The 102,985-nt window shown below is 36.4% G+C and overlaps 7 protein-coding genes across 9 annotated transcripts; 5 read left to right on the top strand and 2 right to left on the bottom strand.

Moving 5' to 3' along the window:
• Window positions 1-3,353: 3,353 nt before the first annotated feature.
• LOC144569779 (basic blue protein-like) lies at window positions 3,354-4,798 on the bottom strand. The gene is made up of 2 exons (XM_078320251.1): window positions 4,630-4,798; window positions 3,354-3,833 (listed from the first exon to the last, which is right to left on the bottom strand). Exons 1-2 carry the CDS (start codon window positions 4,796-4,798, stop codon window positions 3,436-3,438), a joined length of 567 nt encoding a protein of 188 aa, XP_078176377.1. The 3' UTR covers window positions 3,354-3,435.
• Window positions 4,799-6,427: 1,629 nt separating this feature from the next.
• LOC144569777 (uncharacterized) lies at window positions 6,428-10,296 on the top strand. Its single transcript, XM_078320250.1, has 6 exons — window positions 6,428-6,644; window positions 6,991-8,216; window positions 8,318-8,437; window positions 8,564-8,626; window positions 9,339-10,148; window positions 10,273-10,296. Exons 1-6 carry the CDS (start codon window positions 6,428-6,430, stop codon window positions 10,294-10,296), a joined length of 2,460 nt encoding a protein of 819 aa, XP_078176376.1.
• LOC144569807 (uncharacterized) lies at window positions 10,282-11,701 on the top strand. Of its 2 annotated transcripts, XM_078320283.1 has the most exons (6): window positions 10,282-10,352; window positions 10,431-10,559; window positions 10,669-10,722; window positions 10,824-10,901; window positions 11,107-11,179; window positions 11,287-11,701. In XM_078320283.1, the coding sequence occupies exons 1-6, from the start codon at window positions 10,329-10,331 to the stop codon at window positions 11,595-11,597; spliced, it is 669 nt and encodes a 222-aa protein (XP_078176409.1). In that variant the 5' UTR covers window positions 10,282-10,328; the 3' UTR covers window positions 11,598-11,701. The 2 variants fall into 2 exon arrangements, with proteins under 2 accessions (XP_078176409.1, XP_078176408.1); XM_078320282.1 differs by having other exon boundaries at window positions 10,282-10,559.
• A 23,653-nt stretch (window positions 11,702-35,354) lies between these two features.
• LOC144569748 (uncharacterized) lies at window positions 35,355-40,471 on the top strand. The gene is made up of 9 exons (XM_078320221.1): window positions 35,355-35,514; window positions 35,861-37,086; window positions 37,188-37,307; window positions 37,434-37,496; window positions 38,209-39,432; window positions 39,542-39,616; window positions 39,701-39,778; window positions 39,853-39,907; window positions 40,161-40,471. The coding sequence occupies exons 1-9, from the start codon at window positions 35,382-35,384 to the stop codon at window positions 40,469-40,471; spliced, it is 3,285 nt and encodes a 1,094-aa protein (XP_078176347.1). The 5' UTR covers window positions 35,355-35,381.
• Window positions 40,472-48,142: 7,671 nt separating this feature from the next.
• On the top strand, window positions 48,143-48,982 carry LOC144569775 (uncharacterized). The gene has a single exon (XM_078320248.1). The coding sequence runs from the start codon at window positions 48,143-48,145 to the stop codon at window positions 48,980-48,982; it is 840 nt and encodes a 279-aa protein (XP_078176374.1).
• Window positions 48,983-52,707: 3,725 nt separating this feature from the next.
• On the top strand, window positions 52,708-56,502 carry ATXR2 (histone-lysine N-methyltransferase ATXR2). Its single transcript, XM_078319718.1, has 15 exons — window positions 52,708-52,837; window positions 52,945-53,020; window positions 53,141-53,226; window positions 53,320-53,603; window positions 53,945-54,051; window positions 54,150-54,181; window positions 54,396-54,544; window positions 54,620-54,707; window positions 54,829-54,877; window positions 55,127-55,181; window positions 55,281-55,350; window positions 55,640-55,709; window positions 55,800-55,876; window positions 55,961-56,017; window positions 56,095-56,502. The coding sequence occupies exons 1-15, from the start codon at window positions 52,772-52,774 to the stop codon at window positions 56,209-56,211; spliced, it is 1,383 nt and encodes a 460-aa protein (XP_078175844.1). The 5' UTR covers window positions 52,708-52,771; the 3' UTR covers window positions 56,212-56,502.
• Window positions 56,503-80,502: 24,000 nt separating this feature from the next.
• PEX22 (peroxin 22) lies at window positions 80,503-84,296 on the bottom strand. Of its 2 annotated transcripts, XM_078319716.1 has the most exons (9): window positions 83,993-84,296; window positions 83,298-83,534; window positions 83,162-83,209; window positions 82,995-83,051; window positions 82,459-82,560; window positions 82,312-82,377; window positions 82,105-82,206; window positions 81,899-82,016; window positions 80,503-80,837 (listed from the first exon to the last, which is right to left on the bottom strand). In XM_078319716.1, exons 1-8 carry the CDS (start codon window positions 84,122-84,124, stop codon window positions 81,903-81,905), a joined length of 858 nt encoding a protein of 285 aa, XP_078175842.1. In that variant the 5' UTR covers window positions 84,125-84,296; the 3' UTR covers window positions 80,503-80,837; window positions 81,899-81,902. The 2 variants fall into 2 exon arrangements, with proteins under 2 accessions (XP_078175842.1, XP_078175843.1); XM_078319717.1 differs by lacking the exon at window positions 81,899-82,016 and having other exon boundaries at window positions 80,757-80,837; window positions 82,058-82,206.
• Between the last annotated feature and the right edge of the window lie 18,689 nt (window positions 84,297-102,985).

The following is a 102,985-nucleotide window of genomic DNA, read 5'->3' as shown; positions in this document are numbered from 1 at the left end:
ATCGGACAGCCCAATCAGTGACAACCACAGTCCCGTCAATCACAGTACCCGATTACTGGTCGGGAAAATATGAAACATCCGGTTAACAGTTTCAATGACATATCCGGTTTTCGGCCTGCGGATGTCGATTTTTTTGGCAGCTCAAAAAAAATGACAGATAATCCATTGGCTAAAGGTGTATTTTATGAGTCGAAAACGGCTCTAAAGATAGCAATCAATGAGTTTCATCTTGAAAATAATTGTGAGTGCAGGGTTATTAGGAGCGAACCTAAACGTTACGAGGTGGGGTGCAGAGATGCTTTTTGTAAATTTAAGGTGTCCGCAAAGCAGAACGGTCTTTCAGAATCGGCTCCCCCGTAATAGGCAAACCCCAGAGACAACTCACATTCTCTAGAGAAACTGTAATATATTTGACTTGTCAGTAACGAATAAAAAAAAATTATTTAAATTAGTTAATACCTGTCATCTCTCCGAATGGAAGATGAAAAGTGTGCGTCTCTGGACGCCACCGCTCGACAAGTCCATGAATGAGGGCCGCATTGAGGGCGATATCGGGCAATGTCGCGAGCTGATATAAGTCCATTCGAATTAAAAACGGTGCGTACCTCTCATTATACTCGCATTTGTGCCGATAATGTCTCACGGATAAAATTTCTGTACTCTACAATAAGAAAAAAATTAATTACAATATTTATTTGATTACTTACAGAGTTATGAAAAAAAAAAGTAAATGTTTACCTCCTTAGACGCCTCAGATATCCTGTGATTACCGTGAACTATCCACAACAAGGGGCTAAATCTATGCTTAAGTACTGGGTCTGCCATACTACAAAATTCGAACAATATTGTAAATCACCTTAAATTTTTTCAAATTATTCTACACTATTTTGGTATTTTTCTAAATTATTGTACATCATTTTGGCATTTTCTAAATTAATCAGACAATATTCTAAACCATTAAAATGAACTCATTAATTACATTTTAAATTAAAATAAAAAAAATACAAATGTAAAAACCTGAATCGCAGATCCGATCGATCAGACAATCAGAGCTCCGAAAGGGACCCGAAAGGAAAAGAGATTCCTAAAAAAAATTTAAATTAATCGAACAATTTTCTACATTACTAAGATAATTTTCTACACCATTTGGTATTTTTTAAATTATTGTAAACTATTTTGATATTTTTTAAATTATTTTACACCATTTCGGTAATTTCTAAACAATTCTAGACTATTTCGGTATTTGCTAAATTATTCTACACCATTTGGTTTTTCTAAATTATTCTACACCATTTAGAAATTTTCTAAATTATTCTACACTATTTTGGTATTTTTCTAAATTATTATACATCATTTTGGTATTTTCTAAATTAATCAGAAAATATTCTAAACCATTAAAATGAACTCATTAATTGCATTTTAAATTAAAATAAAAAATATTCAAATGTAAAAACCTGAATCGCAGATCCGATCGATCAGACAATCAGAGCTCCGAAAGGGACCCGAAAGGAAAATAGATTCCTAAAAAAAATTTAAATTAATCGAACAATTTTCTATATTACTAAGGTAATTTTCTACACCATTTGGTATTTTCTAAATTATTCTAGACTATGTTGGTATTTTTTAAATTATTCTACACCATTTCGGTAATTTCTAAATAATTCTAGACTATTTCGGTATTTTCTAAATTATTCTATACTATTTTGGTATTTTCTAAGTTATTCTACACTATTTGGATATTTTTCTAAGTTATTCTACACTTTTTCGGTATTTTTCTAAATTATTCTACACTATTTCGGTAATTTCTAAATTATTCTACACCATTTCGGTAATTTCTAAACAATTCTAGACTATTTCGGTATTTTCTAAATTATTCTAAACCATTTTGGTATTTTCTAAATTATTCTATACCATTCGGTATTTCCTAAATTATTTGGACATTATTTTAAACCATTCAAAATTAAATAAATTAAATAAATTAAATAAATTAAATAAATTAAATAAATTAAATAAATTAAATAAATTAAATAAATTAAATTAATTAAATAAATTAAATAAATTAAATAAATTAAATAAAAAAAATTACCTTAAAAAACGGAGAGCTGATGGGTTGTGATGGGGATGGGGAAGACCAGCGGGACCATTGCATTTGTAGTGAGGCCATGTTTCCGTAAAAAATTTTCCCGGAAACAGGTATTTTCCGTAAAAATTTTTCACGGAAACAGGCTTCTTCCATAAAAATTTTGCCCGGAAATAGCATGGTTCCGGAAATTTTTTTTCCGGAAATAACCTCTGTTTCCAGAAAATTTTTTTCCGGAAAGGGTATATTTCAAATTAGACTGCTGATGCGGTTAGTTTTTGAAATTTAAAATTAAATTTGGATATTAATAAAAAATTCGGGTTAAAATGCCTCTATTTTTTGTGCCCTCTATCATACCTATATTTTTAAAAACTTTAATAATTCAAAATTTAAAACTTAAAAGTCAAAATAAAATAGTTGGATATGATCTACATCATTTTATTTATGCACGTATAAAAAATTATGACATTTCAATTTTATTTTGATTGTCATCAAGAGCTTAATTGTAAAAAACGCACTAATGTGAATGATTTCTAGACGTTAATTTTTGAAGTTATTGATTCACGCAAAAATAAAATTGAAATGTGATAATAATAAGTATGGCTAATATAATATCAGTGTCATTTCAGTCTATATAACATCAACTCCAAAATCTATCAAATCGAGTTCAAATGGTGAATCCAAACCGTTCAAATCAATTTATTTTATGAGTGATGCGTTTACATGCAAACTTTTTATATTTTCAAGTTATTTTAGTATCAAATCAAGCGGCAAAAAAATTGAAAAATGAATGTATTAAAATTAACTTAAAAACTCAAACATTTGACCGCTTGACTTGATATCAAATAAACTCAAAAACTTATAAATTTTACATGTAAACGCACAATTAATGAAGTAGATGGATTTGAACGGTTTGGATTCACCATTTAAACTCGATTTAATAAATTTTGGAGTTAGTGTTATATAGACTGAAATGACATTGATGTTATATTAGCCATACTCGATAATAATCTATGACATAGAGAAAATAACATAGATTACATCTAATAATTTTATTTTGACTTTTAAGTTTTAAATTTTGAGTTATTAAAGTTTTAAAAAATGGAAGTATGGTGGAGGCACAAAAAATGAAGGCATTTGAACTCTCATCATATATAATACAGAACAAAAAATATCATTGACAAATAATCACCAACAATAGCTGCAAAGCAGGTACAATCTTGAAAAGAAAAGAAAATATGATACGAAAACAAATTCTAACATCATCTCACAATCAATTATTAACAGTACCGCATATAAATATAACTTGGTCAAAACTGAATAAATATGCGAGCTCACGGATTCAATTAGGTTAATCACAGCACAGCAAACATTAGCCCGATCAATGCCATCACAGAATACACAAAAACACCAGCTCCATTTTGTGCAACTGCTGCTTTACCAACTGGAGGAAAGGCAGGTGCAGGAACTGGTGCACTTTCTGGGGATTGTTTAGGGGCCAAAGGAGAAAGTTTAGGGGGCGAGCTTGGTGCAGGAACCGGTGTTTTGGTTTTAGGTAGAACGTCAATCTGGACCTTCATGCCACTGGAGCAGTGTGTCGGTACAGCGCAAATGAAGTACCTGGTACCAACTGCTATCAGTTCAATTACGGTGGTACCGCTTTTGTCAATAGTGAGCGTTTCGGAGGAGGAACATGTAGTGTATGCGTCTTTGTTTACCTCCGCCACATCGTGAAAAGAAGTGTACCTAAAAGCTGCAATGATTCAATTAACAAAACTTTGTAATAAGTTCATAGAAGTATCTAATGTATCCGGTATCATTCATCAATGAAACTTTTGGAGGTAGAGACGTAGCGAGGATTTTTATAAAACATAGACAAGTAATTTAGTGATATAACTAGCGGGTTGCAGACTATATATGATAGGCAAAATTTTTGTTCAAAACGATCCGATTATACATAGACATATATCTAGTTTTCAAAATTTAGAGGATTCAATGTGGCTCCGTTATTACATATATAAAGGCTTGACCTTCATTTTTCTCTGAGTTTTTTTTTTTACATGGAGGCTATATGATTAAACAGTTTTCTTATTTATAATTCAAACTACACTTTTTATGATTATGTGATCGATTAATTGAAACACAGCTAATTAGCTATAGTTAAACTTAGCAACCTATTAGTCATTCTTATTTGCAAATTGCTTTTGCGCATGCGGTATACCTGATAATTTGACCACCACATTCAATTAATTTGACCGTCAAGCTGTTTCTTACAACATTAGATACAATTTTTTACAACATCACATGCAATAACAAAATTGAGTACAACACCAATTAAATTCAGCAAAAAAAGAGATGGTAATATCAGTTTCAATCCAATTACTTTTCACCGGATCTATCTTTATAAACCCACTTTGCAGCTATTGGCGTTTCGCCTGATGTCACTATAATTATTTGAGTTATGCATGATATGTTGTCAGATTAATGACACATACTTTCAAGCACACATGCACAGAAATCACAAAAGATCGTATGAATAGTATACTTACTCAAGAAGTCACCAGGGTAGAATTTTATTGCCTTAACCCATTCCTCATAGTTGGTAGTAAGATCCCATGAACCAGTTGGTGCTCCAACTGTGTAGTTTGCGCACATTGCCATGTCAGCAAGTGCCGCAATTGCCATAAGGGCGATGAAAGATTTTAGAAGTGGTGCCATTTTGAACAAAGTGGAAGGGGGGCAGCTAGCAGAGGTGATGTGCAATGATTCAATGAAACCCCAACTCACCGTGTTAATTAAGTTTGTGCCAGTTGATGTACATATATACTAGCTGAAAATAGCAGATGGAAAAAAAAATATGTGCCATTATGAATTGAAGCGATTATAATTAAGAATTGAATTTTGAATTGTTGTGTGGACAAGAAGAGTAGTCTCTTTTCCTTTTCCTTTTAATTTTTTTTTTTCTGGGTTTAAAGACATGGAGAGCTGTCAGGAAGGTTGTAAGCAGGTTTTCATATGTTCAAACTAAAATACGTGCAACAATGTATTGAGTTTTCTCATTTTTCTCGCTCCCAATATTTTGATGATAATATATTAGAGAGCCAGCTGCTTAGTTATTCTGGACCTGTATTAATTATTCTCTAATCCAAGCCAGTGCCTTTTCTACCATGTATGTTTTTCTTGTTCCACAAATTATTACAAAATTTCTAGCTCATACTTTTTAAAAGATTATATATGATTTTCTCTACAAGACCAAAAATTTAACGACCCAACCAAGAGCAAGTTAATTAAGAGGAAAACATAAGAATAACCATACTTTTTTTTCCTCAAAAAAAAGAGAGTAACCATATATACTTTGAGTTGGAGATGCCAAAAAGTTGATGTTATTTTGGTCAAATACCGGCGCGTAAACAATGATGCTAACACGGGGGAATAAGAAAATATAAAAAGTAAAGGATTTCCTGATATATCCCTGTATTGACTGGATTTGTTTAAAATAAAACAAATTAATTTTCTTTTCTCTTGAAATACGTCAACCGGGCGGCAAGTATAATTGGCAGAGTATTAAATATGATTTGGCGGATTTACTCAAGTACATGGATCAATATTGATCCCATTATTCTTTTTATATTAATGTTCTATGATATTTTTTTCTTTCTCTTTTAATGCAAATTCTAAGAAGGAATCAGAATTGAACCCCAAATGTTTTCTGAAAATTATTCCTATAACACTCGTTCTTTAATTAAAAAATAGTATAAAATTTACATATTTGCATCATTGATCCCGTTTAAAAAAGTTTCTCTCTACCCCTAACCTTTGACAAATAGGGTTAACAACCAAATATGGTCTAGCAAATAGGGTTAATATTTTGTTAATATAGAATTACGGATATTTATTCAGATAGTGGGCCTAAGGAGAACTAAAAAGGCCCAATAAGTATTCCCAGCCCGGTTCTACAAATAAATTATGATTATCTAAAGATTGGATTGATAAACCGTAGAATAAGAATCGAAAGACAGGGAATGGGGTGCTACTGTTCCTCCCTACTATACGATGGGCGGGGCTGCACATAAACAACAAAAATGAGACCGAGGGCATGCACGAAAATTTTGGTGTTGCGGGCCCAAAATCTCCTGGTGGGTTTAGGGCCCAAAATTTTGGTCATTTCTCAATCCGCGTATGTACCGCTAATTGTTAATTACAATTGAGTTTGTATGGATTGGATTTCAGGGCGTCGCGCGCGGCGCGTCATTCTAATCTAATCCGATCGTATCCTAATCTCGTGAACGACCCCTCGATTGATCGAGAGAGAGGAGGCGGAGAGACTTTGATAAAGGAGAGCAAGCGATGGGGGTCGACCCGCCATCACCAGTGTCTGAAGATTCGCCCCTGTTAAATGATGGAGAGACTTTGATCAAAGGAAAGCAAGCGTTGGAGGTCGACCCGCCATCACCAATGCCTGAAGATTCGTCCCTTTTAGATGATGTCAACTACAGCCGACCAGAAACATCTGCCTGGATAGCAAAGGAGGCCGTCGCCTACTGGGAGTCCCTTACCCATTCAAGTATGGATTTGTTTTTTCAAGTATATATGAATTTCTTTTCTTCGTTTCTCAAGTAGCTCCGGAGATACGGATGTACGAACTTAAAAAGCTAATTAATATGGTATTCGGTACAGCTTTTGCATGGCCTTGTTAAGTCAGGAATCTACATTTGTTCTTATTTATACCATTTTTACTGCTTCTAAAGCTAATTAATGTGTTATGATCAGCCTTTAATTAAATCGGACAGGTTGTAGTACTGTGACCAAAAGCACAACAAGTATTTACCATGATAATTATTGCAATTTACCTTTGTGTAATATATTTTATATAATGAGCATTACAAAACTTTTTGGATATTCTGATGCAGATAAGCAGGAGTTTCTGGCTGCGCGTGCCATTGATATTGTTTCTTTCTCACGTATCTATATCCAGGAGCCATGGCTGGCAGATTTCCTATCAGATGCAATAGCATTCTATGAGATCCACAGTACGTGGGAGGCCTATGTCTGTCCCAACATAGATTGCTCGCGTTTATTCAAGGATGATGAATCGCTCATCATTCACCTCAAATGCGATCACTTCTCAGATCTTCATCGTGTTGCATGGCCACCCCGAGGGCATAATCTGGCCGAGGAGCGGCGGTGTGCTGATGCCCTCCGTAAGATGGTCTGGAAACCGATTGTCGTTAAGGACGCACTGGATCTGCTCTCAAAAATGTTTCTAGACCCTGAACACGTCACTATGGCTGATGTGTGTGCTGGTTCTGACCATCTTAACTCCTTGGATTGGAAGTTTTCTGAGGATCTCGAGAGGAAGAGAGGTTTACGTCAATTGGAAAAGGGGTTCCGGGTCTTGCTAGGTAAACAAGAGCAGTCTTCTTTTTCATTGATCTCTGATGGATTCTTCACGACAATGACTGCCTTGGCTACAGAGCACATTTTTCTTGATCATTTGCCCAGATTCAATTTGTCCTTTCTTCAACGCATTCTGGCGCATTCTCCCCTATCCTTTTGTATGTTGGAGGCAAAACACCTCTCCCGATTTGTTCAACTTGTGAAGGAGATGAGCCAGCTCGTCAAGCAACCTACATTGAACATTGCAAATCACGAATTCAATTCTGCTGAAAGTGATTTTAGCTGGATCAAGAGTGACATTCTGGATGCGTTCTCTGTTTCTCTTGGTGAAAGCCTTTCATTTTCTTTCCAGCCGGGTTCTCTCAGCAATGGTGGCAAGGAGTCAATATTCTCATTCTTGTGCAGTGCGCCGCCCATTCCCTCAATTAAAAGAATCCCTAATAAAGCCCCTGTGATCTTTTCTCGTGTGCAGGAAATCCTAGAGCACTTGAAAAAGGGTTGTACAGTCACAAGACTTACTCATCAGATAAGATCGTTTGGGCTTGATCGTGACTGTCTCCATCCATGGTGCAGTAAGTGCCAGATGAAGTATGAACTCTGGGGGCCACTTAACATTCCACGGGGTTCTCTGTTGTCATTAAACGGGGTGAATTTTGATCTTAATTCTACCAGCCACCTTACATGTGGGCCCTGTTCCTTTATTAAAGATTCTGACCGACTTATTGAATCTCACTTCAAGGTTTGTGATCCTAAGATTCCACACTGTCTTTTCTTTTGCCATATAGTTATAGATTTCTTTGTTTCCTGTTGTTGATCCACTAAACTACTTTGTGTTTCTAGAGTGAGCTGTGCCATCTTGAACTTGTCAATGAATTGCAGTGCTTGGAATCTCAGCTCCGCAGTCTATGTGCTGTCGACTGTCGCAAAATGATTTCACTAGTTATGGGATGTTTCTTACGGGTATGCAAATTAATTTTGAGATTGTTGACATGCTTTCTTTTCCATGCATGTATTGTTTCTTTCTGTATCGGCTCTTGTAAACTTGAAGTGACTAAGACTTATTATGTTGAGCCTACTCAATTGCAGATGAGATTGTATTATAGCTTGAGATGGCGCTCACTTAATATGGAAAAAGAAAATCCTTTTGAGGTATGTGGAGAAAATGTACATGACTTGCTCATTTGTTATGAACTTGATGGATACTTCACTTTTTTATTTTATGTCAAGTCTTATTTAGCCCCACAATTATCTAATCAAGTGTTGCTAGGTCTTAGCTGCTTGTTAAGTTTTGCTGTGTGCTTATGCAATCCTTGTACAATTATATAGCCTGGCACCCATGTATACAAGCTGCCAGTATCTGTCATTACTGGACCTGAGATTCAATGTATCAAAATATATTATGAAAAACCTCTCTGGTAGGTTTTAGGAATGCAAATAAGTGGGGCTCAAGTGCACCAATCCCAACTTTGCTTTGGGCTGTTTATTATTTGAATCAATTTGAAGTTGGGCTGAAATTATTTTAAGCTCTTGAACTTTGGCTTCCTTGATATCGGGTCAAGCTCAAGGCCTGTACAAGAAATGATTTTTGAGTAGTTTTATGTTGGCTGCACATTGATTCAGCAAATAAAATGCAAAATATATTGTTTGTTTTCTTGGTGAGATCTATGCATTTGACAAATAGTATACCCATCTTGTTGAAAAATCATTGATGATCATGCATTTAAATCTACAATTGCATAGTAGATAAATAGCAGATACAGTCGAGTTCAGTCAGATAAATGCAACTCTTTTATGTGGAAGTATTAGGCTAGAAATATTGTTGGGTGGTGCCTTACATCAGCTATTATGTTCTTTAATGCAGCAAGGCCCGATGATATCACATCAAGAAGAGAATGCTGAACAGAAGATCAGTAGTGACGAGAGCTATTCTGACTACGGTTCTGACTATGACACCGATGAATCCTATTTTAACATGGAATGCGATCGTTATGAGAGTGAATCCGAAGAAAATTCTGATTGTGAAGATGGTTCCAAATCTGATACCAAGAGCGAACCTGAGACGGAACTCAAACTTGATGACAAACCTTGGAGGCAGGACCCGACCTTCTGTAGGTTGGATACAACCTTGAGTGAGAGAGCAACAGGGAAGGCCGCAGACACTGGGCCTTTCTTTTGGATGTCTGTCTCTAACGTTCTGCGGCAATGTGTAAAGGATCGGAACATTGATGGACGTAAGAGCGTGCTGGAAGGGATAAGGCGGTTTAGGCTTAATAAGACATGGAAGTACTGGCTCTGCTACAGCTGTGACGAGACTTTCATAGATCGAGAGTCCCATATGGTGCATTTGGAGGACAAGCACCAGCTTTGCCTTGCTCATGATGATTATTGGTTGATACCCGAACAAGACAGTCGAGATGAGGTAGAAAATTTAAGACAAGATGAGGTAAAGAGTGAGCTAGGCTTGGAGGACTCCATCACTCTTGATCATACATATCGTTATATTCTCGTGGATTCGACAAATTTCTATGAAATACCATCAACCAATGAAAAGGAGAAACTTCGTCAGGCAAAGCGTAAAGAATGCATGGAAATCATTGGTGCTGTTCATTCTGAACTCATTGACTTGAGCAACCTTTTCCATACCAAATGCAAGGACTTGACGTATTTGGAGGTTGTGAATGCCCTCGTTCCCATGTTGTTTAATGGAGATCAGCCCCTCTCACTTCTTATGGACTGGAGTACTGGCATCACCCACGAATTGCACTTCCGATTTCTCTCTCAACTTTTTTGTGAAGCTGATCAAGGCTGTGGTCCTTTAAGCAACTCCTCTGTGCAAGATGCTTTTCAAAACATGAGGGACGATCTCATTTCCAAGGTTTGCTATTATTGTTCCCTGCTCTTGCCTCTCTTCTTTACCTCATCTCTTTCTTATGATTTAAGTTTCTCCTTTCAGATTGATAGGCAAGATGAGAAAATTTTGGAAGCACTTGTTCGAATAGATGACTTAAAGCGCAACCTTTCCAACCTCTGTGTCTATGACTACAGGACAGAGATTGTGCCTTCTGTCAGATCATTCTTACATGTATGCAATCTCAATCCGTTAATGTCCTAATGTCCCTGCCTTGGCCATCTTTATGTGTTTTGATATGTAATAATTGTTTTGAATGCACCATTTGTTTAATTTGCTGCAGACAAAATCTGGGTTTCATGACTGCATTAGGTCCCTTGGATGTAACAAAATAAAGGTACGCATGACTGCGGCTTATGTTAGTATATTTTTTAACTTTCCATGTTCTCTAATATTTCTTCATTGTTAAATGAACTTTCAAAAAATAATTTATTTTAGGAGTTGCTATCTACTCTCGACCAAGACTACCTGGACAATCCATGCTACTTTAGTATGCGGGTACTATCACCTGGTCATGTAAGTGATGTACTTTGATAGAATTTGTTATCTATTGTCTATTTTTTTCTTTTTAACTTGTTTCCTGCTGTTCCAGTTCACTAAGTGCATGCTGGCATCCAAATTTGAAGGACCAGAATAGATGGTTCCAATGTAAAGATTGGTTTCATTTAGACTCAAAAGGGTGACCTAATTTTGTTTCTTAATCAATGATTATTATAAACAGGTGGTTATCAATACTAGTAGGAAGAAGCCGTGTTGGGGACTTGCTTTTATAGGAATCTGTCTGGACTTTGATGGTGCGAGTTCTATTAATTTTTCTTTCTTTTTTACCCCTTTTCATATCCATGCTGAAGGTTTTCTTCTCGTGTAAGCTTCTAGCTTGAAAGTTCTTTTTCTCTTTCAGGTGAGTGGGCAGCCCAGACTCGGATGAGGCTAAGATCCAACCACAGCGAAGGACAAGAGAGATGTCCAGGACAGAAGCTGGTGCCCCAATCTACAGGACCCAAGCTGAAAGTTTCCGGCATTTTCAACTATGGTGGGTTGTTTTCTTGGCCTCCAGGCATGTGTAGGGGATATGGAAGGGTGATAAATTGCAATTGCGAGCCTCGTCCGTCCATGGATTCATTGGGGGTCGATGTGGATAATCGCCTGTATGAAGCTGTTGGTGACAAGTTCTATTCCCTTAATGATGAGTACTTTAAACAAAATCTTTAGTGATGGGTCGTTGTAATGAGTGCTAATTGACATAGTTGTTCGATGTGAGCATTTGAATTCACTTTGCTAGTGATATTTAAAAATCTGAATCTAAGCTGTTGTATCAAGCATGTAATCAGTGAATTGGGTTGTTTTTTTTGTTGCGTTTGTGTTTGATGAAAGGAGCGTAGTTCTATCTTCATATTATTTTTTTTTTGACAAGTGGGATCAATGCCACCGATTTCCATTGATATAACGAAAACCTTTTATATTATTTTTAAGACCGGTGCCAACCATTATGGTATCAAATACAAAACAAAAGAAATGACAGCCTAACAAATATGTCATCAAAACAATACCCAGCATAACATCAAAAATAATAGAATAACAGACATCATTCAACAAAAAAAAAGTAACGTAATAACAGACACCATTCAACAAAGACAACAATAACAGCTAAACCTATTACAACTCAAAAAAGACCCAGCATTAAAAATATTCACAAAATCATCATACTACGTCAGTTTCTTCATCCTCCACCTGCAACATCAGGGGTCCGGATCCCCTAAATTAACCCAATTTTTTAGTTTAGACGTGTCCGGTGCCTATTCGGAGATAGCGTAGGGCCCAATATTATTTGAAGGGTCCGAATAACTCAATTTTTGAGTTTAGACGTGTCCAGTGCCTATTCGGAGATAGTGTAGGGCCCAATTTTGTTTGAAGGGTCCGGATCCTTTAATTAAGAGTCGTATTAGAGCATCTCGGACGGACTAGATGAACACTCAAAAATTGGGTTACTTTATGGGATCCGAATTCCAGCATCATCCTCCATAATATTTCCTATCCAGGCATAGGGGTTATAGCATCAGCATGAGTAGCCTTCATGTGGGTAGCAACTAGTGTATTTATACTCGGGCGGGTACGGGTACCCCGGGTATACCCGGGACGGGTACGGGTACGTCTCGGGTACGGGTATACTCGGGTACAAGGGTATACGGGTACGGGTATGGCGGGTATAATTTTCAAAAACCATACCCTACTCGTCCTATACCCTTACCCGTGTACCCTTGATGGGTAAGGCGGGTACGAGTATTTTTTTTTTTTTGGTTTTTTTTTTGCTGTTTTTTGGTTTTTTTGGGGTACGGGTTGGTTTTTTTTTTTGGGATGGCACCGGTTTGGGGGGGAAAAAATCAGATTTTTTGAATTTTGAAATGGGATGAACAGTGGTCGGGTACACGGGTACGGGTACTCGGGTACGGGTAAACTCGGGTAGGGTATGGTCGAGTATTGGTCCAAAATAACTGGTCCAGTCCGGTTTTTGCCCGTACCCGCGTACCCGAGTACCCGACCCATACCCGGGCTCGGGCACGGGTACCCCGGGCGGCGGGTACGGGCGGGTATGGTCGGGTATACCCGACCCGGGTTTTATTCAAACTCTAGTAGCAACTAGCAAGTAAATCCCCTGATCTATGTTGTATAAATACGAATATGGCGATACGTTAATTTTTAAAAATTATGAATATGATACGTCTATTAAATATATTATTTTTATTATATTAATAATTCAACACTTGTATTATATAAATTAAATATAAAATATACTGTAGTTATAACAATAAATATCATTAAATATACATGAAATACAAATTTGTTACTCACTTTTAACATCAGATAGGAGTTGTTATAGTGGTAATATGTTAGTTTGCTACCCAAATTGTCTCTAACTTGAATCCTACAGATCGCTAAAAAAATAAAAATGATTTTTTAGCATTTTTGGGTCTATGGCCGGTGCACATTTTGTATGGCCATTTTTATTAATATCCAAAAAAAGAAAATTTTAAAAATGTCTCTGCCATATGTTTTTTTTTTCAGAATTGTCCCAACCGCCAGGTTTACGGGCGGTCCAATAAACTCACCTGACCGCCCCATGTAGACGCGGGCTAGTCCACTAGCGGACCACCCCATAAAGAGGCGGTCCTCTATTTTTCTTTTTTTAGAGATATTAATATTTTGTGAAGAAATTTTTTTTTTGTTTATAGTGTACGCCAAAAAAAAAACGGTTCAGATTTTAAAATTGAATCTCAAGTATCTAAGATCTGAATTCCACACTCAATAGCGGCGCAATAGCGGCACAAAGCACCATAGACTGACCTCTGGTATGGTATCAGGTCCAAACTCAGCAGCCAAACACTAAGCAAAGACCACTGGTATAGTGCAATGCACTAAAAACATCAAATTTGATCTCTTCTGGTAAATCAGCAAGTCTGGACTGATATAGGGACCAACTTATAAAAATGATTATACCAAATGTAGAGCATTCAAAAATACGCGGAATTGACACAAATTTCAATTTATTTGGTTTTTATTACAATTAGTTATGAATTTTCAAAGTTTAGCTTTCAAAAAAATTTTAAAAGTGGTTGATACGGAACAAGTCCCGGAGGACGAGACCGTAATGTATCGATGGCTCGACTCGTCCCGGCCCCGGAAGTCCGGTTCGAGTCTCGCTGCGGTGGCTTAGGGTAATTGTTGAGGTACTCGTACTCTAACCTATTGGTACCTTCTATTGTTAAAAGTTTCAGCCCCTAATACCTCAGGATTTGGGACTTATATAGATTATTCTCTGACAATCATTCCGTGTTGTCAGGATTGTCAGAGTCGGCATGAGGGCGGGTTGACCTCGCATGATTGTCCTACGCGACGTCCCTACGGGTGTCACGGTGTCGTCATGCCGACAAGGCTTTTCGGATGGGCTCTATTTCAGGTCCATCTCGTTCGTCCGAGGTTACCTTGAGCAGGCCTTGGGCCTTTGCCATGCCAGATTGGTTGAAGTAGGGATGGAGTCTTATTCTTAGTCCCGGTCTGGTCCTTTACAGGGTTCGAGATCGGGTAATTCATGACCCACATCTATCATTCTTAGGCCTTGTTTACATGGGCCTATCAACAACTTAAAAAGTAAAATTAATAAAAGCAAACATAATAATTAAACCACATGCGGCCCCATGCCTTCGTTTACCCTTGATTATTTCCATGTGTAATTAAACCACATAGTAACTTAAAACATGCTATTTTTCTTAATCCCTTATAAAACTACCATATATCCTCCTAAATTTTGATGGATGTAGATTTTAACAGTAAATTTTTGGTTCAAAACAACAAAGAGGAAAGAGAAAAAAATTATTTGGATCATTATATAAATAACTCTAAACAAAGAAACAAAGAAATAATGAATTACATAACGAAATCATAGAAATAATGAACCATTAGTTTAAATGAAATTTGATTTATATTTTATTGGTTTAAAAAGAAAAATAAAACAGAAAAAAGGGTCCGGACCAAACCCCTACTCGCTCGAATCAACTCGTGAACCCGAACCGAACAATCTCCAGACCCGGACCGTGCAACCCGCGGACCCGTGCTATTCTGGGAGTTAACCGGACTGGGTAAGGGTTTTTGAAAATAAATCTGTACTACCCTACCCGACCTACCAGCCTACCCGAGAAACTTGTGTCCGTGCCAACCCTCACCCGCCCGGATTTGACTTGTACCCGTTTGGTCCGGCCTGTTTTCAATACACTAATATGAGCTGAAGGGAATTCGTATCCTCTGCATTAATTCATAAAGAAATCTTGAGTTAATTCATCCGGACCATTCGATCAACATTAAGATTCGTGCGAATGAAATCCGCACTAATATCAAAGACCTCTATGTTTTAGGCCGGGCCGGATGGGACTCGAGCTGAAGGGGCTATTAAAAAAGATTAAAACAAAGCAGAAGCGCTTTAATCATAATTTTTATTAGCGCTCAATCCAAAAAACCCTTTTATGTCTTAAAATCTTTCTTCCCCGTCACTTATTTCTCCCTCAATCCAAAAAACCCTTATTTCTTAAAATCTCTCTTTTGGATTCGCGACACCGCAATGTAGGCGATAGCTCTTCTACTTCTGTCTGAAAAGGCGATGGATTCGCGACACCGCAATGTAGGCGATAGCTCTTCTGGTCATGGCGGTGGCGCGTGTCATGGCGGTGACGCGTTGCTTGAGAACACTGTAAGTTACTTTTTTTACTATCATAAATAATGATTAAAAACCGGGTTTGGGTTTGGGTTTGGATGAGTGATTCAAAGCTTAGAACTAATCTTGAAGGTTTATGCAGTGAACCTGCTCTCTCAATCAATTAGAAAATGCACAAAAGTTGTAATCTCAATTGAATTGAAAATCGATTTTACTCATAACAGTGAACTGAGTCACAAGAGATACAAAGAAAAATGCCAAATTCTATAAAGTTTTTTTCATATCTCTATCAACAGAAGTAAAGGCCTTATATAGGCGATGCTATAACAAAAAGATTAAGCTAAAAAACTGTCTTTATTAAGCTCTAATCACTGTACGACCTCCATCTCAGCAAAGCGAATCTTCAGGAAACGGTTATGGCAGACAAACCTTAAACGGCTTGACACTGTGATCCAAATCGACCTCTCCAGTTATGCTCGTATCGTCCCCTCCATTTCTGTTGTCTTGGGCCCCTTTGTCATCCTCACTGTGCATTAAAGCTTTCATGCTGTTCTCCAAGTTGATGGGCCCATCATCAGAGGGTGGTTCAATTAATACGGGCTGCCCTTTGCAGCTGACCATTTCTCCTTCTTCCTCTTTTCTCTTTTCGAATTCCAGCAATTCAACGGTTATCCCCAAATCAACTGGGCCACGCAGCAATCCTTCCCCCTTAGCAAAATTCGTGTCCTCACGAATAAATTCGGGAAATTCTTTAGCAATGCGATCATAATCCTCCCATGTCGCATCCTCTTCCGGTTGATTGTACCATTTCACCAGTACTTGCGGCGTCGCCGCATTCCGCCTTTTGACCATTCTTCTTGCTAAAATCAATTCAGGGCTAGGTTGGAGAACAATCCCTGGTCCAAGCACTGGCAACATCGGGAGAATCGGCTGATTGCTACCCACTTTTTTCTTGAGCTGAGAAACATGGAAAACAGGATGGATTGTCGAGCTCGATGGAAGGTTCAATTTATATGCCACCATGCCTATCTTTTGAATAACTTCAAATGGGCCATAGTACTTCGAGCTGAGTTTTTGATTTCGCAACCCGGCCACTGTAACTTGCCTATAAGGCTGTAATTTGAGGTATACCCAATCACCTACTTCCAACTTTCGTTCACTTCTATGCTTATTCTCATACTGCTTCATCCTTGATTGCGCCTTACTCAAATTAGATTTCAACTGAGCAAGTGTTGTTTGTCTGTCCCTCAGAATGGTGTTAACAGACTCTACTTGGCTTTTAGGTTGACTTCCCATAGACAGTTGGGGTGGTGCATAGCCGTATAGCGCCTCGAAAGGTGTCATCTTGATGGCACTGTGAAAATTCGAATTATACCAGAATTCGGCTAAACTCAGGTATTGTGTCCATTTGTTTTGCTTATCAAACACCATGCTTCTCAAATAACTCTCCAAACATTGATTAACCTTTTCGGTTTGACCATTTGTCTGTGGGTGGTATGAGGTGCTCATCTTGAGTTGAATGCCCAGCTGTTTCATCAATTCTCTCCAAAATTTACTTGTGAATATCGGATCCCTATCCGAAATGATGTTGACAGGCAAACCATGCAACTTGTAAACGTTATCCATGAATGCTTGAGCCACATCAACGGCTGTAAATGGATGAGCTAGAGGAATGAAATGGGCAAACTTAGTTAATCGGTCCACCACCACAAAAATCACCTCCTTCCCTTTAGACTTAGGTAACCCTGTTATAAAATCAATACCCACACTCTCCCATGCTTCGTCAGGAATTGGCAAGGGTTGCAACAGTCCTGGAGGTGCCACATACTCGGACTTATTGATTTGACAATTGTCACAGTGTTTAACAAACTGATACACATCCCCTTTCATCTTTGGCCAGTAAAACATCCTTTTAACCCTCTGATATGTTGCATTGATGCCCGAGTGACCACCTAAACTCGAGTCATGTAACTCTTTTAATATGGCCTGTCTCAATTCTCCCTTTGCCCCTACACAAATTCTGCCCTTGAATCTCAAGACACCCTGATACTCAGTTAAATGGTGGCTACCTTCCAACCCTTCTTCTTGCAACCTCAATTTTAATGCAGCTATCCACTCATCATCTTCATAACTTTCCACTACATCTTGCACCCAATGTGGCACCAATTCACTCAACATGAGTAAATTTGCTTCTAATTTCCCTTCTCTTTCTTCATGTCCCTCCCTTCTGGACAATGCATCTGCCACTCGATTTTCAGCCCCTTTTTTGTATTCTATGGTATAATTCAAACCCAGCAGCTTACTGAGACCTTTATGCTGCATAGGTGTGTTCACCTTTTGTTCTAGTAAATACTTGAGGCTAATTTGGTCAGTTCTAATCACAAATTCAGTTCCTAATAGATAGTGTCTCCACTTGGTCACTGCTGTAAACAAGGCCATCAACTCCTTTTCATAAGTAGATAGAGATTGGTTTCTTACCCCTAACTTCTTACTCAAGTAAGCAATAGGTCTTTTATCTTGCATTAAAACAGCCCCAATGCCGTTTTGACATGCATCAGTTTCAAGGATGAAAGGTTTGTGAAAATCTGGTAGCTTGAGAACCGGAGCACTCACCATGGCATGTTTAAGTGCTTCAAAAGCTTGCTGGGCTGTTGGATTCCACCTAAACCCATTCTTCTTGAGCAATTCAGTGAGAGGATGAGAGATGATACTGTACCCCTGAACAAACCTTCGGTAATAGCCTGTCAAGCCCAAAAAGCCCCTGAGTGCCTTGATATTCTTTGGAACCGGCCAATTCACCATTGCTTCAATCTTTGATGGGTCAGTTGACACCCCTTCCTTTGAGATTGTGTGGCCCAAGTAGTCAATTTGACTAACACCAAATGCACACTTAGACTTCTTCACAAACAGCTGGTTCTGTTGCAGAATCTCTAGGGCTTGCTTGAGGTGCTCTATGTGGGATTCAATACTCCTGCTATACACAAGAATATCATCAAAAAAAACCAGAATGAACTTTCTTAGAAAGGGCTTGAAAATGAGGTTCATGAGGGCCTGAAAAGTGGCAGGAGCATTAGTTAGCCCAAAGGGCATAACCTTGAATTCATACAAACCCTCATGTGTGGTAAAGGCTGTTTTGTGCACATCTTCCTCTCTCATTCTTATCTGATGGTAACCACTTCTCAGGTCCAATTTGGAAAAATATTGTGCCCCATCAAGCTCATCCAACAAATCATCAATCAAGGGAATTGGGAACTTATTCTTGATAGTATTATCATTCAATTTGCGGTAGTCAATGCACATACGCCAAGTTCCATCTTTCTTCTTAACTAACAGCACTGGTGAGGAGTATGAACTAGTACTGTTTTGTATTAGGTTGTTTTTGAGGAGTTCTTGAATGATTTTCTCTACCTCCAGTTTCTGAAAGTAAGAGAACCTATAGGGTCTTAGGTTAGTGGGAGTAGAATCGGTTTTGAGGTTAATTTGATGGTCTATGTCCCTTTTAGGTGGTAGAGTTTTAGGTTCTTCAAAGAGAGATTGAAACTGGTTCAAAACGGGTAAGAGAATTGGATTGGTTTCTGGTTTAGTGGTGTTAGAATCTTCTCCCATTTTGAACAATTGGGCATAAATGACATGATTACCCTTCTTCACCTCCTTCTCAGGATTCACATTTCCTTCACAGATTCTCACCTCGGCTACTTCTCCCTTTTGCACCAGTTTGATTCTTTTGCCCTCCTTCTTCATGGCCATCATGCCTTCTCCATAATTCACTGCCATTGTACCCCATTGAGACAGCCAATCAATTCCCAACAGAATATCATACCCCGGCACGGCTAGAACTCTCAAGTCATGCTCAAAAGGGTGTTCATTCAAATAAAAACTGACTTTTGGGCACATGGCTGTGGAGCTCATTTTACTTCCATCTGCAATCTTCACATGTAATGGGCTAGTGGCAACAACAGGAATCTCTAGATTAGGCAGCAAGGCAGGATTTATAAAAGAGTGGGTACTCCCTGAGTCAATGAAAGCACAAATAGGAAGTGAACCCACAGAGCCTTTGTAGGTGATAGTTTTGTTGTTGGAATTTTTGGGACCATTCAAAGAAATTACCACACTCTCTTCTAGCACAACTTCAGGTTCCTCCTTGGTGAGCTCCTCATAATTCAGAATTTCATCTATCTCATTCTCATCTTCTTCCACCCCTACTGCATCCATGGTGTGGAGCCCTTTGTTACACCTATGACCTTGAAACCACTTCTCATTACAACGAAAACACAACCCCAAGTTTCTTTTCTGATCAATGGTTAGGTTTTGTTGGGTATTTGGTTGAGGTCTTGGTGGAGGTCTAGGTTGGTTATTGGTTTGAGGTGCCCATTTCATGATTGTTGGATCAGGAGGTTTAACGGTTCTGACTGCAGGGGTAGTTTGGGGTCTAAGAAATAATGGTCTTTTGTCTGACGGCCCAACTGCCATCTCAATTTCCTGAGCAACACTAAATGCTTCATTCAAGTTCTGTGGTTTGAAAAGATTGATAGTGGTTTGTAACTCATCTTTGAGGCCACTGATGAAACTCCAAGTATAGAAGTAGTCATTCTTGATATTAGTTTCAGCCATCAACCGAGACTTTGCTCTTTGAAATTCAGTGATGTAATCCTCCACTGAATGAGATTGGGTCACCTTTCTGAACAGTACCACAGCATTACAATTCTTCTTATCTTTAAACCGTTCAAACACGGCTTCAACTAGTATTGGCCAAGGTGGATTTGGATTTTCCACCCTGAAACAGCTATACCATTCCTTAGCCTTCCCATAGAAATTCATGGAGGCTAACCGGGTTTTATACATCTCAGCGGTCTGGTAACATTCAAAATAGAATTCACTACTCTCTAACCAGTCAACCGGGTTATCACCATCAAAACACGGAAAATCAAATCGAGGAAGAGAGGTTTTCTGGTTCTGAAGGTGATGATCCTGATACCTGATACTCATATCTGGTGGTTCTTCAATGACAGGTGGTGCTGGTGGATATCTTCTTGGTTGATTTGTAGGAGGCAGTAGCCTGTTGGAGTTACTCCCAGTAAGGTCATTGGTACGCCTGCCATCAATGTACTGCTTGAACATTTCAGTAAGCTGATCGATCTTGCCCTCCACCTTATCAATACGATCATCTCGTGCTTGTAGCGAAGCTTGGAGGGAGGATTCGGTTTCCCGCACCATCCTGACAAGCTTATCATTAACCGCTGTCAGATCTAGAACCACCTCCTCATCGGAGTCGTCTTGACTTCTCAAACGCGGAGGCATCGTGCTGCTCGACTTCGCCTTGCGCCTAGATTTCCCCAGCTGGTGACAACTTGGCTCTGATACCAATTGCAGTGAACCTGCTCTCTCAATCAATTAGAAAATGCACAAAAGTTGTAATCTCAATTGAATTGAAAATCGATTTTACTCATAACAGTGAACTGAGTCACAAGAGATACAAAGAAAAATGCCAAATTCTATAAAGTTTTTTTCATATCTCTATCAACAGAAGTAAAGGCCTTATATAGGCGATGCTATAACAAAAAGATTAAGCTAAAAAACTGTCTTTATTAAGCTCTAATCACTGTACGACCTCCATCTCAGCAAAGCGAATCTTCAGGAAACGGTTATGGCAGACAAACCTTAAACGGCTTGACACTGTGATCCAAATCGACCTCTCCAGTTATGCTCGTATCGTCCCCTCCATTTCTGTTGTCTTGGGCCCCTTTGTCATCCTCACTGTGCATTAAAGCTTTCATGCTGTTCTCCAAGTTGATGGGCCCATCATCAGAGGGTGGTTCAATTAATACGGGCTGCCCTTTGCAGCTGACCATTTCTCCTTCTTCCTCTTTTCTCTTTTCGAATTCCAGCAATTCAACGGTTATCCCCAAATCAACTGGGCCACGCAGCAGTTTAGGATTGATATCGCAAGGACAAACAAGTTGTATTCCTGGCCCAACCCGTTAAGCACAGCCATCACCATGGGTTAAGCTGTAATCGCTGTACTGTTGTTTAAATCGCTGTACTGTTGTTTAAATCGCTGTAAGTTCTTTTTGTGTGCAGGATTGTAAGTATTATTGTTTAAACTGCGATGAAATATTCAATTGCCCCATGGACAAGTCTCCACCATGCTCAGAGAAAATTCACCAGATTATTACTTGGAAGGACTACCAGTTGAAACTGGAGTTCGATAAGAGAAATAAAACACACGAGCCGTTAATGTTCTTCGGTCAAGAACTGCAAGTGGGTGACTGTGCAATAAATTGTGACGCGTCCTTCCGTAAATGGCAGAAGCTCATTAGCTGTGGCATAGTGGTTCGAAATTACGATTTGACCTTTCTATACGCCGAAACAGAAATAATTCCAAGTAAAGCAGTACGACCCATTGATTTTGTGCAATATACAAGTACCACTGCAGAAATCAGAGCGCTTTATCGAGCATTGGAGGTTGCCAATGGTTACAATACTGCAATATCAGGCTGGAAGCGCTATATAATCTATTCTGATAGTCTAAATGCTGTCAATGCCTTTAACTATGGAGAATTGATTTACTGGGAAGACAAACAAAGAAGAGAAATCTCATTAGAATCGATTAATAATTGTCGCGCATTAGCTGGTTTGGACAAGTGGACGACCGGACGACCCAAAGGAGCCCGTAATGAAATAATAATTCCAGATAACAGTATGGTACTCGTAAAGTACATTGAACGAGAACTAAATTCTGTGGCAGACTTCTTCTCTAAAAGACAACTTAAATGGGTTCTAAAACAAAACGAGTTAATTTTTGAGGACCTACCAGATGAAGTTAAAAGAATTTTGTTCGACGAAAAGATAGTACAAATCGGGCGACTACGCTACGTTGATCTAAGAGTGAGTACGCTTTTAAATTTTCTGTTGAAAATTCATTTTTTTTTTTTTAAAACTAATGTGTTTTGTATTTTTCAGGGGAAGGATTCTCTAGACGAGCACATAGTGACAACAGAAAAGGGAAAAGAAGATGAAAAAAGGATCAGCCAAGAGGATAATAGACAGTCTGCTGATCCATTTGAAGGAATGCACCGTCTTCCCCCCAAATTCTCCGATACCTTACCAAATGTAACTTTATAAGAAAAGAAAAAAAAAAAGAGAACCTTATTATATAATTAATATAATTGTTAGTAATTTTTTATTGTTATTTAGGATTTTGATTGTCAAGGGACAAGCGATAAGACTGAAAGACAGAAGCAGAAACAAAAAGAAAAGGCCAAGATTGCGAGAAACAAGACGGTCAGTTTTATTGTATCCTTGGAAAACATTTTTTTTATAACAATATGTGAGGTTTTCATTGTATTCACGTAGAAATATAGCCCAAAGCTTTGCATTTTTTTTTATAAAAAGGTTTTAAATTATTTTTTACTCACGAACAAGTCCAGTATAAATGTACTTTTCAATTGTCCTTATTATTGAATTAATATTTTTTTTTAATTTAAATAGTTGATAAAGGAAAAACTGTTCTATACCCCCTCGGCAAGGAGGAGGAAATAATTGAATCATGTTCAGGATCCCAAAAGGTAAGTTATATTTTGTTTTTTATTTATCTAAGTTTTTTAATCAGTAGTTTTTATTTATAAACTGTGTTTATTAGTGATTTTTCTTTTGTTCCATAATCCCTACTCTCTATCTAAAGTTCTCATTATCCCCACTTCTGCCGTTGCCACTTTAATAATAGTGCAGTGTAAAACATTAGTAAATCAACAATTCCAAGTCCCCCCAATTTTTTTAGAGTACAAACAATGCTCCAATTAGCTAGGTTGATTTTCTTAGTTTGTTGTGACACCCTCTGCCAAAGAAAATGCCTCCTGATTCTATCTATCTCCTTGATTGTCCATACTGGTGATCTTATGCATTGCATGTAGTACACCGGCAGTGCTGATAACACGGCATTTATCATCACCATCCTTGTGCATTCTTGTTGATTCTCAGGGTTCCAGTTTTAATTTGAGTATAACTAATTGAAACCATACACTTAGCCTTCTGAAACCATACATACTCCGCATCAAAAAAACATTTAGCAATTGTCATTAACCTAATGAGTTTTGTTGGTTGTGTACGTAACATGGAACTATTTGTTTAAATAACTATGAAGATTCCAAAATTGTTTTCCAAAAACTGTTTGCTCAACTACTAAATAATAATTTAGGTTAGAAATGCTATTTCAAAATTCAACTTAAAATGCATGAATGAATTTGTGAGTTAAAAGTGACATTTGTTACATGAACTTTTCCAATGCTTCCTTGGTTACATGCAACTGTGAGTTAAAAGTTAAAATGTGGAGGGGTAATTTTTTCAGGTACAAGGGGCAGAAGCAATGTTCAGATTTTGGTATGAAGCCGCCATAACTAATGACGCAAACTTATTTTTGGTACCGGTACATATATTTGGTACCGGTACAAATTCATGTTCTTTTGGTGATTTTTAGAAGTTGATGTCAGCTTGTTAAACTTGATGTATGCAAAAATTTAGTTTGTAGGTGTTATGGTACCATTTAATTGTACCAAAATTTAGCAGCAAATTCTGTCATCGTGTGATCAATTCAGGTACCAATTGTTCCTAAAATTTTCCAATGCTAAAATGTAGCATTGTACATGTAAATAGACATGCAACTTACAGATCATGTACCAAAAATATTTTTCCAATGCTTTCTTGGTTACATGTCTATTAGGCATCCCTTCCATGTTTATATTATATTGTTATGCATAGTGTTTTAAAATTGAACATGATAATTTGACTATTCAATTTGACTGTTCAAAGGGGGAAGTAGTCATGTCCTGTGAAATTAATAAAATTGAATATGATAATTTACACCAATACACCAAAATTAGATAAACGATCAAGATAGAACCCATAGTATAAACTATAAAGTCATGTTGTGCTATGCACTGAACCAAATGGAAAATTAAGATCCCGGACTTGGATATTGCTTCTGGATCTTACAACTCAAGAATGATGATAATGTATGACGAAACAAACCGAGTTAAGACACAACAAAGCCAAGAAGTGACCAGCCCACTGAAACCGTGTCAATTGGCTTCTGTTGATCAGGATATGCCATGAATAGAACATTTGTTGGCGAATCAGACTCCAAACCATGTTGAATACACCCTGATGACGAAAGTCATAAAGAAAAACAAGTAGAATCACGCATAGATGATCGGAAACCAGAGCAAAACCTTACCGAGACCTTAAAAGAACCGGATTTTCAGGTAGAGACACCACCTCCAGCCATCGCCGGAGGTAGAGGCCAGGTGTAAAGAAACCTCCCTATGGAAACGATCACGTGCATGTATTCCCTTAGTCTCACCGTGGCCGGAGCAACGCCGGAGAGGAAGGCCGAGCCAAAAGGGCTACATTGCAACCCAGGGCAGTTCATGAATGCCTTGTCAGTTTGACTTTCATAAGTATTTTGTTGGAAAAAAGAAGAATACTAACCAACAATTCCGTAGCATTTTAGGACGAATTCAAACCCGCAGTCCGTTTATGACTGTCATGAATTCGCTTCAACAACTCGTAGCACTTGGCCTCAGAATAGACTGTTTTATCTTCATATATGCTCAGCTCATGAGCTTAAAGTCTATCTACTTTTAATACGCGATATAAGGTTCGAACTTTGTTACATTCCATGAAATATAAATTCGGCACAGAGAAGGTAGAATAAAAGGTGGGCATGAGATATTTAAAATCAATTGACAAAAATATTTCAATTCCAACAGTTGTGGAATGATGATTTGAAACTCATTGTTTGTTGTTCTAAATGCTCATGAATTCTATTTTTCTTTAATCTTGATATTTGAGCTACTCTTGTTAGAGCAAGAAAAGTCTGATCATCACCATCTCCCTACAGCCAATGAGGGGTAAATTTGGAAACATTTGATTTATGATTTGCAATTAAGATCATGTTACAACCAGAAAATTAAGATCATGTATTATGATCATGTATTATGTATTTTCATCAGCATCTAATGAAATTGTCATGAACATTGAACATATACAATCTAATGGTTCAATTTTTAAGTGGGCATACATTTTACATGCTTTACTATCTATGCTTCATCTTGAAGGAGCAAAGCTGTAGTTGTTGATGTGATGTCCCTATATGACAAAATGTGAATGACAATTTATTGTTAGTGAAAATGGGATAACAATTTATTATGTCAAAAGTGAAAAAGCTTGGCCAATAGTGCAATGATCTCATATTCTATTTGCTGATAAATAGACTAAAGTACTAAATGTAATGAAAAGGAAAGAGAAATTACATACATACAAGTACCTGAGATTCTTCGTGGCATCCAAGGGAAGGAGTGTGCGTCGGTGGCTTTGGTGGCTGCACAAAATATACAATTAGAACTATAAATACTCAGAATAACTCTATTACCAGAAAAGGAATATTTTCCATAGCATAAACGTTTTCTTTGGATCATCTCCATACCTTTAGGTAGTATATCTTTGTGATTTCCTCTTTTGATGCAGTGGGAACGTCAAAAATTTGAGAATTAAGTTGGGAGGTGAGCTTCTGTGCAACAGCCGACTTATAGTAGAAAACATCCAAGCTCCATTCGAGCACATAGTTTTGATGTGAACTCTAATACTATTCAATGGGCCAAAAGAAATATTGTCATTATGAAGATACTTATATACATAGGCTGATAGTGAAATGAACATGTACAGCAGATTTGTGAAACTAAATTAAGTGTTTATATCAGATTTGATAATGTATGTTTGTAAAAATCGGAAGAAAAAAAAGGAAAAATACAGATGAATACCTTAGTATCTGTAGAAAGACCAAAACACTAAAAGAGATGTATAAAACAGTAGAGCAGAATTCTGAAGGCGAATTTTGGTGTAGGTTTCTGCCACTGAGAACAATCAAATAGAATATGATGCAGTGCATAGGAAGATATTAATTTAAGTAATGGAAATAACATACTTTGGTATAATATACGCATATTAGTATATCAGTTGATATTTGTTCGAAAAAGCGTAAACATATAGAGCTGTGATATATAAATTTGAAATGTAAATCCAATGTTAAAAATGGGGTATTATCCTGATGTGAGGCACCTTTGGCAGCTTGGAGGAAATAAAGGAGGAGATCATAACAAACCTTTGGCAGCTTGGAGGAAATAAAGGAGGAGATCATAACAAAGTATTGCATTTGATGTGTCTTTGTGTTAGCTTTCTGTGAGCTTCCAATTCATCCTCAGCAGGTGGAGTGGCAAGTAAAATTTAATCTTTTTGTCTCACAAACAAATTGAAAGAAAATAATTAAAATGGGTGGAAATAAAATTTTCAATGGTAAATAAATAGATAGAAAAAGAGGGAAATTATAATCCTAACTCCTACAATTTGGTAGTATAGTGTCCAATTTTGTTACCCCACTGTTGGTTATGATTATGTAGATAATTTCATTAAGAATGGATTTTTTTTGGGAGGTGAAAAGTTTCACATAATCTAAACTAAGAGAGAATAGGAGAAATGTATTTCATTGATATGATTTGATTACATATGCATCATCTATTTATAAGAAAGCTATCACATAGAGTTGTTACAATCCAACTAATCCTAATCTGTTGTAACAACTTCCTAACAATATTATTAGCACTAACTAACTTTCTAACTACCTCTATTATCTAACTGCCTCTATTACGCCCCCTCAAGCGAAACATGGTGCGGTAGCAACGTTGAGCTTGCTCCGAAAGAAGAAGGTCGATGCCAATATCTCAATGCCATTGTTCTTGCGATGTGAATCGTCAAGTTTGGGTCTCCTTGAAGGTAGAAGGTAGAGAGGAGGAGCTCTTGTGGCTCAAGAATGCTTCCATGTACTTGAGAGGCTCGTTTGAGTCCTCTAGCTCATGGTTTGTTGTCAAATACATGGTTTCAAGAGGCTCTTGGCTCTCTTGTCTCAATTGGAGAAGCATTTTGGAGATAGAAGAAGAGAAGAGAAGAAGGAGCCTGGCATTGGTTTGGCTTGATTAGACATGAATCAGTAAGTCAGAGCAGCATGTTCTATTGGAACTGTAGTTGGAGGGGATCATAAATAAAAGAGGCGCAGAAAAGTTATTTGAAGAGGCAAGTCTGAAATGAAATTGGATTTGGGCCTTGAAAGAAAATTAAAGAAAATAGATTTTGAAGTGGGCTTTCAACCTCAGCCCAAAAAAAAAAGGAGAAATCATTTCCGGTTGACTGAATTGGATTTGGTTTAGTTGCACAGCGCCACAAAATAGATCCATTAACGCTTCTTCATCGCTAAAACCTTGCATGACTTCGCCACTGAAACGGAGAATCCGGTGGCGGAATTCTGGAGGCGTGATGAAGGGTGAGCAGTACTGTAGGTCGGACTGAGCTTCGGATAAGCATCCACCCCCTTCCATCGTTCTGGCAGCACCACCAGACAGTGATAGCATGGCATCATTGTCGATTTTCCCCTGCGCTGAACCCATGCTCGCCTTGTCTGTGGCTGAGTTGCGATGGATCGTTGTAACACAGCGGAGATCAGAGGGCTGATGGATCTGACGAGGAGACGGCGGCGATGTGGTGAGGTAAGGAGAGGTCGGAGGCAGTGTTGTGTCGGCTCACAAAGCTCCATCTCAGGCGACGAGGTGCGTACCTCTACTGATCTGGGCTGGCTCAATGTCAAAGTCAGCAGTGTACGAAACTGATTCGAAGCAGAGAGAGTGCGCGGTTTGGGCGTCAATCCTCTTCGGCTCGATCTGGATCAGTGCTTGACGTCAGATTTGACTGGTCTTCTCTGACAAGAACTTTCGTTCTCTGCCGTAGCTTCTGGCGATTGCTGGAGAGATCGGACTGGAGCAAGAATGTCTCCGGTGGGAGACAGCGGTGAGGACTGAGCTCGGCGCGGCAGACTAGTGCAAGTACAGCCTGATCGGCAGTGACACAGCGAGGCTTGGCACAGTGAGAGATGGTGTGTGAACAGTACGCGCAGGGAGGGAGATGGCTGGTTCTCCGTTCTTGTTTATTGTAGGAGGAATAGAGAGATAAAAGAGAATAAGGAAGAGATCTGTAGGAATAGTCTACTAAGTTGTTTTAATTTGGGTATAAAGAAGAATAGAAGGGAATAGAAAGGGTTTAGACTAGAATAGAGAGGAATAGAGGATTATTTCTGGAAAAGAAAAGTTTAAACTGGAATAGGGGATTGGATTTGAAGCATAAATTCTGGAATAGGCGCGAGCCTAATTCCAGCTTTACCAAAGCTCTGATACCATCTAAACTAAGAGAGAATAGGAGAAATGTATTTCATTGATATGATTTGATTACATATGCATCATCTATTTATAAGAAAGCTATCACATAGAGTTGTTACAATCCAACTAATCCTAATCTGTTGTAACAACTTCCTAACAATATTATTAGCACTAACTAACTTTCTAACTACCTCTATTATCTAACTGCCTCTATTACATAATGTAGCTCTCTCTCTCAGCTATGCATAAATAATATAATTCAAGTATTAATTTTACCATAAATGTGAGGGAGATACAAAGAGAAGATAGAGATTTATTTATTTCCATGTCATCAATTAGCACATCTTTATCCTCTCTGGTGAAATCTTTACATTGAATTACAAAGGTGCTACTCACAAAAAAAGATGGTTTGGCAATATTGTATACAAAATGAGAAAAAGATCAGTATTTTTTTTTTCAACCACAAGTCTGATGCACTATCAGAACAATTTGTACCACCTGTCATTATAATTTACACACACAGTCACACACCAACCAATATCCGCAGTTGAAATTTCAAAGGGTATTTTCATCATATGAAAATGCATACCTATTTGCAAAGTCTCATAGAGCTGGGTAGAAAAGAGTGGAGTCTTGGAAATGAAAGCCCATTTTCCACGATAGAAAGCCAACCCATCAAGTCATTCTTTAGCTTATTCTTCACTTAGTTCTGGTGTACACGAATTCCTTATAATTATATAGTCGTCCTTACTACTCATAATAGATAGAACTATATCATGTTTCCTACTAGAAACATCTGATAAATTTCTGATGGATTTTGGGTATTTCCTTTTTTTAAATAATGAGAGTGACATGTGTCAATTAACTTGGTAGAAGATCCGATATTTGCTCGTAGATGCCAATACAGACTGTTCCAGCTATCATTATATACCGTTATTCAATGTCAATTATGTTGTTTTTTGTTAATTTCTACTATACCAAAAAGGCTTTCTCAGTACCTCGTTATATTATTTTTATTATAATCTCTTGGTCGTTTTTATGAACCCAGTGTAATAAATTTATATTGTTCTACTTCTGATTTTAAGTAATCAACATAAAATTGGTACTTGCCTCTCCAGCCACAGTGACTTCTGATTGCTGTAACCTGATGTTCTCTTCCAAGTTCCAAATCTTCAAGCTTCTTACTGTAGAATTCTTTTGTCTATGTAACTGCTTGATTTCTTATACCACAGATCTTTTATGTACGGGAGGGAAAGGACTATAGGGTTCCAGTCCAAAAATATTTTAAAAAAGGGAAAATGAGAGAAAATAGGAAAAATATATGTTCTTTGTTGAAGCTTGGTAAGAATGTTCAATGATTTGGACTGTTAAGCATTGTTTGGTTACTATATAAAAATAGGAAGGATTAAATTCCTTGCTATAAGGTAGTGTGACTTACCCTTCAAAATTTTTTACTAATATCCAAGGAAAATGCCTCAGCTGGTACCGTTACTTAGTACTGATGCAATGGCCAACGAAAATGACTACATGAAGGATATTTACCTTACAAAGATGAGAAACTGCCTGGCCAACCTTTACTGGTATAACACTTTTGTCCCTTGTTGTGCAATACCTGTAACATCATATATCATTATGACCTATAAAAGACAATCAACTACACATGAAATAATGGATTTCGGAAGTTAATCTTTTAAAAAAGGAACTATGAAAAATAGTCATGCTCTCCCTATAAACTGTCCCTTAACTAAATAGCATGGTAAAATAGCTCCAAAGCCCCAAAATTTTTGAAACTTTTCGAGCATTTAGAACATGGTTGGACATGCATCTCCCGATGAGGAATACAAATTTAGTTTGTGGGTTGGTAGGAAATAATTTTAGTTTGGATGTCGACTTAACCTAAATTGCAACAACAGTGAATTGGAAGCTCAAAATGGAAAACTTAAATTTTCCAAATGAATCCTACAAATTCTACTGTCCTTCTATACTATGCCTTGATGAAGTTACTACGTGACAGGGGATGCAGCTGTGAGTGTACACTTCTGTATTTGTGTGGGATTCATTTGTAATTGCCCTACTAATGCTTTGAGGTGAAGTTAACGTTGGAAGTTGTTTTTCATTTTGCCTTGTAGGGTTGAGAGAGAGTTTCAGCCATGGAGAGAGAGAGAGTTGAACTGCACAACGCAGGAAATATAGGCATATATTGGCACTGCTGCAATGGGAAATGAAATTGACAACTACATGAAAGATATTTACCTTACGAAGATGAGGAACTGCCTGACCAACCTTTCCTGTTATATCACTGTGGCCATTTGTTAGGCAGTGACCAACAACATCCTATATCATTATGATTTGTATAAGACAATTGAATGGAAGGTAAAAATTTAAGAACAAACAACTAAGTAATGGGCTAAAGCAACAGTATGGGAACACCATTTGTGGTCGCCATCCAATTAGTGTTTATGTCCATTTGTGGTTGTCATCCATATAGTTACCTATCGTACTTATGTTAACTCCATAACAATTATCTACAAAAAAGAGAAGAGAAAGGCGAGAAAACCTGTCCAGGGCAGCGAAACTTGGTGGGCCACTTTTTTATCCTCCCAAGCAAACACTTGTTAGAAAAAATTCCAGCAGCCTGTAACCATCAATTGTTATTTCCAGTTTCGACTAGTACTACTGTAGATGAAACAATATAGTCCCATAAGAAATTACAAATAGAAAGTTAAAATGAATCTTCAAAATAAGAACCGAGAAAAATTAGAAGGGAAAATAATAATAATAATAATCTCAGGTTCAATTTCTTTTGTACATTAATTGGAACTATATATTTTGGCATGCTTTGGAATTGTCAAAATCACTTGATGGTAGCATCAAAAAATAATTAGGGCAATCAAATATTTGTTTTCTAATTTCTTATTGCTAGGAAAACAAATCTTTGCTTCCAATAAAGTTTTTTAAAGTGAACAGAAAGGAATTTGAAATACAAGAAAGAAATATATGAGAAAATTAACAAAACAAAATTAGACATTTAATTACACAGGTCACAGATATACACACAAATATTCATTATTCTAGTTGGGAAAAATGCAGCAACAAAGACAGATCAAAGAATGAATCTTACTGAACAACAGTGCCAGTCCATTCAATGCCAGCATGAATAGAACACAATTATCAGTCAAAACTACCAAAAGAAAATATAAATGTAGGGTGATTCAATAAATCTTTTGAAAGAAGAAGCAACAAAACTAAAGCTTCTCAATTGAAACAACAACATATTATGCTGATACCCTCAGAAAGTTAAATCACTATTACTCGTAGACAAGTACCAAAGTCTTTCTTCTGCAAATGAATCTAATTCGTATTCCATCCCACCAACTTCTCTATTTTAAAATTAAAAAAAAACACATAATGAGGCAATCAGTCCCTTGATTTTTTGTACCTTTCGCAAGGTTCAAATTTTCTCCCTGTCGTCACTTTCCTCCCTCCACCTCTGTATTATGTCTCCTCTTACGAGCCGTTCAAGGTCAGAAATCTCTGTTATCTGTCAAATTGATCTTTATTTTGTGCTTCACCTACACGAATCAAGTAACTTACCGTCAAAGTCTGGATATCTCCTATGAATTGCAAATCTAGATATTTCCTTTCCAGATTAATTGGCACGGAAAAAAAAAAGTTGGAGGTATTGCAGAGTTAGTAATTTAGTAATTGCCTATATTGAGGCTATTTCTCTCATTTGCAATATTCAAATGTGCTGTGCATTGATGTGAATTAAGTTGTACAATCGACAATCAAAATCTAGCTACAACAATTGGAACTTCTTTTATTATGATGAAAATATTTCTTAATATCTATTTGTCTTTTACAATATTGTTGGCATTTTCTTTATGCTTTTTTCCCATGAACAATAAAAAAATCGGACAAAATTTAAAAAAAAAAATTCATCTTCCACACACTTATTCATGCACACGTGCACACAAAAGTAGCATAGGAGGAAATGAAGGGCAATTTTTTTTTAAAAAAAAAAACCAGAAAAAGCTCAATTTGCAACAAATTATATATTCATCTTCCATAGTTCAAATAAATGATGAGATTAGGAGGTGACAAAATGAAGGCAACTGCAATAGAAAGAAAGGGGATAAAGAAGCAAGAGGATTAATTCCTCCTTTCCACCTTGGGACCCTAAAAGTGGAGGTGAAATTATCTCTGTCTGACTAGAATTCTGCACATTTCAATTTTGTCATCAAAAGAAGGACTGATCATTCCATCGTACCAGTACTAAAATATTTGAATGTGAACCTATTTATTTCTTTTGATATTTAAGTGGGGTGATTATTTGGCTGATCAAGTAAAAACTAGAATAACAAAATGACTATTTTTCGCATTCTCTAGGTATGGAGGTTACTGTGGGGAGAAAATCACTTGCTTTGGGAAAAAAAATTAGGAAATTATGTCCACATGTACCTAATACAAGGAAACGTTGCTGAAATTTGTGAAGCATGGAGCTGGAAGGGGTGAAAATTGAAATCATTACTAAGAATGTCTCCAATTACCGAAACCATTGGGGCCTGTGTAGCGGTATAGTGGATAAGAATGTCTCCAATTTCCGTGAGATTTAAATGTTACATTTATTTCATATAAGATTAATTTATTTTTGTAGAGTAAATTTAGTTTATGCTAGATTTATTGAATGTTAATTGTTAAGTAATTAGAATTGTTATATTTATTTTATGTTAGATTTGTTAAATTTGTTAAGTAATTAGATTTGTTAGATTTATTGAATATGTTAGATTTGTTAGATGTGAAGTAATTTGATTTTTTTTGAATATGTTAAATTTTATTTTTGAAATTTGGATTTATTTTTAATAGGTTAGAAAAAGATGTTAGATTTATTTTTCTGAATATGTGAAGTAATTAGATTTGTTTTGAATATGTTAGATTTTATTTTTCAAATTCGGATTTATTTTTAATAGGTTAGATAATTAGAAATCTTTGAATGTTAGAAATATTTTTGACTATAGTTAGATTATTAGATTAAAATTTGTTGAATGTTAAAATTTATATATGTTACATTAGATTTTATTTTCAAAATGTTATATTTATTTTGAATAGGTTAGATTTATTTTTATTTTAAATGTTAGATTTATTTTTAAATATGTTAGATTTATTTTTAAATATATTATATTTATTTTTGAAAATGTTAGATTTATTTTGAATAAGTTAGATTTATTTTTGAAAATGTTAGATTTATTTTTAATAGGTTAAAAAAAGATGCTAGGTTTATTTTTGTGAATATGTGAAGTAATTTGATTTGTTTTGAATATGTTAGATTTTATTTTTGAAATTTGGATTTATTTTTAATGGGTTAAATAAATAGGTTAGATTCATTTTTGTGAATATGTGAAGTAATTTGATTTGTTTTGAATATGTTGGATTTTATTTTTCAAATTCAGATTTATTTTTATTTTAAATGTTAGATTTATTTTTAAATAGATTAGATTAATTTTTGAAAATGTTAGATTTATTTTTAAATAGAAAAAATAAACAAAAAATAGATTAGATTTATTCTTAAAAAACAGAAAAAAAAACAAAAAAAAAATGTTGTTTCGGCATCTGTTCCTGGCCGGAACAGGCTGTTTCAGCCTTTGCATAAAATACAGCTTCTCTGCAAAGGCCAAAACAGCCTGTTCCGGTCAGGAATATAGGCCGAAACATCATATTTTTATCAGTTTTTTTTTCTGTTTTTAATTTCTGTTTTTTTTTTAATTCGGATTTATTTTTAATAGGTTAAAAAAATATGTTAGATTTTTTTTTTGAATATGTTTACTAATTAGATTTATTTTTGAATAGGTTAGATTTTATATTTTAAATTCGGATTTATTTTTAATTGGTTAAATAAATAGATTAGTTTTATTTTTGTGAATATGTGAAGTAATTAGATTTATTCGTGCGAAAATTTGAATATTTATTCCGCCAAGTATAAATTTTCGCACGAAGATGTGACTTGATAATTTTATTTATTTAGGAATTATAAAGATGTGACTTGATAATTTTATGTATATATATATATATACACTATTTAATATTGGACTATTCAGATTTAAAAAATCGAATTATAAACACGTAATAATATTCGTACGACACTGTAAAAAAAAGAAGAGAAAAAAACAGAAGAAAAAAGAAAAAAAAAAAGAAAAAAAGAAGAAAAAACAAAAATAGAAAACAAAAAAAAAAAAGATCGGACCAGACCGCCCGGCCCTCCTATCCGGGGTATCCGTATTCGTGAATCCGAGACGGGTACGAATATGAAACGGGTGGAGTAGAATTTTGAAACAAAACTCGCCTATCCGTCCCCGAGAACCGTTGTACCTGTACCCATTCTACCCGTTTCCCGCCCCGGGTTTACCCGTGCATGCCCGAGGTACCCGTTAGCAAAGTCTTGATAAAGGAGAGCAAGCGACGGAGGTCGACCCGCTATCACCAGTGTCTGAAGATTCGCCCCTTTTAGATGATGGAGAGACTTTGATCAAAGGAAAGCAAGCGATGGAGGTCGACCCGCCATTACCAGTGCCTGAAGATTCGTCCCTTTTAGATGATGACAACTACAGCCGACCAGAAACATCTGCCTGGATAGCAAAGAATGCCGTCGCCTACTGGGAGTCCCTTACCCATTCAAGTATGGATTTGTTTTTTCAAGTATATATGAATTTCTTTTCTTCGTTTCTCAAGTAGCTCCGGAGATACGGATGTACGAACTTAAAAAGCTAATTAATATGGTATTCGGTACAGCTTTTGCATGGCCTTGTTAAGTCAGGATTCTACATTTGTTCTTATTTATACCATTTTGACTGCTTCTAAAGCTAATTAATGTGTTATGATCAGCCTTTAATTAAATCGAACAGGTTGTAGTACTCTGACCAAAAGCACAACAAGTATTTACCATGATAATTATTGCAATTTACCTTTGTGTAATATATTTTATATAATGAGCATTACAAAACTTTTTGGATATTCTGATGCAGATAAGCAGGAGTTTCTGGCTGCGCGTGCCATTGATATTGTTTCTTTCTCACGTATCTATATCCAGGAGCCATGGCTGGCAGATTTCCTATCAGATGCAATAGCATTCTATGAGATCCACAGTACGTGGGAGGCCTATGTCTGTCCCAACATAGATTGCTCGCGTTTATTCAAGGATGATGAATCGCTCATCATTCACCTCAAATGCGATCACTTCTCAGATCTTCATCGTGTTGCATGGCCACCCCGAGGGCATAATCTGGCCGAGGAGAGGCGGTGTGCTGATGCCCTCCGGAAGATGGTCTGGAAACCGATTGTCGTTAAGGACGCACTGGATCTGCTCTCAAAAATGTTTCTAGACCCTGAACACGTCACTATGGCTGATGTGTGTGCTGGTTCTGACCATCTTAACTCCTTGGATTGGAAGTTTTCTGAGGATCTCGAGAGGAAGAGAGGTTTACGTCAATTGGAAAAGGGGTTCCGGGTCTTGCTAGGTAAACAAGAGCAGTCTTCTTTTTCATTGATCTCTGATGGATTCTTCACGACAATGACTGCCTTGGCTACAGAGCACATTTTTCTTGATCATTTGCCCAGATTCAATTTGTCCTTTCTTCAACGCATTCTGGCGCATTCTCCCCTATCCTTTTGTATGTTGGAGGCAAAACACCTCTCCCGATTTGTTCAACTTGTGAAGGAGATGAGCCAGCTCGTCAAGCAACCTACATTGAACATTGCAAATCACGAATTCAATTCTGCTGAAAGTGATTTTAGCTGGATCAAGAGTGACATTCTGGATGCGTTCTCTGTTTCTCTTGGTGAAAGCCTTTCATTTTCTTTCCAGCCGGGTTCTCTCAGCAATGGTGGCAAGGAATCAATATTCTCATTCTTGTGCAGTGCGCCGCCCATTCCCTCAATTAAAAGAATCCCTAATAAAGTCCCTGTGATCTTTTCTCGTGTGCAGGAAATCCTAGAGTACTTGAAAAAGGGTTGTACAGTCACAAGAATTACTCATCAGATAAGATCGTTTGGGCTTGATCGTGACTGTCTCCATCCATGGTGCAGTAAGTGCCAGATGAAGTATGAACTCTGGGGGCCACTTAACATTCCACGGGGTTCTCTGTTGTCATTAAACGGGGTGAATTGTGATCTTAATTCTACCAGCCACCTTACATGTGGGCCCTGTTCCTTTATTAAAGATTCTGACCGACTTCTTGAATCTCACTTCAAGGTTTGTGATCCTAAGATTCCACACTGTCTTTTCTTTTGCCATATAGTTATAGATTTCTTTGTTTCCTGTTGTTGATCCACTAAACTACTTTGTGTTTCTAGAGTGAGCTGTGCCATCTTGAACTTGTCAATGAATTGCAGTGCTTGGAATCTCAGCTCTGCAGTCTATGTGCTGTCGACTGTCGCAAAATGATTTTACTAGTTATGGGATGTTTCTTACGGGTATGCAAATTAATTTCGAGATTGTTGATATGCTTTCTTTTCCATGCATGTATTGTTTCTTTCTGTATCGGCTCTTGTAAACTTGAAGTGACTAAGACTTATTATGTTGAGCCTACTCAATTGCAGCTGAGATTGTATTATAGCTTGAGATGGCGCTCACTTAATATGGAAAAAGAAAATCCTTTTGAGGTATGTGGAGAAAATGTACATGACTTGCTCATTTGTTATGAACTTGATGGATACTTCACTTTTTTATTTTATGTCAAGTCTTATTTAGCCCCACAATTATCTAATCAAGTGTTGCTAGGTCTTAGCTGCTTGTTAAGTTTTGCTGTGTGCTTATGCAATCCTTGTACAATTATATAGCCTGGCACCCATGTATACACGCTGCCAGTATCTGTCATTACTGGACCTGAGATTCAATGTATCAAAATATATTATGAAAAACCTCTCTGGTAGGTTTTAGGAATGCAAATAAGTGGGGCTCAAGTGCACCAATCCCAACTTTGCTTTGGGCTGTTTATTATTTGAATCAATTTGAAGTTGGGCTGAAAATATTTTAAGCTCTTGAACTTTGGCTTCCTTGATATCGGGTCAAGCTCAAGGCCTGTACAAGAAATGATTTTTGAGTAGTTTTATGTTGGCTGCACATTGATTCAGCAAATAAAATGCAAAATATATTGTTTGTTTTCTTGGTGAGATCTATGCATTTGACAAATAGTAAACCCATCTTGTTGAAAAATCATTGATGATCATGCATTTAAATCTACAATTGCATAGTAGATAAATAGCAGATACAGTCGAGTTCAGTCAGATAAATGCAACTCTTTTATGTGGAAGTATTAGGCTAGAAATATTGTTGGGTGGTGCCTTACATCAGCTATTATGTTCTTTAATGCAGCAAGGCCCGATGATATCACATCAAGAAGAGAATGCTGAACAGAAGATCAGTAGTGACGAGAGGTATTCTGACTACGGTTCTGACTATGACACCGATGAATCCTATTTTAACATGGAATGCGATCGTTATGAGAGTGAATCCGAAGAAAATTCTGATTGTGAAGATGGTTCCAAATCTGATACCAAGAGCGAACCTGAGACGGAACTCAAACTTGATGACAAACCTTGGAGGCAGGACCCGACCTTCTGTAGGTTGGATACAACCTTGAGTGAGAGAGCAACAGGGAAGGCCGCAGACACTGGGCCTTTCTTTTGGATGTCTGTCTCTAACGTTCTGCGGCAATGTGTAAAGGATCGGAACATTGATGGACGTAAGAGCGTGCTGGAAGGGATAAGGCGGTTTAGGCTTAATAAGACATGGAAGTACTGGCTCTGCTACAGCTGTGACGAGACTTTCATAGATCGAGAGTCCCATATGGTGCATTTGGAGGACAAGCACCAGCTTTGCCTTGCTCATGATGATTATTGGTTGATACCCGAACAAGACAGTCGAGATGAGGTAGAAAATTTAAGACAAGATGAGGTAAAGAGTGAGGTAGGCTTGGAGGACTCCATCACTCTTGATCATACATATTGTTATATTCTCGTGGATTCGACAAATTTCTATGAAATACCATCAACCAATGAAAAGGAGAAACTTCGTCAGGCAAAGCGTAAAGAATGCATGGAAATCATTGGTGCTGTTCATTCTGAACTCATTGACTTGAGCAACCTTTTCCATACCAAATGCAAGGACTTGACGTATTTGGAGGTTGTGAATGCCCTCGTTCCCATGTTGTTTAATGGAGATCAGCCCCTCTCACTTCTTATGGACTGGAGTACTGGCATCACCCACGAATTGCACTTCCGATTTCTCTCTCAACTTTTTTGTCAAGCTTATGATCAAGGCTGTGGTCCTTTAAGCAACTCCTCTGTGCAAGATGCTTTTCAAAACATGAGGGACGATCTCATTTCCAAGGTTTGCTATTATTGTTCCCTGCTCTTGCCTCTCTTCTTTACCTCATCTCTTTCTTATGATTTAAGTTTCTCCTTTCAGATTGATAGGCAAGATGAGAAAATTTTGGAAGCACTTGTTCGAATAGATGACTTAAAGCGCAACCTTTCCAACCTCTGTGTCTATGACTACAGGACAGAGATTGTGCCTTCTGTCAGATCATTCTTACATGTATGCAATCTCAATCCGTTAATGTCTTAATGTCCCTGCCTTGGCCATCTTTATGTGTTTTGATATGTAATAATTTTTTTGAATGCACCATTTGTTTAATTTGCTGCAGACAAAATCTGGGTTTCATGACTGCATTAGGTCCCTTGGATGTAACAAAATAAAGGTACGCATGACTGCGGCTTATGTTAGTATATTTTTTAACTTTCCATGTTCTCTAATATTAATTTCTTCATTGTTAAATGAACTGTCAAAAAATAATTTATTTTAGGAGCTGCTATCTACTCTCGACCAAGACGACCTGGACAATCCATGCTCCTTTAGAGTGCGGGTACTATCACCTGGTCATGTAAGTGATGTACTTCGATAGAAGTTGTTATCTATTGTCTATTTTTTCTTTTTAACATTTTTCTGCTGTTCCAGTTCACTAAGTGCATGCTGGCATCCAAATTAAAGGACCAGAATAGATGGTTCCAATGTAAAGATTGGTTTCATTTAGACTCAAAAGGGTGGCCTAATTTTGTTTCTTAATCAATGATTATTATAAACAGGTGGTTATCAATACTAGTAGGAAGAAGCCGTGTTGGGGACTTGCTTTTATAGGAATCTGTTTGGAATTTGATGGTGCGAGTTCTATTAATTTTTCTTTCTTTTTTACCCCTTTTCATATCCATGCTGAAGGTTTTCTTCTCGTGTAAGCTTCTAGCTTGAAAGTTCTTTTTCTCTTTCAGGTGAGTGGACAGCCCAGACTAAGATGAGGCTAAGATTCAACCACAACAAAGGACAAGAGAGATGTCCAGGACAGAAGCTGGTGCCCCAATCTACAGGACCCAAGCTGAAAGTTTCCGGCATTTTCAACTATGGTGAGTTGTTTTCTTGGCCTCCAGGCATGTGTAGGGGATATGGAAGGGTGATAAATGGCAATTGCGAGCCTCGTCCGTCCATGGATTCATTGGGGGTCAATGTGGATAGTCGCCTGTATGAAGCTGTTAGTGACATGTTCTATTCCCTTAATGATGAGTACTTTAAACAAAATCTTTAATGATGGGTCGTTGTAATGAGTGCTAATTGACATAGTTGTTCGATGTGAGCATTTGAATTCACTTTGCTAGTGATATTGAAAAATCTGAATCTAAGTTGTTGAATCAAGCAGGTGATCAGTTAATTGGGTTTTTTTTTTTTTGTTGCGTTTGTGTTGGATGAAAGGAGCGTAGTCCCATCGATTTCCATTGATATAACGAAAACCTTTTATATTATTTTTAAGACCGGTGCCACCATTATGGTATCAAATACAAAACAAAAGAAATGACAACCTAACAAATATGGCATCAAAACAATACCAGCATAACATCAAAAAGTAATAGAATTACAGACATCATTCAACAAAAAAAAAGTAAAAGAATAACAGACAACAATAACGGTAAAATAGTATGACAGCTAAAACCTATTACAGCTCAAAAAAGACCCAGCATTAAAAATATTCACAAAATTGTCATACTACGTCAGTTTTCTTCATCCTCCACCTGCAACATCATGGGTCCGGATCCCCTAAATTAACTCAATTTTTGAGTTTAGACGTGTCCGGTGCGGCGGTGCCTATTCGGAAATAGCGTAGGGCCCAGTATTATTTGAAGGGTCCGAATAAGTAACTCAATTTTGAGTTTAGATGTGTCCAGTGCCTATTCAGAGATAGCGTAGGGCCCAATATTATTTGAAGGGTCCGGATCCTTTAAGAGTCGTATTAGAACATCTCGGACGGACTAGATGAATACTCAAAAATTGGGTTACTTTATGGGATCCGAATTCCAGCATCATTCCATAATGCTTCCTATCCAGGCATAGGAGTTATAGCATGAGTAGCCTTCATGTAGGTGGCAAGTAAACCCCCTGATCTATATTGTATGAATACGAATATAACGATACGTTAATTTTCAAAAATTATAGATGTGATACGTCTATTAAATATATTATTTTTATTATATTAATAATTCAACACTTGTATTATATAAATTAAATATAAAATATACTGTAGTTATAACAATAAATATCATTAAATATACATGAAATACAAATTTGTTACTCACTTTTAACATCAGATAGGAGTTGTTATAGTGGTAAGATGTTAGTTTGCTACACAAATTGCTACACAAAAATGATTTTTTAGCCTTTTTGGGTCTATGGCCGGTGCACATTTTGTATGGCCATTTTTATTAATATCCAAAAAAAGAAAATTTTAAAAATGCCTCTGCCATCTATTTTTTTTTTCAAAATTGCCCTGACAGTCAGGTTCACGGGTGGTCCAATAAACTCACCAGACCGCCCCATGCAGAGACAAGTCAGTCCACTAGAGGACCACCCCCTATAGAGACGGTCCTCTATTTTTTTTTTTTAGAGATATTAATATTTTGATTTAAATAATTTTGTGAAGAAAAAGTTTTCTTGTTTATAGTGTATGCCAAAAAAAAATGGTTCAGATTTTAAAATTGAATTTTAAGTATCTAGGATCTGAATTCCACACTCAATAGCGGCACAAAGCACCCTAGACTGACCTCTGGTATGGTACCAAGTCCAAACTCAGCAGCCAAGCACTAAGCAAAGGCCACTAGTATAGTGCAATGCACTAAAAACATCAAATTTGATCTCTTCTGTTAAATCAGCAAGTCTGAACTGATATAGGGACCAAATTGTAAAAATGATTACACTAGCATGTAGAGCATTCAAAAATATGCGGAATTGAGACAAATTTCAATTTATTTGGATTTTTTTTACAATTAGTTATGAATTTTCAAAGTTTAGCTTTCGAAAAAACTTTAAACATCCATAACTTTGGCTAGGAAAGTCGGATTTGCGCGTATGACCACTTTTCGGAAAGGGGAAGACAAGACGGATCCGAATATCATCAGAATTTCAAAAAAACATCGTTTAGTGCCTCAAAAATGCAGTTTAAGTTTTCGTTCGACGGTAGATACAACGATCGGTATTTTGTTTAGTCAAAAACCTAAGAGATTATTCAAGAAATATTTATATAATTATTTTTAAATGCATTTACTATTTATTGTGTTCATTTGCTTATCACCGAGCAAATGGTATATGTCGACAATAATCAAATAATCCAATTATTCTCTCTCTCGCTCTCCAATTATTCTTAAAAAAAGAAGAAGTTGACATCATTAATGCAATCTAACTATATTTCCTTGTTTATATTTGAATAAAATAAATTATTAAGAATCAATGCCAAGTTCTTAATTAGTGTTATCTTTAGACTTGTGATATCCAACTGACAAATCAAATCAAAGTTATAAAAAGTTACGACATCTCACTCATAAATATATTAAATGTCTTATTTTTTGGCATATAATAAAAAATTTTCTTCACAAAATATTAAGATCTCTAAAAAAAAAAAAGAGGACCGCCTGACCCCTAGGCGGTCTGGTCCCTAGCGGACTGCCCCTGGCCCGAGTGGTCTGCTAGAGAATCTGGGCCACTCGTAAGCCTGGCAGTCGGGGCAGTTTTGGTAAAAAAAAAAAAGATGGCAGGGGCATTTTTATAATTTTCTTTTTTTGAGAGGTATTAATAAAAATGGCCGCATTTTGTATATGTTCGATTCGTAACTTAATGTTTTTGAGGGGCATACTAATTGATTTATTTCTTACTCTCACTCTTCATGCATGTGGACCTCTAACCTATTTATATTAGAAATATATCTGTTAATTAGTTCTCTAGAATATTGTACATGCTACAAGATAAAATATTGAAATATCATAAATTTCTAGCTCAATCATCCTGGCCGACACTTGAAGTAGTTTCTAGATCAATCTTGATTTAATTATTTAATTGGGCTTGGGCCTATACTAATTTCTAGTATCTTCTTTCAAAGTCGGTGATGTATATTTCAACACTCTCCTTCAACACCGACTTGGTGTGTTCTTGATCTTTGGTACTCCATGTTTATCTGGGTTGTCATGTTTTTTGATTCATGTTTTATTTTTTTGAGTTTGAAGTTGCTCATACATCTGCAGTCGATCTTCCAGAATAGTCTTCTTTGCAAGTGAAGGTTCTAGAATCTTCTTCTCACGTTGCTTTGGCACAAATCGTCGAATTGTCTTCTCTCGACGAATCATCAGACAAGCTGTATCTTCTTGTACAAACTCTCGTTCTGCAGTCTTCTTCGCAACAGTGACACTCCTCTGTGTTGTCTCGTCATCATCACCCTCTTTGGTGATGGCCTCCAACTTAGTGCTCTCTTGTGGCTTCTCCTCATCAGCCACCGCACAACTCACAACTCTGATCTCCTTCTTTGCCCGTTCTTCAACTAGTTATTCTTTTAAAGAACCATGACTCAAAGTCGATATCCTCATCCTCAGGCTCATCAGCCTCTTCGATATCCTCTACGTCAGTTACCGATTGCATCTCAACAGCCGCCACTGCGTCCCACTCTTCTTCACTTGGGACCTCGTCTTGTGTACCTTCGTGGTCACCACAAAGCTTCTTTTATTCTTCTTGAACTGACACTCTCTTGCATAGTGCCCTCGTCGTCCGCAATTGTAGCACTCCACTCTTATACTCCGGTACTCACCACCTTTGGCTCCTTTGCCCTCTTGGCCTCTAGGAGCTTCCCCTGAATATGAACACCTCTTGCATTGTTCATGACAACCATTCTCCATCTCAGGTTGTCGTCGATACCGGTCCCTGCTCGACTCTCTACGTCGACCACTATATAGGGCCTTCTCCTCTTCGTGCTTCACCATCAAACCTGCTAGCTACTTCGCGAAACCTTCCTCACTGGCCAACAAATTCTCTAGTTCCAACAGGGTTGGTGCGTCGCCCATCCTTGAATTGCTGTGATGAAGACGTTGTAGTCCGGCCTCATGCCATTCAGGATTATTCACCGTATTATATCATCGTCAATTTTTGCATTGGCGTGTAGCTACTCAATCTCCCTACACAAATTCTTTACTTTAAGAAAATACTCACTTACAGTCTTGTCACCTTGGCAGATATTCATCAGCTCTCCTCGAGCAGTTGTAGCCGGCTTGTGTTCTTCCTTGAAAACGACGCTGCAAAAACATCTCATGCCTCTTTTGCTGTCTCCACATTTTCAATGTGAGATAGTAGGCTCTTGTCTACCGTAGCCTTCAACACGAATAATGCTCGGCCCGCCTTCACCTTTCACTTCTTATAAACTCGATCGAATTCAGTGGCGGTTCGATCTCATCACCACCAATAATCTCCCACAGATCTTGACCCTACAGATATGACTTAATACACATACGCCAGTCTCTATAATTATAATTATTCAACTTCTCAATCAAATCACTCATGCCACTCAAGTCTGACATTTCGACACAATGACAGACTAAGGGAGTTACAAAAACCTCCTAATCAACAAGACCTTCGACACAACAATAGACTCACGGGTTATCCAAACCTTCTAGCCAACAGGACCTAACCCGCTCTGGAGGATCAAACATGTCAATTTTGCATTAATCAAGAAATAGTAGATCACTTTTTCCTCACATGTCTCTTGGCATAACAAGTCTGATTTTAGTTAAGCAAAAGTCAACAATATATGCAAATATGGTGATGTCTCGCTATCTTATCTATATTCCGACAAAACTTTGTACCAAAACCTGTGTCTAAAACTGTCAAATCGTGTTTCTTTCATTGAATATCTATAGAATGTGGTACTGCTGCGCATTTGTTCTTACTTTGCATAAAACAGGCAAAAATCAGGAAAAAATGTGGAATTTGAAGGACTTCACATGGGCCGCGTCACACCTGATGCGGCCGTATCACACCCTGACTTGACCATTGACGCGACCTTTATACGATGCTGAAATTTCAGTACCTGAACTTAAAACAATAATAACTTTTGACTCGTAACCCTATTTTGAGCGTATGACCACTTTTCGGAAAGCTTGCAAGAAAATCTACAATCTGAGCAAAATTACAGGCACACAGGGCGCGTCACATTCCATGCAGGCCGCGTCAAGCATTTCTGGAAACATAACTGTAATTTGGAAATAAGGCTAATTGAAGGAAGGTCGGCCAGAAAAGCATATAAGTGGGATTTCTTGCACCAGAGACATCATTCTGGAGCTAAGGAACATTTTCTAGGGTTTGGAAAAGACGGCTTAGCTTGGAGAAGAAGAAGAGAGGAGGAAAACGCGAGTTTTGCGACAGTTCTTCTTCATTCTTTGAGATTTGCCATGAACTCTCTTATCTTTACTTGTTTTATTTGCTTTTCAATTATGTTTGAGTAGATTTTTTAGTTTCTAGGGTTATGATGTAGTCGAATACTCTATTTTATATGCAAGTCGTTTGAATCTGTGTTGATATTTGTGTTTATTTGTTTGAGTAGTATTTTAATTGCTTAGTTAAAATTGTTTGGATTATTCTTGGTTTACTGTTAGATAATCTATAACATCTTTCTTGTACTTTGGCCTTGATGTTTCTCTCAACCAGACTAAGTATATGAGGTAGGTTTTTGAGCCGAGAGGCGAGACCAAATAGTAGCCGAGAGGTGAACTTTCTATTCATTGAGAGATGGTGGATACCATTAGTAAACCGGACAAATAACTTAAATTGAATACCAATAAACGAGAGTTGAGCTTTAGGAACATTAGGTATGGTCAGTAGAACCTTACACAAAGAAACAACACAGAAACAGACAGTTGTTGTATCAACTCGAGGGCCACACGGGCTGCGTATGAGAGTACGCGGGGCGCATCAGGTACCGAGAGGCAGAGTTGAAGATGAAATCAGAAACCTTGAAAATGCCTTTTTATAATTGATAAAAACCAATTTTTACTTTATGTCATTTTCATTATTGATATTGAATTTAGGAAATTAAACAAACCAACTCAATATTTTTCAACTTCTAGTACTTAATTAATTTAAGTAAAGTCCAGTTTAGATTTGAACCGTCCCTGTGATCGATACCCGACAATATACTACGCGATAGGAGTGTACACTTGCAATCTAAACCGAAAGTGTATTTAAGGCAAAAGGTACAACTTGCTGTACTAAAACTGTGTGCCTACGCTTTTGTGTGAACAAGTTTTTGGCGCCATTGCCGGGGACGGCATCATTTATTTTCTGAATTTTTGCTTACTTTATTTAATCTAGATTTTAACTTGTATCTTTTCCTTATTATTTTTTCTCTCTCAGGAAAGCAGGCATACGTACCATCTCCCATAGGTGACTACCAGTTGAGGAGCAAAGGACTGCCTTCTGACACCACTGTTTCTGCACAACCACCTCTCAACGTGCCCCGCGTGGAAGAGACAGGGTCCGTGAACTCTGAACACCCAAGGCTAGCTAGGATGAACGACCTGGACAAAGAAGCCCGGGAAAGAGAAGCCAAGGAAAGAGAGGACAGAGAAAAACACGCTAGAGACAGAGAAAAACACGCTAGAGAGCGGATCTGACTGACAAAGATGACATGGCCGACTTCATACCAAGGACTCTTCGTGAGTTCAATGTGCCTCGAGCTAGAGATGTGAGAGGTGCAATTAGGCTGCCAAGGATAGTAGGATAGCAACCGAACTTCAATCCGGGAGTTGTCAACATTGTGCAGTAGAACACCTTCCATGGCATGGATCATGAGGATCCACATGCCCATCTCCAAACTTTTCTCGAGTGCTATACCACCATTAAGACCAATGGGGCAATAGCTGATTACACTAAACTTGCTTTATTTCCTTTTACTCTTAGGGATAAGGCCAAGAAATAGTTATATTCACTACCTAGGGATTCTATCACAAACTAGGGGGATTTGTCCAAAATGTTTCTGACCAGATTTTTTCCTCATAAAAGAACTGTCAAGGTAGGAACCCAACTGACCAGTTTTAGGCAAAGGTTTGATGAACCCCTAAACGAAGCTTGGAAAAGGTTTAGGGACTTACAGTACTCTTGTCCACACCATGGTATTCCTGATTGGTTGTTGATTCAAACTTTTTATGATGGTCTAACATAAAACACTTGCACTTCTGTTGATGCAGTTGCAGGTGGAGCCTTGATGGAAAGAGAACCTCATGAGGCTATGAACCTGATCGACAGCATGGCGCAGAACCAACAGTGGTCCAGCCGTGACAACACCGAGCTGGAGGTGGCGGCCGCTTTGTGGTCGATCAGATCACTGCTCTAACCGCCAAGCTGGATGCTATGCAGAAGGAAGTTGAAAAGTTTAGTGTGAAGGCAGTCAACCAGCAGCCACAAACCTGTGTCGTGCGTGGAGATGAGAGGCATGCTTATGAGCAATGTCCAATGATACAAGTTGATAAAGAGATGGAACAAGTCAACTATCTCAACAATGAATCATCCCATTTCCCAAGACCCCGATTCAACAATCCCTCCTTCAACAACTCCTCCAACAACCCTTCTGGCAGCAGCAACAACAACAAGAACTTCTACCAGAATGCTTCCTTCCCTAATCAGAACAACCGAGCACCTCAATCCGGTCCTTCCGAGCAAATGCAGATGATATTTCGCTATGAGTAATTTCATGTATGAGCAAGGAAAGATGAACCATATGATATTTGAACAAATGCAAACGATGAATGCTTAACTGGTTGCTCAGAATAAGTTGATGATACAACAAATGGTTCACCAAGCCGCACCAGGCCAAGACAACTTAGAAGGTTGCCAGGCCAACCGGAGGTCAACCCGAGAGGAGAGGTAAAATCAATCACATTGCGAAGTGGGACCCAGTATGAAGGACCAGCCATGCCAACAAAACAAGCCGCAAAGCACGCGAACCGCATCACTCTCACGCGGGCCATGTCACCACCTGAAGAAGGAAACCCTGGCCACATCGAATCGACTCGACCAGCAGTCAATATTGAAAACGCAGGTCACACAGAAAGAATCTGAAAGTCAGAAGAAGAAAGGAGCTGAGAAACCACCTCCATACTGGCCGCCTGTACCCTTTCCTCAGAGGCTAATTGAGTGCAAACCCGACAGTCAATTTGCTAAGTTCTTTCAAATGCTTAAGCAACTGCACATAATCATTCCATTCACCGATGCCTTGACCCAAATACTAACATATGTCAAGTTCCTCAAGGACATCCTCTCGAACAAGCGCAGGTTGGGGGGACATGAAAAGGTGAAACTCGTGGAGCAGTGCAGTGCAATCTTGAGTAGCGTGCTCCCGCCGAAATTGGAGGACCCAGGTAAATTCTCAATTCCTTGCACCATAGAGAATGCCACGATCAAGAAAACCCTATGTGACTTAGGGGCGAGCGTGAGTCTCATGCCACGCACCATTTTCGAGCGCATGGGAGTAGGCGAGCTCAGACCTACAGGCATGACTCTGCAACTTGCTGATTCTTCCATCAGACTACCACTTGGCATAGTGGAGGATGTGCCGGTTTTGATTGGCAAGTTTTATGTACATGTTGACTTCGTTGTCATGGATATGGAGGAGGACAAGGAAATCCCTATCATTCTAGGACAGCCATTCTTGAAGATAGCTCGAACACTCATTGACGTGGAGAATGAGACTCTGACTCTACAGATTGGAGATGATAAAGTGGAGTTTAATCTCAACTGAGCTATGAAGTGCCTTTCTGAAACAGAACCATGCTGCGCAGTTGATGTGGTGAAGAAAGCTGCCCTAGAGAAGATGTGTGTAGCAGAAGCAAAATTTGAAAACCTGGAGGAACTCGGACGCGGGCCGGATGGATCCCACAGGGGCCGTGAACCACAGTCCAAGGGCCTGGAGAATAGAGAATGCGGGTCGGATGAAGCTGACACAAGGACTTCATGCGAGCCGAGTGCACTTGACGTCGACCGCGTCAAAGCCCAAATAGAGCTGCCGACTCCTGAGCTCAAGCCTCCTTCAGGTAACATCAGGTATGAGTTCCCAGACCCGAATAAATCTTGTCCCATGGTTTTAAATACAGACCTCGACCTGGATCGCAACTTCAGATTCTTGGAGGATTTGAAAGCTCGGCAAATTGTGATTGGGTACTTGATCGAAAAAGTGACAGGCATGCACCCAGCCACATACATGCACAAGACCTCTCTAAGGCACACGGACCATGCAGACCAGCTCACGGGCCGTGCACAAGCAGCCTGGTCTGTGCATTTTCTCCCTTGGTGCGTTGAGAAGAAAAGATGGTCCTGATTCCACCAAGAACCACCCAACCCACCTCTCACCAGTCAGTGAGGCGCCCCCGCCTCACCCCTTACTCCATGTCTAGTTAGTTTCCATATGTTCTTCTATTTTTTTTCTTGTGTGAATTCAAGCATTGAGGACAATGCTTCATTCAATATTGGAGGGGGGGTGGAATAGAAGAAAACTGTATCCGCATTTAGGTCATGTTTATTTTTCAAAAAATTGTATTTTTAGGTGATAAATTTGTGTGATTGCTAGGATTAAGGACTTGTTTGAAAATTTTTGGTTGCGATTGGGATGACCTTAAGAAATTAGAATTAACCCCATAATTGATCAAAGAACTGAATAGGATGAGATGTTTTGAGAAATTGAAAAGATGAAAGCTTGAATTGTATTGAAAAATCGTTTTGAAACTGAACTGTGCCTTTTAAAATAGGGAATTGGGATTTTAAAACAATAGAAAGATTGAGATATCCATTTGTATGAGAGAATACCCTTAGATGTGTGTATTCATGGTATTATTGCAAAACTGTTGAAGAATTAGTAAAATTGAAAATTTTGAGAATAATAAGGACTTCGCTTGCCTGTGTTACGGCGACATGACGTACTTATGGTAATGAGTCTTTGACACTCTGCTCCGCTAGTTTACCCGATAAAGTGGCTGGGTTCACATCACAAGTGTGAGCTCGTGTCATGGAAGGGTTAAACTAAGAGCATGTACAATGCACTTTTGAATTAATATGGCTGGGTATGGTTAACTACATATAACTAGCCGGTTTTGTACTAAGGATAAAGAATAAAGTGTCATAAAAGTTAAAGCAACAAACAAAAGAGAAAAATCTAAAATTTGCATGATATCAACACATGAGGTCTACAACTTTTTGACATAAGCTTGTTTCAAGCTTGGTGGGGCCAAAAGGGAAAAATTACTACAAATGAGGGCATAGTTTCAGTGAAAGAATGAAATATTGATCAATTTGAGTAATTAGTTTTTACAAATATTAAAGCATCTCAGAATATGAAGTTTGATTAGTCAATTTGTTGGGTGAATCAAAATTGATCAAGGAAAGTCAAAGTTGTTGTCCAAAAGGATTCTCGAGTTATTGATAATAGTAGTTCATAAAATTTTTTCGCATTTAGGAACTTAACTTGCATTTAGGTAAGTCTAAAAACCAACCTGGTACCTAAGTTTGGATCTTTGCTTGACGACAAGCAAGATTTAAGCTTGGGGGAATTTGATGTCTCGCTATCTTATCTATATTCCGACCAAACTTTGTACCAAAACCTGTGTCTAAAACTGTCAAATTGTGTTTATTTCATTGAATATCTATAGAATGTGGTACTGCTGCGCATTTGTTCTTACTTTGAAGAAAATAGGTGAAATCAGGGAAGAATGTGGAATTTGAAGGTCTTCACACAGACCGGACAAATAACTTAGGTTGAATACCAATAAACGAGAGTTAAGGTTTGGAAACCTAGTTGAAAATTGTAATTCCGTTACCAAGTTTATTAAGCCAACAAACGAGAGTTGAGATTTAGTAATATTAGGTACGGTCAGTAGAACTTTACACAAAGAAACAACACAGAAACAGACAGCTGCTGTATCAACCTGAGGGCCACGCGGGCTGCGTATGAGAGTACGCAGGGCGCGTCAGGTACCGAGAGACAGAGTTGAAAATGAAATCATAAAACCTGGAAATGCCTTTTTATAATTGATAAAAACTAATTTTTACTTTCTGTCATTTTTATTATTGATATTGAATTTAGGAAATTAAACAAACCAAATCAACATTTTTCAACTTTTAGTACTTAATTAATCTAAGTAAACTCCAGTTTAGATTTGAACCGTCCCTGTGATCGATACCCGACAATATACTATGCGAAAGTGTATTTAAGGTTAAAATGTACAGCTTGTTGTACTGAAACTTTGTGCATACGCTTTTGTGTGAACATATGGCACCAATGTGTAAACATAGTTGATTTTGCAACATCCCTATCTAAACATGAACAAACTGACTTATTGATCATTTTCACTGTAATTTGCTAGACTATTTGAATACATATAAATGAATTATGTTTCACTACTTTTACTGTTAAGACTTAAGACAGCTAGGACAATTTTATTAATCAAATCTTTAACACTATATTGGACATGGAATATGAATAAATTAGTTAAGCCTGTAGCAAGGATAGCTCTCAATCATTGAAGATGCAATTCTTCAGGAGATGGTGGTGTACCAACTTCCTGAAAATGGTGGTACATCAGTCTCAAAGCTACCTTAAATGAAATAAAGATACACCAGCAAGTCAGCAACACAATTTTGCTTTAATATTACCCTTTAGTCATTTATTAAGTGGCTTAATAAGAGCAAATCTATCTATAGATATATAATCCTGAATGGAACGGTTACTGTAGATGAACAGTGTCATTTCAATCCTCTTCCGTTGGATTTGTTTTCAGTGGTTCATGATTTATGAAACCTTACTAAACTTTAATCTACTGATGCGTGGCTTTCATTGTTTTTTCATTACAGCGATGCGTGTTTGCTTCTTAATTCTTCACCGCTCTATTTGTTTTCCACTTAACATATTCTCTGTAAATGGGTCCCTTCTTCACTGTAATTACTTCCTTCTAGATTTTTATAGAGGAACACATCGTCTTCTCCATCTTCCAATAAACTGCTCGTTTAGATTATTTTTGGAAATTAGCTACTTCTAAATCTTGGCTTATTAGTCTACTGCTATATATTTTGTGAGGACTTGTAACCTTGTAAAAAACGTCTATTTAGACCGATTAATTGGCAATTAGTCGTTGACAGTTACCAAACTATCATGGATTTTTCCAACTAATCGACTAATTATTCTCGATTATTCCTGATTAATTGCTTGACGGTGTCCTACCCATCCGACGTCCCCATACCGTTATTTACAGCACTCGTAACACAGCTATGTGCATCCAGAGTTCTGTGATTACTACGGGGAAACTGACTGTCGTGTAATTATTTTGTTTGCTTAGTCTTTTTAAAAAATAAATAAATTCTGATTCTCTGAAACGTATACCGATGCTTTAAACTGTGTGGTCTTTTCCTGATTTACGGACCCCGCATGCATTTATAACCATTAAGCAGCATCCCGGATCCGCAAGTCTTCCTCTCAAAGCCCTCCGATCGAAACCCTTGAAAAACCTTCATCTGTTTCAAAGAGGGGCTTGAGAAGATTCTAATGGAGAACGATTATTCAGATCAAATCGCTGCTCTTCTCGCGCCACCTTCTTCTCAATCTATCCAGGTCTCTGTCGCTATCTCTATGGCTTACTTGGTTATCTTATTGGGATAAATGTTATCGGCTGAGGTTTTAAGATTGATTGCTAATGAAAGTTGCTTCTGCATAATTAGGAATACTACAATTCACTGAAGGAAACGGGAAAATGTGATGGTCTAAATGTCAGAGACAACGGCAACCATGGCAAAGGCATGAAGCATTTCCTATGCTTTTTCTTTTTCATATGTTAAGTTGCTAATGAAATTATGATTTTGTTGTTGCCATTTTAAAATTTGGTTATTTATTGATTTATATTATTATTCTTTGAAGCTGTTTTTGCAAGTAGGGAGTTCAAGGAAGGAGAACTGATACTAAAGGACCAAATGCTAGTTGGTGCCCAGCATAGTTCTAACAAGGTTGCTTTTATCTTACTATGCAAAGAATAAAAGCAAGTGTTCGTATAAGCCTACTTATGAATGCTATGATATATCAAGTATTCTCTATTTTAGGTTGATTGCCTTGTGTGTAGCTACTGCTTTCGTTTTATTGGCTCAGTTGAAGCCCAAATTGGGAGGAGGTTGTATCTACAAAGTCTAGGAATATATGGTGAAAAAGAATGCGAGAAAGAACATCCTATTCATTCTACTAATGATAAAATGGAAAGAGACTTGCCTCCAAAAGAGATGATTGAATCACTTTTGAATGGAGATCTGAGTCTTCCTTTCACTAATCGGTTTGAATTGCCTGAAGCTGTTCCTTGTCCAGGTGGTTGTGAAGAAGAACAATATTGCAGGTTAGAGGAATTTTTGTCAATTTACCTTATAGTTGTCATGTTTCTTTCTTTTATTAATTATTTGAAGAGACATTACAGGTTTTTGTATTTTGGTATAGTAATCTTGAAGTTTGAGAATTATTATGTAAACTTATATTATTGTTTGTATTCTGCCTGTTATTTGGCTTCGGAACCTCCTTTTTTAATATGGATATTGAATTTGTTTGTTGGCCTTTTCTCATCCTAAGAAGACAATATATACAACAACAACAACAACAACCAAGCCTTTAGTCCCAAACAATATATGAAGTTGAAAAAGAATCTCTTATGGCAGTAATTTTATTTTGAATTTTTTGTTGTAGCCAATCATGTGCAGATGCTGATTGGGAGACGTACCATTCTTTACTTTGTACAAGCTCTAGCAATGAACAAAGCTCGGTACTTCTCAAGTTCATAGAACACGCTAATGGTAAAAAGGATCTTTATATGTCTTTTTTTAGCAAATTTTATTTTTTGTAAATAGTAATACCTGATTAACATGCTTCTTTCCTGTGCTTCTTGTTTCAGAGACGAATGATATTTTCATAGTAGCTGCTAAGGTATGCTTGAAAATATTCAGATGCCTTTTTGTTTTGTCTCACTTTTCAAGCTTAATTAATCTTATATTATCCTTTTGTTTCATTACTGCTCAGTGCTCACACATAAGTGATATCAATGATCACCATTATCTGTAGGATGCATAGAGTAATTGCAAAAGATTGCAGGGAAATAAACTGAATACTTTATAGTAACTGGTAAAATTTCATTTGTCAGGCTATAGCTTTTACTATGTTGAGGTACAGGAAGCTGAAAAAATCACAAGCGAAAGACAAAGGAAAGGGGTTGCTTGGTAAAATGGACAATACCAGTTTTTCTTTGCTTCTGGAAGCATGGAAGCCTATTTCCATGGGTTTCAAGAGAAGGTAATAGTTGGTGAATCTGCTATCGTTTTGTTCAGAAATTTTGAAGTGCATAATGTAACTCCTTTTTTATTTCAGGTGGTGGGAGTGTATTTCTGTGCCAGATGATGTAGATCCGACAGAGGAGGTCGAATTTAGGGCCGAAATCAGAGATCTTGCTTCTACTGTGAGTTGTACTTTTTTTATGCTAACATCTTTGTACTTTGTTTTGTCTCATCTATACATCATGCTCTGTTTACATGGTGGAATTAATTAATTAATTTTTATTTTCTTTTTGAAATTACTAGTCGTTAGAACTCCTGAAGGATTCCATATTTGACGCCGAATGTGCTCCATGTATCCTTTGTAATAAGACATTAATTCAATACTATTCGTGTTTAGGAGGTACATTAGCCATAATATTATTTCATGCCTCGTTTTCTATCCTCTCCAATCACTAAGATAAAAGTTCTAAAATGCTTAGAAATCCCCCCATAGAAATCATGCTTTCTTTCAACACCTGAACATATTGAACTTGTTCCAATTAAAAGAAGAATATAGGCAAGTATTCATTTTTTTTTTCTGATATAGCTTAACTAGCTTTAGTGTTTTCACCTGATGTGTATGGCAGCATTATTGGCATGTTTGAGCTTAATAATCTGTAAGTTGACAACATCTGGTCCTGATTTCATTTTGTGTTTAACTTTCTATGGTGTTATGTTTTCTCTCTCACATACATGCATGTAAACATTGGCTTCAGGGATTTAGTAGTTGCATCCCCAATTGAAGACTATTTTATTTACATTGATGAACTTGCAGACAAAGAAAAGGTTATTCTCCAATTAAACTGCCTTTCACTTTTAAAAATCACTCTTAGTTCTGTGCTGCTACTCTCCATTAAGTCAAGTTGTCAGTTTTATTTAATGCTATTTAAGCCATTAGACCTAGCCAAAAGAATAAAAAGTTAATTTGCCCAAATCATATTTAAAATATCACCCATTTCCTGTTTTGGTCCTTGTCATATCAGCTCTGAATGGTCTTTTTAGGACTCTTTCTGAAATTCCCTAAATAAAAAGAAATACTGTGTTTGAATTTTCTAGTGATAATCACCTTTTGCAGGAAGAGGCCCTAAGAATAACACGGACTTTTCTTGACGCATTAGGTGATGATTATTCTGTTTCTTGTCAAGGTAATAAATCTCTCTCTCTCTTCCCCTGTGAGCTTGCATGTTTCTTAAAGTTCTTACTTCCAGATGCTTCTCTTTCATTTTAATTCTTAGGTACTGCTTTCTTCCCTATTCAGAGTTGCATGAACCACTCATGCTGTCCAAATGCAAAAGCTTTTAAAAGAGACGAGGTTTGAGTTCAATTTATGTTTGTCTATGTATATTTTAAAGTTTTAGTGCATCATATTAAGCAGGCGAACTATCATTAAATGCAGGATATAGATGGGCATGCAATCATATTAGCTTCACATCCAATCTCAATTGGAGAGGAGGTATACTGTAATATTAGAAGTTCTTTAACGCTGCAATACAAATAAATATTGAATGATGAGAGTCATTAACATGGCAGGTAACTTTGTCATACATTGATGAGGATGTACCATATGATGAAAGACAAGCTATGCTCGCTGATTATGGCTTCACTTGTACCTGTCCGAGATGCTTAGAGGATTGCCCCAATTTATAGTTTTCCAGAGCAAAAATATGTATTGAGGCAGCCCCGATTAGCAGTTTTTCGGCATGGAAGTAAACCTAGTCCTATTTTCCCTCGATCAGGGGCTTAGATCATGCTGATCTTGTAAGGGGATCAGAAACCCTAGGAAAATACTTCTTAGATTGCAAGTTTATCTTTATTTTGGTTTTAATCATTCGTATGAAAATGTCAGTGGAAGTTAATTATGATTCTCTTTCACATGGATATATTGATGTCGCATATTTTTCTATGAACGATTTTGCTTCACTCCATATCTATTTTATATATTTAATCCGGAAAGGATTTGTTAGTGTTCATTTATAGTAATCAGTTCATTTTCGTCCGTTCAATTTATATCTCACGGCTGTCATTGATCTCTCTTGACTGCGTCGACTTGACATATTGTGTCACTGTCGACCCCTGTTCTGTTCCTCGTCTCCGCCTAAAACTTGTTAAAAACCTTTCCTTTCCTCTTTCGGAGTTTCTCTTCTTCCTTCTCCTCTCCAATCTGTCGCTGCTTTAATTTGTGTCCCAAGCCCTTTTTCTCAAGCTCTTTTACCTTTTCAAGAGATTTTGATATCTTACTATCCCTCAAGCTCTATTTTATTATTTTCTTCCAATTTTTCTGTGTTCTTTTTCCTCTTTCTAATTTTTTTTAAGGTGAATTTTTTTGAACAAATCTCTCTTAAATATATGAGATAAAGATACTCTTTCTAATTTTTAATTGTAGCATTTGCATACAATAAGAATGATGAAGTGAATGTCCGTCTCAGATTTGTAAGTTTCACCTTACCATCGTCTGTCCATATTATTGTTATTTTTTTTCTGTTTTTCCAGCAAAGAGAATTGTTGAAACATAATAAATTTACAAGCAAGAGAAAGGCTTCTATATAGAGTTAATATGTGTAGAGTGGACAAAATGTGCCGTGCTGTGTTGTGTCGTAACTAACATGTCGTGGTTTTAGTTTCGTGCCGTGTCAGGATGTGATCAATTTAATTTTTCATGTGTCGTGCCATGCCGTTACGTGAGTCACGCTGTACCCAAACGTACTGTAATCAAATGTGCCTCGCGTAACCACTTAATCATAATTTAAGTTAGTTTATTCAAGATTCACCATTTGATCAATATTTAATGGTTTTAATTACGCGTGACTATGTATCATGCCGTACCAAAGTTTTAAAATATGATCACGGCACGCGAATAGTCACAGCACGGGATACGCGAATCACAGCACATAACTGACACGCGTGCCATGCTATACCATAACCGTACTATTTTTTTCACTCTAGATATGTGATTTTCTTTTTTTTGTTATCGCAGTGATAATAATATTGCTTTTTTCTCTTTGAACTTGCTTGATTCAAATTCTTTTTTCTTTGAAATAATTTGCTTTATGTTCATGTGTCTTTCAATTTCCTCCTAATTTTATCTATTTATGCTTCTAATTCTTCTCCCCCCCTGTATTTGTTCCGGCTCACAGGCCTGGGAAGACCAATTATTTGCCCCAACTTTTTTCTCCTTGATGGGTTCCACTCTTGCAATTTGTGCATATATCTAAACTTATTTCTGAAATATTTTTCTGATATAATGTTTATCTTTATATACAAAATACTACAAGTGACTACTATTAAAAGTTAAAAGTTGAGTAGGTACCAATTGAAGGGGAAGTGTGCTTATTTGTAGCATTGCCTTTTTTTTTTTTAAATTGTTTTTTTTTCTATTTGAACTTGCTTGATTTAGGTTATTTTTTCTTTGAAATAATTTGCTTAGGTTGATGTTATTTCAATTTCCTCTTAATTTTGTCTATTTGTGCTTCTAATTTTTCCTTTCCCCTTGTCCTTTTTTTTTCCAGCTCACTTGCCTGTGGAGACCAATTATTTGCTCCAACTCTCTCCTTGATGGGTTCCACTTTTGCAATTGGTGTATATCTCTAAACTTATTTTTGATATGATACTCATCTTCATGTGCAAAATACAACAAGTGACTATTATTAAAAATTGAACAAGTACCAATTGAAGGGAAGTGTGTCAATAGCTGAAGGTTAATTATTCCAGCATGATGGTTATGATTTTTTTTTTGTTTTAGTTAGGGTTCTAAATAGCACACTGTAGCGTCGCTATAGCATTTTTGGATCATGAAAGCTACGGAGGCGCAATAACACGCTATAGCGTGCTATAGCAGCACTATATGGGTATAGGTCATTTTTTTAGTGTTGTATTAGGGTTACAACACTAAAATTGAAGGCATTTGCAGCACACTAGTAGTGTCATCATATGGTTAGAAAAGAGGGTGGTTGTAACCCCAATACAGCACTCTAATTGAAGGTATTTGCAGCATTCTAGTAGTGTCTCCAGATGGCAACAGAAGATGATAGTTGCAATCTCATTACAATACTCCAATCAAAAGTCTTTGCAACACACTATAGTGTCCCCATATGGTAAGAAAATAGGGTGGTTGACATTGCAATTGAAGGTCTTTGTAACACTCTAGTATTGTCTCCATATGGCAAGAGAAGAAGGTAGTTGTAACCCCAAGACAACACTACAATTGAAGGTCTTTGCAACACTCTAGAAGTGTCTCCAGATGACAATAGAAGAGGGTAGTTGTAACTCCAATACAACACTCAAATTGAAGGTCTTTGTAGCACTTTAGTAGTTTCTCCATATGGTAACAGACGAGGATAGTTGCAACCCTAATACAACACTCCAATTGAAGGTCATTATAACACTCTAGTAGTGTCTCCATATGGCAAGAGAAAATTATAGTTGCAACCCTAATACAACACTCTAATTAAATGCCTTTGTAGCACTCTAGTAGTATCTTCATATGGCAAGAAAATATGATAGTTGCAACCCTAATACAACATTCCAATTGAATGTATTTACAACACTCTAGTAGTGCATCTAGATGACAAATGAAGTGGGTAGTTGCAACCATATTACAACACTTCAATTGATGGTCTTTACAGTACTCTAATAGTGTCTCCAGATGGCAACATAGATGGTAGTTTTAACCCTAATACAATACTCCAATTGAAGGTCTTTGCAACAGACTAGTAGTGTCTTCATATGGTTAGAAAATAGGGTGGTTGTAACCCCAAAACAACACTCCAATTGAAGGTCTTTGCAGCATTCTAGTAGTGTCTCCATATGACAAGAGAAGATGGTAGTTGCAACATTAATACAACACTATAATTGAAGATCTTTGTAGCACTCTAGTAGTGTCTCCAGATGGCAACAAAAGAGAGGAGTTGTAACCTTAATACAACACTCCAATTGAAGGTCTTTGCAGCACACCATAGTGTTCCTATATGGCAAGAAAAGAAGTTGGTTGTAACCCTAATACAACACTCCAATTGAAGGTCTTAGCCGCACTCTCATAGTGTCTCCAGTAGACAATTGAAGAGGGCAGTTGTAACCCTAATAGAACCACCCAATTTAAGGTATTTACTGCACTTTTATATTGTCTCCATATGGGAAGTTAAGAGGGTAGTTGTAACCTTAATACAACACTCTAATTGAAGGTATTTGCAGCACACTAGTAGTGTCTCTTAGATGGCAAGAAAAGATGGTGGTTGCAAACCTAATACAATATTCCAATTGAAGGTCTTTGCAACACACTAGTAGTGTCTCTAGATAACAAGAGAACATGGTGGTTGCAACCCCAATACAACACTTCAATTGAAAGTCTTTGCATCACTCTAGTAGTGTGTCGAGATGACAAGAGAAGATGGTAGTTGCAACCTTAATAACACACAAATTAAAGGTCTTTGCATTACTTCAATAGTGTCTCCATATGACCACAAAAGATGGTAGTTGTAACCCGAATACAACACTCTAATTGAAGGTCTTTGCAGCACACTAGTAGTGTATATGGCTAGAAAAGAGGGTGGTTGCAACTCTAATACAATAGTCCAATTGAAGGTCTTTGCAACACTCTAGTAGTGTCTCCATATGGTAAGAGAAGAGGGTCGTTGCAATCCTAATACAATACTTCAATTGAAGGTTTATGCAACACTCTAGTGTCTCCAGATGGCAACAAAAGAGGGTAGTTGTAGCTCCAATACAACACTCTAATTGAAGGTCTTTGCATTACACTAATAGTGTCTCCATATGACCACAGAAGAGGGTAGTCGTAACCCGAATACAACACTCCAATTGAAGGTCTTTGCAGCACACTAGTAGTGTCATCATATGGTTAGAAAAGAGGGTGGTTGCAACTTTAATACAATAGTCTAATTGAAGGTCTTTGCAGCACTCTAGTAGTCTCCACATAGAAAGAAAAGAGGGTCGTTGCAACCCCAATACAACACTCCAATTGAAGGTTTATGCAACACTCTAATAGTGTCTCCAGATGACAACATAAGCGAGTAGTTACAACCCCAATACAACACTCTAATTGAAGGTCTTCGTTGCATTCTAGTACTGTCTCCAAATGGCAAGAAAATAGGGTAGTTGAAACCCCAATACAACACTCAAATTGAAGGTCTTAGCAGCACTCTAGTTGTGTCTCCAGATGGCACGAGAAGAGAGTAGTTTAACCTTCATAAAACACTCCAATCAAAGGTCTTGGCAACACATTAGTAGTGTTCCCATAAGAAAATAAAAGATGGTGGTTGCAACCCCAATACAACACTCCAATTGAAAGTCTTTGCAGTACTCTACAAGTGTCTCCAGATGGCAACAGAAGATGGCAGTTGTAACCCTAATACAACACTCCAATTGAAGGTCTTTGCAATACTCCACTTGTGTCTCTAGATGGCAACATAAGAGGGCAGTTGTAACCCTAATACAACACTCTAATTGAAGGTATTTGAAGCAAACTAGTAGCGTCATGATATGGTTAGAAAAGAGGGTGGTTGTAACCCCAATACAACACTCCAATTGTAGGTATTTCCAACACTCTAGTAGTGTCTCCAGATAGCAACAAAAGAGGGTAGTTGCAACCCCATTACAACACTCCAATTGAAGGTCTTTGCAGCACACTAGTATTCCCATATAGCAAGAAAAGAGGGGTGGTTGTAACCCTAATACAACACTCCAATTGAAGGTCTTTATAGCACACTAGTAGTGACTTCTTATACCAAGAGAAGGTGGTGGTTGCAACCCCAACACAACACTCCAATTGAATGTCTTTGTAGCACTCTAGTAGTGTCTCCAGATAGCAAGAGAAGATAGTAGTGACAATCCTAATACAACACTCCAACTGAAGGTCTTTGCAGTACTCCAATTGAAAGTGTTTAGAGCACTCTAGTAGTGTCTCTAGATTATAAGATAATATGGTATTTACAACCATAATAACACACTCAAATTGGAGGTATTTGAAGCACTCTTGTAGTATAACAAGATGCCAAGATAATATTGCATTTACAACCCTAATACAACACTCCAATTGAAAGTGTTTGAAGCACTCTTGTAGTGTCTCTATATAGTAAAATAATAGGGCATTTACAATCCTAATAAAAAACACTCCAATTGAAGGTGTCCATAGTACTCTAGTTGTGTCTCTATATAGCAAGATTAAAGGGCATTTACAAGTCTACTACAATACTCAAATTGAACGTGTTTGGAACACTCTAGTAGTGTCTCTAGATTGCAAGATAAAAGGGCAATTACAACCCTAACACAAAACTCCAATTGAAGGTGTTTGGAGCATTCTAGTAGTGTCTCTATATGGCAAGATAATAAAGGCATTTACCACGCTAATACAACAGTCCAATTGAAAGTGTTTAAATCACTCTAGTAGTGTCTCAATTCAAGTTGGAGATGCTCTAGTAGTGTCTCTATATGGCAAGGTAATACGTCATTTACCACGCTAAAACAATATTCCAATTGAAAGTGTTTGGAGAACTCTAGTAGTGTTTCTATATGGCAAGATAATAGGGCATTTACAACCCTAATTCAACACTCCGATTGATGGTGTTTGAAGCTCTCTTGTAGTGTCTCTATATAACAAAATAAAAGGGCATTTACAATCCTAATAAAAACACTCTAATTGAAGGTGTCCACAGTACTCTAGTTGTGTCTCTATATAGCTATAGGGCACTTACAAGTCTACTACAACACTCTAATTGAAGGTGTTTGGAGCACTCTAGTAATGTCTCTATACGGCAAGATAATATGGTACTTACCACCCTAATACAACACTCTGATTGTAGGTGTTTGGAGCACTCTAGTAGTGTCTTTGTATTGTAAGATAATAGTGCATTTACAGCCCTAATACAATACTCCAATTGAAGGTGGTTGGAGCAGTCTATTAGTATCTCCAAATTGCAAGATAATAGGGCATTTGCAATGATAATACAAGACTGCAATTGAAGGTGTTTGGAGCACTTAGTGTCTCAATATGGCAAGACAATAGGGCAATTGCAACCATAATAAAACACTCATATTGAAGGTGTTTCGAGCACTCTAGTAGTGTCTCTATATGGCAAAATAATAAAGTATTTACCACCATAATACCATACTCCAATTGAATCTGTTCGGAGCACTCTAGTAGTGTCTCTATATGGCAATATAATAGAGTATTTACCACCCTAATATAACATTCCAATAGTAGGTGTTTGGAGCACTCTAGTAGTGTCTCTAAATGGCAAGATAATAAGGTATTTACCACCATAATACTACACTCCAATTGAATGTGTTCGGAGCACTCTAATAGTGTCTCTATATGGCAATATAATAGGGTATGTACCACCCTAATACAACATTCCATTGTAGGTGTTTGGAGCACTCTAGTAGTGTCTCTATATGGCAAGATAATTGGGCACTTACAACCCTAAGACCACTCCAATTGAAGGTATTTGAAACACTCTTGTAGTGTCACAAGATGACAAGATAATAGGGCCTTTACAAACCTAATACAACACTCCATTTGAAGGTGTTTGGAGCACTCTAGAAGTGTCTCTATAAGGCAAGATAACAGGGCATTTACCACCCAAATACAACACTCCAATTGAAGGTGTTTGGCGCACTCTAGTAGTGTCTCCAGATGGAAAAATAATAGAGCATTTACAACCCTAATACAACACTCCAATTGAAGGTGGTTGGAGCCCTCTAGCAGTGTCTCCATATGGCAAGTTAATAGGGCATTTACCACCCTAATACAACACTCCAATTGAAGGTGTTTGGAGCACTCTAGTAGTGTCTCTAGATAGCAAGATAATAGGGCAATTACAACCCTAGTTCAATACTACAATTGATGGTGTTTGGAGCACTTTAGTAGTGTCTCTATATAGCAAGATTATAGGGCATTTACAAGTCTACTACAACACTCCAATTGAAGGCGTTTGGAGCACTCTAGTAGTGTCTCTATACGTCAAGATAATATGATACTTACCACCCTAATACAACACTCCATTTGAAGGTGTTTGGAGCACTCTAGAAGTGCCTCTATAAGGCAAGATAACAGGGCATTTACCACCCAAATACAACACTCCAATTGAAGGTGTTTGAAACACTCTTGTAGTGTCACAAGATGTCAAGATAATAGGGCCTTTAGAAACCTAATACAACACTCCATTTGAAGGTGTTTGGAGCACTCAAGAAGTGTCTCTATAAAGCAAGATAACAGGGCATTTACCACCCAAATACAACACTCCAATTGAAGGTGTTTGGTGCACTCTTGTAGTGTCACCAGATGGAAAAATAATAGAGAATTTACAACCCTAATACAACACTCCAATTGAAGGTGGTTGGAGCCCTCTAGCAGTGTCTCCATATGGCAAGTTAATAGGGCATTTACCACCCTAATACAACACTCCAATTTAAGGTGTTTGGAGCACTCTAGTAGTGTCTCTAGATTGCAAGATAATAGGCAATTACAACCCTAATACAATACTCCAATTGATGGTGTTTGGAGCACTCTAGTAGTGTCTCTATATAGCAAGATTATAGGACATTTACATGTCTACAACAACACTCCAATTGAAGGTATTTGGAGCACTCTATTAGTGTCTCTATTTGGCAAGATAATAGGGCATTTACAACCCTAATTCAACACTCCGATTGATGGTGTTTGAAGCTCTCTTGTAGTGTCTCTATATAGCAAAATAAAAGGGCATTTACAATCCTAATAAAAACACTCCAATTGAAGGTGTCCATAGTACTCTAGTTGTGTCTCTATATAGCAAGATTATAGGACATTTACAAGTCTACTACAACACTCCAATTGAAGGTGTTTGGAGCACTCTAGTACTATCTCTATACGGCAAGATAATATGGTACTTACCACCCTAATACAACACTCCAATTGTAGGTGTTTGGAGCACTCTAGTAATGTCTTTATATTGTAAGATAATATTGCATTTACAACCCTAATACAATACTCCAATTGAAGGTGGTTGGAGCAGTCTATTAGCATCTCCATATTGCAAGATAATAGGGCATTTGCAACGCTAATACAAGACTCCAATTGAAGGTGTTTGGAGCACTCTAATAGTGTCTCATTATAGCAAAACAATAGGGCATTTGCAACAATAATAAAACACTCAAATTGAAGGTGTTTGGAGCACTCCAGTAGTGTCTCTATATGACAAAATAATAAAGTATTTACCACCATAATACCACACTTCAATTGACTGTGTTCGGAGCACTCTAGTGGTGCCTCCATATGGCAATATAATAGAGTATTTACCACCCTAATATAACATTCCAATAGTAGGTGTTTGAAGAAAGGGGAGGTAGCACAATTGGCTAGGAAAATGTCCTAGAGTTGTTATACCCAAAGGTCGAGAGTTCGATTCCCCCTCACGAACCTAGGTAGCTACTACCAAGTTTTCAAAAAAAAATAGTAGGTGTTTGGAGCACTCTAGCAGTGTCTCTAAATGGCAAGATAATAAGGTAGTTACCACCATAATACTACACTCCAATTGAATGTGTTCGGGGCACTCTAGTAGTGTCTCTATATAACAATATAATAGGGTATGTACCACCCTAATACAACATTCCAATTGTAAGTGTTTGGAGCACCCTAGTACTGTCTCTATAAGGCAAGATAACAGGGCAGTTACCACCCTAATATAACATTCCAATAGTAGGTGTTTAGAGAAAGGGGAGGTAGCACAATTGGCTAGGAAACTGTCCTAGAGTTGTTATACCCAAAGGTCGAGAGTTCGATTCCCCCTCACGAACCTTGGTAGCTACAACCAAATTTTCAAAAAAAACAAGGTGTTTGGAGCACTCTAGCAGTGTCTCTAAATGACAAGATAATAAGGTAGTTACCACCATAATACTACACTCCAATTGAATGTGTTCGGGGCACTCTAGTAGTGTCTCTATATAGCAATATAATAGGGTATGTACCACCCTAATACAACATTCCAATTGTAGGTGTTTGGAGCACCCTAGTAGTGTCTCTATAAGACAAGATAACAGGGCAGTTACCACCCTAATATAACATTCCAATAGTAGGTGTTTGGAGCACTCTAGTAGTGTCTCCATTTGGCAAGTTAATAGGGCATTTACCACCCTAATACAACACTCCAATTGAAGGTGTTTGGAGCACCCTAGTAGTGTCTCTAGATTGCAAGATATTAGGGCAATTACAACCCTAATACAATATTCCAATTGATGGTGTTCGGAGCACTCTAGTAGTGTCTCTATATAGCAAGATTATAGGGCATTTACAAGTCTACTACAACACTCCAATTGAAGGTCTTTGGAGCACTCTAGTAGTGTCTCTATATGGCAAGATAATATGGTACATACAACCCTAATACAACACTCCAATTGTAGGTGTTTGGAGCACTCTAGTAGTGTCTTTATATTGTAAGATAATAGTGCATTTACAACCCTAATACAAGACTCCAATTGAAGGTGTTTGGAGCACTCTAGTAGTGTGTCAATATGGCAAGACAATAGGGCATTTGCAACCATAATAAATCACTCCAATTGAAGGTGTTTGGAGCACTCTTGTAATGTCTCCACTTGCCAAGATAATAGGGCATGTACAACACTAATACAACACTCCAACTGAAGGTGTTTGAAGCACTCAAGAAGTGTCTATATATGGCAATATAATAGGGTATGTACCACCCTAATACAACATTCCAATTGTAAGTGTTCGGAGCACTCTAGTAGTGTCTCTATATGGCAAGATAATTGGGCACTTGCAACCCTAAGACAACACTCCAATTGAAGGTATTTGAAACACTCTTTGTAGTGTCACAAGATGGCAAGATAATTGGGCCTTTACAAACCTAATACAACACTCCATTGGAAGGTGTTTGGAGCACTCTAGAAGTGTTTCTATAAGGCAAGATAACAGGGCATTTACCACCGAAATACAACACTCCAATTGATGGTGTTTTGCGCACTCTAGTAGTGTCTCCATATTGAAATATAATAGAGCATTTACAACCCTAATACACCACTCCAATTGAAGGTGGTTGGAGCACTCTAGTAGTGTCTCCATATGGCAAGTTAATAGAGCATTTACCACCCTAATTCAACACTCCAATTGAAGGTGTTTGGAGCACTCTTGTAGTGTCTCTAGATTGCAATATAATAAGGTAATTACAACCCTAATACAATACTCCAATTGAGGGTGTTTGGAGCATTCTAGCAGTGTCTCTAAATACCAAGATTATAGGGCATTTACAAGTCAACTACAGAACTCCAATTGTAGGTCTTTGGTGCACTCTAGTAGTGTTATGGCAAGATAATAGGGCATTTGCAACCCTAATACAAGACTCCAATTGAAGGTGTTTGGAGCACTCTAGTAGTCTCTCAATATGGCAAGATAATGGGTCATTTACAGCCCTAATACAACACTTCAATTGAAGGTGCTCAGAGCACTCTTTTAGTGTCTCCAGATGGAAATATAATAGAGCATTTACAACCCTAATACAACACTCCAATTGAAGGTGGTTGGAGCACTCTAGTAGTGTCTCCATATGACAAGTTAATAGGGCATTTACAACCCTAATAATACACTCCAATTGAAGGTGTTTGCAGCACTCTTGTAGTGTCTCTAGATTGCAAGATAATAAGGCAATTACAACCCTAATACAATACCCCAATTGATGATGTTTGGAGCACTCTAGTAGTGTCCCTATATAGCAAGATTTTAAGGCATTTACAAGTCTACTACAGCACTCCAATTGAAGGTGTTTGGAGCACTCTAGTACTGTCTCTATATGGCAATATAATATGGCACGTACCACCCTAATACAACACTCCAATTGTAGGTGCTTGGAGCACTCTAGTAGTGTGTTTATATTGTAAGATAATAGTGCATTTACAACCCTAATACAATAGTCCAATTGTAAGTGTTCGGCGCACTATAGCAGTGTATATGGCAAGATAAGTGGGCACTTGCAACCCTAAGACAATACTCCAATTGAAGGTATTTGAAACACTCTTGTAGTGTCACAAGATAGCAAGATAATAGGGCCTTTACAAACCTAATACAACACTCCATTGGAAGGTGTTTGGAGCACTCTAGAAGTGTTTCTAGAAGGCAAGATAACAGGGCATTTACCACCGAAATACAACACTGCAATTGAAGGTGTTTGGCGCACTCTAGTAGTGTCTCCATATTGAAATATAATAGAGCATTTACAACCCTAATACGACACTCCAATTGAAGGTGGTTGGAGCACTCTAGAAGTGTCTCTATAAGGCAAGATAACAGGGCATTTACCACCCAAATACAACACTCTAATTGAAGGTGTTTGGCGCACTCTAGTAGTGTCTCCATATGGAAATATAATAGATCATTTACAACCCTAATACGACACTCCAATTGAAGGTGGTTGGAGCACTCTAGAAGTGTCTCCATATGGAAATATAATAGAGCATTTACAACCCTAATAGATCACTCCAATTGAAGGTGTTTAAAGCACTCTAGTAGTGTCTCCATATGACAAGTTAATAGAAAAATTTACCACCCTAATACAACATTCCAATTGAAGGTGTTTGGAGCACTCTAGTAGTGTCTCTAGATTACTAGATAATAGGGCAACTACAACCGTAATACAATACTCCAATTGATGGTGTTTGGAGCACTCTAGTAGTGTCTCTATATAGCAAGAAGGTGTTTGGAGCACACTAGTAGTGTCTCTAGATTACTAGATAATAGGGCAACTACAACCCTAATACAATACTCCAATCTATGGTGTTTGGAGCACTCTAGTAGTGTCTCTATATAGCAAGATTATAGGGCATTTACAAGTCTACTACAGCACTCCAATTGAAGGTGTTTGGTGCACTCTAGTAATGTCTCTATATGGCAAGATAATATGGTACTTACCACCCTAATATAGCACTCCAATTGTAGGAGTTTGGAGCACTCTAGTAGTGTCTTTATATTGTAAGATAATAGGGCAATTACAACCCTAATACAATACTCCAATTGATGTTGTTTGGACCACTCTAGTAGTGTTTCTATATAGCAAGATTATAGGGCATTTACAAGTCTACTACAGCACTCCAATTGAAGGTGTTTGGAGCACTCTAGTAGTGTCTCTATATGGCAAGATAATAGGGCATTTACCACCCTAATATAATACTCCAATTGAAGGTGTTTTGAGCACTCTAGTGGTGTCTCTAGATTACAAGATAATAGGGCAATTACAACCCTAATACAATAGTCCAATTGATGGTGTTTGGAGCACTCTAGTAATGTCTCTATATAGCAAGATTATCGGGCATTTACAAGTCTACTACAACACTCAAATTGAAGGTGTTTGGAGCACTCTAGTAGTGTTTTTATATGGCAAGACAATAGAGCATTTGTAACCATAATAAAACACTCTAATTGAAGGTGTTTGGAGTACTCTTGTATTGTCTCCAAATGCCAAGATAATATGGCATGGACAACCCTAATACAGCACTCCAACTGAAGGTATTTGAAGCAATCTAGTAGTCTCTCAATATGGCAAGATAATAATAAGGGCATTTGCAGCCCTAATATAACACTTCAATTCAAGGTGTTCAGAGCACTCTTGTATTGTCTCTAGAATGAAATATAATATAGCATTTACAACCCAAAGACAACACTCCAATTGAAGGTGTTTGGAGCACTCTAGGTCTCCATATGGCAAGTTAATAGGGCATTTACCACCCTAATACAACGCTCCAATTGAAGGTGTTTGGAGCACTCTAGTAGTGTCTCTAGATTGCAAGATAATAAGGCAATTACAGCCCTAATACAGTACTCCAATTGATGGTGTTTGGAGCACTCTAATAGTGTCTCTATATAGCAAGATTATAAGGCATTTACCACGCTAATACAATAGTCCAATTGAAAGTGTTTGGAGAACTCTAGTAGTGTCTCTATATGGCAAAATAATAGGGCATTTACAATCCTAATTCAACACTCTGATTGAAGGTGTTGTAAGCACTCTTGTAGTCTCTATATAGCAAAATAATAGGGCATTTACAACCATAATAAAAACACTCCAATTGAAGGTGTTCAGAGTACTCTAGTAGTGTCTCTATATTGCAAGATAATGATACTTACCACCCTAACACAACACTTCAATTGTAGGTGTTTGGAGCACTCTAGTAGTGTCATTATATAGTAAGATAATAATGCATTTGCAACCCTAATACAACACTCCAATTGAAGATGTTTGGAGCAATCTATTAGTATCTCCATATTGCAAGATAATAGGGCATTTACAACCCCAATACAAGACTCCAATTGAAGGTGTTTGGAGCAATCTAGTAGTGTCTCAATATGGCAAGACAATAGGGAATTTGCAACCATAATAAAACACTCTAATTGAAGGTGTTTGGAGCACTCTTGTGATGTCTCCAGATGCCAAGATAATAGGACATGTACAACCCTAATACAGCACTCCAACTAAAAGTGTTTGAAGCACCCTAGTAGTGTCTCTATATAGCAAGATAGTAAAGTATTTACCACCATAATACCATACTCCAATTGAATGTGTTCGGAGCACTCTAGTAGTGTCTCTATATGGCAATATAATATAGTATTTACCACCCTAATAAAACATTCCAATAGTAGGTGCCTGGAGCACTCTAGTAGTGTCTCTATATGGCAAGATAATTGGGCAGTTACAATCCTAAGACAACACTCCAAATGAAGGTATTTGAAATACTCTTATAGAGTCACAAGATGGCAAGATAATAGGGCCTTTACAACCCTAATACAACACTCCAGTTGAAGGTGTTTTGATCACTCTAGTAGTGTCTCTCTATATAGCACGATAATTGGGCATTAACAACTCTACTACAACACTCGAATTGATGGTGTTTGGAGCACTCCAATTGAATGTGTTCGGAGCACTCTAGTGATGTCTCTATATAGCAAGATAATATGGTATTTACAACCCTAATACAACACTCCGTCTGAAGGTGTTTGGAGCAGTCTATAAGTGTCTCTAGCATTTACCACCCTAATACAACACTCCAATTGAAGGTGTTTGGTGCACTCTAGTATTGTCTCCAGATTGCAAGATAATAAGGCATTTACGACCCTAATAAAACACTCCAATTGATGGTGTTCGGAGCACTATAGTAGTGTCTCTATATGGCAAGATAATAGGGCATTTGCAACCCTAATACAAGACTCCAATTGAAGGTGTTTGGAGCACTCTAGTAGTCTCTCAATATGGCAAGATAGTAGGGCATTTGCAACCATAATGCAACACTCTAATTGAAGGCGTGTGGAGCACTCTTGTAGTGTCTATAGTTGGAAATATAATAGAGCATTTACAACCCTAATACAACACTCCAATTGAAGGTGTTTGGAGTACTCTAGTAGTGTCTTCATATGACAAGTTAATAGGACATTTACCACCCTAATACAACACTCAAATTAAAGGTGTTTGGAGCACTCTAGTATTGGCTCTATATGGCAAGATAATTAGGCATTTACAATCCTAATACAACACTCCAATTGAAGGTGTTTGGGGCACTCTAGTAGTGTCTCTATATAGCAAGATAACAGTGCATTTTCAGCCCTAATACATCACTCCAATTGAAGGTGTGTAGAGCACTCTAGTAGTGTCTCCAAATTGCAAGATAATAGGGTATTTACTACCCTAATACAACACTCCAATCTTAGTTGTTTGGCGCACTCTAGTAGTGTCTCTATATGGCATGATAATAGGGCATTTACAACCCTGATACCGCACTCCAACTGAAGGTGTTTAGAGCACGCTAGTAGTCTCTATATAGCAAGATAATAGGGGATTGACAACTCTACTACAACACTCGAATTGAAGGTGTTTCGAGCACTCTAGTAGTATTTCTATATGGCAAGATAATAAGGCATTTACAACCCTAATACCACACTCCAATTGAAGGTGTTTGGAGCACTCCAATAGTGTCTCTATATAGCAAGATAATAGGAGATTTACAACTCTACTAAAACACTCCAATTGAAGTTGTTTGGAGCACTCTAGTATTGTCTCTATATAGCAAGATAATACGACATTTACTACTCTACTACAACAATTCAATTGAAGGTGTTTTGAACACTCTAGAAGTGTCTTTATATTGCAAGATAATAGGGTATTTACCACCCTAATACAACACTCCAATTGTAGGTGGTTGGAGCACTCTAGTAATGTCTCTATATGGCAAGATAATAATGAATTTGCAACCCTAATACAAAACTTCAATTGAAGGTGTTTAGATCACTCTAGTAGTGTTTCCAGATTGCAAGATAATAGGGAATTTACAACCCTAATACAACACTCCAATTGATGGTGTTTAGAGCAATCTAGTAGTGTCTTTATATAGCAAGATAATAGGGTATTTACCACTATAATACAACACTCCAATTGTAGGTGTTTGGTGCACTCTAGTAGTGTCTCTATTTGGCAAGATAATAGAGCATTTACAATCCGGATACCACACTCCAATTGAAGGTGTTTGGAGCACTCTAGTAGTGTCTCTATATAGCAAGATAATAGGGCATCTACAACTCTACTACAACACTCCAATTGAAGGTGTTTGGAGCATTCTAGTAGTGTCTCCAGATAGCCAGATAATAGGGCATTCACAACCCTAATACAACACTCGAATTGTAGGTGTTTGGAGCAGTCTAGTAGTGTGTCTATATGGCAAGATTACCCTAATACAACACTCCAATTGAATGTGTTTGGAGCACTCTAGTAGTGTCTCTATATGGCAAGATAATTGGGCATGTACAACCCTAATACAGCACTCGAACTGAAGGTGTTCGGAGCACTCTAGTAGTGTCTCTATATGGCAATATAATAGAGTACTTACCGCCCTAATACAATATTCCAATAGTAGGTGCTTGGAGCACACTAGTAGTGTCTATATGGCAAGATAATTTGGCAGTTACAATCCTAAGACAACACTCCAATTGAAGGTATTTGAAATACTCTTGTCGTGTCACAAGATGGCAAGATAATAGGGCCTTTACAACCAACCCTAAAACAACACTCCAGTTGAAGGTGTTTTGAGTACTCCTGTAGTGTCTCTATATAGCACGATAATTGGGCATTTACAACTCTACTACAACACTCGAATTGAAGGTGTTTGGAGCACTCCAATTGAAGGTGTTCGGAGCACTCTAGTGGTGTCTCTATATAGCAAGATGATATGGTATTTTCAACCCTAATACAACACTCCATCTAAAGGTGTTTGGAGCAGTCTAGAAGTGTCTATATGGAAAGATAACAGGCATTTACCACCATAATACAACACTCCAATTGAAGGTGTTTGGCGCACTCTAGTAGTGTCTCCAGATTGTAAGATAATAAGGCATTTACAACCCTACTAAAACACTCCAATTGATGGTGTTCGGAGTACTGTAGTAATGTCTCTGTTGTTCGTTCAATATTCTTTTTCGTCTATTTGACTAATTTGCAAAAACATACAATTATTGAATTTTACGATTTCTTCTATTTTTGAAAGATATATAGGTTCAAGTCAAATGGAATAGCATTATGGAATACTTGGATTGTAGAAATCATGAAGACTCTTATCAAGAATGCAAATTGTAAAATCAGAAGCTTGGTAAAGTAAGTTTGAGACTGTTTAAACAGGGTCAAATGTTACTAAAACATTGTAACGTTTTCAGTACAACTTGATCAAACGCAGAAGGAATCTAAAACGTTGGTAACGTTTATAAAACATTATAACGTTTTAGACTATCAGAACTGCTGAAGCACGGCTGTATAGAATCAAATTGAAATGTTATAATGTTTTACCAAATGTTGTAACGTTTCAGGTATGTCAGAATGTTGTAACGTTTCAGGTATGTCAGAATGTTAAGTACAGCTGTATCAAATTCAAAATCAAGTCACAAACGTTGTAATGTTTTAATTAATTCTGAGCTTCATAAATTCTTGTTTTTGATCAAGATTTTACAGTGCAAAATATGATAGAAACGTTATACAATCATTATAACGTTTTGATCAATTAGCTGAGCTGTTAGAATATTGAAACCCTAAATCGCATTTTGAACTAAAACGTTGTAACGTTTTATAAAACATTGGTAACGTTTTAGCTCATTTAGCTCTTTTTTGAGTTGTTTCTATAAATAGGGTTTTCTTCCCAAAGCATCTCAGCCGACCCTAAACTTCCCAAACTATGATTAATTACTTGAACATCCTTGAGATATGGAATGTAGTTGAAAAGGATTATACACTAATATTTACTATCGTTACTACCGATAGTACAACCAAAATTAAAGTTGAGACTCCCGATTCCAAACAAACCAAGAAAGACAATGATCTTGCAACCAATGTCATATTTAACTTGGTTAGTGAATTAGTAGCCTCACTCTTTGGTAGTGCCTCGAGTGCAAAAGAAATGTGGGATGCTCTTGTAAACCGGTATGAGGAAAATACTCAAATTAAACTAACCAAGATAACCGGTTTAGAAGCCAAATTTGAAACCTTTAAGGTTGAACATGGTGAAAGCATAATAATTGGATTCCAACAAATATTAGTTTGAAAAATTCATTATAATATTCATATATGCATATAAATATCTAATTTGGCTATATAATTCATTATGAATGAAATTTATAACTTTTATAATTTTATTTGCACGAAAATTCATATTCTTATATTTTTAATTAAATCTTGATTGATTTATTTATTTATTTACACGAATCCTTTTATTTTAATTTCAAAGTTTCATAAGTTATATATATCTCAAAATTTCTAGTTTATATTTTAATTTCATAATAAATATTTTCTAAATAAACATTAGTATAATTAATAAAAATTTATTTGAGTGGAAATTTTAGATTAGTAAAATTAATCATGTTTTAAAATTATGGGATATAACAATACACTTTGTATGTAAGATTAAAGACAATAATCTACATGCATGCAAATATATCTAAATCAAGATTAAGATTTAGATCTCATACCTCTCGTTAAATGTCAATTTAACGGAAAGAGAAAGTCAATTTTCTCTAGATCTCTTGGAAACCTTCACACCGTCGCCTCTAAGTGTGTTGGGTTTTCGGGTGAAAAAACCTCGTGCTTGCTTAAGTGTGGAAAAAGCGTAAAACAAAAAATTTTACGTCTAACTTAAGCCTAGGATCCATCTCCATGATTGATTTCTAAAACTAAATTTATTTAACAATTAAATAAATTAACATAACATTATATCTTGGTTCCAAATTCGAATTGGAACTGCTGACGGCTTTGCCTCGCTGCTGCTGTTGCTCCTCCTCCTCGGACAACAACACCAGATGCCTAGTGCCTCTATCAGTAGTCCACCAGGAATGATCAGAGAGCAAGTATTTATCCTGCCATAAATACTATACTTGCAGCACTCACTTAAACAAGTTGTCTCGCGTTCTGCAAATACCCTGATTCACAACTTATGTGTAAAAGCAAAGTTACTGCTGACTACGCAAGATTACAACCGCTTACCACTCAAATATATATACGTTTATACGTATATATATTTATCCTAACCTAAACACTATTTGAGAGGAATTCCAAGAATTAGAGGAACCTGGCTTCCGCAAGCGTTCAGCCAGCTTTCCAACTCAAGCTTGGAAATGAAATGGTATGCCTTCTCTCCAACCCTCCACCCCTATTAATAGGCATCATGAACAGTAGTTCGGTGAACAGTAAATTACCAAAATACCCCTCAGTCCAAAATGAATAGTTATGGGCCCAGAAAGATCCAGTAAAGTCCAGTATGGATGGTTATTGGGTTTGGACATTTTTTGCTTTGATTTGGGCCCAGTGTGAATAGTACACTGGCCCAGAAAGGCCCAGTATGAATAGTGTCAGTCCCAGAAAGAATAGTATCAGACCTGGGCTTTTGGGCTTCAAATCTTGGACTTTCTTAATTATATTCTAAATATAATTAAGGCCCAAATATACTATTCCATATATATAATTGTTCTGAACAATTATATTTCATTTTGCGGTTGAAACAATAATTACCCAACATGTCATACACGCTTGTAATTTTAATTTGTTTAAGCCTAACACCTCTATGATATTTCTATATTAATTATAACTATTTATAATTAATAATAAGATTCTCTGATCCATTTCCTATGTGATGTGGCCCGATAGGATCCGTGTTATGTTGGCAGTAGAGTTAAAACTTCTACAGATCATAGTTAGCACCTGGCAGTGCATTGTGACCCCCAATTACACAGATGATGTTGTCCAGTACAATATCACGATCCTACAGTAAACTTATTAATTTACTTGTGTTAATTCTTTCGTCTCATAGTAACAGATTAGGTTCAAGGTATGTATGTGGCATCCCTGCAAACCAAATCTTTTCTTGATCTTGAGTAGATTATTTCATATGATTAATCTCTATTAATCATATTGTACGTATAATTCTACTCCTATCAAGGGCCCCAGTGTTACTATCTCCCGTATAATAATACGAGGGACGATAGTACTTTTGGTGAGCATCTCTTCCTCCGCACAAGTCATGTGTATTGAAATGTCACCTTTATAACTACTTTTTACAGATAACGTTTGATAACACTTACGAATACACATTTCTTATGTAGGAAAGATCTCACCTCATACTTTAGAACTTAACACAAATGAAACCGTTAATGACACAAACACATTACCATATAATGTTTTATTCCGGATCAGTCAAATACCATGTTCTTAACATGTATCTATGTGATTAAACGACAACTCTTTGTCTATGGTCTGTGAAACTTAACCATCATTTAATCCACATACTAACCTTATAATGGTAAATTAGTGTTCCTGCTAATTACCACGGTTAGTGACTATTTAGAGTATTTATCATCTATATTATGAAGTTTCATAACTTCGGTTCTTAACCTACAATGATTCATAAAAGCAATAAAACTCATGGAACAAAATGATATATATTAATCATCTAATTCATGAACAAAATGATTAACTTCTAGATTACTACCCTGGCAAAATGTTCACCTTGAACTAAACAAGGATTAGTTCTAGATCTTACTAGAGATCCACTAATCTATGCTTAGTATAAAGCTAGCAACCCCTTGTTATCCTCCAAAATTAATTTGTCAACACAACTAAGTTAACTTAGAATTTACACAAAAGATAGATGGCATAATTTTTGGTCTCTTTGGGGTAATTTTGGCCACAAAGAAGATGAGTGTGAGTGTGTATTGCATGTAGGAGTCACATGTGAAGTACTATATTTTATAGAGAAAAATCAAAAAAAAATTTGGAGGGAAGAATACCAATGTTTTCCTCTTAATTTTCACATGCAATCACATGTCATTTTTGTGTGACCAACCACACCATAACCAATGGTGTATCTCTCAATTGTATATTCAAATTCTAAATTAATTAGTATTCAGATTACATTATTTATGTGACACAAATATTATGTTATGTAATATTACACTACACTTCACCAAATAATATTCTTCACATATTTAATTTATACTAAGTTGTTACAACATGTAACATTTTATTTTAATATTTTACCACATGTATTTAATTTCATATCACATGAAATATCATACACCATATAAAATATAAAATAATTCTCTTGTTTCCCGTTCAGTTGGTGTGACCTTTAACGAGGATCCATATTAAATTGGTAATGGTGTAAATTATTTTATCACCATAAACTATAAGCGGTGTTCTAGCTACACATTATAGTCACTCAATTAATATAGATGTAATGTAACATGTTTACAAAACACGATCCTATAGCAATGTTATGAATAACATTACTTGTGTCCATTCCTTGCCTCATGATATTATGAATAATATTCAAAGTAGGATAGTGTCATATTTGCAATATATTCGTTTCTTGATCTCTCGAGTAAATTATAAATATATGGTTAGCAGCACTTCAACTATATTGCATGTATGTATAATTCTACTCTATCAAGGGGCCCAGCAATATCATTACTCATTATAAATGAGGGGCAATGATACTATTGACATATACCTTTCTCCCGCACAAGCCATGTACAAAGAACTACTACTTTTATCATTACTTGTAATAAGCAACTTTTAATAGTAATTACGTTATACATTCTCATGTGAAAAAGATAGTCTCATATCTTATAATTTGTAGACACAATGAAAATATTAATAAAACAAACACAATTCATATAATGTTTCATTTGGACGATCATGTTCAATGTATGAATCCTTTCATACACGTGTTATTAAATTATAATCTTTTATCAACATTTATAGAACTACAATGTTATACTTTAATTAACACGACAATCCTCTTGTGATATTTAGTGTTTCATGCTAATTATCAAGATTGTGAACATTTTAGAGTTTATATTTATTACGATTTAGAGTTCTAAGGTTCAATACCAAGAGCATCTTCTTGAACACTTCTAATTCAAACATCAAACTCTAGGAACAAAATGTATATAACATCTAATTCATAAACTTGACATTTAAAAGTAATCAACATGAGATAACTTTTAGAACACAAAACTAACAGTTGTAATCCCAATACAACACTCTAATTAAAGGTCTTTATAGCACTCTAGTAGTGTCTCCATATGGCAAGAGACAATGGTAGTTGCAACCATAATACAATACTCCAATTGAAGGTCTTTGTAACACTCTAGTAGTGTCTTCATATGGCAAGAGAATAAGGTAGTTGTAAATCTAATACAACACTTCAATTGAAGGTCTTTACAGCAACCTAGTAGTGTCTCCATATGGCAAGAGAAAATGGTAGTTGCAACCCTAATACAATACTATAATTAATGGTCTTTGTAGCACTCTAGTAGTGTCTCCATATGGCAAGAGAATATGGTAGTTGCAACTCTAATACAACACTCCAATTAAAGGTCTTTGTAGCGCTCTAGTAGTGTCTCTAGATGACAGATGAAGTGGGAAGTTGCATCCCTATTACAACACTCCAATTGATGGTCTTTGCAGTACTCTAATAGTGTCTCCAGATTGTAACAGAAGAGGATAATTATAACCCTAATATAACACTCCAATTAAAGGTCTTTGCAACACACTAGTATTGTCTTCATATGGTTAGGAAAGAGGGTGGTTGCAACCCTAATACAACACTCCAATTGAAGGTCTTTGTAGCACTCTAGTAGTGTCTCCATATGGTAAGTGGAGAGGGTAGTTGCAACCCCAATACAAGACTCCAATTGAAGGTCTTTGCAGTACTTTAATAGTCTCCATATGGTAACAGAAGATGGTAGTTGGAACCCCAATACAACACTAAGGTCTTTGTAGTACTCTAATAATGTCTCCAGATGACAACAGAAAAGAGTAGTTGTAACCCTAATACAACACTCCAATTGAAGGTCTTTGCAGCACAAAAAGTTTGTAGTTCATGAATCGATTTGAGTTTGATTCAGAATAAGTTTGTAATTAATTTGATTCGAAATTAGTTCATTCTGAAACAAATCAAACCATTTTGGTTCGAATCTTATTCAAACTCAAACTCAAACTGGGTATAGTTCGTTCGAAATTGGTGTGTGAACTATTTAGATTCGAATATCAAATAATGCAACTAATGGCTTCAACCATCAATCTTTAATAATGCAGGAACCAAACTTATCATAGCTCAAAATTGTTAATATAATGGTAAATTATAATAGGAAAATGCTTCAGCAGCGTAACAAATTAACAATTGAAATAAGTTTCATTTGACTAGGTCCATGCCGTGATTTTAATCAATCCAGCAGCGTAAAAGGTAAGGAAATTTTGGACTAGGTCATAATTCATCAGTGTGAATTCGCGAAAGACAAAAGGTAAAAGGAAACCGCATTAATTTTGTTCCACGTGAATAAAACTAATGCATAAACTACCGGTGGCTGCCAAAAAAATCCGTAGTTCGTGATTCAATTGACTTCAATTCAATTAAAAAAAAATCTCAATTAGTTCGTTTGATTGAAGTTCGTTATGAAATAAATCAAACCAGTTCAATTTGAATCTTATTCAAACTCAAACTCAAACTCAAATTCAAAACTGGAATAAGTTTGATTTAGTTCAATTTGCAGACCTAAGGATGAATGCACCAGCATAGACTAATCGGCCCAAAGAAGTTTTCCATAAAATATTCCATGTCAAATTTATCTCTCTTTGATTCGTTTATCTGCCCAAGTCTCTTTCATTGTTAATAAAATATTTCAAGATCTTTAGAAACGTACATTGTTGCAAATTCTCTGACTGAGTACATGATAAATGCTAATGCCAACTACTACATATATTAATTTTGATAATCACTTTCTTGTTATAATAACCCCTATAACAGTTAATTTATATTTAATGGTCCATCAGCACTGCCGCCTCCATTGGTACAGATATAGGTACAAGTGTTATCTTCCAATCTCAGTTTCCTGCATTCTCCAATGTCTTCTCAACCAATTTCATCTCCGCCTCCTAGTCCAGCTTTGGTATCTCAGCCATCTATTTCAAACTAGTGCATGTAATGCTACAAGCAAACCAACTGCAGCTGCCAACTCAACCGAGCTTGATTTGTGCATAGACTTGCTCAGCAAACTAATCCATATATACAGCACTTGACCGTATTGACGCCAAAGAAATCGATTGTCTGACATTTGCCTCCAAACCTAAAATCATGGAGAACCCCCTTTCCACAATTGAGATGGCTCTTGATTGCGACAAGCATGCTGAGCTCACACAGTACGAACGATACCCTTCTTAGAATATATAGAAGTACCCTAATAGGGACTGTTACAGTCAAGTTCCTTGTCAGTCTTGTTTTACACATTATTACTATAGCCTTAATTTTAATTTATTCATTAAGGTCCATCCTCTTATATATTCAACGGTGACAACAAAAAATTTTCTACAAGAGTTCGACTAGTAGACAATCGGAACCTTCTAATATAGACACCCATTTCTGAAGTTTTTGATGAATTGAAAAGGACAACAACTTTGGGTAACAAATATAAATTGAAAGATTCTTTACACTACACTAACTATTTAATAAAAATTACAAATCATACACTTTAAACCTTACAATACAACACAGGATCTCCTTAATAACCCCCCTAGTTTATGTATAAAAATGGAACATGCTGGTGCACTAAACTTTTTAAGTCAATAACCTCTTCTTTAAAAGCAATCTAATCTCCATACAAGGAATATATCAAGTTTGACCAGCATTATCTACCCAGTTGCAAGTTATTCTTCACAAATATTGAATAAAGTTCTGAGCAGAACCTCAACTCAGCTTTCATTCTGGTAAAAAACAAGAAAAGGTTAGTCATGTAAGACCAGCATGTGACATTCGGACACAGCCTTTGTTCTAATTAAGATTGGTCAATAAATCTTTAATGATGTGTAAATAACAAAAGATCAAAAGAACTATAGCTATCAAAACAGCCATGTCATGACCAAACAAACGATATATTTGCAAAATAGCCCCCAAACATTTAGCATCCATACTTCTGATTGTTGAGGGATTCACTTTAAATTCTTTTAAAAAATTTACAGATATCACAACACACTTTTGTTGCTTCACAATTTAACTTTAAAATTTTAAATGACAGGGGCCATTGACCTTGTTAAAATCACTAGCAATCCATATGTGTCAAAATATTTAAAATTAAGGGTTCATTTAATAGAAAAACAGAGCAATTAGCCAATCATAGAAGGTGCAACGTTAACAGCTAACTGGAATCTATTGTGTGTTCTCAATTCACCTCTTAATCCATTATACCAAATGAACTCCAAATTGTATAATTTTCAGTATACAAGCACTGGTTGGGACATAGAACAAGATCAATGTTCAGCTGTTCAAGCTTGCTGAAAGTCAAAATTAAATTATTAACATGAAAAGTTGTTGTCATGATGTGTCATCAGGAAAAGAGCTGTTGCTTGATCCCTTGACATTTTACAATTAATTTGAAGACTTATTTTTCTTTCTGCTAACAACATCCAATGATTGACAGGAGTTATTAATATTTGCCCTAACTTTCTCAAAATTCAACCAAATCATTTCAAGTATAAACAAGCATAAAACAGGGCATGGCAATCCTCTTCCTTAATATTAACTTAAATTGAATTTGTAGAAAATCGGCATGTCAGAAATGAAGGCCAAATTATTGGGCGTGTAGCTTGCAATGTCTAAAAAGCTTTGGGTTTCTGTTGAAAATATATAACATGTTGGTGTAGTTACTAATTTGTAATAAATGCCATTACAAATGGTAGGGAGAAAGCATGGGGCAATATACATATATACAGAGAGAGAGAGAGAGAGAGAGAGAGAGAGAGAGAGCGAGGGGATAAATAATACTGACTTGATTATCTCTGTTCGAGGCCTCCAAAAAAGTTCTCTAAGCTGGTAGAGCTATACACATTTGTAGCCATTCTTTCTACCCGCTGCGGTGATATGTGCAATTCATACTTTATAAACCTCTACAAAAAAAAGGATAGCAATTATAAATGATACAAATCACTTGATATTCATTTCATGATCTGAATGCTATTGCAAAAGTTGTCTTACAGCTAGTTGCTGTACGATTTCAGGATTTGAATCAATATGCCAATCTGGTTCAAGCTGTCTGACAAAGGACATGCGCCCATTCTCTGTACTACAGAATAGAACCTACAATAACAACAACAAATGGAAATAAATATGCAGGAAGTACCAGACACCTTACTTTGCTTGAACTTAAAATGTAAATTCTAAATCTCCAATTAGATATTTTACCTTTTCTTTCATCAAGCCACCAGAGGTGAAAACTCCAGCATCACTCAATGCTGAAAGAACTTTTTCCTAAAGTTCAACATATCAATAGGACAAGTAAGATTCAAATAAAACAACAAAATGGTAAACTGCATGTTTGTTATCACATACCCCACTTTCATCGTCAAGAATACGCTCCATGAGATATACATCACAAAACTTTGCAATTTCATGCAGCACCTCTAGCACAGATGACCTTACTGTCACTTTATCCTGCATTTGGTACAACAACTAAAGCATGAGATCATTATATAAACCTAGAGTATTGAATAAAGTGTCGAACTAGGATGAATCCAAACCGTTGAAACCGAACTACTTCACTAGTAATGTGTTTACATGGCAAAGTTGTTATTTTTCAAATTAATTTAGAATAAACAAGTGATCAAAAAAAGGTTTATAAGTTAATTTTAATACATTCATTCTTTGACTGCTTGACTTCATACTAATTTTATTAAAAAATTATAAATTTTTTGACATTTAAATGCAACACCTGCGAAATATATCGGTTTCAACAGTTTGGATTTGTCGCTTGATGTCAATCTGATAGATTTCAAAGTTAAGCTCACACCAAAGGGCTTAGTGAGCTTAAGAACAGTACCCTAGTTCTACTCAAAAAATAAATTTTCAGAAGAGCCATTTTCTAATACCTGGAGTTCCTCTGGGGTGGTTTCCTCAAGTATAACACCAAGCAACCTACAAGTTACCTGATATCACCGAATGGGAATAAAATTAATTGTGAAATTATTCATAATGAACTAAAGTACAAATGGACTATATTTTAAAATAAATAAAAGGAAAATTGAATTTAATGTACCTTTCGCCCTTCATTCAACTTATGCCTTACAATTTGCTCAAGTGTCAACTACATAATCACCCAAAAAAAAAAAAATTAACGGCTTCCCTACTCAAGCAATAAACAGAAACTTCATAAAAGCATAATCATATCATACATTAACTGGCTGGAAAAAATGATTGATAGCATCCTGTGCTCTTGAGTCATCCGATGAAGAACAGATATTGGTAGAAGGATTAGCACTTGAACTAGTTCTACCTGTTGAACCACTAGATGATGGTGTGGCACGTCTGCGTGGCCTCCTCTGTGGCTCTTGTGGGGGAGACCTCAGTATTTTCCATACTAATACAAGTGTGATTGCAAGTGCAGCTAAAGTTGTGTAGGATCGAAGCTTCTGCAACAGTAACACCAAATAATTTTTAAGATATTTCTTCCAGGAGGGTTTACAGAGGAATTTGTCAATAAATAATTCATGCATATAAGATTATATTAAAAGCTTTAGAGGGGTATTTGTTAATCGAGCAAAGTGCAGTACACTCCTGCCCTTCTGACAGCCTAAATCTTAATTATACCCGCTTGTTGGTCACCTATACTGCCCAGGTGGCACCAGCATACGATACCAATCAATTGAGAGTTTATATACAGACAGATATAATGGAAATCTATGATATTATCATCATCCCCTTTTTTTCATCTTCTTCTCTAGCGATTACTAATTAAACCCAAAAGCGCTGCAATTTTCGGAGCTAATAGTCACAACAAGGCAAACCGATCAGCCAATCAAAACGAACCAAAACAAAATAACACGCAATCTGTAAAAAAACACCTAATTTGAGAGGAGAATCAACAGACCTGGCGGTCAACAGAGAAGGGTAGAAGATCCGAGTAATCAGCTAGCGAATTGATGAATCGATTGATCAGATCAGCCAAATCATCGTCTTTTCCCTGGTTAGAAGAAGAAGAAGAAGATGTGGATCCACCCATGATTGCACCAGATCAATCTCTCAATCGCACACCCAATAGGCCGCTTCTCTATGGATTTGTTTATGAAGAAGCTCTCAATCCCTAACCCTAGGGGTGAGAGAGAGGGAGAGAATCCAGATGTAAAGACAGGCTGTTAAACGGAGAAATGTACAGAGACAGAAATTGTACCTACGCAGAAAACTCGCATCGCAGTCGGGATTCTTAACAGTTCTACAATTTGCATAGTTTTCTTATGTACTTTTCATATTTAGTCCTTCAAATATTACAAATGAAGTATTATTTTAATATGTTTTTAAGGTCTTGACTCTTGAGACATACGAAGTTATGGTAAAATTTCTAAAATTATTTGGTGGTGTTAGATTGAGACATAAAATTCAGGAGGTATAAGTTTGTTTTTTCAAGTCAAGTCAGCTTAAGTTATTCATATTTGGCTGAGTTTTAATTTTGAGTATGGTGTAAATTATTTTTTGTTTGGTTAAAATTTGTGACTTAAATTATGGGTTAAGCTGATTTCTTTTGCCTCCTAAATATAACATAGAATAACTTAATTAATAATGATATTACATAATAAGAAAAAATGATACCTTAATTAAAAACCTAAAAATATCAGTGCATAATTTACAAAAAAATTTATAAAAGAGGAAAAGGACTAGTCTCCTGTTCCAGATCAAATTGCAGATTACATAATTCCACATCCATTTTTTATTTGAAAAAAAATGGTTTAGATATGTTATTTATAGAAATCGTTAATTGAGCCAAAAAAAAAAATTTAATTGGTGTCTCTTTTATTGCCTTATATTGACTAAGCTGAATGAGACTAAATCTATTTTCTCCTATAATTTTTTATGTTTGAATTAGTAAAGAACTAAACATAATTTAAAAGTGTTGAATTGAATTGGCCTCTTTTATCTAACTTTTTTAAATAAATATTTTTCTAAAAGAAAAAAAGTGTAGTTTTTAGAGAGGAACCGTATAGTGTGATGTGTGCAAAGAGAAGGTAATAGCTTTGGTTTTCAACCAATTCGAAAAATTTCAGCTTAAATGGTTCGGTTGTTCGGTTTAAATGGATCGGTTTGGTTTAGATTTTTCAAAACCGAGTAAACTGAACTGACCGAATTATAATAGTTCAATTATGATTTCTATTTTGTTTCGTTTAATCATCGTTTTCTTTCTTTTATTTTGGTTTGTATATTTTAGGACATCTACATATGTTATATGAAATTGAATAATGTGTGTAACATTATATTAATGTTTATTTTTATGAAATTACTAATGTATTAAATTTTGACTTTTTGAAATTAAATCTCTCTTACTCGGTGCAACCGAACATACTGAAATTTAATTCAATTTAAACGATTCGATTGGTTCAGTTCAGCTTTTAAAAATCGAAAAAAAAATAGATTTTAGATGTTTATATAAAACTTTCAAAGTGGGGCTATAGTAATATGCATATTACACAACATTATGCTCTATAGATTCATATTTCTATTTTCAAAGTCTTAATAATCAATTAGAACTGTTTAATATGATTTTCATATGAATATGTATCGACAGATTAAATCTTACATTTTTTTTGTAACTACTTAATATGATTTGAAAATTATGATTATATCCGGAAGAAGTGATTTACTATTTATTTAAAAAATAGTAAAATTGTTTTTAAAAAAATATAAAATATGCTATATAAATATATTTTCATATATATATCATATTTAACATTTCAAATCAACTACTTAAATTTTAAAAATATAAATCCAAAACACGGCTAAATACGTAATATACATATTACCATAGCCTCACACAAACCATCGTATTGTTTTATGTTTGCCAATTGCCTGCCTTCTGCTTCAATGAATATTCCATCACATGTGGTGCCGACTAAAACAGAAGCAAACCAATGCGTACTAAATTATATCCAAGAATTTTAATAAATTTTTATTAGGCGATACTCAGTTTACAGCAAGCCACTTACTCTGGCACATTCAATTTACAAGTACAAATTCACAGTGACAAAAAAAAAAGGTACAAATTCACATGTTCGTTTTGGAATTTTTTTCATAAACCATAATTAAAAAATGGATTCTTAGGGAACCAATATGATTACAACTTTTTTTTCAAAAACCATAAGAACCGTGGGAACATCACGGTCTGGCATTTTTTTATTTTTCCAGACCGTGTGCTTCTCACGGTCTTGCGAATTTTTTTTTTTTTTATTTGTCCACACTTGCACGAAAATTGCCACATAAGATCCGAAATGAAATTCAAGACCGTGTGCATCCAACGGTCTTAGGAATTGGATTCTCAAGACCGTGTGCATCCCACGGTCCAACCAAATTGAAATCAAGACCGTGGGAACGGTCCGGTCTTTGTGGTAACGGTCCGGTTTAAATGATATCTCAAGACCGTGGGAACCCCACGGCCCGGTCCCCATTTGTTTTTTTGGCACGGTTACCTCTTGCTTCTTCCTCGTCGAGTCAGTGCATCTCCATTTTTTTCATCTTCTCTCTTTTTTCTTTCTTCCTTTCTTCAGCTAAATTTTTTTTTGTACTCTCATAATTAGTGTGTTTATTTTTTTGTAATTAAGTAAGTTTGTATATTTTTGAAAGAGGAACAAAAAGAGCTTCAGATCTACAAATTTCGTTAGGTATGTATTTGATTCTTTTATTTTTGATAAATAATCTGCAATTATGAATAAATGAGTAGAATAAATTGTTTATGTAGTATAAATGGTTTATGTAGTAATTGTAGTATAAATAAATGGTTTATGTATAATTTTTTCTTTTTTGTAGTATAAATAGTTTATGTGTATTTTTTTTATTAGTATAAATGGTTTATGTTGTAATTGTAGTATAAAAAAATAGTTTATGTAGTAATTTATTTGCATGTAGGTTTTTTTAGTATGCATGTAGTAATTGTTGGATGATTTATTTATTTGCACATTTTATGTAGATGCATGGTTTATGTACATGTAGTTTTTTTAGTGTATATGCATGTAGATTTTTTTAGTGTAGATGAATGTAGTAATTTTTGGATTATTTATTTATGGTTTATGTAGTAATTGTAGTATAAATAAATGGTTTATGTATAATTTTTTCTTTTTGTAGTATAAGTAATTGTAGTAAGTTTATTTTTTCAATGACGATCATATTTTAGGTTGTAAAATTGAAAATGATATCGATTATTGATTGTGAATTTTTTTTTGTTCAGATAATGTCTCAAGTGATAATAAATGTTTATTATGGATGTGAAATTTCAGACGCACCGACCTGCACATTTCCTGTTACTAATTCAACCAGTCTTCATGAGCTAAGAAAACATATATATGTTAGCATTCATTTGCTCCCTAGTCAGTTCGATCTGACAATCAAGGCTCGTTTGAACACGGCACCACCTGGCTCAGCAAAAAAATACCAGTTATTTAGCGTAGACGAGGAAACGATATGGCACATGATGCTTGAATATGCCACTCCGGTACTGAATTTTAAACTTCTTGATTTAGTAGTTGAGTCAGTACCAGTTGATAGTCATACCAATTATGACCCATATCCGGGTAGTGTACCTGGAAGTAGTAGAGACACAACGGTGTCTGATTCACCCATATATTGTGATGACCCACTCGAAATACCGATAGTGGATGATTTGGTAACTCGTTTTAACGAGATGAATAATAATACTAGCTCAGACACAAACTCTAGCTCAGACACAACCTCTGACCTTGGTGGCTCAGCTGTCGGGGAAGATGATATGGCTGAAATGGAGGATCAAATTAGAATGCAAGATGTAATGAAGGAGTGGGTAAATTCTATTCCCTTTATTAATCGAGGATTGCAGCATCCTTTTCCGGCATTTAATGACAATGTGCCGATGCCGTACAAGGATGAAGCATTTTTTGGTTATCCACCCAGAATTGACGGTCAATTTTCAGAGGGACAAATGTTTGACTCCAAAGCCGATCTTAAATCCCAGTTAGGTGCATTTGCCCTAGATAATAACTTAGAATTACAACAACAATATACCAATCGTACTGGTTATGTAGTTGTATGTAGAGCAGAGGGGTGTCCATGGAGGGTGTACGCAAAAACGACTGAGACGGCAAATTGGACAATTGCAACAAACCGAGACGAGCACAATTGTTACAGTATTGCTTGTAAAGTAGACAGTCGTCAGCTGACTGCCAGGATGATTGCAGATATAATCAAACCTGGTTTGAAGGAGGACCTGGAGATGTCAATTAAAGCATGTCGATTTGCAGTTAGAAATATATACAAAATGGTTGAGCCTTCATACAACAAGATTTGGAGAGGGAGGGAGTTGGCTATTGCTGATTTATTTGGTTATTGGGAAAAAGCCTACGAATTGCTACCTTCCTTGCTCGGTGCAATCCAGATGTCTACCCCAGGAACAAAATACGTAATTGAGCACGAACCATCTACAAAAATGGGCATCCGTATTTTCACCCGTGTGGCATGGGCTTTCGGTCCATACATTGAATCCTGGCCATATCTCCGACCAGTTATAATTGTAGATGCTGGACACCTATCCGGCAGGTATAAAGGGAAATTATTCATGGCATGCGCTTATGATGCAGAACAACAATTATTACCAATTGCGTTCGGAATTGCGGATGAGGAGAGTTCATCTCATTGGGTTCACCCTTATTCTCCACCTTTTTATGATAAAAATCATTATCATCCCATTCGTAACCATCATACACTTCCTGTCCTAGGCAATCTAGGATCAATTGTGACCAATTATCGTCAGTACATCCAGAGATAGTCTTCCCTGTAAACATAGATGTTAAATAAAATTATACTAGTACAAAATTTCATTTAATAACAAAATTTTAAATTAGCAGCAAAAAATATTGTACCGGTAACAGATAAGCCCCACAAACAGCTGACATCTTCCAATGTCACCGTGCACTCCCCTACCGGAAGATGAAAACTATTTGTCTCGGGCCTCCACCTCTCCACGAGAGCAGTGATCAACTCTCTATCAACTTGGCAGTGGTGGACTTCGACCATCTGATACAATCCTAAATTCTTCAAACCTTCTTTCATAGTTTCATGGTAGTCAATGTGCATTTGCAAAGCTCCAGGACGCAGTGCATGATCAGGCTGGAACAATAATTTTGATGCAAAAAAAGTTTAACCAAAAATTAAATTTCAATTCAAGAATTTAATAAGTAAATTTAAATCCAAACCAATATTGAACAAACACCTTTACAGATGCCGCATGTGATTGATGTTGTGCATGAGGCAACTGCAATAAAGATTCTTCACTTCCTTGCATTTTTCACTGCAATATAAATAAATACATACAAAAAAAATTAACATTCAATATTGACATGCATAACATGCAAACCCAATCAAATATTCACATTCATTCTATTACTTTACATTATTTATACTACATAAACCATTTATTTATACTACATGCAAATAAATCATGCATGTACATTAACTATGGAAATAAATAAATCATTCAACAATTAGTACATGCAAATAAATAAATCACCCAACAATTACTACATGCATACTCAAAAAAACCTACATGCAAATAAATTCCTACATAAACAATTTATTTATACTATAAGTACTACATAAACCACAAATAAATAATCCAAAAATTACTACATTCATCTACACTAAAAAAAACTACATGCATCATGCATCTACACTAAAAAAAATTACATGCACATAAACCATGCATCTACACTAAAAAAAATTACATGCACATAAACCATGCATCTACATAAAACATGCAAATAAATAAATCACCCAACAATTACTACATGCATACTAAAAAACTTACATGCAAATAAATTACTACATAAACCACAAATAAATAATCCAAAAATTACTATATTCATCTACACTAAAAAAAACTACATGCATCATGCATCTACACTAAAAAAAATTACATGCACATAAAACATGCAAATAATTAAATCACCCAACAATTACTACATGCATACTAAAAAACTTACATGCAAATAAATTACTACATAAACCACAAATAAATAATCCAAAAATTACTATATTCATCTACACTAAAAAAAACTACATGCATCATGCATCTACACTAAAAAAAATTACATGCACATAAAACATGCAAATAAATAAATCACCCAACAATTACTACATGCATACTAAAAAAACCTACATGCAAATAAATTACTACATAAACCACAAATAAATAATCCAAAAATTACTACATTAATCTACACTAAAAAAAACTACATGCATCATGCATCTACACTAAAAAAAATTACATGCACATAAAACATGCAAATAGACATATCACCATACAATTACTACATTCATCTACACTAAAAAAACTACATGCATCTACACTAAAATTATACATAAACCATTTATTTATACTACAATTACTACATAAACCATTTATACTACATAAACAATCTATTCTACTTATTTATTCATAATTATGAATTATTTATCAAAAATAAAAGAATTAAACACATACCTAACGAAATTTGTAGATCTGAAGCTCTTTTTGTTCCTCTCTCAAAAATATATAAAGTTATGTAATTAAAATAAAAATTACTCTAATTATGAGAGTACAAAAAAAAAATATCTGATGGAAGAGAGGAAGAAAGAAGAGGAAGAAAAAAAATGGAGAAGGGGCGTGGGGGAAGAAAGGCCTCTGTCTCGTGGGGGTTTAAAACTGAAGGCCAGACCGTGAGAAGCACACGGTCTTGAGAATTGAAGGCCGGACCGTGGGATGCACACGGTCTTGAGATTGGAATTGCTAAGACCGTTGGATGCACACGGTCTTGAATTTCATTTCGGATCTTCTGTGGCAATTTTCGTGCAAGTGTGGACAAATCAAAAAAAAAAAAAAAAAATTTTGGCAAGACCGTGAGAAGCACACGGTCTGGAAAAAAAAAATGCCAAACCGTGACGTTCCCACGGTTCTTATGGTTTTTGAAAAAAAAATTGTAATCATATTGGTTCCCTAAGAATCCATTTTTTAATTATGGTTTATGAAAAAAATTCTTCGTTTTGCCCTTATATTTCTTTGGAGCTACCGAAGTCACTTGTTGCTTCTCTCTTTATATATTTTATCGGAAAACATGACTTCTATGATTCAATCCAGGGGCGGATCTACTGTAGCACAGGGAGGGTTAGCTGTCCTCCGCTGGATTTTCAAAAATAATGCTAAAAATCTGCTTTTCGAACCTCTGTCCCTCCCTGGAATTCAAATTGCCCCCCTGTAATCCATTCTGAAATTCTAATAGACGGAACGGAGCCCATATAAACTCTAAGCGAAACAAATTAGCGGAGCCCAAATAGGCGCTGATCCCAAATAGCGAAAATTAGTTGAACCAAAAATTTTTTTTATTTTTTTTTATTTTTGAATTCAAAGGCAGAGGCTGCCAAGTTGAACCAAAATGTTGATTTCAAATTCCCTATAAATGTTGAATTGTTAATTTTTTTCAAGTAATTTATGATTTTTATTATATTGATTGGTATTTTTTTTGTTATGTTGAATTGTATCTGATAAGCTATTGGGTTTGAACCCGATAAGCTATTTGCATCCGATTATCGCCCCGCCCTGACAAAAATCCTGCGTCCGCCCCTGATTCAATCTATAGCTAATATATATAGAGGAGGATTCAAATGCCTCTATTTTTTGTGCTGTTATCATGTTTTTATTTTTTAAAACTTTAATATCTCAAAATTTAAAACTTAAAACTCAAAATAAAATCATTGGATATGATCTAGATCATTCTCTTTATGTGCTCATAAAAATTATAACATTTCAATTTTATTTTAGTTGTCATCAAGAGCTTGTAAAAAACATACTAATGTGGATAATTTATAAACGTTGATTTTTCAACTTATTGGTTCACATAAAAACAAAATTGAAATGTGATAATTTTTTATGAGCATATAGAGAAAATAACATAGATCACATTTAACGGTTTTATTTTGAGTTTTAAATTTTAAATTTTAAGCTATTAAAGTTTTAAAAATTAAAGACATGATAAAGACATAAAAAAATGAAGACATTTGAATCCTCCTCATATATATATCTGTTTGGTTTTAGGAGGGCGATAGAATTTTGGCACATGCTCAGAGCAAGTGTGCTACTGTACCCCTGGTGCTGTTGCACACCAAGTAACACTAGAAGAAAATTAACAATACTTTAGTACGTGCTATTCACATTATTATATATGACTTGTACCGATATATAGTTGGACTGGTACGGTGCTGTCACTAACTGTGGCAAGCAGACTGGTTATGTTGGACCGACCAGTAATAGTGCTCATGAATTTGAGGACTAAAATTCTATGGTGCACCGAAAGATGACCAGTAAATTAATTACAATCGAAAACGCTTTTAATTTTCACTTTTATAAAAGTCTATAATCATGCTTTGTTGCACAAACTATATTCGATGTAATTTTTCTTTTCTGAAATGATTTAGCTCGCATGAACTTTTTTGTCTCCTGAATCTGCAATTTCAATGCAGAATACACAAAAAAAAATGAAGCATGCACAAAATTAAATATATATTTCACATTTATCATAATAATCTATATGTGATTCTGTTGGGCTGCCTTGTACTAGTAATTAGGTTCACTTAGGCAATACCACAAACACCTTGTGTGCAGCAAAAAAAACAGGATCATACCAGTACTGGTACAGGCAGAAATCAGCACCAATTTTCAGCAAGAAAGTAAATTGAAAAAAACCAAAAACATTCACACAAATTCTGAAAACAAAGACACTTTCAACTGATGAATATCAAGGTTTTATGCTTACAAACCATATACACACATTTTCATCATATGAGATAAACAAAGAGAGATAACTATAAGGCTTGTACCAGCTTTCTAAAACAACCTGTGTATTTCTCTCTTTTTCTTCCTATCTCTATTATCTTTTTCAAGAAGGACATACAAAACAAAGAGGAAGAGGCTAAACTTGTAGAATACGCTAGAACCTCCTGTAGGAAATATCAAGACAGCTCAAATTCCTCTTTTACAAAATAGACCTTAGACTTAACAAAAATATCAATATAGCCCTCTCTCTACTAAATTGACCCAAAATTAGCCCAAATCAATTGGGCTGAAATGAGGAGGGACCCAACAAACTCCCCCTCTCGACTCATGACGAGAAGGGCTGATTCAAGCCCGTTATCTTTCAACAAACCGCGAGCTTTGCTGGTGGTAAGACCTTCGTCATCATATCTGATCCATTCTCATTGGTGTGAACTTTCTCTAAGATTAATGTCTTGTTTTCTAACACATCACGAATCCAATAATATCTCAATTCGATGTGTTTTGATCTCGAATGGAAGGTCGGATTTTTACTAAGATGTATCGCACTCTGATTGTCACAAAATAACACATACCGCTCTTGATTGACACCCAACTCGTGCATAAACTTCTTCATCCATAGCAGCTCCTTGCACGCCTCTGTCACTGCTACATATTCAGCCTCAGTAGTGGATAGTGCGACACATTTTTGCAGCCTTAACTGCCACGAAACTGCACCACCAGCAAAATTCAACAAATAACCTGATGTCGATTTTCTGGAGTCAACATCTCCAGCCCAATCAGCATCTGTGTAGGCCTTTAGCGCAAGTTCACCATTGCCAAAACAAAGACAACTCTTTGCTGTTCCGCGGAGATAACGAAGAATCCATTTCACAGCGGCCCAATGCTCCTTACCAGGATTTGAGAGGAATCGACTCACCACACCAACTGAATGCGCTATATCTGGCCTCGTGCATATCATTGCATACATTAATGAACCAACAGCTGATGCATATGGCACATTTTTCATCTCCTCCTTCTCTTTTTCATCTTTTGGGCATTTTTCACGAGTCAATTTAAAATGACCTGCTAATGGAGAAGTAACCGGCTTGCATGTGCTCATATCAAATCTCTCTAAAACTTTTTCAATGTACCGCTCTTGAGATAACCAAAGCTTTCGACTTCTTCGGTCTCGTGTAATGTGCATGCCGAGAATTTGCCTTGCTGCCCCCAAATCTTTCATTACAAATGCATGACTAAGCTCCTCCTTTAGCTCTTTAATCTTAGTGGCATCACCACCAACAACTAGCATATCATCAACATAAAGCAATAGGATAATAAAATCACCACTATAGTACTTTTTCACAAAAACACAACTATCAGAACCAGTTTTTTCAAAACCATGATCTGACATAAATAACTCAAATTTTTTGTGCCATCTCCTTGGCGCTTGCTTCAACCCATACAAGCTCTTTTTCAGTTTACACACCAGATTTTATTTTCCTTTTTCTTTAAAGCCTTCGGGCTGCTCCATATAAAGTTCTTCTTCTAAATCTCCGTGGAGAAATGCAGTTTTTACATCGAGTTGCTCAATCTCTAGATTCAAGCTTGCTGCTAGACCGAGAACAACTCGAATTGAGGACATTTTGACCACTGGAGAGAATATCTCATCAAAGTCGATTCCTTTCTTTTGGTCAAATCCTTTCACAACCAACCGAGCTTTGTATCTCGGTTTGGAGCCATTTCCTTCAGCTTTCACACGAAAAACCCACTTATTTTTAAGAGCCTTTTTACCTTTCGGTAGATGCTGTTGGGGTTTACGGGTGCTATAACCAAAAACCCGTTTAGGCTTAAGTTGCGGAATGACCGTAGAACAAAAATTTCTACGGCCAACTTAAGCTCAGGATTAAACGGGGTATGTCAGGAAACTTTCCAAGGCGGTCCACCTTCAGTATTCCTTTGGCATCAAAACCCAATTTAATCCTTTTACAGATCTACTCCATGATTGATTTCTAAAACTTTAATCTACTTACCAATTAAATAGATTAATATAGCATATTTATACCTTGTTTCCAAATCACAGTTGGAATGCAGACCGAGCGAGTAGAGCCTCACCAGGGAAGGAATCGACTCGGAGTATCACACGTGTGATACATCTATCGGTTATCCACCAGGACTAACCGGAGAACGGTTTATTTCTTCTGCCAGAAATACCGTAAACCGCGGAATTCTGCAAAAACACTATTCACAGGGAAAAGACGAAAACCCGTAAACACGAATTTTTGGTTGCTCAGTTTCATCAATATGCAAAACTGACATACCGCGAAATTCGGTAAAACACTATTCATCGATCCCGTAAATATACTTCACAACAACCCACAAGATTATACGACAACTGCGTATAACTTTCTTTTCTCAACCGAAACACTATTTGGGAGAGAAACCGAGAAAGAGAGAAAATACCGATTCGTTTCGACACGAAACGGTACGAATAAATTAGCTAATTTTCTCTCTACCCCTCCACCCCTATTTATAGTGTTTAGGGTCGGTTGCAAAAGACCAAAATGCCCTCCAAGTTCGGCCTATTTACAAGGTATGCCATTGACACCTCATCCTTTTATATGTGAAATGACCAAAATACCCCTTCCACACCCTTCCACACTCTTCTCCATGTTTCTACACATGCAAGGTGGCATAGGTGTGAAATGACCATTTTGCCCTTGTGGATAGGATTGATGACATGTCATCTGGATAGGATCAATGACATGTCATGCGGATAAGGACGAATCTGAAAAGACCCGAATGTCCTCGGCCCGAACACAAATAATATTCGTATAATTATTCTGAATAATTATATATATATTTTTCTTGCGGTTTGTTGTTTCGGTAATTTATACAACGTGTCCTGCACATTTATAAATTAACCGGTTAACTTTTATACAACGTGTCACACACGTTTATAAATTAACCAATGTTTTTGCTTGTTATTTTTACATAACATTTATAATTTAATTATAACACGTATAATTAATTATAGCCATCTTACTATTGATCATAACCAATTTATAATCAATAACAATAAGATTCTCCGATTAACTCCTATATGGTGTGACCCAATAGGATCTGTGTTATGTTGGTAAATAGAGTTAAAATTGTTTTAACTTCTATAATCATGGGTGGCATCTGGCAACACATCATGACCATCCAATTACACAGATGATGCTGTACTGTACAATATCACGATCCAGTAAACAATTTACTTGTGTCTGTTCTTCTGTCTCATAGCTATCAGATCAGTTTCAAGGTAGATGTGTGTCATCCTTGCTAACTGAATCTTTTCTTGATCTTGAGCAGATTATCAAATATAATTACTCTTGTAATTATACTGCTAGCAGATAATCTTACTCTATCAAGGGGCCCAGTGATGCTATAGCTCGTATAGAGATACGAGGGACAAATAGTATTCTTGGTAAACTATCACTTCCTCAGCTAACCTATACATATGGAAAAGCTAACGTTATGACTGCTTTTTACGGACAGCGGTGGATAACAATCACACATACATATTTCTTAGTGGGAACGATAAATACCTCATACTGTAGAACGTGATACTGAATGAAAACATAAATGACACGAACACAATTCTATTTAATGTTTCATTCGGGGTCTGTCAAATACCATGTTCCTAAAACATGTATCTATGTGATTAAAATGACATCTCGTGTCAGGTGGTTTGTAAAACTTAACCATCTTTTAATCCACATACTAACCTTATCGCGGTAATTAGTGTTCCTGCTAATTACCTTGGTCAGTGACCTTTTAAGAGTATGTATCATCTATATTATGGAGTTTCACAATTTCAGTCATGAACTCGAAATGATCCATAAATTCAATAATACTCAAGGCAACAAAATGATATATAAATAAACATTCAATTCATGAACAAAGCTTTATGATAATTTATTGTATTATTGACTTCTAGATTATTACAAACTAACAGATGCATCAATTCAAATGTGTGGTTCTCATATAAGGAGTCCATCTCTTCTTGCATGGCTTTAGTCCATTCACTCTTGCGCTCATGCAACATCGCCTCTTGATAGCTCTCTGGCTCATTACCATCAGCTAGCATCACATACTCATCAGAAGAATACCTCACAGAGGGTTGACGAACTCGATTGGACTTCCTTTGCTGCTGTTCAGGAGCTGCTGGCTGGTCAGATACAGGTTGTTCTAGCTGAACTGGGGACTGTTGCTCATCAGAATTTTCAATTTCATGTTCAACCTCAACTTCAGTTTCAGTCTCATGGCTTCTAGTATCTCCCCCATGATCACTATTCACAACAGGACTTGGAATTGGGCTAAAATCAATAAAGGGCTGAGAAGTAGGTTTTAGCTTTTCAACCTTGCCTAAATCCTCAAAAGTCTCATCTTCTAAAAACACCACATCTCGACTTCGAATCACCTTCTTTTCAGCCGGATCCCATAACCTATAACCAAATTCACCGTTTCTATAACCTAAAAAGATACATTCTTTTGACTTACTGTCAAGTTTCGATCTTTCATCTTTTGGGATATGCACGAAGGATCGACAACCAAACACTCGCAAATGCCCGTAGGACACATCCTTTCCAGACCAGACTCGCTCAGGCACATCACCTTCAAGCGCATATGAGGGTGAGAGGTTGATCAAGTGAACAGCAGTATTCATCGCCTCACCCCAAAATGTCTTTGGTAGTTTTGAGTGAGAAAGCATACATCAGATTCTCTCACAAATCGTGCGGTTCATTCTCTCAGCCACGCCATTTTGTTGTGGAGTTTTTGGGACTGTCTTTCCAAGTTTGATGCCATGTGCCTTGCAATAGGCTTCAAATGGCCCGCGGTATTCTTCGCCATTATCAGATCTAACACACTTCAGTTTTTGCCCAGTTTCTCCCTCAACACCGGCATGAAATTGCTTAAACACCTCCAAAACTTGGTATTTCGACTTCAGCGCATAGGCCCACAATTTCCTAGAAAAATCATCAATAAAAGTGACAAAATACAAAGCACCACCAAGTGTCCTGTCACTCATCGAACAAAGGTCAGTATGAACCAAGTCTAGTATATTAGATTTTTTAGAAGAAGCAGATTTTTGGAAAGCTACCCGGTGTTGTTTACCAGCAAAACAATGTGTGCACGTCTTGAGGGCTGCACCATCACTTGGAACTGTTGGGTCTTATGGAACGGTTCAAACCCATTAGTTTAGCTTAACAGCGGAAGTGTGTAAAACAAAAATTTACGGTTAAGTTAAGCTAAAAATTAAACGAGGTATGTCAGGAAACCTTCCAAGGCGGTCCACCTTCAGTATTCCTTCGGCATCAAAACCTCATTTAATTCATTTACAGATCTACTCCATAATTGATTTTCTAAAGCATTAAATCTATTTACAAATTAAATAGATTAATATAACAATTTATATCTTGATTCCAAATCTCAGTTGGAATGCAGACCGAGCGAGTAGAGCCTCACCAGGGATGGAATCGACTCGCAGTATCACACATGTGATACCTCTATTGGTTATCCACCAGGACTAATCGGAGAGCGATTTACTTCTTCTGCCAGAAATACCGTAAATTGCGGAATTCTGCAGAAACACTATTCACCGAGAAAATGATGAAATAAATATATTTGTGTCCCGAAGTAACTCGGTTTTGCTTAAAAGCTAAACCGCAGGATTACACAAAATATATTATTTCCTAATCTCGAAATAACCGAAATCAAGGAAGAGAGAAAAACCGATTAACGAAGTAATCAGATTAACACGTGAATTAGTAAGTCTTTCTCTCTACCCCTACCCCTCTATTTATAGACTTTTGAGGAGGTTGGCAAAAGACCAAAATACCCCTCAAAACAAATCTATTTACCAAAAGCCCTTGACACCTCATCCTTTTATCATGTGAAATGACCAAAATACCCTTGCCACCTCACATGACACATGTCAACACAAGGAAAGTCGGCATAAGGTGGAAATGACCAAAATACCCTTGGCCCATTAAGGCATGAATAGTGTTGGGCTTTGACTTTGGGCCTTTAATTTTAATTAAGGCTTTGATTATTTTGGGCTTTTAAATCCATAATTCAAGCCCATAATTAACAATTAAAATTCCAAATCATATATATATAATTGTCATGTACAATTATATTTCTTTTCGGTTATTGTTCGGTAACTTTTATACAACGTAGCGTGTACGTTTATAAATTAACCGTTGTTTCTGCTTGTCATTCTAAATGACATTTATAATTGTAGACACCCCAAATTGTGTAGTCTTAGAAAAAATATATGCTTACATCAAACTCTGAGTAGCGAAATCAATGACGAATGACGAATGTAATCTCGAGGTATCTTCAAAAGAGGTATGCTGTGTAATTGATTTTTTTTTATGGTTAGTGTCATTTATTGTCTAGTTTTGAGTTGAATATATATGTGCACTATAAGGTGAAAATTAATGCAGCACGAGAGTATTATATAACTATATCCACGATTAAAAAAAAAATTATTACTGACGGTATTATATTCACGGGTACTTATTTTTGTTGACTTATTAGTGACATTAGTCATTCATTTATCTATGGTTTTGAAATAAATTTTATTAGTATAATCTCACAAAATTAAAATAAAATCCAAACATACGACGAGAAAAGATATACTTCTCAGATATATTATCTCACAAAATTAAGATAAAATCTGGAAATATAACAAAAGCCAGTTGTTTTAAAGTGGCTAATTTAGCCTCAGAAGAATGTCAAATTTTCAATATACAACAAAAAAGCTGGTTTTAACATGTCATTCTATTAAGACACGAATTAAATTATGGTAATATTTTCAATTTAAATTATGGATGGTGCCAACCTACAACAACATCCGATAACTTATTTTAATATTAGAATTGCATTTTTCAGATAAAGCATTATGACTAAAATTTGCTATTTTCTCCAGTACGTCCTGCATAAGTAACTACAAGGATTACTATTCGGTAGATGTAGAACCCTATCAGCAGTGATAAGTTTAATCCAAAGTCTTTACTTAAAAAAAAATATATATATATATAAATAAATAAATAAATAATATGATAACTTATAAAAGAATGAAAAGCTGAAGCGCTCATCGTTGGATTCTTTCAGAAATTAATCTATGCACATACTTTTACATATAAGAAAATCCAATGATGACTGACTATATATCAGGTGCAATATGAAATACAAATGATGGTTAGGACAAAGATTGAACTAAATTCTTGTTTACGCAACTGAACTCCAAAGGAAATAGCCATACCATTAATGTGTTCTAAATGATAGTCTTATTTATATCTATTCTAGGAACCAAGTTTTTTTGCCATGTAAGATTAATGTTAGGTTGCACGCAAAGAAGTGTGTTACGGTTTTTCTGTCAACATCTAGCTATACCGGATAAATCACAAACATATCTTCCAAGAAAAATATGAATGATTTTATAATATCAAAATTAGTTTAGAAAATATTACGAACCAGTAGAATAATTTTAGAGTCAATTCTTTACTTTGCAAGACATTATTATTTCTATCAAGCATATGTTATTTTCATCACCAAAATGAAACTTTTTAATATGAAAATGATAGTATTTGGTGTACAAGTCATTTTACTTAAGTGTTCTAGAATTAGCAAATATATTTTATAATGTCACAAAAATTCAGAAAAATTACATTTCATGAAGCTTCGTGCATGATTATACCATGTTTTAAAGCTTAGACAAATTCAAGGAAGTCTCATGAATGAATATGACAAGTTGTGATTATAAAATATATGTTAAGATTACCTTTCCAAATGGTAGGACCAGCCAAGGAACAAGTTGTAACTCATTTTCAGCTAGATTCTAGCTCTTCATGTCATTTCAAGTCAAAAGATCAAGTTGCACCTGAAATTTCAGCACAATCTTTGCCTATTTCACATGATGTTGTTCTTAGATATTAATTGAATTAATCTTCCTTGAAGGGGAACATACCTACTGAATTTTGTGGGTGTAAAACATGCTATCCATCTGCCCAAAAATTTTATTTCACAAGAAGGAAGTTGTTGATCATATGCTCCTAATAAATTAGATAATTGCAAATCAAAACACCAAAAACATATAAAAAATCATCATTTGGGACCTAAAATTTAAAATCCTAAATTATTCACTTGTATTTACATATATTAAGAATGTTTTATGACTTCATTTCAACTATAGGAAAAATCCCAGCAGCCAGAAAAACCAGCAAAGGAAAAATTCAGCAGCAGCAAAATTCCAGCACCAAATTGAGCAGTGGAAAAATGATATTAAGGACAATATAATTAGCAAATTTATGTATATTAAAAATATATAGTATGGTCATATCTTTGCAGCAACTTTTCAGCTTTTTATCTTCTTGAAAATCACCTAAAATAAGTACAAATCTCTGAAATGAACAGCAGGATTCCAGCTGCTGTACTTTCCACTTGTTCTTGGTAAAAAAACATGAATAAAGTGTGCAAAATGGCCATTAAAATTAAGAAAAACCAGCTAAGTACCTGTATACATTGTTTGGATTTTGCTCCTGCATTATAATCATTATATTTCAGTGTTTTCACAGCCTTTTTCTAATTCTAGTCAAATCTGTTCAAAACAGGAACAGCTGTGGGGCATGGCTTCTTGCAGCAGATTAAGCATGATTTTAAGCTTCAAATGGCTTCCAACTCCACCTATAAATAGCCCTCTACATCTTCACTTCATCTTCATGGTTGGTTAGAGCATCCAAAACACAAAAAGAGAGCAAAACGTCCATAATTCAGCCCACAGAAAAAAAAAACAGCAAGGAAGAAAAACAGTTTTCCCACAAATATTCTCATGAAACCCTAACATAATGACCCTCAAAAATCATGAGAGACATCCTTGTTATGTTATTCCATTAACCAAGTTCTCAAAATACTAAAACCATCCATCCAAGCCATCGAAGAAATTATCATGACGTGCTAATAACAATAATGAAGATCATTGTGGCTTGAAATCTTTTTGATTAATTTTTATTCTCTTTTAGTTGCTTTGTTTCTGTTTTTTTTTTCCTTCCTTCTTCCTTATTTTTATTGTTGTTTGTCAAGCTTGCTTATCTCATTTTGTAATATACATTATCGTTGAAATAAATTTTTGAAAGCTAGAATTAGTAGAGACCAATTGATCGGGTGAGTGTGGTGCCTAACACCTTCCACATTCATAACCAAGACACGAACCTAGCTTATCCATGGGCATAAAATAAATTAGATTGTATATTTCCCGTTGCGTTACGGGTGGCGACTCCGAATAAAATTTAAATCATATTTAAAAGGTTGAGTCGAGCGTTGGTTTCGTAGCACGGTAGCTACAATAATTTAATTATATCACGTATAATTAATTATAACCATCTTAATATTAATTATAATCAATTTATAATTAATCAGTAAGATTCTCCGAGTAGCTCCTATATGGTGTGACCCAATAGGATCTGTGTTATGTTGGTAAACAGAGTTAAAACTGTTTTAACTTCTGTTAGTCATGGGTGGCATCTGGCAACACATCATGACCATCCAATTACACAGATGATGCTGTACTGTACAATATCACGATCCAGTAAACAATTTACTTGTGTCAATTCTTCTGTCTCATAGCTATCAGATCAGTTTCAAGGTAGATGTGTGTCATCCTTGGTAACTGTATCTTTTCTTGATCTTGAGTAGATTATCAAATATAATTACTCTTGTAATTATACTGCATGCAGATAATCTAACTCTACCAAGGGGCCCAGTGATGCTATAGCTCGTATAGAGATACGAGGGACAAGTAGTATTCTTGGTAGACTATCACTTCCTCAGCTAAGTTATATATATGGAAATGCTACCGTTATGGCTGCTTTTTACGGACAGCGTTAGATAACACTCACTCATATATATTTCTTAGTGGGAACGATAAATACCTCATACTGTAGAACTTTGACACTGAATGAAAACATAAATGACACGAACACAATTCTATTTAATGTTTCATTCGGGGTCTGTCAAATACCA

Source organism: Carex rostrata, chromosome 18 (genome assembly GCF_964058835.1).
Source record: "Carex rostrata chromosome 18, lpCarRost1.2, whole genome shotgun sequence".
In the NCBI taxonomy this organism is placed as follows: domain Eukaryota; kingdom Viridiplantae; phylum Streptophyta; class Magnoliopsida; order Poales; family Cyperaceae; genus Carex; species Carex rostrata.
This window is presented reverse-complemented; position numbering and strand designations above follow the sequence as displayed.

Coding starts and splice junctions, on each gene's coding strand:
- LOC144569779 (XM_078320251.1), bottom strand. CDS start 4,798: ATGGCACCACTTCTAAAATCTTTCATCGCCCTTATGGCAATTGCGGCA. Junction 3,834..4,629: donor CTACCCTGGTGACTTCTTGA/GTAAGTATACTA, acceptor GAATCATTGCAG/CTTTTAGGTACACTTCTTTT.
- LOC144569777 (XM_078320250.1), top strand. CDS start 6,428: ATGGGGGTCGACCCGCCATCACCAGTGTCTGAAGATTCGCCCCTGTTA. Junction 8,217..8,317: donor TTATTGAATCTCACTTCAAG/GTTTGTGATCCT, acceptor TTGTGTTTCTAG/AGTGAGCTGTGCCATCTTGA. Junction 10,149..10,272: donor AGGACTTGACGTATTTGGAG/GTTGTGAATGCC, acceptor TTTTTTGTGAAG/CTGATCAAGGCTGTGGTCCT.
- LOC144569807 (XM_078320282.1), top strand. CDS start 10,329: ATGAGGGACGATCTCATTTCCAAGGTTTGCTATTATTGTTCCCTGCTC. Junction 10,902..11,106: donor GGGTACTATCACCTGGTCAT/GTAAGTGATGTA, acceptor TATTATAAACAG/GTGGTTATCAATACTAGTAG. Junction 11,180..11,286: donor AATCTGTCTGGACTTTGATG/GTGCGAGTTCTA, acceptor TTTCTCTTTCAG/GTGAGTGGGCAGCCCAGACT.
- LOC144569748 (XM_078320221.1), top strand. CDS start 35,382: ATGGAGGTCGACCCGCCATTACCAGTGCCTGAAGATTCGTCCCTTTTA. Junction 39,779..39,852: donor GGGTACTATCACCTGGTCAT/GTAAGTGATGTA, acceptor CTGCTGTTCCAG/TTCACTAAGTGCATGCTGGC. Junction 39,908..40,160: donor CCAGAATAGATGGTTCCAAT/GTAAAGATTGGT, acceptor TTTCTCTTTCAG/GTGAGTGGACAGCCCAGACT.
- LOC144569775 (XM_078320248.1), top strand. CDS start 48,143: ATGAAGGACCAGCCATGCCAACAAAACAAGCCGCAAAGCACGCGAACC.
- ATXR2 (XM_078319718.1), top strand. CDS start 52,772: ATGGAGAACGATTATTCAGATCAAATCGCTGCTCTTCTCGCGCCACCT. Junction 52,838..52,944: donor CTTCTTCTCAATCTATCCAG/GTCTCTGTCGCT, acceptor CTGCATAATTAG/GAATACTACAATTCACTGAA. Junction 55,710..55,799: donor TTATTCTGTTTCTTGTCAAG/GTAATAAATCTC, acceptor TTTAATTCTTAG/GTACTGCTTTCTTCCCTATT.
- PEX22 (XM_078319716.1), bottom strand. CDS start 84,124: ATGGGTGGATCCACATCTTCTTCTTCTTCTTCTAACCAGGGAAAAGAC. Junction 82,561..82,994: donor CCACCCCAGAGGAACTCCAG/GTATTAGAAAAT, acceptor TACCAAATGCAG/GATAAAGTGACAGTAAGGTC. Junction 82,207..82,311: donor GTGGCTTGATGAAAGAAAAG/GTAAAATATCTA, acceptor TTGTTATTGTAG/GTTCTATTCTGTAGTACAGA.